This window comes from Dryobates pubescens, chromosome 8 (genome assembly GCF_014839835.1).
Source record: "Dryobates pubescens isolate bDryPub1 chromosome 8, bDryPub1.pri, whole genome shotgun sequence".
Taxonomy (NCBI): Eukaryota; Metazoa; Chordata; class Aves; order Piciformes; family Picidae; genus Dryobates; species Dryobates pubescens.
Window position 1 is genome coordinate 31,686,541 of NC_071619.1, and position 121,896 is coordinate 31,808,436.

At 43.3% G+C, this 121,896-nt stretch overlaps 1 protein-coding gene across 1 annotated transcript; it reads left to right on the forward strand.

The window, feature by feature from the left end:
* The first annotated feature begins 9,968 nt into the window (after window positions 1-9,968).
* On the forward strand, window positions 9,969-121,555 carry CBLB (Cbl proto-oncogene B). Its single transcript, XM_009896990.2, has 19 exons — window positions 9,969-10,060; window positions 10,221-10,379; window positions 21,164-21,414; window positions 63,396-63,542; window positions 73,426-73,582; window positions 76,522-76,643; window positions 77,882-78,019; window positions 80,282-80,369; window positions 82,976-83,107; window positions 89,917-90,120; window positions 96,243-96,428; window positions 98,642-99,007; window positions 100,986-101,080; window positions 101,476-101,613; window positions 107,736-107,824; window positions 107,924-108,055; window positions 109,507-109,644; window positions 113,242-113,361; window positions 120,980-121,555. The coding sequence occupies exons 2-19, from the start codon at window positions 10,233-10,235 to the stop codon at window positions 121,240-121,242; spliced, it is 2,913 nt and encodes a 970-aa protein (XP_009895292.2). The 5' UTR covers window positions 9,969-10,060; window positions 10,221-10,232; the 3' UTR covers window positions 121,243-121,555.
* The last annotated feature ends 341 nt before the right edge of the window (window positions 121,556-121,896 follow it).

A 121,896-nucleotide genomic window follows, 5' to 3' on the forward strand; every position in this document is an offset into this window, starting at 1 on the left:
GGCAAGCAAGCTCACAATGAGAAGATTTTCAGCCTTGGTTAAAGGGGAGAAAAAAAGGATGCTTTAATCGTGAATAATTTATTCCTTAAAATGTGAGCACTTGGACTCAGCCTGGTTAATCTATGCAAGAGCAGGATGAAGCCTATGAGGAGCTGTCAATGAGCATGGATGACTGTTTGCTAGGTAAAGAAATTGTCTGACATTTTTCAGCTCTGATGAAATAAGAATTTGAGAAGAGCAGAACTACAAAAGAAGACATTTTTGGTGCTATGCTCCTTGAAGAAAAGCTGCAACATAATGAATAATCTTAAATAAAATACTACTAATAAAAAAGAGAATAGCAGAAAGGAGAAAGGAAATTACTGGCACAACAGGTTTGTAAGCCAGTAAAGCTGGTTTTGTGTTTACCAGCAAGTGACTGGTAATTGAACAAAATCAAAACACTGGAAAATAGACCTGCAGGGGTAAGACAAACAAACAAACAAACCCATACAAAACCAACCCCAAGCAAACAAAAAGCCAAAGAAACCAAACCAACCAACCAAACCCCAAATTAACAATCTCAAACTAGAGTTTTATAGAATAGAATAGAATAGAATAGAATAGAATAGAATAGAATAGACCAGGTTGGAAGAGGCCTTTGAGATCATCATGTCCAACCCGTCATTCCCTGCCCCCTCTTCCAGCTGAATGCTGTGATCTTGCACCTTCTTAACATCAGCCCAATAAAACAAACAGCAGCAACGTTTCACTCCAACGTCCTATTTAATATCCTGCCCAAATACAACTGGAACTACTTGAGAATGAGGAGCTTTCCTTCTCTTCCATTCAACTATCTCTGTTTCCCCCAAAATTTCAAAGATTTTCCAGTTGATAAGTAGTTGTAAAATACTTGTCTAGGGACTTTCCATGGCCATCTTTCCCTGCAGCAGGAGTTGTGCCTTGACAAGAAACAAGCCTTGAACAGTTTGGCCTAGAAAAGGTTTCTCTTTGCTTCTGAGAGCTGAAGTAACATCACTTAGTGGAGGTTTGAACAGTGTTATTAGCAGCTTTAACTGAAGAAAAAAAATGAATGAGATGCTGTCATGCAGACTTTTTGTTACAGCAGGCTTCAATGTTTTCAGGCTCTTAAACTGGGAATAGAATAGAATAGAATAGAATAGAATAGAATAGAATAGAATAGAATAGAATAGAATAGACCAGGTTGGAAGAGACCTTCAAGATCATGCAGTGCTAGAAAATGATAGTATTAAGATCTAGTTGCTTACAATTCTTCTTCTGTGTCACTCACTACTGTAGCTTCTACTGTTCTCTCCATCCTAAAAGGAAACACTTTTTGCTGCTATAATCTGTTTGACTCCTTGACTATGAATCTGTGGTGTACTTTGGGCTTCCTGTGTGCTTCAGGTTCTACCAATATTTTGGTTCTGAGCAAGGACAAGAACCTTCCCTCCCTGGTGTAGTAAACAAGTCAGTGTCCTCCCTCCTGTTCACATACTTACCTTAAATTCAATTTTTTCCCCCCCAACAGCTTGAAATAAAATGCTATTTTTTCCCCAATATCTTGAACTAAAATAAGTTATTTTCCCCCAATACCTTCAATTAAAGTAAGTTTATTTTTGTTTCAAAACTGAAAATAAACTTTTGGGTTTGGTTTGGGGTTTTTTGTTGTAAGGCAAGTCACTACTTTAGTAGAAGTGAGTAATTTCTGATCTGCTGTATGGGTCATTTGCAAACACAAACTGAATGCATTTACATTTTGTCATTATTTGCTGGAGGCTTCACAGAATCACAGAATCACCAAGGTTGGAAGAGACCTCAAAGACCATCAAGTCCAACCTGTCACCACAGGCCTCATGACTAAACCATGGCACCAAGTGCCACATCCAATCCCCTCCTGAACACCTCCAGGGATGGTGACTCCACCACCTTCCTGGGAGCATCCAGAGCATTCAGCTATCCTCAAACTGAGTTTACAAGACTTTTGCATGAGGTGCTCATCCTACATAATGCAATTTGTGATTGTGTTTTTCTGCTTCATTTCAAGACTACTTTTTCAAGAGGAAAATGAAAAATAGTGAAGCAGGCTTCTGGGGAGAGGGATCAGTGATTGTTTTTTGCCATTCTGAAATGTTCATTTCAGTGCATAGAGCAGCTGTATTTTGAGCAGTGAATGCTACACTGACATCTACTTTGCCATTGCTTTTTTCATTCTGTTCTGTGCGAGGCTGTGTTTGTTTCCATTCGGTTTCAGAGTAATTCATGTTGTGTCAAATGAAATGCAAAGAGGTCAAAGCAAAAGTAAGAACAAAGTGAAGCTCCTAATTCTCAAGTAAAACAAGAAATTCCAGTTGTATGTGGGCAGGATATTAAATACAGTGGTGGAGTTCAGTGTTGTTGCTATTGTTTTATCAGGCTGATGTTAGGAAGATCTAAGATCACAGCACTCAGCCAGAACAGGGAGGGGGGAAAAAAAGAAAGGGGAAAAAAAAAAGATATTGACATTGATTATTTTTATGCTATCACACAGATGGAGTAAATTCAAGAGGTAGTGCTAAAATGATAGGACTTAGTTAAAGCCTTTGCACCTGCTCTGGCAGATGGATGCAATTAATAACAGAAAAGAAACAGAAGAACTCCAGTCAAATTGCTCCCTGAGGGTAAAGCTGGTTTACAATGAAGCTGACATGCCTTTTTAATACAATATATTAAGGCAGAGATGTGTTTTGAAGTGGGCTGTCTAGTTTACAACAAACGAACTCATTAGCAAGGTGTGGAGAGAAACACCCCACAATTAGTTTCCTCACTCCTCCTGCAAACAGATAATGTATTTTCCAATTGCTCAGAGGCAAGCAAATTGTTCTGCTAGGTTTTGCATGGAAAACAATATCATACTTAAGTTGATTTGCTCCTAGCACGAATGATTTGGAACTGTAAGGCTGAAAGCCTTGGTAAAATTCTTGCCAGTGTACTTCTGACGTGCTCTTTAAGGAGCCAGTTGAAAATAAATGTCATTATTTTAAGTCCAACTAAAATTAACGAAAAAGAAAGGCTCCATATCACACTCCACATGCACACATGTATATTTATATGCACACTCACATTCAACTCTGTCTGTATATAGTTAGCACAGTCATAGATACATGTGGTGGTAAATCAGTAGAATACTTCTCTAGCAGTTTTTTGTAAAACCATAGAATAGTTTGGGTTGGAAGATCATCCAGTTCCAACCTCCCTGCCATGGGCAGGGACACCTCCCACTAGACCAGCTTGCTCAAGGCCTCATCCAACTAAGCCTTCAACACCTTCAGGGAGGGGACATCCACAGCCTCCTGAGCAACCTGTTTTGATGTCTCACCATCCTCACTCTAATGAATTTCTTCCTAACATCCGCTAAAATCTCCCCTCTTCCAGATCAAAGGTATTGCCCCCTGACCTTTCACTACAAGCCCTTGTAAAAAGTCCCTCCCCAGCTCCCTCATAGCCCACTTCAGATACTGGAAGGCTGCTATAAAGGACCCTTCTCCAGGCTGAACAGTCCCAACTCCCTCAGCCTGTCCCCATAGCACACATGCTCCAGCCCTCTGGTCATTTTCATGGCCTCCTCCTGACCTACTCCAGCAGTTCCACATCCTTCTTGTGTGTGGGCCACCAGAACTGGACACAATACTCCAAGTGAGGTCTCGCCAGAGCAGAGGAGAGGGGCAGAATTACCTCCCTTGTCCTGCTGGTCACACCTTTGATGCATCCCAGGACACAGTTGCCTTCTGGACTGCAAGCGACCACTGCCAGCTCATGCTGAATTTTTCCAGCAACTGACACCCCTAAATCCTTCTCCTCAGGACTGTTCTTGAGCCATTCCTTTCCAAGCCTCTCTTTGTGCCTAGGATTGCCCTGATCCAGGTGTAGGACCTTGCACTCAGCCTTGTTGAACTTCATGAGTTTGGCTTGGTCCCACCCCTCAAGCCTGCCCAAGTTCCCCTGGATGGCATCCTTTCTCTCTAGCATGTCAACCACACCACACAGCTTGGAGTCATTTGCAAGCAAGTTCAGGTTTATCACAGGTCAGAGGTCACTCCCTGAATGCAGACACTTTGTGTGTGGAAGGGTGAAGGGGTGGTGGTGCAATTTTAATAAGAACAGAGGTGACCAACCCTACTGTGCTAAGCCTGGCTTCAGGGCTCAAGAATAGTGCCTGGCTCATTTCACTTAAAGGTACAGACAAAGCCAAAATGATCTTGCCTTTCCAAAACAAGGACAGAGAGAGGATTTTAATCCTCCACAGCACAGGGAACTAATGCAGCAACACTGTATTACCATGAGTTGTACTGTAACAGCCTGATGGAGCTATGATGGATTTCTACAGGGCACAGAAAGATTGAAATATGTCGTGGCTGTCTGTCTGTTGTTTTACAGCAGTTCAACAAAGTGGGTTTAACTCCCTAGTATCAGGTGACAGGATCAGAGAAAAGAGCCTGAAACTGTGCCAGGGGAGGTTTAGACCTGGTTAGGCAGTGGAACAGGCTGCCCAGGGAGGTGGTGGAGTCACTGTCCCTGGAGGCATTCGAGAAATGTGTGGGCATAGTACTCTGGGACATGGTTTAATGGCCATGATGGTGTTGTGTTGATGGTTGGAGTTGATCTTAGAGGCCTTTTCCAACCAAAACAATAATATGATTCTACCATTACTTGTATTTCATGCATGAAAAGAATATTTTATTTCTAGAAACCAGTAATAAAAGTTGGTTTGAGCACTCAATGAGAAACAACCTAAGTAAAAAACCAGAGGTAGCTGAAATAACTAGATAATCATCTAACAACAAAATGCTACTGTTATCACCAATTTTCTCTCAATAATTACCCCTGTAAGGCAGGAAATTTATCTCTTCTTATACCTACTGATATGATCAGTAAGAGAATTTGGAATGTCACAGGTAATTGCTCTTCATAGAATGGCTTGGGTTGGAAGGGGCCTTAAAGATCATGTAGCTCTGTTTCTGAAGCTGCTATAATAGAAGAGATAAATACCTTGCAATCTACTTTGAAAGCTACCCACATTGGTGTCTTGCAGCTTAACAACTCTCAAAAGCATAAACAAATCACTCTTTTTAGGTTATTTTTAAATAGATCCTAGCACCTCGAGGCCACTGCAAAATAATAGCATCTGTTCCACTCTAATACTCTTAACAGTTATTAGAGGTGAACAGATGACCTATAGGGTCCCTTCCAACTCAAACCATTCTATGATTCTAAGACACTGTCCATGTTTAGAATGGACTAATGAAAATTCATTTAAGCAAATAGTTCCAGAACTTAAAGGTAACTGTTTTTATAATATTTACCTTTTATCTTTGTTCGTTTGGGTGTAGAGTGCGGTTTTGTTGTCCTTGGGTTTTTACAATAGAATAGAATAGACCAGGTTGGAAGAGACCTTTGAGATCATCGTGTCCAACCTATCATCCAACACCACCCAACCAACTAAACCATGCAACCAAGCACCCTATCAAGTCTCCTCCTGAACACCTCCAGTGATGGTGACTCCACCACCTCCTCGGGCAGCACATTCCAATGGGCAATCTCTCTTTCTGTGTAAAACTTCCTCCTAACCTCCAGCCTAAACCTCCCCTGGCACAGCCTGAGACTGTGTCCTCTTGTTCTGGTACTGGTTGCCTGGGAGAAGAGACCATTCTGTGCCTGTCTACAACCCCCCTTCAGGAAGTTGTAGACAGCAATAAGGTCACTCCTGAGTCTCCTCTTCTCCAGGCTAAGCAACCCCAGCTCCCTTAGCCTCTCCTCATAAGGCTTTTGTTCCAAGCCCCTCACCAACTTTGTTACCCTTCTCTGGACATGCTCCAGCAAGTCAACCTCCTTCCTAAACTGAGGAGCCCAGAACTGGACACAGTTGATTTGGTGTTTTTACAGAACAGAGGGATGTAGGGCACCAAAGCAGGGAGTTCTAAGGGGATTTACAGCCTCAGCTTCCCTGCAAAATGGGAGCAGCTGCTTTCTGCTGCAGCATCACACACTCTCTGAGGAGCACGACCTTGTCAGTGCTCAGCCATTACCCTGCTGCCTGACAGCACACCACAGAACACTGCACCTCTGCGCACAGCTCCATTTTCATAACATTGTACACACTCAGTCAAAACACCGAGATAATTCCATTGGAAGTTTAAGGCTGTTGAGATAACCAGGGTATTGTGTTACAGCTTGCAAGAAGTCACTTCGCATTCAACTTCTCAAAGAGCTGACTTCAGCTTTTACAAGCATTGTTACCATATCACTTCACTCAGCATATTGTATACTGAATTAACCTTTAAAAAAATGATGTTGTGCATGCAGGCAAGCCTTTATCCTATGTATGTGGCTATAAATAAAACCTACATCTGACCTCTTCTTTGTTCTTATGTTTCAGCAGATTCGGGCAAAAAGTCACTTGTACCACAGAAAACAAAACACCAAAACAAAACAATACCACCAACCCCCCCCACCAACACCAACAAAAACACACCACCCTTTCAAGGGCCTTTTGTCCTCATGCACCCTACAGACCCAGTGGGCAAAAGAATCACAGAATGGTTTGAGTGGGAAGGGACCTTAAAAATCATCTAGTTACAACTCCCCTGCCATGAGCAGGGACACCTCCCACTAGACCAGGTTGCTCAAGGCCTCATTCAGCCTGGTCTTCAGGACCTCCAGGGAGGTCCTACATCTACAGCTTCTTTGCATCTACAACTTCTCTGGGCAACCTGTTCTAGTGTCTCACCACCCCCACTGTAAATAATTTCCAATATCCAGTCCTTATGTTTTCCACTACTACCAAGCATATGCCTCAAACTTCAGACACATGGCAGCTGTTAGCTCCTCCTTGCTCAGCCTTACTTCTCAGCTGTCTCCTATCAAATGGTTCCCATTCTGCATGCTTGAAACCACACAAGCAGCGAGTCCTTTCACAGCACAGTATGCAAAACCTTGACCCATCTTTAACACCCTTAGGTATCTGTTTCACCTGCTTCTCCCAGCTGGCTTGCTTCCAACGCATCCACATGATCCCTCTGAGGACTGTAATTCCCAGAATATCTGTACTTACTGTACAGCACAGGTATTGCAAAAAAGCTGCTTGAAAACCACCCACTTCCCCCACTAGAGCTGGAGATTCTTTCAATAATGCACCACGAGCACAGAGGGATGGAGAGAACCAAGCTGCTGGCTCCTGCTGCACTCAGATGAACTGAAAGACAACATGACTCAGCCCCAGCCAGCTACCAAGCACAACTCACAGCACTTGGCAGAGCGCAGGATATGAAGGGAATGGTAAAACAACAATGAAAACAAAACAATCAAGAAAAAAGCAGCAAAGATTTCACGAGTTCAGAAACATGTCAGATCCTCTGCTGTATCTACAGCCAAAAAAAAAAAAACCCAGAAAAGAGCAAGCAGTCACTACCATCTTCATTTTATGCAAGAGGAGCTTACAAAAAAAGGAAAAATGAGAGCTGCCAGAGGAGAGTTTTAACCCAACATTTAAAACAACACATGGAAGAGAATAACTTACAGAGCCTACAGTGAAGTGACAAGCTTCCAACACACTTAAGTACCTGCCAATTGATATTTTAAAGCCATAGAGGAATAATGACCTTTGAGGAAGACGTTATTGATAAAGTTTTATTGTTGTATGTGTGCCTAGAGGAGGAGCTTGACACGTTTTACATCACCAGGAAGATACCTGCACTAAATATACACAGAAATTATATAAACACAAGGAACACTGAAGCAGTCTGAGACTCTTTATTTATTTATTTTTCTGACTCCTGCTTTATTAAAGGTCAAAATTTGGACAAATCAGGAAACAAACCAACCAAGAAAATGGGCAAACCATTAACAAAAAAATACTTTAATGATTTTTTTTTTTAATGGAAATAAAATATTATAGAAAATACTATGGAAAACACACTTGCTGATACCCCAAGAAGCAAAACTTTTTAAGACACTCTTCTAGTACAACTGTGTTCAGAAAGTTTTTAAGCGTTGCGATTTTTGCTTCCTTGTAGGGTAATTAATTAGGTGATTACCACTTGCAAAGCATAATGACTCCCTGGAACATCTTCAAAGGATGCTGAAGTAAAATGTTTTGTATCCCATGCAGGTTAAACTTCCCTCTTTTCCAGCATTCACAGGTAATAGGGAGAATTGAGAAGAAAGCTAAACCAGAAGCATATTTATTAGCGATTTACCATAAAGAGGTGTTTTTCACTAAAAAAAAGCATTCACGTAATCCCTCACTGCTTCTCAAAGAGCCTAACAACCCTGACTGCTTCCCTGCAGCTCTCCCAGACCCCTTTCAAACTACCTGGGAAATCTAACACCAAACCAAAACAAAATCCCCCCCAACCAACCAACAAAACAAAACCAAGAAAAGAAAGCAGACATACTAAAAGAACAAGAAGTTCCTGTACTTTGTGGCCACAAAGAAACCCCCGCAAAGCTCTCCAAAGCACAAAGGGGAAGTGCAAGAGCAGCGAGCTCTAAACGTGGCAATAGCAAGGAGAGATTTTTTTCCTCCTTTCTTTTTTTAAGGCGGATTCAAGTACTCCAGCACGCACAGCTTCACTTGGGGAGACAGAGACGCTGCCACAACTCCGGGCCGCGGATTTAACCCCTACAAACCCTCTAACCAGCCACAATTTCAGGATCTCCGACAAACCAACCCGCCCCCCCCAACCTTCCCTTCGCCCCACGAGAGGCCTCCACCGGACCCCTCGTACCCCAAGCAGGCGTGGTGGGGCGGGACCGGAAGCTCCACTTCCCTCCCTCCGAGCTCTACTATTGACCAGATCTCCTGTCACTCACACAACAGCCAGCCCCTCCCACCCCAGCTCCCGGGCCATCTCCCAGCCACGGCCAGGCCCCTTTCCTATACTCATGCTCATTTGCTGGTTGAAACGTCAAGCAAACTTTCTCCTGTCTTTATTGGTTCTTATAGGGCGTTGGTCCCGCCTCCTAGAGGGGGGGGCTGTGATCCTCAGCGTTGCCTCCCTACCCCGCTCCCCTCCCGGCACGCATGCGCGGTGCTGGCTGTTGTGCCGCTGCGGGGTGGGCATGTTTCGAGCGGAGCAGCAGCCGCCAGAGCGCAGCGGGGAGGGGGTGGGAGGAGTAGCAGCGGGGCCGCTGCTGCCGCCGCCAGCGGGGAGCCAACCTCACTTTCTAGGAGTGAGGGGAGACCAGAGCCTGCCGGGGGCTGCGAGCGGTGCCACAAACAGAGCTGTGCGTGTGCATATATCTGTATCTCTCTTTGCATGTGTCTGTAGGACTCCTGTCTCTTTCTCTCTCCACACACCGCGCATATAGCCAGCGAGCGGGCAGGGCGATACGGGTGGTGGGGCAGCAGCTCCCGGTGCTTCCCTGCAGTGCCACAGGGCAGAGTCCTGCGGGTGTGTGGAGCCGCAATCGCTTGTGGCGGCGGCCGGGACCGGGATGCGCTGCGATGTGCCTGCCTGTCGGGGCAGTGAAACCCGCGGCTGCCGCGGGAGGGAGGGAGGAGAGGTTCGGCTGACCAAACGCTTCGCCTTGCGCTTCGCTCCGGGTTGAAGACGGGGAAAAGTGGTCGCTGCAGGGGGGCTGAGAAGCCTCCCCCGGCTCCCGCTCCCTGCTGTTCACGGCGGCGGCTCCTCTCGCTTTTTGGCACAAAGCCGCTCTCGGTGCTAATCCGTACGTATGAGTGCTCCGGGAGCCAGCTCTGTGCTGCCTGCCCCCGCTGCCCGGGCGCTGTTGTGCCCTGCCGGTCCCTGCCTGCCTGCCGCCTAGGCTGCTCTTTTCCTCCTGCTCCTCCTTCCCCCTCCCCTCCTGAGCGGCGCGGCCGCTCCGCGTCTTCCGCTTTTGTTGTCTGGTGACGGGCATGTGCCCGCTGCCCGCCGGCACCGAGGGACCGGCGTGGGTAGGGGGAGTGGGGCGGGGGTTGGTCGGGCCTTCGGGCAGGCTCTTGGGCTGGGATTTCTCTCTCCCGCCTGCTGCTGTTGGCAGTAAATCCGGGATTGCTTCTGCTGGTGTAAACTGGGGCCAGGTGGGTTTGCGCTGTTGGTCATCAACAGTTAAACTTGCTCTTAGACATGCCCTGCGCTTGCCCTTTCCTGCCCGGGGAGAAGGAAGCGTTTCCTCTTTCTGGTAAACAAGATCTTTTGGGAGCACCTTCTGAATCTCAGTTTCTCTGTCGCTGCGGCCAGGTTGACACCCAGATGGCCAATTCCGTCAACGGCCGGAACCCACGCAAGGGACGGATCTTGGGCTTCATTGATGCCATTCAGGATGCTGTGGGGCCCCCCAAACAGGCTGCTGCTGACCGGAGGACTGTGGAGAAGACCTGGAAGCTTATGGACAAAGTGGTGAGTGTTTCTGTGTGTGCATGAATCCATACAATGAAGAATGAACTTGATGATCTTACAAGTCTTTTCCAACTGAAATAGTTCTATGATTTAAGTAGGTACCCTTGGGGAAACAGGAGCTTCCTGCACCTCTAACTGCTATGTGAGTGTGCCTCGGGAATCATAGAATCATGGAATTGTTTTAATTGGAAAAGACCTCCAAGATGATTGAGTCCAACCATCAACCTTACACTGCTGTGGCCATTAAACCATGTCTCAAAATAACATGTCCACATGTTTCTTGAATACCTCCAGGGATGGTGACTCCACCATCTCCCTGGGCAGCCTGTTCTGATGCCTGACCACTCTTGCAGTGAAAAAATTTTTGCTAATATCCAACCTAAGCACAAGTAAGAGATGTAAGGGAACTTATGTTTTGGGTTGTTTAAGCACCATTTGTCTTTTATTTTTTTTCTCTTTATGGCTTCTGGCTGTGTTTTTATAAACCTTGGTTTGTGGAAGGAAAACAAATGTGTGTGCTTGCCTTAGGCTATTGTTATTTTCAGATCCTTTAAAATGACTCAAACTTGGAGAGCTGTCCTAACGAATAGCTGCTTAACTTAGACTTGTAGTCACATATCCAGTGTGTTTCGTGTTAGATCACATTGTTAGTGTGCAAACAAGACCTCTGAAAGTATGAGACTTCAGTTCAAACTAATTGTCCTGTGAGACACGCTTGCAGTGGCAACTTGGATATGTTTGTGCTTTTAGGAATGTGCGTGGGGACTGGGAGATGTCACTCTTGTCAGTTTAGTAAACAGATTAGTGTGGCATGCCTAACTTTTGAGTGTGTTCTGCACTTTAATGATTTCTTTCTTTTTTTTTTTTTTAGTACCTCTGCTCTTCATTTTGAAACTAGAAATACACTGTGCTGAAACTCATTTTCCAGGAAGTGGCAGGGATTGATTGTGATTTATTTAGATCTTCTACTTCTCTGCACCAGCCTGATGCATTTTATTGAGTGTTATAAGAAATGACAGCTGGTATGATGGTAGAATAGCTAGACGGGTTCCTTACCAATGATAGGAAGAGTCTAATGCCATGGAGAACTGTTGAGGTGATGCAGGCACTCTGCTTTGTGTGTGAAGTGATACTACCACTCCATGAATGGAGATTGGAGTGAGGTGAGTTTTGGTCCCTTTTTCCTAGTATCAGGTGATAGAATGAGAGGAAATGGCCTGAAATTGTGCTGGAGGAGGTTTAGGTTGGATATTAGGAAGAATTTCTTTCCTGCAAGAGTGGTCAGGCATTGGAACAGGCTGCCCAGGATGGTGTTCAAGAAATATATGGACGTGGCACTCTGGGACATGGTTTAATGGCAATGGTGGTGTTAGGTTGATGGTTGGACTCCATCTTGGAGGCCTTTTCCAACCAAACCAATCCTGTAATTCTATGAATTGACTTGGCAGATTGCACATTAATGCAGCAATACCATGAAATGTTGCAAAGAATAGTCAGCACATGCATAATTTCAACTGCTGTGCTCTATATACTCATTCAGATGCTGTTGAAAACTTGGATGCTGACAAAGTCAATTTCAAGGAAGCCACATTAGTAAGTTACAGAGGTAATGCAGGAGCTTCCTCTTCAGACTGCTGGGGGTGAGGATTACTCCCTGTCAGCCTTGGGTCTGTGTGGCATGAGGTTTAGGACTCTGTAACTCAGTGATTCCTCGTAAATTATGTCGTTGTTTGCTTTCCCTTTGGCACTTGCAAAATGCAGCTGTTTAAGATTTCTTAAAGTTCATGAGTAGTTCTACTGACATGATGGTGATTATTTCATGTAGTCCACGTTGACAAGAGGTAATTTCAAAGCATGTGATTGAGTCCTTATGATGGAAAAAGGAATGCATATAACTTCTGATGGTGATTAAAAACTTAAAACCTAGCCCTGATGGAAATTGTTTTCCTCCCAAAAGACTGTGTTGACATTTCCCTTTTAATGCTTAAGATGCTGTGAACAGTGAGTATCTTATAATGCAACATGCAAATACAAATACTTGGAAGCACTTTTCTTCAGCAGAGGGAAGTTTTTGGGGTGGAAACCATGAATCTGGTTTGTTGCTGAAACCACGTGCATGGCTTCATTTCTCCCTCTGTCAGACCATTTACAAAGCTATATGGAATCATGAAGGTTGGAAAAGAACTCTTAAGATCATCAAAACCAACCTTCTTCCCAACACTTCCATGACCACGAGACCATGTCCTGAAGTGCCATATCTGCTTGTTTCTTGAACACCTCCAGGGATGGTGACTCTGCCACCTTCCTGGGCAGCCTATTCCAATGCCTCACCACGTTTTCTGTAATGAGATTCTTCCTAATATCCAATCTAAACCTTCCCTGGCACAACTTGAGGCCATTAGCCCTTGTCCTGTCATTAGTTACTTGGGAGAAGAGGCCAACGCTGGCCTGACGGCAACCTCCTTACAGGTAGCTAGAGAAAGCAAAAAGGTTTCCTCTCAGCCTCCTCTTCTTCAGGCTAAACAATCCCAGCTCCCTCAGCCTTACAGTAAAAGTCACTCAAAAGGCTGGGTATTTTTTCATTTTACTGGCTAAGTGTCCTCAATTTGGATCTTTAATGTATCCTCTTTAAGCTGCCCTCAGTTAATCAAATTTTATTTCCAAATTGTATTAAAGTATACCAGACAGGATGATGTCATAGTGTCAGAATGCTGTAGCTTGCTGCTTTGAGTTTTTAAGCATTTGGTATTTAGAGTGAAAGGATGTGTTTGAGCAAATTTAATATGTTGGCAAACAAATCTGAGTCTCAGCCTTATGTGGCAGCAGGCACCGGAAGGTCATTTTCTCCTCTGCCTAGATCAAAAGCAGGGATTAAAATCAGAAATAGAAACCTCCTCGATTGACTGCTGTTTCAGATCTCATTTCTGGAGTGTTTCCTGATTTCTGTGCTGGGTCACTGATCAAATTAATACCTAGTGAAGATAGTAGACTCTAAGTCAGTGGGGTGCCACCCATGTTAAGATTGAGGCCTATTTTGCTTGTTGTAATAACTGTCATTTTTGTTGCTTCTTCTTTAACTACAGTGGCTGTGATAACCATCTTTCTGCTGCAGTCAGGTAGCTAAAGTTTTTTCTCCCATTGTAAAGATGCTAGGCAGAGGGAGAATGGAAACAGAGCAAAGCTGTTGTGTTGATCAGAAGATGAAGGAAAAAGAGTAGCCTTAAAAACTAGGAGCAGAGCTCAGTAATTCCTGGTTTACCTTTCTTTCTGTCTTACAATTGCTATTCTTTACCTTTCCTTCATTTCATCCTGTAGCTTCCCCTTTGGCAGATCAGATCTTCTGTAGCAAGTGTTTATTTTCAACAGCAAGGCATTAACCAACACTACAAATACTCTATAAGGCCACGAGAGTTGCTTTATGATGTACATAAAAGTTCTGGCTACTAAGATACCATGCAAACACCTTTCTGTAGCATTAATTGTTGTTGTATGGACACCCTTCTCCTACAATTAGTTGCATGCTATGCTTTGGAATTGTTCAGATTTTATGGTCATGTTTGTTTTCCATGGGCTGATGCTTCAGCTGTTGGAAAAGGCAGAGGGTTGTAGTTCACAGGGTCACAGCATGTCAGGGGTTGGAAAGGGGCTCTGGAGATCTTCTGTTGCCAATTTGAAAAACAAAAAACAACTATAAATACAAAGGTTTTGGAAGAGGTTTTTAGCAGGACAGAAGGTTGGGACAGTACTTGTGGATAGAGCCCTGTTTGTAAAAGTTACTGTAAGCAGCATAGCTCCAGGGAATGATAATAAGAAATAATCTTGTAAGTAATCAGTGGATGTGAATTGTTCCCTATCTTTATAGCTTATATTTGCATCTTCCTTTTTATACTTAATCCTCTGAGATCTGCACTTTGTGAGGGTTACTGGTAGGTGGATTGGTTTTTTAATATGAATTTTAGCATAGTGTCCAGTTTCCCTGCTGCTTTTCTCATGGGTAAGCAGTAGCTTTACCATTAAACCCCCAAAATACTTGGTTTAATTTCTTTGCAATGCAAAGGATGATATTCCTTTTATGGTATGGATTACTAGCCCTGCTTTCCAGGGCACTGTGTAAGCAAGCTGACCATCTAGCTGACCTTTGAGCAAGCAAATCACTGTTTTTAAAGCTTGAAGTTTGTTAGAAAGTGTTTTAGTACTATAGGCTGAAGTACTGAAAGGACTTTTGACTTCTAAAATACTTCTGGAAGTATTTTAGAAATGGACTAGATATATAGATATATATATATAATAGAGAGATACTTTAGGATGTATTTTAGCAAGTTCACATTGTGTAAGTAAGTATTGTTCAAAACAACTCTTTGATCTCTCTTTAAACGACACATAAATGACACGGGCTTTTATTTTTCTATCTTTCTTCCTGAGATTCTGAACCTTATGTGTTGTTTTTTTACAATCCAGAAGCCAGCCATGAATTATTGTTAGGGGATAATGGTTATCTTGGGAAAGAATGGTTACTTTGGGGGAGAAGGCCTATTATGTAAACATGGGAGCAGTTAATTTACTATGCAGGCTACTTAGAGTTGGCAGTGCTATTGTGCTCTCTTCACTATTGTTTGTTTCCAGCTGATAAAAATGTGACACATTCTGAACAGATTTTATTTTTAAAACAAGATTATTTCAGTGACTTTCAATCACTTTTCTTATGCATTGGGTCTGGAAATAATTCTGTTTTCTCCCGGGATTATTGTCGATGCTGTCTCAACTGGGTGCTCCGTCATGACCTAGCCAGTTGTTGACTCTTGAGTGTGTAAATGGGGCTGGCAGTTTGATTAGCTATTTTATAATTACCTAAGAGCAAATGAGAGTGTGTCTCCATAGCTCATACTGTTGACTTAGTGAATAAAAGCCAGATTGCTTCTGTAACATACTAATGGGGTTTTCTTGAAATTGACATTTTTCAGTATCCAAGTTTTCAGCAGCATTTGAATGAGTATGTAGATCAGGGAGTTAAGTTAGACATGTGTTGGTTATTCTTTGCAGCATTTTATGGTATTGTTGCATTAATGTGCAACCTACCAAGTCAGCTCCTAGCATCACAGAATTGTTTTTGTTGGAAAAGTTTGTTTTGGTTGGAAAAGACCTACAAGATCGAGTCCAGCCATCAACCCCAAACCACCATGGCCATTAAATTATGTCCCAAAGTGCCATGTTCACATGTCTCAAACACCTCCAGGGATGGTGACTCTACCACCTCCCTGGGTAAAACTGTTCCAGAGTCTGATAGAATTATATGCTATCCTTTCACAAAGGATCTGGAAAAATCATAACCACGGTATTATTCAGTGCCTTACCTGGTCCATCTCTGGAAACCCCAACAGAAGAAGGACATGGATTTGTTGGAGAGGATCCAGAGGGGGGCTGCAAAGATGATCAGAGGGCTGGAGCACCTTTCCTATGAGGACAGGCTGAGAGACTTGGAGTTGTTCAGCCTGGAAAAGGGAAAGCTCCAGGGAGACCTTATAGCAGCACTTCAGTATCTGAAAGGGGCCTACAGGAAGGCTGGGGAGGGACTGTTTAGAGGGGCTTGTGGTGATAGGATGAGGGGCAGTGGTTTGAAACTGGAGCATGGTAGATTGATGTTGGACATTAGGAGGAAGCTGTTCACAATGAGAGTGGTAAAATACTGGAACAGCATGCTCAGAGATGTGGTTGAGGCCCTGTCCCTGGAGATGTTCAAGATCAGACTTGATGTGACCCTGGGCAGTCTGATCTAATGGGAGGTATCCCCACTCACTCCAGGGGGGTTGGACAAGATGACCTTTGAGGGTCCCTTCCAACCTGTGTGGGTCGATGGCCAAAGTTGATAGGAAGTTTGATGTCCTGCATATATATTTTTTTGTGGAAAAAGAGTTTGGATTCCATCCATTTTCCTGAGGAGTGAGCGCCTCCCTGATTTAAGCTTTTCAGGATTCATTGTTGGTAGCACTGTGTGGTGTTGCTTTCTGGATGGCTGTGGTAACTTACTGCAGACCTACCATTCTGGTCCCTGTGGTGTGTCAGACTTGACTTTGACTTTCTTGACTTGTTCAAAAGACAGTTTTAAAGTGTGTCTTTGAAAGTGTGTGAGCACTGGTGCTCTTGATTGTTCTCATCCATTCACTGCAGCTGGAAACTCTGTTTCACAGATGTCCTACTCATTAGATACTTACTCCTTTTTAGTTGTGTTACTTTCTTTGTATTGTCTTTGATTAGTGTTATGTGTTTAAACAGATTGTATAAGGGCTGCTATGCTTTGCTTGAACAGAAGTTACTCTGTCAAATGAGTCCAGGGCTTTCATTCAACTTTGTTTGCTTTAAAATGTGACTAGAAGATGCAGTTTTCTGTAGGAGATGTATCCCCTAACTAGAATAACTATCATTTATTCATATCTCAGTGCTATGAAATAATGCCTTGTAATTTAAGTCAAAGATCTTCAATTGAAGTCAAATATATGATGATGAAAAAATTCTTTATTGTGAGGGTAGCAAGACACTGCAACAGGTTTGCCCTGGGAGGTTGTGGATGCCCTCTCCTTGGATGGTGGACAGATTGGACAGGTCCTTGAGCAATTTAAGTCGAAATGTATGATATTTGACTTAAGTCAAAGATCTTTGACTTTAATTATATCCTCCAGTGCCTGAAGGGGGCCTATAAGAAAGTTAGGAGGGACTTTTTATAAGGGCTTATAGTGATGGAATGAAGGGAATGATTTGAAGCTGGAAGAGGGGAGATTTAGACTGGATATTAGGAAGAAAGCCTTGACTATGAGAATGGTGAGATGCTAGGACAGCAGGTTGCCTGCGAAGAGGTTGTACATACCCCCTCCCTGAAGTTGTTCATGGCATGGGGCCTTGAACAGGCAGGGGGATTGGAAATAGTTGATCTTGAAGGTCTTTTCCAACCCAACACATTCTGTGATCTTAATTATATGAGTAGTGGTATTTATTTTTTGGGGAGAGTGGGCTGTTGGGAAGAAAAGGTTGAGTTTTAATCCTCAGACACTAGACCCTAATCTTGTATGGAAGTTCCTGAGTTAACCGTTTCAAAATCTGGTTCTGGTAGGCTAGAGTAATGCCTTAGTTCTTCACAATCAGAATGGCACTCTATTGTTTTTATAGTTTTGGAGTAAATACTTAAATTTACCCTGAGAGAGTGAGTGAGTCAGTGAAAGGAGCTTAGCTTTGTCTTGGTTCACGTCAATGAGAGGCATTTCTTAACTAACTTGCTGACCGCCTGCTTTTCTTTTTTTAGACTGAATGCATGCTAAATATATGCATACATGCTCACTTCCAGTCATAATGATGCACAAATTACCCAGTGATATGATTCATGCCTGCTCTGAAAGTGTTGGTGAGGGCTGCTTTGTGAAGTGCCATAGGCAGGTCTGTATTTTGGGTTGGGGTTTTTCTTTGTTTTGTTTTGAGTTGTTTTGAAGAAAGGTACGCGCACCCTTTGGGCTGCCTTGGTCTGTCTTTTGCGTCAGCAGATGTCATTTCTTACTGCTTGCTTTTAATTGTGAACTGCTGTGGTATGTGTCAGGACATCCTGACTCTGGAAACCATATGGTTTACCAGCCATCTCTTTGTAAACTTACTTCCTTTGGACTGAAACCTTGTGTACTCTATAATAAAAGAGAAGAAAGCCTTGTACTACTTCACTGGATCACTGACAAAGAAATCGATAGTGTTCCTGTAGCAAATTGAGTTGTACTGTAGGGGAGTATTTTGTATTAATTTGTTAAAGGCTTCTTTTGGAGTTGATGTTGCATTTATAAATTCATGGTTATCTGCTTTCCTAGAGAATAGAATTAACCAGGTTGGAAAAGACCTTTGAGATCATGGAGTCCAACCTATTGTCCAACACTATCTAATCAACTAAACCATGGCACCAATCACCCCATCCAGTCTCTTCCTAAACATCTCCAGTGATGGTGACTCCACCACCTCCCTGGGCAGCACATTCCAATATGCAATCTCTCTTTCTGGGAAGAACTTCTTCCTAACATCCAGCCTAAACCTCCCCTGGCACAGTTTGAGATGCGTCCTCTTGTTCTGGTATAGCTGAAGGGAGACTACAGGAAAGCTGGAGAGGCACTTTTAGTAATTGTGTCTCGCAATAGGACAAGGAGGAATGGTTTTAAGCTGAGAGAGAGTAGGTTTAGACTGGATCTAGGAAGAAGTTCTTCAGTATGAGGGAGGTGAGACACTGGAACAGGTTTCCCAGAGCAGCTGTGGATACCCCTCCCATGGAGATGTTCAGGGCCAGGTTGGATGGAGCCTTGAGGAAGCAAGTCTCGTTGAGAGGCATCCCTGCCTGTGGCAGGGAGGTTGAAGTACATGATCTTCAAGGTCCCTTCCAGTTTAAGCCATTCTATGATCTCTATACATTTCATCTCTATACTTATTTATTTTCCATTTATCTCTCTATTCATCTCTGTAAAGTCAGTGGAAGCTGAAACCATGATGACCACAGGATCCTGTTTTGATGTGTGTATGTTAGTGTACTGGACCAAAGGAAGTTTTCTAGAACATCTGAAAGAGAAACAAAGTCTTCTTTAGAACTAGGTGTTCTTTCTGTATAGATAAATGGACTGTTGAAAGTACATGAACCAGCATAAACAATTTGCTTTTCCTAGGTGTTTTAGTACTTCTAATAGTATTTCTAATGTGTATATGAATACACTTAAGTTCTATTTGTTGACACATCTGCATGAATAGATATCAGAGAATTAATTCATTGTTCATCAGATTTAATTTAGGAGACACAGGCAATTCGATTGCAGCCTTATTTGCTTGAGGTCTGCTCTCATTGCTGACTTTTCTCCCTGAATAAATTTTTCTCTTTTTAGTTTTTTTTTCTCTTTGTGCATGTTGCTCCAAAAAGTTGCAATGGCCTAATCAATGATATTGATTTGTGTCATCTGTGGTTGCTTTTGGGAATAACATCAATCTTGTTGCAAGTTTTCCCTAAATCAGAAATTGCAGAGAACAAAAGTTCAGATGAAAAATAACCTTCTCTTTTATTTATTTATTTCCACCCCCACCCCCCCCCCCAAAGGTTTTCACTTTTGTCTTTGAGATTCCAGTTTTTCCAGTGCCTCTACAACAATACATTTGTGTGTGTTGCTGTTTGGGTGATTTTCAGATCTGTCTACACATGTAATGGATCATGGGTCATGACATGTTTCTGAAATCTCCTTACATTTTTCTGTCAGCTTATGTTTGTCATAATTAAAATGTTTTATCTTGGTGGGTTGTCTAGCCTGGAGAACAGGAGGCTCAGGGGAGACCTCACTGTTCTCTACAACACCCTGAAAGGAGCCGTCAGTGAGGTGGAGGTTGGTCTCTTCTCCCTATTACGAGGTGATAGAACAAGAGCAAATGGCCTGAAATTGTACCAGGGGAGGTTTAGGTTGGGTATTAGGAAAAATTTCTGTCCTGCAAGAGGGGTCAGGTATTGGAAGAGGCTGCCCAGGGAGGTGGTAGAGTCATGGTTCCTGAAGATGTTCCAGAAACTTAGGGACATGGCACTTTGGGACCTGGTTTGCTGGCCGTGGTGGTGGTAGGCTGGTGGTTGGACTCAATGATCGTAGAGGGGTTTTTGAGCTGAAACAATTCTGTGATTCTCTGATCTCCTATGTAAGTCTCTTGTGTTAGTCCTTTTCTTGGCCTTCTAGGGTGACACCATCATCCTGCCTTCAGTTAGGCAACTCTTTTACTTGAACTACTCTCTTAAAAATTGAGTGAATCTTTCAGATCAATCCATTCACCTGAATCTCTTGTCCAAGCTTTGCTGTTTTCTGTATCAGTAAGTTCAGCTTTGCTTTCCTGACCTTGAAAGAATGTCATCATATCCAGCCTTTCTTCTTTGGGAATACTGCTACAGGCATCTCCTAACCCATGACTTGCACTGTGTTGTCCTTTTCTTTATCCTGATAACCTTCTCTTTATCACTTGAAGTATAAACAAGTTGTTTTCAGTTTCCAAGTCTCTTTGCAGTTATAGATTGCAGTTCCAGCCCAAAACGACTGCTCTTGGCATTAATTTCATTCTGTATTTTCATGTTATACTCCCTAGCACATTGTAGGGAGGCAAAGACATTCTTTCTTTAAACACAAAAGCCCAAACTATGTAAGTAGGTTTGTTTGGTTTTTCAGATGTGACAGGATTCAGTTAAATTTTATATCCTTTGACTTTAGAGGAGGACATTAGAGGAGAGGCTGAGGGAGCTGGGATTGTTTAGCCTGGAGAAGAGGAGGCTCAGGGGAGACCTTATTGCTCTCTACAACTACCTGAAGGATGGTTGTACCCAGGAGGGGGTTGGTCTCTTCTCTCAAGCAACCAGCACCAGAACAAGAGGACACAGTCTCAAGCTGTGCCAGGGGAAGTTTAGGCTGGAGGTGAGGAGAAAGTTCTTCCCAGAGAGAGTTGTTAGCTGTTGGAATGTGCTGCCCAGGGAGGTGGTGGAGTCACCATCCCTGGAGATGTTCAAGAGCGGATTGGACGTGGCACTTGGTGCCATGGTTTAGTCCTGGGGTCTGTGGTGACAGGTTGGACTTGATGATCTTTGAGGTCTCTTCCAACCTTGGTGATTCTGTGATAAATCAGGATTTAAGTCTTTGTGCTTGGAGGTGAGGGCAGTATGTTTGTGTCTATAGACTTGGAAGATTTCAGACCATCAGGTTTTGCACCATTGCATTTCTTGGGTTTTACTTTTTCTTTTTTTTTTTTTTTCTTGCTTGTAGGTAAGATTGTGCCAAAACCCAAAGCTTCAGCTCAAAAATAGCCCACCTTACATACTTGACATTTTACCTGACACTTACCAACATTTGCGACTCATCCTGGGCAAATACGATGACAACCAGAAACTTGCCCAGCTCAGTGAGAACGAGTACTTCAAAATCTACATTGACAGCCTCATGAAAAAATCCAAACGGGCTATAAGGCTCTTCAAGGAAGGAAAAGAGAGAATGTATGAGGAACAATCACAGGATAGGTAAGTGAAATATTTCAGTAATAAGTGGATTGTCTGGCCTGTCTGCATTCTTGGCATTGTTTGTCTGCAGCCCATTGTGTTCTGACATTTTTAATTATTTAAGGGGCAGAAGTATTTATTGTTTGAATTCATTGACCCTGCAGATCAGGCAGTAATTGGCTGGATTTGTTCCACTGCCTGCTCAGGACTGGCAGACCTGCCATATGAGGAAGGGTTGAGAGAACTGGGTTTGTTCAGCCTTAAGAAGAGAAGGCTTAGGGGAGACCTTATTACCATGGACCAAGGGTGGCTACCAGGCTGATGAAGACTCCCTTTTTACAAGTAGTTGCATGGAAAATACAAGGGGTGATGGGAGCAAGTTACTCCTGGGGAGATTCCCATTTTCCCAGAAGAAAATGTTTCCTCATGAGAACAGTTAGAGATTGGAATCACCTCCCAAATGAAGCAGTGGATTCTTCTACATTGGACAGTTTGAAGACTCATTTCAACTTTACTGCTGCTTAGAAAGGTTGGACCAGATGATCCTTGAGGTCCATTCCAACCTGGCATTCTGTGAGTTCTGTGATTATCTGTGACTCTGTGACCTTTAAAACCAAGTGCATTCCCTTCATAAAACGTTCATTTTGTTGTCATTACCTATTCACAGAGCTTTACAAGATGTAGTTTTCCCTCTGGCGGAGAGAAAGAGCCTGGTACTCGGATTGAGCTTGACCTCCCTACCTCGCTTCCTAAAAGTGTAGGAGCCATGATGGGTATTGACTTAAAGCTTTCACAAGTGATGAAATGGAGCAAAACAGCATTCCCCTTTTTGAGGGCTGTTAGCAGAAGGTGATGATAATGTTTAGTTTGATGCTGAGAAGCCTTTTCAAGAGTCAGTTAATTCTTCTGATTTGCAGTCATTCGGTTTTAATAATAGGGATTTCATGCCCTCTTTGTGGTCAGTAAGGAAGGGTTTAATATTTGAATTACTTAATATTTTAAAGGGAATATTTTCAGGACCTAATATTTTGAAGTTTTTTGCATTTTGTGTGCAAAACCTGGAGTTTTGTTTTGGGAAGGGCTGCAGCAGTGTTGTGGCAATTACGTTGTGTGATAGGTCTTTAAACCTGTTGGGGAAAAAGCCCCACATGGCTGGTTTCAGTCTCCCCTTTTTAAAGGAGATAATAGGGAATAAGAGGTAGAGAGGGAGTGAATGGAGGATTGAATCCCTGCTGCTCTGTCTGCATCTGAGCTCAGAGGGTTGCAATATAGTTTCACAGCTGGGGAAAGTGTTGGTAGAAGCAGGGAAATGTCTACATTCTTGTAAATGTCACTGCTGTTATGTTTGATTTATACATATGCTGCTTGCTAATTTTTAGCAATGATGATAGCTATTCAGTCTCCTGTGTTTGATAGGGTGTCTCAAGTTTGGCTTGGTGTAGAAGGAGTTTATTTTTAAGCATGTAAAAACAATCCAGCTTTTAATAGACTCAGAGCTGTTTGCCCAAAGGAGCAAAATACGCTGAACTATTTCAGTTATGATTCAGGATCTTGATGAGCATTTGTTGTGTTGTTTGTAAGCATGTGAAGGAACGTTTTTCACTGCAGATGCATTCTTACCAGAACCCCTGGAGCAGTTTTATCATCACTCAGCCTGTAGGTTCTTTTTTAATTAATTTTTTTTACTATCCCATTGACTGTATGTGCAGAAATCTTTGTGCTGCAAAAGAAATAGGAACTCTTTATGGTGAGGGAAATCTGACATAAATGGTGGCATTATGTAAACAGGTTTTATTTTGTTGTATGAAATCCAGATTTACTTCTGGTTTTGCTTACAGTTAGCAATAAATTGAAGCCAGTTTCAGTGTAATTTTTTCAGACAGTGTCTGCTGTGTGCTCTCAAGCACTGTGTTAGGAACTGTATCTAGTTGCTAGAGGTGCTTTTTTCTTTCCAATTACCCACTTCATTTGCTGCATGAGGGCAAGAGTGATGATACAAGGATGGCTGTTGTGAAGCAAATAGTTTTTGAAGAAGGTGTAGTTTAGCATATTTACTTGGGCCATTTTTTTGTGAGGTGATTGGAGAGATTTTCAAACATAGTAATAGAGTGCCTAGAATTAAAATAGCTACTTTGGGCTCTCTAAATTGTACTTCAGCACATGAAAACTGTATTGTTTGGCCTGACTGTTTCATAGATTCATAGAATGGGTTGGGTTGGAAAGGATCTTAAGAATCATCTAGTTTCAACCCCACTGCCATGGGCAGGGACACCTCCCACTAGACCAGGCTGCTCAAGACCTCATCCAACCTGGCCTTGGACACCTCCAGGGAGGGGGCATCCCTGACCTCCTTGGGCAACCTGTTCCAGCATCTTGCTACCCTTACTGTGAAGAATGTCTTTCTACCATCCAGTTTAAACTGACCTGATGGGAGTTTGAAGTGTGAGGAAGGGAGTACAACAGAAATGTTTCTCCTGTACAAACCATATTTTGACTTTAAGCATAAAAAACCCCAAACAAAGCAAAAAGTGTAAGCATTGTTTCAGCAGTTTGTGCCTCATGCCATTTTGACTTAAATTCTACCTCATTTTTATGTCAGTGAAATCATCCTCTCTTTCATCGTTTTACAGAATCATAGAATGGTTTGGGCTGTAAAAGATCATGTAATTCAACCTCCCTGCCATGGGCAGGGACACCTTCCACTGGACCGAGTTGCTCAAGGTGTCATCCAACCTTGCCTTGAACACCTCCAGAGAAGGGGCATCCACAACTTCCCTGGGCCATCTGTTCCAGAGTCTCATCACACTCACTGTAAAGAATTTCTTCCTAATATCCAGTCTGAATCTACCCTCTTCCAGCTTAAATCCATTGCCCCTCAACCTCTCATTACAAGCCCTTATAAAAAGTCTCTTCCCAGCTTCCTTATAGCCCCTTTTCATATCCTTCTCCTACTGCTGCTATTTTAGTGTCCTAACTTGAAGTTGATTAAAGATGTATTTTTGCTGAGCCCTATGACTGTTGCTCTGCAGTTCTTCAACTCACTCATATTAGTTCTTGGGAAGTTAGTAAAAGAAGCTGTTGATGTTTTTAGCTTCTTTTGCTTCCAAATATACCTGCATTAACTGGAGTCTGTTATTAATGTCATAATGCAAATGTAGGAGTGATCATTTAAATAAGTGCTTTTGAAGATGTTTTTTTGATGTGACTGTCAAGTTCAGGTGGAGTTAGTTTTAAAACAGGCAAACCAAAGGCCTCTCATATTGACACCCAGGCAGTTTCTGTGGTTCTCAGTTTCACACTTCTGTTTTGTTTTTCTGTTCATGTCTCTCTGGTTTCCGGATAGAAGGTTATCGTGAAAAAGAGACACTGGCTGCATTTGGAAACATTCTAAATATATCTATTGGATTGGTATATTTTTAACCTCTTGGAATTAGTGAATAATCTTTTAACTTCCATAGCATCAATACACTGAGGAGCCAGCATCAATATACGTGTGGTTTTGATGTTCCTGACAACAACATAATTGTCAGGGAGGTTCTCCTCCCCCTCTGCTCTGCCCTGATGAGACCACATCTGGAGCATTGTGTCCAGTTCTGGGCTCCACAGCTCAAAGAGCATCAGGGAACTACTGGAGAGTGCCCCATGGAGGTTGTGATGATGACTAAGGGACTGGAACATCCATCTGATGAGGAAAGGCTGAGAGACCTGGGGCTGCTTAGCCTGGAGCAGAGAAGGTTGAGGGTTCTGATCAGTGTTGACAAATACCTTAAAGGTAGGTGTCAAGAAGAAGGGGCCAGTCTCTTTTCTCTGGTGGCTTGTGATAGCACAAGGGGCAAAGGGACACAAATTGGAACCCAGGAAGCTCCACCTCAGCGTGAAGGAAAATGTCTTTACTGTGAGGGTGCTGGAGCAGGCTGCACAAAGAGGTTATGGAGGCTGCTCTGGAGATGTTCAAGACCTGTCTGGATGCATTCCTGTGTAGCCTTCCCTAAGCTTTGGCAGGGGAGTTGGGCTGGATGATGTCCAGTGGTCCCTTTCAAGCCCTGCTGTTCTATGATTCTATTAAAATTGCTCTGTTTTGAAGAATCTTTCATGAATTTGCCAGAAGTTTGGAAGTTTCTACCATAGCCATGTAGCTTGTTCCTGTTTCCAGGCAGAGGAGATTTTGTTGACTGAGAAAAGGATATTTTTTAGCCTTGTGCTTCTCTAGATTTTTTTAGGAAAAGAAGGTGCTTGAAAGGCTTCTGGAGTGTTGACTCATGGCTTGAACTCTGTGCTGTCCCTAGCAAAAAGAGGATGCTTTCACTATAGAACTCAGGATAATTGGGAATGAAATTTGTCTACAGTAAATATCCCTTGACACAGAAGTTCCTCCTTCTGAGAAAAAAGGAGCACATGACTGGTTGGATGGAGTTGCATAGGAGAAGGAAATGCTACGAGATTGTTTTGGGTTTTTTGGGGAAGCTTTTATGTCATGGTGAGAGTTTGTACCCTGCCCTCCCTGTTCTTGGATTCATAGTCATAGAATGGTTTGAGTTGGAAGGGACCTTAAAGATCATCTAGTTCCACCCCCACTGCCATGGGCAGGGACACCTTCCACTAGAGCAGGTTGCTCAAGGCTTCATCTGACCTGGCCTTGAACACCTCCATGGAGGGGGCATCCACGACCTCCCTGGGAAACCTGTTCCAGTGTCTCACCACCCTCACTGCAAAGAATTTCTTTCTAATCTGAAAGTTCCTTAGACACAATGTAAAAACAAATGTGAACCAAAACCAGCTTTAAGAAACTCTGGTGTGCTTGAACCACAGGAGTAAATGAGCTCCAGTGCAGATTTGGTGCAGTGCAAGCCATTTGCTATTTTTGGTTCTAGTCTAAATTAAACAAGGAGTGTTACACAAACACCTCTCAGACAAAGAGGTTTTTGTTGCAGAGGGCAGGTGAGAACATGTGGAGGTTAGGAATTGTAGGGCAGTGTTATGACAGCTTGTTCTAACATCAGTGCAAACAGGCTGTGACTGCAGTTGTTGTAAGGCAGTATTTGAGTTTTTAGATGTTTTTGATCACTTTCTCTACATGGGGGAGGGTGTTACCAAGTGAAAATGAAGTATTAGTCCTGTTTATTCAGACTGCAGAGGAAAACAAGCATTTTAAAACCAGAAAGGTAATGATTTTTGAATTTTTATGCTTGATTTAGATCCTTGATTCGTATTTAGCTGGAGAGGAGAGGGACAGTATCTGCACTTTTGTATTTTACTTTTTACTCTGTTACAAAATCAGGCAGCCTTTACTGTGTTTGTGGGTTGAAGTTTGAGGAGGGTAGGTTTAGACTGGATATGAAAAGGAAATTCTTTATAGTGAGGGTGATGAGGCTTGAACAGGTTGCCCAGGGAGGCTGAGTGTGCCTCCTCCCTGGAGGTGTTTAAGGCCCAGTTGAATGAGGCCTGGAGGAACCTGGTCTAATGGGAGATGTCCCTGCCCGTGACAGGGGATTGGAACTGGATGATCTTTAAAGTCCCTTCCAACTCAAGCCATTCCATGCATCTATATTAGTGCAAGGTCTGTTTGAAGCATCTTCTTACAATTAAAGTAGTGTTTAGTTCTTAAAGTCCAGCTGGTTGTGAGGGGAGATGCACACAGTCTGATCTTGGCTTTTTTTTTTGCACTTCATGTAATAAATTATAGCTATGAGAGGTGTATGTGATATTGTTGCCAAATTAAGTTGCCATCACTTTTATACCCACTTGGTGCACTTGTGAAAGCTCTCAAAAAGCAGGAAGGTAGGGGAATCAGTTCTGCAGACTTCCCATATGTTATGCCTTAATTTCCTTTGCAATAAACTTGATGACAGTTCTACTACAAGGATTATACAATGTGACTGATGTGGTGTCCACACACAGGTAGCTTTCTATGCTGTTTCTTTTTGGCTTTAGAAGGCAATATAGGGTAGCAAAATTTGAGAAGAGGTAGTTTTTCTGAAAATGCAGAATTCTTGGTCAGAGAGGTCTGGAAAGAACTCTGATTTGGCAGTGGGAATAGGTACCTATTCCTGTTTTCTAACAGCTTCATTTCTCACATCCTTTTTGTCTGCAGGGTCTCTACAGGGAACAGTGGTGCTTGTGCAGGCAGGTCATCATTACTAACTATAAATAGAACTGTGTTCTTAGGTATGATAAGGTCCAGCTGATTATCTCAAGACAGCAACCTTAGGATCTTCTTGAAGAACAGACGACTCCTGAATTTACTGTCTAGAAAGGCAGGGTCCTCTAGTGGACCTGATCCTTCAGTGTTCACTTTCAGATCCATGGTTGAGTTTTAGGATTTTTTTGTCTTGGCTTCTCTGTCAGAAATACTCTACATTCAGTGATAAAGTATTTGTTTTAGGGTGCCTTCAACACTGGCAGATACTTACCATAGAATGGTTTGGGTTGGAAGGGACCTTAAAGGTCATCTAGTTCCAACCGCACCACCACGGGCAGGGACACCTCCCGGTAGACCAGGTTGCTTGAGGCCCCATCTAGTCTGGCCACAAACACCTCCAGGGAGGGGGCATCCACAGCCTCTATGGGTAACCTGTTCCAGTGTCTCACTGCTCTCACTGTCAAGAATTCTTTTCTGATATCCAGTCTAAATCTACCCTCTTACAGTTTAAATCCATTCCCCCTCATCCTATCACTACAAGTGCTTGTAAAAAGTCCCTCCCTGCTTTCTTCAGGTACTGGAAGGCCATTCAAGGAAAAAACAGAAGACCATTCAAGAAGGAACAGAGAAAGCTTTTAGGAGAAAATGTCCATTTATTTTATTTTAATGAGGTGTAGGTCTAAATATCTCAGCGTATCTCATTTTAATTTCAGGTTATAAAAATAAATGGTTTCCTCTCCCTAATGTTTTGGGACATTGTTTTCCATTAAAAATTAGGAACATGAAAGAAGAAAAATCTGCTTTGCTTTTGGAAAGAAATGAAAAGGAAGTTTGGAGTAATCACTTCAAGTGGTACACTTGCTGTTAAGTTAATAGAAGTTCTTTTGCCTCTCTTTGATAATAAAGTAAAGCCAGTTGATAAAAACAGATGTACTGTGGTGATACTCCTTTTAGCCAAAGAATCATCGGTCAAAAATCAGGCTAGAAGGCATGTTTGCTATGTATCTAAACCAGAGAAAGCAAATGGTGTCCTGGGGTGTGTTAAAAGTGTGGCCACAGGGAAGTCAAGAGAGGTTTTCCTTCCCCTCTGCCCTGGGGAGGCTACATCTGGAGTATTGTGTCCAGTTTTAGGCTCTCCAGTACAAGAGGGACAGGGAAATACTGGGGAGAGTCTCATCATTGAGCCACAAAGATGATGAGGGGACTGGAACACGTCTCTTATGAGGAAAGACTGAGAGACCTGGGCCTGTTTAGCATGGAAAAAAGCAAATTGAGAGAGGATCTCATCAACAGCTAAAGGCTTGCTGTCAAGAGGATGGGGCTGGGCTTCTTTCAGTGGTTGTTAGTGGTATAACAAGGGGCAACAGGTACAAGCTAGAACACAGGAGGCTTCACTTAAACATAAGGAGAAACTCTTTTACTGTGAAGGTGCTGGAACCCTGGACCATGCTCTCCAAAGAGGTTGTGGAATCTCCTCTGTAGACTTTCAGCACCTGTCTGGATGCATTCCCGTGTGGTCTGCCTTGGGTGATCCTGCTTGGGCAAAGAGGGTTGGACTTGAAGATTTCTAGAGGTCCCTTCCAACCCCTAACACTGGTTCTGTGATTTGTAATGTAAATGAATAATGCATTGTGATTGTTTCTGGTTTGAGTGCAACAGGAGTAAACCAAAATGATTTATTTGTGAAACATTTTTGTGTTTGTCTCCAGCATGTGTTAGAACATTGTGTGTTTTCACCATGGTTTGCTCACATTTTGCATCAGAATTCCAGAACTATCCTGTTTTGTAATGAAAGATCTCAACCCTAATCTGGTTATTACCTGATTCTTTACACTGTTTGAAGGGAAAAATCCATACTGATTTTATACAATGTATTGCAAAGATCTTGAAACATCAGAAAATAGTTGCACAAGTAGTTTTGTTCATTTCAGTGGTATTTGGTTCTAAGAATTATGGCTTCACTGTTTTTTCTGGGATGTCCAATGTAAAGGTAGATTTTTTAGCTGTTTTCCTTCCTAATGTCATGTAACACAAACCAAAAGGGAAACATAAAAGCAGCAGGTATTTGGGGGATGTGTGGTGAAACATTATAATCAATGGTAACCTAGTGATTGAATAAATGCGATTTCTCTGGGTGAGGTGGTTGCAGTCTCTGTAAGAGGATCTCTTCTAAGCTGGGTTTCATTTATTATTCCTGAATGGTCATGCAGCATAGATATAATTTCAGCCATCAAGTAATTTTTGTTTATCCAGCAAAGCATGCACCCCTCCAAGCCATGAGCAGGCAGTTTCTCCTGGAGAATGCTGTAGGAAACAGTATCAAAGCCTTTATTAAAGTCCAGATAGACACATCCACTAACCAGGTCACCATCTGATTTTAAACATTAGCCCCAGTTATGCATCTACTTTGCATAATGTGAATACATCTCCTGACAGGGAGGAATGCAGAATAATAACCTACGGAAGTCTTACCAGTTCCTGATTAACTGCTCTCTCTCTCCTGCTGATCTCAAATCCAAAGTACTGCATAGTATCGTGTTTATATTGGTGTTCTCCACTCTTAGTCATATCAAGATTCTGTCAGTAAAGTACTTGGACTGTTGCAGGATTGGATTAGACCCTTGGGTGCTGGTGGCAGAAAGAAAAGGATCCATGGGCTTGTTTATAAGTGAGTAAAATAAATGTCTCTTGCAGAACCCCATGAGCTGTATCTGGCACCCACTGTTCATTTTTCTTTTCCCCTAGAATCTGTTGACTGCATCCCTCCCTGGAGGTTTTCAAGGCCAAGCTGAATGAGGTCTTGAGCAACCTGGTCTAAGTGGAAGGTGTCCCTGCCATTGCCAGGGGGGTTGGAGCTGGATGATCTTTAAGGTCCCTTCCAACCCAAACTATTCCATGAATGTATGAAATCCATACACTCCCTAGAAAATCTGTGATCACTCCCTAGCTTTGTTAGGATTATTCTGTACCAAAATCTAGTTTTGCTTACAGCAAGAATAAAGAAGCATTTTAATGAGCTTAATTTATTGGGTGTGTGCCAGGCATTAAGGATGTCCTAAAGACTTATTAGTAATGTCTTCATTTGTCTTGGGGGTAAAAAACACAACCCCCCAAACAAAACATACCAAACAAATGAAACCCAAGCACCTTCATTAGCTCTGCATCAGAGATATTTTTACCTTTTTAAAAGGGAAAGTTCTTTTCTTAGCTATCATTCCTAACACAGGACTTTTCAGGCACTGCTGAGTACTGGGTATCTTGTAGAAGGAAAACAGAGCAGGGCATCAGCAATCTAGGAGGTTCCTGGAATGCCCTGATGACCATTTCCTTCTCTAAGTGGCAAAGGAGCCCACGAGAAAAAGTGGTATGCTGGACCTCCTCCTTACCAACAAGGAAGGGCTGGTGAGTGATGTGAAACTTAAGGGCAGCCTTGGCTGCAGCAACCACAATATGGTAGAGTTTGAGATCCTCAAGGCATTAAAGAGGGTGCAAAGCAAGCACACTACTCTGGATTTCAGGAGAGCAGACTCCATCTTCTTCAGCTGTCTGCAGAGTGTCATGAAAAAACTGGCCAAGGGCTGTCTCCTCCAAGCCCAGGTCAAATGCATCCTAAGAGTGAAGAAGGCAGGCAAGAGTTGAAACTAGATGGTCCTCAAGGTCCTTTCCAAGCCAAACCATTCTATGAATACTGACTTGTTTAGAAAATAACAACATGAGAGAACATTTACCTCTTGTAGAGGTAAAATTTACCTCTTGTAGAGCAGAAAGAATTTACTGCTCTTGTAACAAGAGCAGCAGTGCAAGACTGTCAAACTGATCAGCTTCTGTTTGCAAACTGTTCCAATGGAAAATGGTTCTTCGCCAACAGACTACTCTGTGAACTCATCTCTGAGTTGATTTTGAGTCATGAATGTCTGTCATGGGAATTGTGAAATCTGGGGTCACTAATAAAACCTCTCACAACTGAGAACATTTGTTCATTAATTGGTGAGACTTTGGAGGTGTATATATCCAAGAGCAGACCTCTCATTCTCACTCTCCTCTAGACTGAGAGTGTAAAGAGTGAAGAGAAACCCTTTCAGATTTTTTTTTCACATCAGCATTTTAAACAGTTTAGGGGGCTGCAGAGGATTAGTTATTACATACATTTATTATTAGTTATTACATACATTTTAAACCTGAAATTGTTATTTCAACAACTGCCTTCAACTCAAAGTTGTAAATTTCAGCACATACTTACTTAATCACACACAGAATCACCAAGGTTGGAAGAGACCTCAGAGGTCATCAAATCCATCCACTGATACTCTTTGACTTGTGGGAATTGTATTTCATTTTAAATTACTGTTATTTTACTGTTATTTCACTAATTTCAAATTATGAAAATGCAGCAGTAACAAGTTTATTATTAAGATATTAAATAGTTTAGAATTTAGTATCCTGTGAATGCCATACATGCTTAAGAAAGATGTGAGACCACAAACAGAGCCTGACAAAGTTCCTGTTTGTGGTGTTCAAATATGCAGCCAGTTGTGAATGTCCTGAAGTGTGGAGGTTGATGTCACAAACCTTCCACCTGAAATCTGAGCTGGGGACATCTAATAATTTCTTAGATACAGAAACTGTGACATATATAGGTTTTGGAGACTTGATAGGGTGCTTGGTTGCATGGTTTAGTTGATTAGGTGGGTTGGATAACAGGTTGGATGCGATGATCTTGAAGGTCTCTTCCAACCTGGTCTGGTTTGGTTCTGTTCTGTTCTTTGTGTGTGTGTGTCTAGTCATGTGAGAATGAAGACCTCTCCCCCTATACTCTTTTTAGATGGGCTTCTTTTGCATAGCTTCTTTAGGCTAGCAGACTAGAAGATTGTATTGTATGATTTTGTTCCAACCTCTCCATATCCTTTTTGCTTCTTAATAGCCACAGCAAATACACAAAGATTCAAAGCAAAGGGGAGAAAAAAAAAAAAAAAAGGAAAAAAGAAGTTGGTAACATCCTGTTCATGTGCTTCCTTTTACTGTTAATCCCCATAATTAATGCCCTGTGGGAAATGGGGCTCTAATCACTTGCAGAGCACAGTAATGTAAAAAGAGTGCTCATCTGGGAGGTGTTCAGCAGCATGGATCACTGGTGAACCAGTTGGTATGCAGCTGTCCTCCAGCCCATGCATGTGTGGTTTCATTAGCTACATGCATATTGTCTGAAAGGAGCCTTGCCTTCTGAAATCCTCTAAGTGCCACTGAAAAGGAGTTTGTTTTCTTTCCTTTTCCCACTTCATTGGGAGGGAGAGAAAAAATGAGAGGAGGGAAAAGCTCTTCTATGTGGGTGAGGATCCTGGGTCTTGAAATAATCTTTGATGAAACCCAAAGCCAGGAAGAGATGTGTTTGAATACCACATGGTGGGGTTTAGTGGATTAAAGGTGGTGTCCATACAAAATGCTCTTCTGAAAATCATGGACTTGTTTCAGTTAGAAAAGACTTCTGGTACTGGAGCCTCATCCAGGGTGTGCCAAAAGAAGCAGAATAAAATATCTCACAGGGCATGTGATGTCATGCTTTACATTGTATATTTATGCTTGGAAACAGCCTACTGCTTCCCTGTGTGGCAGCTTTTTTTCTTTGTTTTTAAAAGCTTAGCTAAGGTAAGAATCTGGAGTGAAAGGCAAAGTGAAGGTAGTGCTAATGTTAATAGAATTCTCATAGGCTTTATTCCTGTAGCAATTTTCCATTTGCTTTATTTAGCAGCAGATGGTCCATCTATTGTTTGAGTATTCTTTTGGGAGTTTGACCCTCTGTAGTGGGTGTGTGCTTTAGCAAGAAAAGGACAAGTGAAATCATAGAATCACAGAATTGTTTCATTTGGAAAAGGCCTGAGTATCATCAAGTCCAACCACCAGCCTAACACCACCACGACCCTTAAACCAGGTCCCAAAGTGCCATGTCCGCATGTTTCTTGAACATCTCCAGGGATGGTGACTCCACCACCGCCCTGGGCAGCCTGTTCCAACACCTGACCACTCTTGCAGGAAAGAAATTGTTCCTAATCTCCAATCTAAGCCAGCCCTGGCACAATTTCAGGCCATTTCCTCTTGTTCTGTCACCCGATACTAGGGAGAAGAGACCAACCCCTGCCTCGGTCCAACCTCCTTTTAAGGAGGTGTAGAGAGCAGTGATGAATCCCCTCAGCCTCCTCCAGAAAATAATGTTTTGTAATGGCTGCAACTCAAATTACTTAACTGTGTTGATGACTTCAAGAATTCTAAGTCTGAAGATTTGTTTTAATTGAAATGGTTAATATTCCTCTGTCAGCGGGGTGGGGTTTGTTTTGATGCAGTATCAAGGGTAGTTTTGATTCAGCAGGATTGTTCACTGTCACAAGCACTGTTTTGAGAAATGGCTTAATTTTACCATATGCTTTGGGTGTCATTTGAGATATTATGAATAAGCAGGATGAGTGCTTTCAAAGAGGCATTCCTGCTGTCCCACATCAACCATGTGGGCTTTCAGTTAAGCTTCCCAGGAAGACAGCAACATATGTGTACACAATGTGTGTATTATCTTGGCACCCACTCACAATCTTAAAGATGTGTCAGCATTTCCAGAATAATTCCCTATTTTAGGAGCCTGTGTATGAAAGTTGTCTCTGTGTTGGAATTTGACACAGCCTCAGCCCTTCCAGTTTCAAGTGTGAATTTTTGCCAGGTGAACATCAGCTGTGAGATTTTCTGTTTCTATTCTGAACTCCCTGTTAATGCATTCCCGTCATCCAACCACAAAAAGAAATCATCCCAAATTTAGATAATCTTTGGGAACCTGAAGCTTTGATCACAAAGAACAAGCCTGGATATTGCAAGAACTTAACCTCCTTCTTCAGATGGAGAGGTTAAATCCTGAAGTAAACAGTAGTGTAGCCTTTTGGCTGCTTTTTGGGGTGCGTGGAGGTTGCAGATGACATGAAATTGGGTGGGAGGGTTGATCTGTTTAAGAGTAGGAAGGCTTTGCAGAGGGATGTAGTCAGGCTGTGGCCAGGCTGGATTGATGGGCCGAGGTCAGTTGTGTGAGGTTCAACAAAGCCAAGTCCTGCACTTGCACAACAAAAACCCCGTGAATGCTCCAGGCTTGGGACAGAGTGGCTAGAAACTTCCCAGCAGAAAAGGACCTGAGGGTGCTGGTTGCACAGCTGGATGAACAGGAGCCAGCACTGTGCCCAGGTGGCCAAGTAGGTCATCAGCATCCTGGCTGGGATCAAGAATGATGTGTCCAGCAGGAATAGGGAAGTGATCGTGCCTCAGTACTGGGCACTGGTGAGGTGGGTTCAGTTTTGATCCCCTCGCTACAAGAAGGACTAGAGGTGCTAAAGCATGTCCAGAGAAGGGCAATAAAGCTGGTGAAGGGTCTAAAGAACACATCTTGTGAGGAGCAGCTGAGGGAGCTGGGGTTTAGTCTGGAGAAGAGGAGGCTGAGGGAGACCTCATAACAACTCCCTGCGAGGAGGTTGCAGTGAGGTGGGTGTCAGTCTCTTCTCCCTAGTATCAGGTGCTGGAAAGAAAGGAAATGGCCTGAAATTGCACCAGGGGAGGTTTAGGTTGGAGGTTACAAGAAAAAGACTTCTTTCCTGCAAGAGTGGTCAGGCATTGGAACAGGCTGCACAGGGAGGTGAACACAGGTGTTCAAGAAATGTGTAGATTTGATCCTTTGGGACATGATTCAGTATTTATGGTGACGTTTGGTTTGACATGAGGATCTTGGAGGTCTTTTGGAACTGAAACAATGTGGTAAGTCTGTGAGTGTTGGAAAAGATTCTTGCAGTTTGACAGCTGTTCAAATGTCATATGCATTTAATTCTGCTTAACAAACTGTACTTGATAACATACTGGTTGTGTGGATCTTTCTGGTGCTTTTTCACGAAGACCACACCTTTTTTTTGGATTTATTACTACAGTGATACTTTTTAGTTCCAGCAGCACACTCCATTTACATGTAAGTAGTTGGATGGAAAAACACCCACCCTTCATGGTAACACAAAAATGAGATGTTTCAAGTAGCCTTGCATTAATCATCCTTCTTCTTCTACTACTACTTTCATTTCTGTACAAGTCCTGCATGCCCTGGAGCTCCCATTGTAGTAGTTTTGCCTCATTTTTATGATTAGACTTTCCTAAATGCTGCTAAAATGTCCCCAGGGTTTCTTTTTTCAACAAGGCTTGCTTCTCCTGTGAATTTAGGATGAATGTATGCCCCCCTGGGAAGGAAAAATAATAAAGCCAGCAAATACAGCTGTCTGTTGCTGCGTTAAAAGATAGTTTTACACTGTTAATAGAGATTTTACATAGTCTTTAGTTTCTGCAAAGAGAAATAGCTAGTACTAATGCTGTCTCATCAAGGACTGTTTAAACAATCACATACATTTAAGCAGATACTCTTTCATCTCTGAATAATTAGAGTACATTTCTATTTTGCCAGTCAGGCAAGTGTTCACCAGACCTTCCCAGACAGCTGACTTTATTCTTTTTGATGTTGTTAATATTTGAGTGGCAGTTTTATTTGTGTAGTGCTTTACCTCTTCAAAGTGGTGTTACAAAGGGTAGTTTGATTTTTATGTGCAGAGAGATTTATTTTTAAACAACTGCACTTTTAGCTTTTTAGTTTAAATGCTTGGTTGCACTGGGAGTTCTGCTTTGTTTCTCAATTCAATATGTGCCCTGTCTAGTGTAATTTCTTTGGAGGAATCTGCAAATGCAAGCCCAATTTTGTTCTCTCCAAATTAAATGGCTGCAACCTTTTCTCACTCTTCTGGTTCTAACAAAATTATTAATAAGATACTAAAGCTGCAAAATGGATTTGAAGTTCTGTTTGTGAAGTGCCAGGCAAAGTAATATAGAATTGTAGAATTGTTTGGAAAGACCTCTAAGATTGTCAAGTTCAACTGTCAAAATACTTCAGAGATGAGTGCTAAAAAAAGGCTGCTTTGCTTCTACCCCCCTCCAAAAGTGGAGTGATTTTGGTGCGGTCAGAGTTAGGATACATTTTGTTGTGTTGTATTCCATCATTGGAGGTGTTAAGGAGCAGACTTGATAGGGTGCTTGGTTAGTTTATTAGGTGGTGTTGGATGATATGTGGGATGCAATGATCTTGAAGGTCTCTTCCAACCTGGTCTGGTCTGGTCTGGTCTATTCTATTCTATTCTGTTCTTATATTCATAGAATGGTTTGGGTTGGAAGGGATCTTTTAGATCATTTAGTTTCAACCCCTGTGCCATGGGCAGGGACAGCTCCCACTAGAGCAGGTTGCTCAAGGTGTCATCCAGCCTGGCCCTGAACACCTCCAGGGAGGGAGCATCCCCACTGTTCCAGTGTCTCAGCACTTTGACTGTAAATAATTTCTCCTTTATGTCCAGCCTGAATGTCTCCTCCTGCAGTTTCAATCTATTCCCTCTCATCCTATCCCAACAAGTCATTGTAGAAAGTCTGCTGTTGTGCTGCTCTTGTTAGTAATAATTCAAACAGGTTATGTTAGGGCTAGAGAGGATTGGACTGGAAAGGCTTGCAGGGTGAGAATAAAGGAGAAAAATGCATGTCTGACCAATAGTCCAGTCTGATAACTTTGTGGCCTGTGACTTTTTGGCAAAAGTAGTTAACATGGAGTGAGGGTGTTCAAAAAAACTTTGGACATGGTTTAATCACCATGGTGGTGTTGGGTTGCTGGTTGGACTCTATGATACAGGAGGTCTTTTCCAACCAAAACAATTCTACGATGATTCTGTTTTGTGTTGTAAGGTTTCATGTTTAGTAGCCCATAGTCACTTACTTAGTTTGTATAAAAGCAGGATACTCTTCAGGTTCCCTTGTCTCTGAATCTCTGTCATTTGGACTTGTTTGTCAGATTTATTAACAGAGTTCACGAGGAGAACACCCAAAATGCTGTCTGTCTGACTGATCCTGTCTTGATTCCCCCTTGCTATCTGTGACCTCATTGTTTTGTTCCTGAAAAATCAACATTCACAGTCAATAGCTCTCTCCAAGGAGTGTTTCAACATGTGCAGTATAATTCAATTCCATTTGGTTGATGTTATCTCTTTAAACTGGAATTTGTGGGTAAATGAGAGAATGAGCTAGGTTTATCCACTCTGCTAGGTCAAAGCTAGTTGAAGAGCTTGAGTGTTCTTCATAGTGAAGAGCTGAAGATTTGTGGGACTTCTGAAGCTGTACTCAAATCTAATTTACCCACCAGTAACGTTCTGATTTATCATATGTTTTTTTTTAACTTGAATGAAGTGGCATAATTGAAGCCATAGAATCAAAAATGATTTGGATTGGAAGGGACCTTAAAGATCATCTAGTTCCAACCCCACTGCCACAGTAGGAGTGGTAAGGTACTGGAACAGGTTGCCCAGGGAGGTCATGGGTGCCTCCTCCCTGGAGGTGTTCAAGGTCAGGTTGGACGAGGCCTGGAGCAACCAAGTCTAGTGGGAGGTGTCCCTGGCCAAAGCAGGGGGCTTGGAACTAGATGATCTTTAAGGTCCCTTCCAACCAAAACCATTCTATGACAATTCTTTAGACATTGCCTGGCATCACTCATACACAGTGGATAGAATGAATAATAGTAGAACCACAGTACATAACTAAATTCCCACCAAAAGTTAGATGTTTCTGCTTTTGTTTCTTGAACAGAGCAAGAGTAAGTAGGCTTAGTCATGAGCATTTGTTTAACTGCTTGAGAGTACAATAAACTTAGTATCTGCTACATCCAGTAACTGGAAACAGCATTCTGGAGTTAATTATGTGTAGTCGATGTAAGATAAAATGTTTTGTGATAGCCTATAGAAAAGTTGAGCAATAGCATTAATGACTCATTCATGATTAAACCTTTATTTGTACTTCTGCTCTTACATCTGAGTATTCAAATGTCTGTGAAGGCGGGGGGGGGGGGAATTTTACAATTGAAGCAAAGGTTTTGAAACTAAACTGACCAGAGCTTTGTGGAGTGGGTCCAGAGGAGGGCTGTGAAGATGATCAGAGGGCTGGAGCATGTCCCCTGTGGGGACAGGCTAGAAATGTTGGGGCTATTCAGCCTGTAGAAGGAAAGGCTCCACGGAGACCTTAAAGCATCCTTCCAGTACCTGAAGAGGCCTGCAGGAAAGCTGGGGAGGGAGCTTTTACAAGGGCATATGGGCTGTACAAGGGAGTGGAGTCACTTGGTGGTGCTCAAGAAATGTGTGGACATGGCATTTTGGGACATGGTAGAGTAGAATAGAATTAACCAGGTTGGAAAAGACCTTCGAGATCATCAAGTCCAACCTAGCACCAAACACCATTTAATCAACTAAACCATGGCACCAAGCACCCCATCCAGTCTCTTCCTAAACACCTCCAGTGATGGTGACTCCACCACCTCCCTGGGCAGCACATCCCAATGGCCAATCTCTCTTTCTGTGAAGAACTTCTTCCTAACATCCAGCCTAAACCTCCCCTGGCACAGCTTGAAACTGTGTCTTCTTCTTCTGGTGCTGGTTGCCTGGGGGAAGAGACCAACCCCCACCTGGCTACAACCTCCTTTCAGGTAGCTGTAGAGAGCAATAAGGTCTGCCCTGAGCCTCCTCTTCTCCAGGCTAAGCAACCCCAGCTCCTTCAGCCTCTCCTCATAGGGCTGTGCTCCAAACCCCTCCCCAGCTTTGTTGCCCTTCTCTGGACATGTTCCAGCAACTTAACATCTTTCTTAAACTGAGGGGCCCAGAACTAGACACAGGACTCAAGGTGTGGCCTAACCAGTGCTGAGCACAGGGCAGAATGACTTCCCTGCTCCTGCTGGCCACACTATTCCTGATAGAGGCCAAGATGCTGTTGGCCCTCTCGCTGGGTTTTGGTAGATTGTAGTCACTGTGGCTATTTCACAGCACTGTCTTGTCTACAGTCTGTAACCTTTGAGCATTGTTTGTAAATCTTTTGGGAAGTAATTACAGGTTTTCTTTCACATTTGTATCTCATTTGAATGGTTTGGTTCAGAGTTATGATAAAGTTAGTCATGGTTGAAGGTTGGACTCTGTGATCTCAGAGGTCTATTCCAACCAGAACAATTCTGTGACATTTGGTTGTGTTTTTATAATGGAAATCCAGTGTCTTTGTGAAAAGCAATCGTTGTTAGGGTTTGAAAGCCAATTCTTCAGTTTTTCTTCTTGTCAGACTTACTTTTTCAGTGGGCACGCAGGTCTTGGGAATTACGTAACTGAGAATCACAGGATGGTTGAGGACAGAAGGGACCTCTGGAGTTCACAGAATCACAGAGCAGTAGGGGCTGGAAGGGGCCTCTGGAGATCATACAATCATAGAATGGTTATGGTTAGAGGAGACCTTTAAAGGTTGTTTAGTCAACCACCTCTGTATTGAGCAGGGAATCTGGTTCAACACCTCAGTTCACAGAGGGCTGCCTGCAACCAGTTGCCAGGGGCTAGAGGGGAAAAAATGAAAGGGAAGGGGGAAGGCAAGGGGAGGAGAGGGAAGGGGGAAGGCAAGGGGAGGAGAGGGAAGGGGGAAGGCAAGGGGAGGAGAGGGAAGGGAGAAAGAAGGAAAAGGAAAAAGGGAAGGTATAAAAGGAAAGAAAAGAGAAGAAGAAAAGAATGAGAAAGAAAAGAAATAGTTTTCCTCACAAGGTCAGGTAAAGGTCCATGTCCTGCCTTTTATTTTGGTTCTTTCAGGGATCAGGCTTAGCTGTGTATAAATAACTCTCCTGAAATATTATCTATTTTAGTGTTGTAGCAGCTGGCATCAAATAGAAGATTTTGATAGGCTCTGGTTTCAGTTTAACACTTACTGAGTAGGTATCACATAGCCTTATGAGAGTGAAGTTAACAGGATGTCATCTACTGATAACAAAGATTTCCTGTCCCCTTGCCCTAGCCTTTTCCATCCCCCCTCTTGCTTTTTTTTTTGTATTTGCCTTTTTTTTTAACCTTTTTTTTTTTTTCCCCTCCTGTGAGAAATTTGTGGGTGGGAGAAAATCTTATGCTGCATTCATTGAAGGCTGATCCCTTGCCTGTCTATGATAGACACCAACTGGATGATTCTAGGACTGAAAACATAGACTGAATTGAACTCCTGAATCCCTGGAGGTATTTAAAAGACATGTGGATGTGGTGCTGAGGAGCAGGGTTTAGTAGCAGTGGTGAGATTGTGAGCTCTAGGCAAGGAGTTGATCTATGGTTTCAGTGTATTTCAAGGGAAAGCATTGTTAATAAAGTTTAGATGTATGAAAGAAAATGTAGAACTGAGGAAAGTTTGAAGAATCATAGAATCACCTGGGTTGGAAAGGACCTCTAGAGATGATCTAGTCCAGCCCTCCTGCATCTCCAACTAGATCAGGTCACCCAGAGCCCTGTTGAGCCTCACCTTCAATATCTCCAGGGATGGGGCCTCAAACACTTCTCTGGGCAACCTGTTGCAGCTCTCAGCCACCCTCATTGTAAAGAATCTTTTCCTAAGATCCAGTCTAAATCTGTTCTTCTGTAATTTAAAACCATTGCCTTCCATAAACAGTCCCTCTGCAGCCTTCTTGTCAGTCCCCTTCAGGTACTGGAAGACTGCTATTAGGTCTCCCTGGAGCCTTCTTTTCTCTAAGCTGAACAATCCCAGCTACCTCAGTCTGTCTTCATAGGAGAGGTGTTCTAGGCCCCCTGATCATTTTTGTGGCCTTCCTCTGGACATGTTCCATCAGTTCCACGTGCTTCCAGAGCTGGGTACAGTATTCCAGGTGCAGTCTTATCAGAGAAGAGTGGCAGAATCACCTCTCGATGCTGTGGCATTTCATCTGAAGGTGGTAGAGCCCTGACTGTAATATTAAGTGCCCTGGAGTCCTTTATTTTAAGTGCCCTGTCCAAGCTGAAGGTGAATGTAGCCCTAGTAAGGCTGCACTTCAAAACTCATCAACCATGCAGATTTTTAAGCTGCAGGATTTAGTTATGCTTGGAAGAGCAGAGTATGAATTTGCTAGACTATAAATATAATGCAGTGAGAGACTGATGTTTTTAAAGCTCAGGCTGTATTGTGTGCAAGACATGCTTATTTTCTGAGAAGCCTTCAATGAACTCAAGCCTTAAGTTAATGTCTACTTTGTTCTGATTTGAAATAACTCAAAAGATGTTCTTGACCAGACCTGTGTTGCCTTCTTTGCTCCCAAGAGTCTAGTTTCTGTATCACAGTATCACAGTATAACTAAGGTTGGAAGAGACCCCAAGGATCATCGAGTCCAACCTCCAAGAGTTCTCTGTGCTCTGAAGGGAGGTGGAGAAACATTCAGCAAGGAAAGGCAATTATGAGAACTTACTGACATTGAGTTTCTGGAGTGTGTGCAGAGAAGGGCAGCAAAGCTGGTAAAGGGTCTGGAGAACAGGTCTGGTGAGGAGCAGCTGAGGGAACTGGGGTTGTTTAGTCTGGAGAAGAGGAGGCTGAGGGAACAACTCATTGATACCTACAACTTCCCAAAAGGAGGTTGGAGTGGGGTGGTCAGTCTCTTCTCTCTGCTGTCAGGAACTAGGATGAGAGGAAACGGCCTGAAATTGTTCCAGGGAGATTTAGGCTGGAGATTAGGAAAAAATTATTTTCTGCAAGAGTGGCCAGGCATTGGAAGAATCTGCCCACCAGGGAGGTGCTGGAGTCGGCATCCCTGGAAGTGTTCAGGAAATGTGTAGACATGGCACTTTGGAACATGGTTTAATGGCCATGGTGGCGTCAGGATGATGGTTGGACTCGATCTTAGGGGTCTGTAGACTCCAAAGCTCAGGCACACAGTGGCACATAGCAAGTCAGTTCAACAACTCCTGCTGTAAGAGTGGTCAAATAAAGAATGAGTGTCCTCCTGCTTCTGCTGAAAATAGTAGGCAGGTCTGTGCTTCACTGTAGCAGCTGTTCATCTCTGTGTACAGTGCCAGTAAAAAGAAGTATTTGTCATGGTCTGCTTCCTCCCTGTGAGATGTTTGGATGAATTCTGCGAGCACAGCAGTTTGAACTACATTTCAAATGTTGCTGATTAAATCTTGCCTTGGCAGAGGCAGCCTTTTATTGAGCTGTTACTGAGGATGTGTTGAGCAGGAGCCCCTCCACAGTTCGGAAATCCCCCTCCTCCAGCAGACCTGCAAGACAAAAGTCAATGGATTGCAGTGTATGGCAAAGGATCCACAGCATTACTGCCTTACAGAAGTCTTGCACAGGAAGAAGTTTTGTAGGTTTCTAACTGGTTTTAAAGCTTAAATTAGTAAAACTGTAAAAGACCTGTAAGGCTAAAGTGAATTTTTATCCTTGACAACTGTAGTGGAAAACTTTATAAGCTGTGAAAGTTTAGCCTTTTACTCCTTTTTTCACTTTCAGAACAGCTGTCTGTGTCTGTAAAGCTGGTTATTGTCTGCGTCTATAAGGAAGTGTTGTTGGAACTCTCTGACTGTATTCTGAGTACGATCCAGTCAGGATCTTGGTGTCTTTGCCTTGCTAGCATATTGTCCTAGGCATCAGACACACAATTAACCAGTTGAGTCTGCACTTTGGTCACAACAAACCCATGCACTGATACAGGCTGTGGGTAGAGTGGCTGGAAACAACCCAGTAGAAAGGACCTGGGGGTGCTGGTTGATAGATGGCTGGACATGAGCCAGCAATGTGTCCAGGTAGCCAGGAAGGCCAATGGCATCCTGGCCTTGCTCAGGAATAGTGTGGCCAACAGGAACAGGGAAATGATAGTGCCCCTGTACTGGGCAGTGGTGAAGCCACACCATGATTAATGGGTTCTGTTTTGGGCCCCTCACTGCAAGAGTCTAGTTTCTGTGTGCTCTGAAGGGAAGTGGAGAAACACTCAGCATTAGTGAAAACTAATTGATACTGAATGCTGGAGCATGTCCAGAGAAGGGCAACAAAGTTGATGAAGGGTCTAGAGAACAAGCCTTATGAGGAATGGCTGAGGAAACTGGGCTTGTGAGAAGAGGAGGCTGAGGGGAGACCTCACTGGTTTGTACAACTCCCTGAAAAGAGGTTATATTGAAGTGGGGGTCAGTCTCTTCTCCCTAATATCAGGTGCTAGGTTGAAAGGAAATGGCCTGAAATTGTGCCAGGAGACCTCCAGCATCTCTGGAGGTGTTGAGGAAACATATGGACATGGCACTTTGGGGCATGGTGGTGTTAGGTTGATGGCTGGACTCAACGATCTTAGAGGTCTGTTCCAACCAAAACGATTGTATGATGCTTTGATTCTACATACACACTCAGTCACTTCTAAAAGGGATGCTTTTAATGTTAAGGATTTGCTTTGCTAAAGCTACTATTTAAAGCAATTAAGACCTTTTGGAAATTGAGATACACATGCTGATAAAGTCTAAGCTATGAATTTATTTGAGGGTTCTCAGGCATGAAGTTTGTAAAATGGTGATGAAAGTCAACTGAAGCTTTTTGGTGTAATGAAGTTTCCATACTTAAATAGTGATTAGAAGTTGCTCTTTGCTGTAGTCTGTATGCTAAGGGCATTTGCAGGGTTGCCACTGACATCTCTGCCGATGTTGGTGCCTACCAACACTGTGCTCCTTTATTTTTCTCCTTTCAGGCAGGACTTTGAAATTCCCAATTTCCAGCTGACTTCTCTCCAGTACTGAGTTTTGCTTCTGGAAGGGAAGCTTCAAGCTGCTTAAACAGTTAAACTTTTATAGTTGTTTGTTGCTACACTCTCCATGTTTATACAGTCATGGACAACTGTTACAGATTATTTCCACTGGTATTACTAGGAGCTTTATCATGAAGTACTCAGGCTTTTTAACATCAAAGGGGAGGATCAGGCTGGAAAATTAATCTAAAATACTGTTCTTAAATATGGAGAAGGAAAACTTTTTTCCCCCCCTAATATTGCTAACAAATGTGGTGCATGCAGAGAGAATGCTCTCACCTTTTGGGAGAAGTGAAGCTTCTCACACAGAGTCATGAATGTTCTTTAAGAGCTCACTGGCTATCTTCTAAGAAATGTATGTAAAGTATGTTTGTGTAGGAGGCTCTATTTTTGTATCATCTGACTTCTAATTTGTGAGGCAAAGACATCTGCAGTGTTCCTCTTCTGTGTTAGGGGAGTGATCTTGCCCCTGTACTGGTCCCTGGTGAGGCCATACCTTGAATACTGGGTTCAATTTTGGGCCACTCACTACAGAAGGGACATTGAGGTGCTGGAGCATGTCCAGAGAAGGGCAACAAAGCTGGTGAAGGGTCTAGAGAGCAAATCTGAGGAGCAGCTGGGGGGAACTGGGGTTGCTTAGTATGAAGAAGAGGAGGCTGAGGGGAGACCTCAATGGTCTCTACAACTCCCCGAAAGGAGGTTGGAGTGAGGTGGGTGTCAGTCTCTTCTCCCTAATATCATGTGTTAGAATGAGAGGAAATGGCCTGTAATTTTGGCAGGGGAGATTGAAGTTGAATATTAGGAAAAATTTCTTTGCTGCAGGAGTGGTCAGGTACTGGAAAGGCTGCCCATGGAGGTGGTGGAGTCACTGTCCCTGGAGTTGTTCAAGAGATGGGTGGCCATGGCACTTTGGGACATGGTTTAAGGGCCATGGTGGTGTTAGATTGATGGTTGGACTCAATTTTAGATATCTGTTCCTACCAAAACAATTCTGTGATCTGCTTAGTGGTCACAAAACAAATTACTTAATGCTTTTAGAGGAGAATGTGAAAAATTAATAATTCTTCAATAATATTTATAAAGGGTATGAAAAGATTTCTCATTTGGATTGAGAGCAAAACTAATCTAGTTAACTACTATAAATTGTAGCTTAAAAGAGCCCTGAAGGACATAGTGTCTTGAATAAGAAAACACATAACCTGATTTTCAGCCTTTCTACCCATGTAATTCTGAAGTGAGCTATGTTGTAGTAGCCCAAAAGATTACTCTTTGCATTCTCTATGTTGTGAAACTTCCTGTTGCATTAAAAGTATTAAAGTTTTGAGCTATTGATAAATGTGTTTTTAAAATCACAATTGAAATCCTTTGATACTCTGTCATTTCCAAACCCGAAGTTAGTTGTAGCCAAAAGTGAGATGGAAGCTGGCACCTTTCTATGATGTAATTTGGAGTGAAAACAGCCTCATGCCAAAGTATGACCATCATAGAATCATAGAACTGTTGAGGTTGGAAGAGACCTTTGAGATGATCACAAACTTCAAAGATGATATCAGAAGACAGGCAGACAAGGATCCCAGACTTTGGATTTGCTACTGAGACACAAAGGCTTATTACTGCTGCCATAAACAATGGACTTCATAATTTTAGGGAAAGAAAAGAATTGGAAAGAAAACACTGAGATTTCCTTAGGCTTCCAGGAACAGAGGGGTTGACTAACACTGTGAGCTTTGAAATGTCTGACAGGAAAAGGGAGAGGAGAAGAAAAAAGGCAAGTTACTTGTGGGAAAGAAAATTACATCTCTTAAAGTAGCCATGTGAAGTACTGAAGAGATGTCATAATGATCTTAACATATTGTGAAACAACCTAACTGCTACCAAAATAGATTCAGATTTGTCAGACTTTCCATGTCATGGCAAAAAGCTGCTGCTTCAACTTTTCTGTGAACAACTTGCAGTGCTGATTCAGTTCAGATGCAAGGAGCCATGCTCTGCTATGTCTTGTATGGTGGAAAGTTCCTTTCCTCTCACGTGTTTCCTGGTGAAATGTATGATGTGATTTTGCAGCTAACACAGCAGACCCTTGGTGACATTCCTTATGCTGCAAAATTGTATTAGTAAGTGCCAAAGTATTTTGCGGAAGTATATTTAATTCATGGAATCATAGACATAGAATGGTTTGGATTGGAAGGGACCTTAAAGATCATCTAGTTCCAACCCCTATGCCATGGGCAGGGTCACCTTCCACTGGAAGAGGCTGTTAAAGGCCCTCTCCAATCTGGCCTTGAACACCTCCCTGGAGGTGTCTCACCACCCTCACTGTAAAGAATTTCTTCTGAATGTCAAGTCTAAATCTCCCCTCTTCCAACTTCTGTCCATTGCCCCTCGTCCTGTCACAACAAGCCCTTGTTAAAAGCCCATCACCAGCTGTATTGTTTTAGAGGTCTTTTCCAACCTTCAGCATTCCTTGTTTATTGCATGATTTAAACATATTTGGGGTGTGGTTGGTTTGTGAAGCAGTTTATTTGCCAAACCCAAAATAGAACCAAAATAGATGCAGGCAAGGAGCGAGTTTGGCCATATCATGGTAGATTTGTGGTGAAGTTTTGATAGCAGAAATACATTAAGCATTTTTAATAGCAAGTATGAAGCAGCTATGGACTGTGTTGACTTCTTACATTTTTCTGCCTCTCCTCAACACTCCAACCTCCTACTGTAGTCAAGAACATACAAGAACCATGAACTTAGGTTGTCTTACACCTCAGCAAAAAAGAGTGAAGTTCCAGTGTTTGATTCTATTCATCAGGCTGCTGCTGTAGGCACTTCAGTCTGTGTTTTAAGCAGTAGCAATAGCCCTTTGGTAGCTTTGCTGGAGTCAGAAAAGTGAGTTAATTAACCTAACTTTGGATTAATTACCTCACAAATTTAATGAGATGAGAACACTGTGGAGTTATATACTCTGCACAGCTTTTCATATTTAATTTCTCATCTCATTTGGCTAAAAGGAGAGCAGAGATGTTCAGCTGAAAATATTTAACGTGGGGGGGGGGAAAGAAGAGAAGTAGACATTTTTAACTGTTTAAATCTTGGTTTCAAATGGTTTAAACCTTCCTTGGAAGAACAACTGTGTTTATAGAGGCAGTATGTTGCTAGGATTTCATGAGCCTTAGTCTTTCTAAGCAGTCACTGGGGCAAATCATACCAGTATTTGTAAATATGTACTTGCAGTTAATCAATTGAATAAATAAAACCATGCTAGGAAATTGTTTAGACACAAATAAGGTAGATGTGTTGCGGAGGGACATGGTTTAGTGGAAGTAGCCTAGAAGTAGTGGTGGGATTCTGAGCTCCAGGTGAGTGGTTGGACTTGATGATTGTAGAGGTCTCTTCCAACCTCAGCAGTTCTGTGGTTCTAGGAACTTTTCTCAGTGGCATTTATTATGTCCTCATCTGTGCACCCAGCCCATTCTCAGATTGTGTAATTCTTCCTCATACTGGTGAGCAAGCCTTCATTCCTGAGGGATCTATAAACTGATTCCATTATTAACTGCTCCTTGATTGCAAAACGCAGTGCTTAATTTGTCACTTATCAATACTTGCCCTCTTTTTCCCCCTGTTTGGTGACTGGGGGCTACAAAGATTGAGGGGACTGGAACATCTCTGTGATGAGGAAAGAGTGAGAGGATTTGGTCGTCTTAGTCTGGAGAAGACTGAGGGGAGATCTCATCAATGCTGATCAATACTTAAAGGGTGGGTGTCAGAAGATGGGACCAGTGGTTTGTTCAGTGGTGCCCAGTGACAAGAGCAGAGGCAATGGGCAGAAACATGAACATAAGAAGTTCCTTCTAAACACGAGAAGGAAGTTCTTTAATTCAAGGGTGCTGGAGCACTGGGACAGGCTGCACAGAGAGGTGGTGGCATCTCCATCTCTGAAGACATTCAGTCCATGCCTGGGCATGTTCCTGTGTGGCTTTCTTTGGGTGAACCTGCCATGGCGGGGGTGTTGGGCTTGATCTCCAGAGGTTCTTTCCAACCCCTACCTTTTATGTGATTCGGTGACTGTCAAGCTGCGCAGCAGAGCAGCAAAAAAATAACCATGTCACTTTTGTGGCTTTTTAATTAACTGGCTCTGCCTCTGCTAGTTTGCACTTCAGCAGAGTGGAAGGATAATTATCCCTTTGAAGGGGAGCGCTGTGATGTTTTGATTGAACTTTTGGGGTTTTATTGTAATAAGGTCTTTGCTCATTATCGAATAAGGAACAATCTGGCAGTGCATTTGTAGGTGTCAGTATCTCCTTTGCTCAGCAGAGCCTGTGCACTGGTACAGTAGACCTGCTTTAGTGTGTTTTTTTTTACCAAGAAGAAAGACTGAAACGAGCAGCTTGGGTATCTTGTGGTCTGTCATCCTTATCATTCAATTTCACAGTGGTACATTCAAATAGGTTACCCAGGGAGGTGGTGGAGTCACTGTCTCCAGAGGTGTTCAAGAAACGTGTGGACATGGCCCTTTGGAACATGGCTTAATGACCATGGTGGTGCTAGGTTGGTGGTTGGACTTGATGATCTTAGAGGTCTTTTCCAACCAAAACAACTCAATGATTCTGTGATTCCATTTTCTGTTTGAATTCAAGCCAAGCCACAAAACCATGCTTGGGCTCTCCGCCCATTTCAGGCTTTACCTTAAAAAGGTTCGTCGTAAAGAAAATGTTGCAGATGCCAGAGAGATTATAAGTGGCATGAGAAAATGAAAATACATGAAACATATTTTAAATACATGCAATCAGAAGGTTAAGTTTTATCTCACATGACAGGTATTGCTATAAGGAACAGGTGCTGGCCACACTCTCCTTATTGCACCCCAGGATACTACCCTAGGATACCATTGGCCTTCTTGGCCACAAGGGCACATTGCTGTCCCATGGATAACTGTAACAAGTCCAAGTGTTGGGTGCTGCACTTTGGTCACAACAACCCCATGCAGTGCTACAGGCTGGGGTCAGAGTGGCTGGAGAGCAGCCAGGCAGAAAGGGACCTGGTGGTACTGATTGACAGCTGGCTGAACATGAGCCAGCAGTGTGCCCAGGTGGCCAAGAAGGCCAACAGCGTCCTGGCCTTGATCAGGAATAGTGTGGCCAGCAGGAGCAGGGAAGTCATTCCGCCCTGTACTCAGCACTGGTCAGGCCACACCTTGAGTCCTGTGTCCAGTTGTGAGCCCCTCAGTTTAAGAAGGACATCAAGACTCTTGAACGTGTCCAGAGAAGGGCAACAAGGCTGGGGAGAGGCCTTGAGCACAAGCTCTGTGAGGAGAGGCTGAGGGAGCTGGGGTTGTTTAGCCTGGAGAAGAGGAGGCTCAGGGGAGACCTTATTGTTGTCTACAACTACCTGAAGGGAGCTTGTAGCCAGGTAGGGGTTGGTCTCTCCTCCCAGGCAAGCAGCACCAGAACAAGAGGACACAGTCTGAAGCTGTGCCAGGGGAAGTTTAGGTTGGAGGTGAAGAGAAAGTTCTTCACAGAAAGAATTGGCCATTGGAATGTGCTGCCCATCCCTGGAGGTGTTCAAGAGGAGATTGGATGAGGCACTTGGTGCCATGGTTTAGTCATGAGGTCTGTGGTGACAGGTTGGACTCGATCTTTGACGTCTCTTCCAACCTTGGTGATACTGTGATACTTGGTGTCATGGTTTAGTAGTCATGATTTGTTGGGTGACAGGTCGGACTTGCTGATCTCTGAGGTCTTTTCCAACCTTACTGATTCTATGAGTCTTTGATACTGTCCACCCTTGCAAGCCTTTCTTCTCCATTACTTCAAGTAGCTCTTTACATACAACCAGACTGGTTTCTACTTGCTATTTTTCCTTGCCACTTTGACTTGGCAATGTTTCACATGCTCTGGATGCAAAGCAAGGAAGTGCTAGACATCTGACGTGTCTTAGCTGTCAGAAATTGTGTTCAGGGTTTTTTTTTTCCCCACCACAAAAAAAAAAAGAAAGGAAAAAACAAAAAGCCCCACACCCAGCTGTCTGCATTTCAACAACCTCTGTAAGGCACAGGCACCTCAGTGATTTTAACTAGAGAAGAAAAAAAATAATCTCAAATGCAGAATTTTACAGGCAAGTCTCTCATGTGTGAAACAGTAAAAGGCCTTTAAATGGAAAGAACTTGCAGAAGCGAGCACTGGCTAGAGTGGCTCTGACCAAGCCTGTGTCAGAAGTTCCATTTAGATACCTCTGTTTTGAGAGGTTTTGCAACATGGAAGTAAAATTGCAGGGAAAAAACTATTTGCTCATGTTTTAGCTGTGGAAAAAAACCCAACCAATATAAAAATGAAAAGGGAAAGCTTAATTTGGCATTCTGGTTTTTAGGCTGAAAAAGACAAAACAAACCTTCAACATGAAAAGCCCAAACCACTCCCCAGCAGAAAAAAAATCCCAAACCAGCCACCTGAGTACCCAGGCTTTTACCTGCTAAGATTCGTAGTTAAGTTGTTCCCTCCTGCCCTAATCTCTCCTGAAACTCCTAATGTTTGAAGTTTAGGGCAGAAGGTGGAGATGGAAAGTTGTGATTTGGCTAGAGAAATGAATGCTTGTTCTGCCTCCTCCTCCCTTTGCTGAATCACCTCAGTAGAAGATGGACATTTAGGTGCTGGTGAGTGTCCAAAGAAGAGCCAAAAAGGTGGTGTGGTGGTGAGAGAAAGTTCAGTTCTGCCCCCCACACAAAGAAACCACGGCTAACTCAGTCGGAGAAGCGGAAATTAATATAAGCTATATTTACAAGCAGGATGAAATGCAGTGAATATATACACAATATACACAAGGGCCTTGAACAGAAGTTGACTGAGGGAACTGGGATTGTTTACTCCAGAGAAGAGAAGGCTGAGGGGAGATGTTCTCTACAGCTACCTCAAAGGAGGTTGGCATGGGGTGGGGTTGTCTCTTCTCGCTTCTGGCAATTGACAGGACAAGAGTACAAGTTGTGCCATGGGAGGCTTTGGTTGGATATTATGATAAATGTATTCTCAGAAGGGGTTATCAGATGTTGGAACTGGCTGCGCAGGGAGGTGGTGGCGGTACCATCCCTCGAGACGTGTAAAACGGAGGGGATGTGCTGCTGAGGGACCTGGTTTAGTAGCAGTGGTGGGATTGTGAACTCTAGGTGAGTGGTTGGACTTGATGATCTCAAAGGTCTCTTCCAACCTCAACAGTTCTATGATTCTGTGATCTTGTTGAGCTGTGTGACAGCATGTCTGTGGGAGGGACAGCACTGATCAAGAGACTCTCAGCACATGCAAGGGTAAGGAGGAGGAACATCAGGAAATGACCCATTTAGCATCAGCTCGGCCTTGAGAGGAGCTGAATTGTGAAACTCAAAAGTAGAATGACATTAAATTATTTCCAGTGTGACATGTGCAGCATCCTCTCCTGGGTTTGGCTGGGCAGAGGGGGAGTCTGGTGGTTGGTGGTGGGGACTTCGGTATCCCCCAGTCAAACTGTGGTGGTGGTTAAAGCTACAGATGGTTGAAGCAGGAGGTTGTGGTGAGGTGGGAGTCGTTCTCTTCTCTTTGGTATCAGGGGGCAAAACAAGAGGAAATGACCTGAAATTGTGCCAGGGGAAGTTTAGGCTAGATATTAGGAAAAATTTCTTTCCTGTGAGAATGGTCAGGCATTGGAACAGGCTGCCCAGGGAGGTGGTGGAGTCACCATGCCTGGAGGCATTCAAGAAAAGTGTGGACATGCCACTTTGGGACATGGTTTAATGGCCATGGTGGTGTTAGGCTGGTGGTTGGACCTGATGATCTTGGAGGTAATTTCCAACCAATATGATTCTAAGGTTCTGTGAAAAGAGGTTTTTCTGGATTTTTACTGCCAAGGGGTTTCAAGAAATTTTGGCTAGCAGAACTAACAGTTCTTTGTGAGGTTACTTTCATCCTACAGATAATTTTAGATTATGAGGCATTTTTCCTTCACATTTAGGTTAGGTTCTTTTAAAAATATCCAGTACAACTCTAAACAAAATATTGTAAGGAGAAATTATTTTCTGCACACTATCATGATTTTATATTTGACTACATCTTGCCACCTTTCCTGTAAGGCTGAGGGAGCTGGGGCTGCTTAGTCTGGTGAAGAGGAGACTCAGGGGTGACCTTATTGCTCTCTACAACTACCTGAAGGGAGGTTGTAGCCAGGCGAATGTTGGTCTCGTCTCCCAGGCAGCCAGCACTAGAACAAGAGGACACAGTCTCAGGCTGCGCCAGGGGAGGTTTAGGCTGGATGTTTGGAAGAAGTTCTATACAGAGAGAGAGATTGCCCCTTGGAATGGGCTGCCTGGGGAGGTGGTGGAGTCACCATCACTGGAGGTGTTCAGGAGGAGACTTGATGGGGTGCTTGGTGCCATGGGTTAGTTGATTGGGTGGGTTGGATTGGTTGATGGGTTGGACACAATGATCTTGAAGGTCTCTTCCAACCTGGTCTGGTCTATTCTATTCTATTCTATTCTATGTGTGTAAAACCAATGGGAGTGCTGGAAATTCAAGTGAATTTTGTGTAGTTTGACATTTCTCCCTTTTTAGATTGGGAGCTGGTCTGTCTCTATTTAGAGCAAAACTGAATACCATATAAATCCTAGAATATCTTAACCTTTATCAAAACCTGATGTTTTCCTTCTGGTTCTGATATTCTCATGCCTAGCATCTGATTACTTTAGATAAAAAACTACAGATGTAATAGTATTTATAGTTCTGTCTGTCTGTGTCATAGTTAAATTCTGAGATAATGCAGTGTTTTCAACAGATGCTGAAATGGCTTTGTGCTTTTGAGGGTGACTCCTCAGGTTTTTACACTCACTGTAAAAATCCTGCTACATTTTTATTAGCTAAGGAGCATACCAAATAATTTCTTGCTCTTGATGAACGAGATGATCTTTAAGGTCCCTTTCAACCCAAACCATTCTATGATTCAAATGAAACAATCGGTACAGAAGCTTGGGTTGAATCACCACTCATTTTCTTTTGTATGTTAATTTGTATCTTCTTCATATTGGCTTCCTTTCTAATTAGTCAGGCACTGTGACATTTGCTGGGTTTCACAGGAAGTTCCCTCTCAACATGAGGAAGACTTTTGCTGTGAGTGTGCTGGAGCAGGCTGCCCAGACGGGTTGTGGACACTCTTAGAGTCTGAACAGACAGACAGAATCACAGTATCTTTATGGTTGGACAAGACCTTTAGATGGGATTTTAGGAATTTTTTTTTTACTGAAAGGGAAGTCAGGGATTGGAACAAGCTGCCCAGGGAGGTGGTAAAGTTGCCATCCCTGGAGGTGTTCAACAAACGTGTGGCTGTGGCACTTTTGGACGTGGTTTAATGCCGTGATGGTGTTAGGTTGGGTTGATGGACTCTGATCTTAGAAGTCTTTTCCAAGTGAAACAATTCTATGATTCTATAACTTTAAGTCAAGTCATCCTCAAGCTCTACCAGGTCCAACACTACAACATATCATAGTATCAGTCAGGGTTGGAAGGGACCACAAGGATCATCTAGTTCCAACCCCCCTGCCATGGGCAGGGACACCCCACACTAGATCAGGCTGGCCACAGCCTCATCCAGCCTGGGCTTAAACACCTCCAGGGACGGGGCCTCAACCACCTCCCTGGACAACCCATTCCAGGGCTTCACCATTCTTACAGTGAAGAACTTCCTCCTCACCTCCAGCCTGAATCTCCCCACCTCCAGCTTCATTCCATTCCCCCTAGTCCTATCACTACCTGAGATCCTGAGAAGTCCCTCCCCAGCCTTCTTGTAGCCCCCTTCAGATACTGGAAAGCCACAATTAGGTCACCTGGGAGCCTTCTCTCCTCCAGACTGAACAGCCCCAACTCCTTCAGTCTGTCCTCATAGGAGAGGTGCTCCAGCCCTCTGCTCATCCCTCCTATCCTTGAGCAAGGACATCTAAACTGCTTTCTGAGCCCAGCCATCCAGCCAGTGCTTGATCCATGCCCGCATATCCAGTTCAGCTGTTTTACAGCATTGGAGATTAAGTGGCTTACAGTTGTGATCTTTAGCCTCTTCAGCTAACTTCCAGTTGCATAAAGAGAATCATAGAATTGTTTCAGTTGGAAAAGACCTTTAAGATCATTGAGTCCAGCCGTTCTTTCACTCTGCCAAGCCCCGTGCTAAACCATGTTCCTCGGCACCGCATCTCTGCATCTTTTAATCACCTTCAGGGATGGGGATTCAGCCACCTCCCTGGGAAGCCTGTTCCAGCCTTTGAGAACCCTTTCAGTTAAGAAGTTTCTTCTAATATCCAATCTACACCTCCCCTGGTGCAACCTCTTACTCACGGCTGAGCGATACATTTGAAGTCAACTGGGTAAATGTTAAAATAAATGTAAGTAACCTCAAGGAAATACCGAAGGGCAGAGGTGAAAGTGGTAGGCTAGGAAGATCATATAAAGTTAGAAAAGGGAGAAAATGTTATTTTTTATATAATGTGCTAATGTGACATTTACCACACAATTTCTCCCAGCAAAGCAGCACACGGGTTTTATGATAGGGGTTGTGGGTAAATCCCACTCTATATTGCAGATATTCATGGCATTCTGCTGTGTATGAAATTGGTAATAAAAGGATCTCCTGCTCCTGTGTAATGAGGGATAACCAATATCACAGTTCTCTCTTGAAGAGATTATTTTGCTAAGCTGCATAGTCTCTAGAAGACAAATGATGGTGCAGAAGGGGTAGTAAGTGCCCTGAGGGTATTCTGGGAGTCATATCCTTCCCCTCACCATGATCTGAAACTTCTTCAAAGATGGAGAGAAGTAATCCCAGAAAATATGTATGAACAAGGAAAAACCTTGCAAGAATGCACTGCATCTCTGCTGTTGGCTTTGTTCATTTAGCTGTATCACAGCACAGCAAGTCATCTGAATGGAGACATCCACACAGAATCAGAATCTTACACGCTTTTGGCTTTCCTGTCAATACTTTTAAAGGGACCTTGTTACTCTTTTAGTTTCTTACAATAGAAGCTAACCATGATAAAAGTCAGTAGCTATGGATTAGTAGTTAGGATAAGGATTTATTACTTATTGTCAGAAGATAATAAACTGTGGAGTGAAGCTTTTTGTGACCTCTTTCTTCATTACTTTTTGTGACCCTTCTACAACTGAGTTACAGCTCTGGTAGATATGGGAAGAGCAACTGATGTCGTCTGCCTGTACTTAGGGAAGGAATTTGGCAGTGTCCCACGTGACATCCTTGAGATAGAGAGACATGGACTTGATGGATAAACAACTGGCTAGATGGTTGCACACAAAGAGTTGTGACCAACAGCTCAATGGAAATGATCTCTCTCTTGACCAGATTCTTATTGCTCCATCTTCAGTCAGAACTGCCATTAAGTGAGCTGAGAGTTTAGACTAGCAGGCATTTATTTAGCATTGCCTGTATTTTATTTATCTTTTTTAAAGGACCTATGTTGTCCCACTGGCATTTTGCTTAGACATGCTGTTAAGTGAAACTGGAGTAGACTGTTCAGAATTCTCTATTGTGGAAACATTTCACAGCAGTAATTCCTTGAGTAAATATTGCAAACTGATACTGCTGCTTAGCACAATCTCCATGCAGAATTATTTACATTGTTCCTAACATGTAGCATGGAATCACAGAGTTGTTTTGGTTGGAGAAGGCTTCTGAGATCATTGAGTCCAAATGTCAACCCGACACCATTAAACCGTGTCCCAGAGTGCCATGTCCACAGGTTTCTTAAACACCTCCAGAGACACTGACTCCACCACCTCCCTGGGCAACCTACTCCAGTGCCTGACCAAAGGACATGCTTGTGGAAAGACATAGCTTTCACACAGAATCACCAAGGTTGGAAGAGACCTCAAAGATCATCAAGTCCAACCTCTCACCCAACACCTCATGACTAAACCATGGCACCAAGTGCCACGTCCAATCCCTATTGAACACCTCCAGGGGTGGTGACTCCACCACCTCCCTGGGCAGCACATTCCAATGGCTAACAACTCTCTCTGTGAAGAACTTTCTCCTCACCTCCAGCCTAAACTTCCCCTGGTGCAGCTTGAGACTGTGTCCTCTTGTTCTGGTGCTGGTTGCTTGAGAGAAGAGACCAGCTCCCTCCTGGCTACAACCACCCTTCAGGTAGTTGTAGAGAGCAATAAGGTCTCCCCTGAGCCTCCTCTTCTCCAGGCTAAACTATCCCAGCTCCAAGAGAGTTATTTACAGATGTTGATGAACTACTCAGCGTTAGTGCATCGTTTCTTCATATGCTCTTTTGCAGCCAGACTGTAGAAGGTCCAAGAAATGGAAAAAACCAAATGGAGAGTTATTCTTCCCATACTTCTACACTTTAATTGAAAAAACATTGTTCACATACACTGGGATCTTGCTTATCTAATGAAATCAAAACTTACTCTGTCCTGTTAAACTCTTCTGCTGCTCTTCTGTTACTCTTGTGAATTGTATGTAAAACTCAGGTGACTGAACTTGGAGGAAAGGGTGAACTGTGAAGTTATGAAGGAAGAATCAGAGATGTATATTTTCCATGTTCCATTTCTGCCTTTTTTAGCCTTCTCTGATTTTTCAGATTTCAGAGTGTTCTATAGTAGCCTCCTGTGCTCCCCACCTTTAAAAAACAAACCAAACAACTAAATAGTTCTAATGTCCTTCTCAGGCATGAGATTTAACACATCTAAGTGCTGGGTTCTACACACTGGCCACAACAACCCCTACTGGCTGGGGTCAAAGTGGCTGGAGAGCAGCCAGGCAGAAAGGCACCTGGGGGTACTGGTTGATAGTAGGCTGAACATGAGCCAGCAGTGTGCCCAGGTGGCCAAGAAGGCCAATGGCATCCTGGCCTGCATCCTGGGCAACCTGTTGTGTCTCATCACCCTTGCTGTAAAGGATTTCTTCCTAATATCCAGTCTAAATCTCATCTCTTCCAGCTTAAATCCATTCCTGCTTGTCATATCACTACCAGCCCATGTAAAAAGTCTCTCCCCAGCTTTCTTGTAAGCCCCCTTGTGGAATTTAGACTAGTATGAGGGTGCATGAATGCAGCTCACTGGATAGTTCATGGCTTAGTTCAGTCTTTTCCATGCTGGACAAGCATTTTATAAGAGAACACTCAATGTCAGATGTTGTTTTGTCTTCCATACTAAAGAGGGGACTCTCCCTTGTGGAGCTGTGGAATGTGGCTTGATGGGTGGGAGGCAAGAAGTCTGAGCAAAACTATTTGGCCTTTGCCTCACTTGTTCCCCCTTTCCTGTCTGCCTGTCACCTTCTTTCCTCTCTCTTCTCTGGGAGCCAGATGAAAAATTTCCTTTTAGTCATGAGGGAATAGGAGGAGTGAAGTAGTACTGTGGGACTTCTGGTGGAAACTGGTGTACAGGGCTTTGCTTTTTCCTGGGAAGCTGGCCAGGGACAGGACAGGCTGCGCAGTGACTTGGGGCACAAAAACTCTCCAGAATGCTATCTTTTTGTCTTGATACAGATTGAAATGCTAAAGTTGACTGCACAAGCTTCTTTGCTGTGTAACTGTTGTAGATAACTGTAGACAGCTTGTGAGACCTCACCTGCAGTACTGCATCCAGGTCTACTGCCTCTAACACAAGAAGGACATCAAACTGTTGGAGTGGGTCCAGAGGGGGCCATGAGGTGATCAGAGGGCTGGAGCACCTCTCCTATGGGGACAGACTGAGGGGGTTGGGTCTTTTCAGCCTGGAGAAGAGAATGCTCTAGGGAGACCTTAGAGCAGCCTTCCAGCACCTGAAGGGGATACAAGAAAGCTGAGGAGGGACTTTTTACAAGGGGGTGTAGTTCTAGGGTGAGGGGCAACAGCTTTGAGCTGGAAAAGGGGAGATTGAGACTGGATATTAGGAAGAAATTTTTCATGGTGCAGGTGGGGAGACACTGGAACAGGTTGCCCAGGGAGTTGTGGATGCCCCCACCCTAGAGGTGTTCAAAGCCAGGTTGGGAACAACCTTGAACAACCTGGTATAGTGGGAGTTATCCCTGTCCATGGCAGGGGGCTGGAACTAGATGATCTTTAAGGTTCCTTCCAACCCAAACCATTCTGTGATTCTAATAGCTTTTATTTTGGGAACAATTTTCTTTCATTCTCTTCAGCAGACAGAAGCTTTGTAATATGTTTGTCTGTAAGACCAAGCAACAGCTATTGATCACAAGCATTTGTTGGAGTAACTCAAATATGACTTACAACAGCAATAGTGTTCATGCCACCCAGTTCATGTCAGATGTCCCTTATGCAGGATTAAAACTTCTAGTATGAGTAAGAGTGTTTCCCAATACGAAATATGCCACACAAGTGGAGCTCTGCCATGGCTGTTTCAAACCATGCCAAATCTCAGTGAGCCATCTGCCATGGTAGCTGGTGCTCTGAGCTTCCCAGAGATGGGAGGAATGCACTTGCTGTTTCCTTTCACTTCAGATTTTTTTTCCTCTTTTGTATTTCAGCTTAAGATTGGAATTCTGTATCTGCTGTTTTCTCCTTGGTGGCAAGGCCTGGAATGCCTTGGTGTTTAACAGACAAATACAATTGTCTTTAGTTTTCTACTCCTGTTTGAATAGAGTAGAATAGAATAGAGTAGAATAGAAATAGAATAGAGTAGAATTGAATTGAATTGAATTAACCAGGTTGGAAGAGACCTTTGAGATCATCGAGTCCAACCTATCACCCAGCACCATCTAATCAACTAAACCATGGCATCAAGCACCCCATCCAGTCTCTTCCTAAACACCTCCACTGATGGTGACTCCACCACCTCCCTGGGCAAAAGGCTTATTCACTGTTCCAGGAATTCATAAAACACAGCAAATGTTTGATTTTGCAAGTAATAAAGTAAGCTGCAGTGCTGGGGAAAGCTGCACGAGTGTTTTAGTCTCAGGGGAATAAGAATTGGATGTGACTCTTAGAACCATCAAGCCTTACCAAAAGCAAAAAGGGAAAAAAAAAAGTATTACTGGAAGGAATTTTAGTCAATTTTATTTGCAGTTGTAATTGCATTTGTGTGTATTCTATTAAACCCTTGCATGTGGTAAGATTTATCAGCGAGTAAAACGTACAGCTTTTCACATTGCCACTCAGAATGTTGATGCTTGCTCTCCAGCTGTGGTATAGTAACTTTTTTCTCATCCTTTTTGGATCCTTGCCCTCTCTGAGCCTCTTGAACTAATTTTAGGAACACTGTCTTACTTGGCTCTCACTGTTAAAGTTGATTATCTTGGAAGACATCTGTGATTTGACTTCTCCATCAGCTCTCGTAATGTTACTCACTTCTCCAACGTCGACAAGTGCCCTTCGAGCTCCTCACTGCGTAGTAAAGAGCAGCGTGGCGCTCTGCTCCTGAATGACCCTGGTACTTCTCTGGGTCTTTGCCTAATACTGTGTTTGCACCATTGCCTGCTCAATCCCAAAGTACTGATGAAAATATTCCAGCTACTTCTTTCTGTTTTCTATCTGTTACAAAATTCTACATCTTATTCTAGAAAAAGGAATCTAATATATTTCCCCCGTGCTCTGGACTGTATTCCCTGCTGGTGCCAGGTTGTTCCTCATGGTCCTGTTAGAGATCTGCTGAACTGGGCTGTAAGTAGGTGCAGCATCAGGAAACTATTTCAAGCAACAACTTGGAACCAAGTATTTGATTCTTCTTTCCTTGCTATTCTGTACACATAAAGTTCCCAACACAACCTGATGGTAATGTATCTGCTTGTAAGTGATTTAGAGGTGCTCCTGATATGGGAAAGGACAGAAGGCTGATTGGTTAGTGTGGAGAAGAGTAGGCTGAGGGAAGATCTCATTGCTCTGTATGACTCCCTGAAAGGAGGTTGGAGTGAGGTGGGGGTGGGTCTGTTCTCTCTAGTATCAGGTGAGAAAGTGAGAGGAAATGGCCTGGAATTGTTCCAGGGGAGGTTTAGAAGAGTGGTCAAGCATTGGAACAGACTGCCCAGGGAGCTGGTGGAGTCACTGTCCATGGAGGTGTTCAAGAGACATGTGGACACGGCACTTTGGGACATGGTTTAATGGCCATGGTGGTGCTATGTTGATGGTAGAACTTTATGATCTCAGAGGTCTTCTCCAACAAAAACAATTCTACAATTCTATGGTATCTACTGGAGGAGGATGGAGGTATCAGAACAGTGCTAAATAACATGTTGATACTGGTCACTGGCACCATAGTGCAAAAGTAATGAACTGTTAAAAAGCAGCAAATAAAGTGAAACAAACCATTGTCCAGCTCTGGGTTTTAATTTCTGTACATCTGAGAGTAAGTGTGTTCAATAATGTGTTTTGTAAGGATGATACAGTAGCTTAATTCAAAGTTTGTGTAGCAAAATCAATAAATCAGTTAGCTCTTCGTTTATGTTCCTAGTTATAATGTCCTAGCACTGACTTGCTTTTACAAAGTATTTATTCTTACAAACATTCTGATCAATTCTATTGAGATTTCTTTTCATGAGCTGCAGTCTTTAGTGTTTTGGTGGGGGGGGGGTTAATCCTTTTGCATAAGTAAATAGAGGTGATAAGTGTTTATGGGGGAAACTGTAATATCTTTAGCTTGTCAACAGGTTTTATTTTCATTTATGACAACTTGCACCTCCACTTTAGGCAGACTTTTGTTTCCTTTGTTACTTTAATCCCTGCTAGCACTCTGCATTTTTATTTCATGGCTTTATTTGTTACCTCATGTACTTCAGTACTGGTGAGAAAAGAGATGAAATTGCTTTAGGAGTACCTTGAGACCTTCATCTGTGCTGGAGAGAAGTGGCCTTTGGGTAGAACAGGAAGTAGTGGAATGTTCAAAATGTGGGCTGTGAAGCCCAGCTAAGGAGAGCTATTCATGGCTGCTGCTGCTGTGTGCAGTGTTTGTTTAACAAAACACAAATATAATCCTTGGATAGAACTTTGCATAAGAGATGGTGGTAGGCACAATGGTATGCCAGTTGATAGATGAAAGATCAGAGAGAGCGGGGAGTCGACGGACTCATCAGTTTGTAGAGATGTAGATGTAGAGACACCCTGGTCATATTCCTCCTTTTGTATTTCTGTTCCATTTTCTTTGCTAAGTTATTGTGTATTCTGTTGATTCTTGACTTTTTCATAAATGGGGTTCTAAATATGTGCTACAGAAGCAACAAGGGCTCATTGATTCATAGAATGGTTTGAGAACAGGCTGCCCAGGGAAGTGGTGCAGTCACCATCCCTGGGAGTTTTCAAGAGACATGTGGCCATGACACTTTGGGACGTGGTTTAATGGCCATTGTGGTGTTAGGTTGAAGGTTGGACTCAGTGATCTTAGAGGTCTTTTCCAACAAATACAATTCTGTGATGCTATGGTCTTGAAGGTCTTTTCCAGCTGTGGTGACTCTGTGCATGCTAAAGCACAGCAATGTTAATCTCTCTGTGTTCCTTCCATGAATCAGCAGCACAAGTAGGAAACAGAGCTCCTGCTTATTCTTAATGCCATGAATATTTTGTCCCAAGAGCAGGCCCATATCCTTTGGTCCCTGAACAATACCCTGTCTTTATATAGCTTTTACAAATAATTACTGTGCAGACTCAGAGTCGAGCTGATTGCCAAATACGATGGCAGATAGTTGTCATGCTTTTTTTTTGTCCCCAGGCATGTTGACAGGAACCTTACATTTCCTTGACTTCCTCAGAAGTGTTAAGGAGAGCTCCATTGTTCAGGGCAGCTGGCTGCATTCTGCACCTGTGGTTTTCTAAACCAACAGTGTTTTCTTTTGGGGTTGGGATTGTTTTGCTTTGTTGTTGTTTGTTTGGGTTGTTTTCTTCCTGTGTTTACTCTCTGTGAGAGGAGAAGTTCTGGGAGAGAAAGGGAATACATGAGTCAGATTATCAAGAGTGAGCTGCTAGCAGCATGTATAGTTTTCAGTTGTGTTTCATTGCCTTCTGAAGATCTTGAGAAGTTCACATTATCAGAAGGAAACTCTAGTGGAGACTGCTTCATTTTTCTTCTCTCTCCTCTCATCTCCCCACCATCTCCCTCAGATTTTTTACCTACAAAATCATTCTGTATGCTTAAGGATGCCATGTGCTTTGCACTGTACTAAATGGGATTTCTGTGCCAAAAGCTAAGTAATTTTTGTTGCAAGACTGGGAAAAAAGCCTGTAGAAGTGAGCTGATAGCAAAGGAACTTTATTTTTGTTTCTGACATGCCACTGAAGAGTGAAAACAATCTTTAAAGAGAGAGAAGGCAGTGAAAAAGAGAATAGGAAGTAGAATAGAAAGAATTCAAACAAATGTTATAGGAAAAACATTATACCCAGTTGTGGGCTGTGATTATATTTCTAGAAAGCTGAAGTGAAATAGCTTTAATGTCACATATACAAATATAGTTTGATGGTTCTAGTGTGGGGGTTTGAGAAAATGTATTAGCTGTCTAATTAGTATAATTTCCTACCTCTGCAATGGTTAAATGAAATAGAAACCCACAAGCTTAATTGTTAGGGGGATCAGAAATCACAGAATCAATAAGGTTGGAGAAGACCTCAGAGATCATCAAGTCCAACCTATCACCCAACACCTCATGACTAACTAAACCATGGCTTGAAGTGGCATGTCCAATCCCCTCTTGAACACTTCCAGGGACGGTGACTCCACCACCTCCCTGGGCAGCACATTCCAATGGCCAATTACTCTTTCTGAGAAGAACTTTCTCCTCACCTCCAGCCTAAACTTCCCCTGGCACAGCTTGAGACTGTGTCCTCTTGTTCTGGTACTGGTTGCCTGGGAGAAGAGACCATCCCCAGGTGTCTACAACCTCCCTTCAGGTAGTTGTAGAGAGCAATAAGGTCTCCCCTGAGCCTCCTCTTCTCCAGGCTAAACAATCCCAGCTCCCTCAGCCTCTCCTCATAGGGCTTGTGCTTGCTTGTGTATCTGGAATAGGCAGCTGAGAACTCAAATCTTCTCTGATCTGTTTGCTGAACTACTGATTTTATATTCATGGAAGCTTATGACAAATAAGTCCTGAGGAGTGCCAGGAAACCCAAACTACTGATTTGACAGGAGTTTTTTCACTGGAAAGCCCACTGTTTTTCTGATGTCATGCAGTGATGGTTACACAAATATGCAGGGTGTGTAATAGGTAGTGAAAGATTGATTCAGCTTATTCAAATTCAAAGATTTGATGTGATTTTTTTTTCTTTCTTTCCCCCCCTTATTCTATCCACAGGAGGAACCTAACTAAGCTGTCCCTCATCTTCAGCCACATGCTAGCGGAAATCAAGGCTATTTTTCCAAATGGCCAGTTCCAGGGTGATAACTTCCGGATCACCAAAGCTGATGCTGCAGATTTCTGGAGGAAATTCTTTGGAGATAAGTAAGTACTAACATTTTTGCACAGCTTTTAATTCTGTCTCAGCATGAGTATGGGGCAAAAAGCAATAAATATTCAAAAACCCAAGCAGTGGTTCTAAGTATGTGCACCACCACTTCAAAGACAATTTCTTGCCTAAGTGGCAAGAGGACACAGTCTCAGGCTGTGCCAGGGGAGGTTTAGGCTGGAGGTTAGGAGAAAGTTCTTCACAGAAAGAGAGATTGGCCATTGGAATGTGCTGCCCAGGGAGGTGGTGGAGTCACCATCATTGAGGGTGTTTAGGAAGAGACTGGATGGGGTGCTTGGTACCATGGTTTAGGTGCTTAGGTGATGTTGGGTGATGGGTTGGACTGGATGATCTCAAAGGTCTTTTCCAGCCTGGTTAATCCTGTCCTGTCCTGTCCTATCCTATCCTATCCTGCCCAGGGAGGTTGTGGATGCCCCATCCCTGGAGTCATTCAGGATGAGCTGATGTGGCTCTGGGCTGCCTGATCTAATTGGAGGTGTCCCTGCTGACTTCAGGGTCTTGCACAAGATGACCTTTGAGCATCCTTTTTCCTTTCTTGCCTTTTCCCTTTCTGTTTCTTTTTACTTCTTTCCCCTTTTTTTATTTTTTCTTTTTTTGCTCCTTTTTTCCTCTTTGTTTTTTATTTCCTCCTTCCCTTTTCCTCTCCTTTTTCCTTTTACCTAAACATACCTGCTACTAGCTTCCACTTTTCTAGTTTCATTATAGTACTGTCTGATAGCTTAAGTCTTCTAACAGATTTCTTCCCCCTGTAGATAATGTGATCGAGTTGCTGTATTAATCTCCTTTTTTTGCTTAGAGGAAAAGTATCTGGCCATGATTTGTGTTAAACATTTTAATGCAAAGATCTTCAAAGTACCTGCAAAAGTTCAGTTCAAGTTTTCTGGAGGATTAATTTACATGACACTATCAGATGAGGCTGGTAAAAAAAATTAAGAGAGAAATGTAGGAGCTTTGAAAAAATGACTAATGATCATCTTTGCTCAGTGTTTCTCTCTTCTCTCCCTGTCTTTTCTCCCCTTTGCTTAGCAACCCTCAGAAATTAAATCTCCTTGTGGTTCTTCTCTTCCCTGTTGGACTCTGTCCTTGAATAACCTTTACCAGCTGTCTTGGTCACAAATTGCATTTGTCATCCGGATTTGCAGATCTCATCTTCTGCAAGCTGCTGTTTCTTTCTGTCATTGGAACGGGTCCAGAGGAGGCCACAAAGATGATCAGAGGGCTGGTGCACCTTTGCTCTGGAGGCAGGCTGAGAAAGTTGGGGCTGTTCAGCCTGGAGAAGAGCTGGCTCTGGGCAGACATTACAGAGGGCTTCAGCCCTTCTCTGGACAGGCTCCAGCACCTCAACATCCTTCTTGGAGTGAGGGGCCCAAAACCAAGCTCAGTATTCGAGGTGCAGCCTCACCAATACCAAGGGCACAATCAGTCCCATAGCTAATTGCGCTCAAGTAACCATCAAACATGTAACATCATGCATGTCAAATAAACAGCTGAGGAAATGGTTTATGTGGCATTATGTTTAATTTCATTGTTAAACAAAATGCCTGAGGCATTTTCAAGCCTAGTTATTTTCTGTTTAGAAATACTTGGCAGGAGTACCTGTGAGCCACATCTTTTACAATGGGTTTGTTATGACAAATTAGCTTGCAACTATTCTAGTATCTCCTCCTGGAAGCATCAAGGGTTTGGGTGTTGCAAAGAACTGATAAAAATCTATTTTTAACCTGCTGACTTAATGATAGGCCCCCAGGAATATCTCGGAATCTTCAACTCCAGGTAGGTGTGCAGAGCAGTGAAGGAGCACAGGGAGGAACTGTAATGTATTTTGCTTGGTCTGCAACTCTACAGGGCAAGCCTGGGCACCTCAGTTCTTAGCAAAAAAGCAGTGTTGAGGTCACTCAGTGCTGCTGCTCTGGATTAGAGCAGAACTACAAAGTGAGTTACAAGCCCTATGAGGAGAGGCTGAGGGAGCTGGGATTGTTTAGCCTGGAGAAGAGGAGGCTCAGGGGAGACCTCATTGCCCTCCACAACTACCTGAAAGGTGGTTGTAGCCAGGAGGGGGTTGGTCTCTTCTCCCAGGCAACCAGCACCAGAACAAGAGGACACAGTCTCAAGCTGTGCCAGGGGAGGTTTAGGCTTCAGGTGAGGAGAAAGTTCTTCACTGAGCGAGTCATTCGTCATTGGGATGTGCTGCCCAGGTTGGTGGTGGAGTCACCATCCCTAGAGGTGTTCAAGAGGGGAATGGATGTGGCACTTGGTGCCATGGTCTAGTCGTGAGGTCTGTGGAGACAGGTTGGACTCAGTGATCCTCGAGGTCCCTTCCAACCTTTGTGATACTGAGTTGTTCTGGATGTTGGCTTCTGGGTAAACTGTGGCACAAGAAAGAGTTCCCATGCAGTTTTATCTGACTGGAAGGAGAGATTTGGAACTATTAGATTAATTGGTTAGGGTTGGGGGATTTTTTTCAACATGTTGTTATAAAAAGAGCATTCCTCTTTATGAACAAGGAATTCAAGAGGGGATTGGACGTGGCACTTGGTGCCATGGTTTAGTCCTGGGATCTGTGGTGACAGGTTGGGCTTGATGATCTTTGAGGTCTCTTCCAACCTTGGTGATTCTGTGATTCTGATTCTGTAATTGGAAGTTTTTTTATATAATCCTGCTATGAAAGCAGTGAAATTGAGGTGGAGTGATTTTTGGATTTGTTCTGATCACAGAAGTCCAATTACTGGAACAAGTGGCTTCAGTGGAGTGAATCTTCACCCCTGGTTTATCATTACAGTTGGGCTGGAGGAAATCATAATTAAATGTACATCTAAGCAGTGGTGTTAAATGGAACTGTGAAATTGTGAGGCGTGTAATCAGCAGTTACATTTGTTTACAGATGCTTTAGTAACCCCCAGTGGATTGTAAATATGCACATAAAGCATAATCTGATAGCTTCTTCATTATCCACATTTTGTCACTGTATAGGGCTTGATGTTAATTTCTCCTGATTTCTCACCCGTTGCGATAGCATCCTACAGCTTTCCTGGCTTTCTGTTCTCAGCAAAGATGTGTGAAATAATACTGGGAGCATCCTTGAACTGAGGAGAGTGGGTTGAGGTGACCTGATAGATCTGGATTGATGGAGTGAGGTCAGTTGCTTAAAGCTGAACAAGGCCAAGTGCTGGATGTGGCATGCAAGTCACAACAACCCCATGAATGCTCCGGGCTTGGACCAGAGCGGCAGGAAACTGCCTGGCAGAAAATGACCTGGGAGTGCTGGTTGACAAAACCGCATGAGCCAGCAGTGTGCTCAGGTGGCCAAGAAGGCCAAAAGCATCCTGGCCTGGATCAGCAATAGTGTGGCCAGCAGGAGCAGGAAAGTGATTGTGCTCCTGTACTGGGCACTGGTGGGGCCACTCCTTGAATACCAGGTTCACTTTTGGCCCCCTCGCTCCAAAAACATTTTGATGCTGGAGTGTGTCCAGAGAAAGGCAACAAAGCTGGTGTGTAGAGTCTGGAGAACAAATCTTGTGAGAGCTTGTTTAGTCTGGAGAGGAGGAGGCTGAGGGGAGACCTCATTGCTCTCTACAACTCCCTGAAAGGAGTGAGATGGGAGTTGGACTCTTCTCCCTAGTATCAGATGAAGAACAAGAGGAAATGGCCTGAACTTGTGCTGGGGGAAGTTCAAGGTTAGAGATTAGGAACAATTTCTTTGCTGCAAGAGTGGTCAGGCATTGGAGCAGGCTGCCCAGGGAGGTGGTGGAGTCTGGAGGTGTTCAAGGTGTTAGGAAAAAAATGTGGCTATTGATTTCTCAGTGTCAGTTAAACAGGGCTTTTTAGATTCATTGTCTGAAGTTTTAGTGCTTGTGGTTCTACTGTGGTCAGTGCTTTTTGTCTTAGGGTAGAGCAGACATAGCCTCTGCGGCTTGGGTTCAGAGAAGAAGCAGTAAACCAGGCAGACCACAAAGCACAATGTAACTTGAAAACATTTGCTGTCAGAAGGTGAGACCTCAGATGTATTTCTTTACTGAAAAGTGGTTGGACTTTGGAATAGGTGGTGGAGTCACCATCCCTGGAGGTGTTCAAGAAACATGTGAATATGGCACTTCAGGACATAGTTTAATGACCATGGTAGTGTTAGACTGATGGTTGGACTCAGTGATCTTGGAGGTCTATGATTCTGTGACACAGGTGTAGCATCTTATTGCTCCCCTTATTATTTTATTTCTTCATGCCAATGATCAGGCCCCATTACCGTTGCCTGAACTCTGTAAAAATAAGGACTGAGGAGGTGGTCATGGCCCAGAGAGCTTAAGTGCAAAGGGAAGACCACCTCACTCTCTACAGCTACCTGAAAGGAGGTTGTAGTCAGGTGGGTGTTGGTCTCTTCTAATAACAAGTGATGGGATAAGAAGAAATGGTCTCAAGTTGCACCAGGGGAGGTTTAGATGGGATATTGTAAGGAACTTCTTCACTGAAAGGCTTCTTGAACTGTGGAATGGGCTCTCCAAGAGGGAGACCTCCCCATCCCTGGAGGACCTTATAAGATGCTGAGATGTGATGTCGATAGATGTGGCCTCTCACTTCAAACTGGAACAGCAGTCTTGAGAAAATGCTTTGTTCAGTGATGATAAAGCCAAAATCCCCACTGTTCACTTCAGACTTGCAAAGAATGTTGTTTCTGGGTCGGTATTTGCTGGAATGTTTTTGAGTTTACTCTGGATGCAGTAAATGCCCTTTTCATGCTGTGTGTGCTGGCAGCATTTGCAGACAAAAATGCTCACTGTAAGTCTTAAGTTACACAGGTGCATGTTTACCTTCCTAGACATACTTGTGGTCTGCTGTGGTTCAAATGGGAGCAGTGTCACTTGGACATTCCAGCGTCACTGCACCTCTGCAGCTCTCCTGAAACGCTCCACTCTGCACGCTCAGAAAATATTTGCTTCCTCCCCAAGTTTATTTTCATGGCTTTGGTGTTTTAATAATGCAGCAACATCCAGGGACTTAAAGAAAGTCCTGCGTGCACAGGGCAGGAGGGAGGGGAGGACCTCAATTCCTCTGCTAAATTGCTTGGAAATGACATGCTGGATCCTAATCCTTCTCCTTTAGGCACCTGGAAGTTGTGTGGGTGGTGATTAAGATGCTGTCTTTGAGATTAGAGAATCACAGCATCACAGGATGCCAGGTTGGAAGGGACTCCAAGGATCATTTAGTCCAAACTTTCTAGGTGATAGTGTAATTGAAATTTGATGGCCCATCAAGCCTTGTCAAGCTGAGTATTGAAACTGTCCAATGTAGAGGAATCTGCTGCTTCCCTTGGGAGATGATTCCAATGTCCAGCTGTTCTCACTGGGAAATATTTTCTTCTGGAATCCAATTAGAATCTTCCCCAGGAATAACTTGTCCCAATCACCCCTTGTCTTTTCCGTTATGATTCCTTGTAAAAAGGGAGTCTCCATCCTCCTGGTAGCCACCCTTGATGGATTGGTCCATGGTAATAATGTCTCCTGTAAGCCTTCTCATCTCAAGGCTAAACAAACCCAGATGTCACATCACATCTCCCTGCTGAGCTGTAGCAGAGCTGACTACCTCATCTCCTCCTAGACAAGGATCCATAGGTCAGCCTAATAGTATGAGGCATGTTCAGAGTACCTGCCAGTCTCTGCTGCAGTCTGTCATTAGGGCATGATGATATGAATATTGCAAGGACAAAGATCACTGGAAATGTTGATAAGAGGTACCTTCTGTGGTTCAGGACCTGAACACTGCAGGAGCTATTTCATTACAAACAGGATCCTAATCTTTTTCTTCTCTTTCTTTTTGTAAAGGCAATATTGTTTTTCTGTTTAAGTATATAAATATATTGAAACAACAATCTAAGCATGTTATTAACTAGGATCAGTCCCAGCCTCAGTCTTGGTTTGATGGCTCACATTTTCTTCACCCTCCCACTGCACCTGCCACCTCCCCAAACAATTAAAGTAACTGTTTAGATCTGAATAATGAAAAAGACCCTCCAAAGGCTGTATATTCCCTGAAACACAGGAAAGCAGCAGCACTGAAGTGTGCGTTCAGACAGAAATTGTTTGAAGGAGAGAACTGGGGTGGTTTAGCCTGGAGAAGAGGAGGCTGATGAAAAGCCTCATTGCTCTCTACAATTCTCTGAAAGGAGGTTGGAGCGAAGTAGAGTGAAGTCTCTTCTCCCTAGTATCAGGTGCTAGAAGGAGAGGGAATGGCTGAAACTGTGCCAGGGGAGGTTTAGGTTGGTAATTAGGAAAAATTTCTTTCCTGCAAGAGTGGTCAGGCATTGGAACAGGCTGCCCAAGGAGGTGGTGTAGTTGCCATCCCCTGGAGGTGTTCAAGAAACATGTGGACATGGCACTTTGGGACGTGGTTTCATGGCTAGGGTGGTGTTGAACTCCATGATCCTAGATGTGTTTTCTAACCTTAATGATTCTGTGATTTGACTTCAGTTTTTCTGACTATTTTGTTATGTTCCTGTATTTTGATTGCATCAGGCCCTCGCTGCGTTTCCATGTGCAAATAAACCTCCTTTTTTAACTTGGAGGTTTGCATTGAGAAAGTCACAAAAGATGAAATGTGAATTCTAATAGATCTCAGCAGATACTTTCATCTGTGTATGAAAAACAGGAAACCACAAAGAGCTGAAGAAAGATACCACATCAGATGCCATTTAAGAAAGAATGCACATCAAATTTTGATTATGGTGAAGAGAGAATGGAACATTGCACTGAGTTCAGGGGACTAAGCTGGCAAATGTCAGTGCTCTTCTGGTGTTAGAGTTGTCTTAATCCAAGTGCCTGCTGCTTGTGGAGTCCCTGAAATGTTTTCTGATTGGTTCTGTACACCACTGTAAATGGTTACAGCACTGGGATCACACTGAAATGTGGTTAGAGAAGTTTGGTTTGCTGGTTGTTGTTTTATGTTGGTGGAGTTTTGGAGGTTTTTAGTTTGGGGAGGAGGGGTATGAGAGGAGGTTAAGGGGGTTTGGGGGACATTTATTTGTTTGTTTTGCTGGTTTATTGTGTTTCACAGAATCTCAGAATGGTAGGGGTTGGAAGGGACCTCCAGAACAGATTGGGAGTGACCTGCTGGAAAGCAGCTCTGTGGACAAGGACCTGGGAGTGCTGGTGGAGAAGAAGTTGCCTATTATCCAGCAATGAGCCCTCAGAGCCAGAAAAGCTTGTTGTCTCTTGGGGTGCATAAAGCAGTGGAGGGAGGTTCTCCTCCCACTCTGTTCTGCCCTAATGAGGCCACACCTGGAGTTTGTGTTCAGATCTGGGCTCCCCAGTTCAAAAGAGACAGGGAAATACTGGAGAGAGACCAGTGGAGGCATCTACAAAGATGCTGAGGGACGTGTTGACCCTTACAAAAATAAGGCAATGTGAACTAATCAAAACTGCAAGAAATACTGATGCATTTGAGAAGCCTGTGTCTTTTGTGATGCTTGCAGTTGTTAACCAAATATTATTATGAATATCCTGACAATATTTGTGTATTGTTAAACAGTCTCATGTTGGTTGTATTGGGGTTCAACAAAGCATTCTAAAAATATCACTTCATCTGCTCCCAGGGTGAGGTAGAATTGGGTTTTTTAAGAGATGGTGTTAGGGCTTTGTGAAATGTGGATTTAACCCTGATGATATGAGAAGAAGAATTGCTGCTGTGCAACAAATTTTTGTGGTTTGCAGAGTGATAACACAGAGCACTTCCAAGAGATCAGCGTTGTGTGAGATTCAAATACGAGCACTTGCTCGGTGAGGTTGGAGTGAGGTGGCAGTTGGTCTCTTCTCCCTAGTACTAGGAGATAGGACGTGAGGAAATGTCCTGAAGTTGTGCCAGAGGAAGTTTAGGTTGGAGACCAGGAAAATTTCTTTCCTGCAAAAGTGGTCAGGCATTGGAACAGGCTGCCCAGGGAGGTGGTGGAGTCCCCATCCCTAGAAGTGTTCAAGAAAGATGAGAACATGGCCCTCTGGTACATGATTTACTAGCCATGGTGATGGTAGGTCAGTGGTTGGACTTGATGATCTTAGAGGTCTTTTTCTACAGAAACAATTGTGTGTTTGGATTATTCTGTTATCTCCAAGTAAGCAGATAGAAGTTGAATTGAACAGTACACAGCTTTGTGACAGAGAGGATGATTTTTATCTCTTTCTCTTCTGGTTTCCCACCTTCTCCCACCTTCACTACTGCCTGAAAATCCTCCCTGTCCTGCAAGTGTGTGTGAAGGTGAAGATCTGAGATGATGTGTGTTTGAATCTTCATCACTCTTGTTCCTGGGAAGGAACAGCTCCATGCACCAGTATAGAGTGGGGACAGACCTGCTGGAGAGCAGTGAAGGCAAAAGGGACCCGGGGGTCCTGGTGGATGGAAGGTTGACCATGAGCCAGCAATGTGCTCTTGTAGCCAAGAAGGCCAATGCCATTCTGGCATGGATTAGAAGGGGTGTGACCAGTAGGTCGAGAGAGGTTCTCCTCCCCCTCTACTCTGCACTGGTGAGGCTGCATCTGGAATATTGTGTCCAGTTCTGGGCCCCTCTGTTCAAGAAAGGCAGCGAGCTGCTTGAGAGAGTCCAGTGCAGAGCCACGAGGATGATTAAGGGAGTGGAACATCTTCTGTATGAGGAGAGACTGAGGGAGCTGAGGGCTCTTTAGCTGAGAGGAGACTGAGAGGTGACCTCATCAATGTCCCAAGAGGATGGAGCCAGGCTCTGCTGAGTGATGCCCAGTGCCAGGACAAGGGGCACTAGGTGGAAGTTGAGGCATAGGAAGTTTCACATAAATATGAGGAAAATTTTTTTCCCTGTGAGGGTGACAGAGCACTGGACCAGGCTGCCCAGGGAGGTGGTGGAGTCTCCCTCTCTGGAGATACTCAAAACTCCCCTGGATGCGTTCCTGTGTAACGTGGTGTAGGTGATGCTGCTCGGGCAGGGGGGGTTGGACTGGATGAGCTTTCGAGGTCCCTTCAGCCTCTGAAATTCTGTGATTCTGTGAACTGTCCTGGGCTCCACCAGGCTGTGAACCATTATCAATGCTATCTCGTTGATTGCTATCACATAGCTTGACCAGTGTTCGTGAGCTGTAGCTAGAAATAGGTCATCACAGTTCATGCTAAATTGATACTTATCATTCTGAGAAGAGTCTGAATAAAGAAGTTCTTTGCCAAGCACAGGTCTGGTCCTTTACCTTGCCTTTGAGAAGGTATTAGGTTGGTTGCTATGCCTGCTTGGTAGGATATTTCCATTTCTGTGGTCTTTCTCTTTTCCCCTTAAGGAATCTTCAGTATTTATTGTTTTAAAATAAATGGCACTTTGCTTGACTGTCTTTAAAGAGTGGTAACTGGTGTAGACAGGAGGGGGTTGGTCTCTTCTCCCAGGCAACCAGCACCAGAACAAGAGGACAAAGTCTCAAGCTGTGCCAGGGGAAGTTTAGGCTGGAGGTGAGGAGAAAGTTCTTCACTGAGAGAGTTGTTAGCCATTGGAATGTGCTGCCCAGGGAGGTGGTGGAGTCACCATCCCTGGAGGCCTTCAAGAGGGGATTGGACGTGGCACTTGGTGCCATGGTTTAGTTATGAGGTCTGTGGTGATGGGTTGAACTTGATGATCTTTGAGGTCTCTTCCAACCTTGGTAATTCTGTGTGATTCTGCATGTGTGTGTGTGTAAAAAAAAGTTCTTTCCTTTACTTATGCTGCTTTCAAAAGCCTTGATTTTTTTTGGCAATGATTTATTTTTGTCTTTGGAGAACTCAAATGAATGGTCCACTTCTTCTGAAATGCCAGTCTGATGTCTAAACAAGGTACCACATTTTAAATCTGAGCTTTTATTCAATGCATTATTCCCACCTCTCTCACAGAACTATAGTGCCGTGGAAAGTGTTCAGGCAGTGCCTTCATGAAGTTCATCAGATAAGCTCTGGTTTGGAAGCAATGGCTCTTAAATCTACTATTGACTTGACCTGCAATGACTACATCTCAATTTTTGAGTTTGATATCTTCACTAGATTATTTCAGGTAAGATTTGAATATTTAGATGCTTCTATGAATTTGAGAGGCTTAGTGCCCTGCGGCAAGCACCTGTGGGGCAAGGAAGCAGGTGGTTTGGGGAATCAGTTCTAGGAATAGAATGAAACACAGAAGTCCTTCACTTTTTATGTGAAGGACTTTCCTTTGAAGCCCTTCAGAGATGTTTAGGGAATCAACACCTGTGTCTAAAAAACTCAAAGTGTCCAGCACCACCTGCTTCATTTCCACATATATTTAGTGTGATTAGCAGATCCTTGTGGTTGCTGCTTGCTTGTGTTTCACCATTCCTAAATGCCTCCCTAAAAGTGTGGTCTGAGTTTTACTGCTGCTTTCCTTGTGGTTTTATCTAAACCCATGAGGAAAGTTGTGTATGACTTTTTAGGCTGATTGTAGACCTGACTCTTTATTAACACATTTTTTGCCTTTAATGCTCTGCTGTTTGTTTACAGCCAGGGACTTTTCTGGGGGAAGTAGCATTGACTGTATTATTGTTCATAGGTAATATTTACCTGAAATAAGGTTGTGTGTGTGTTACACGTCTCTGTTAATCCTGTGTCCCACCTACAGGGCATTCTTGAAATATTTTAGTTGATGGTTTGCACCCCTGTTAGCTGTAGCCATTCTGAACTTGTCAATGGGTGTTTCTTTTGTCTATAGGAATCTTGGAGCTGTGCAACCACTTGTTTGATCATTTACTTTCTTTGCCCCACACAGGAATAAACTGGTGCACAGCCTCAAGTTGCACCAGGAGAGGTTTAGATTAGGTATTACCTGAAAGGCACCTACAAGAAGTCTGGGAAGGGGCTGTTGAGAAGGGCTTGTAGTGATAGGATGAGGGGCAATGGTTTGAAACTAAAGCAGAGGAGGACATGAGGAAGAGGCTCTTAATTGTGGGGGGTGGTGAGACACTAGAATGGGTTTCCTAGGGAGGCTGTGGATGCCTCTTCCCTGGAAGTGTCCCTGCTGACAGCATGGGGCTTGGAACTAGATTATCTTGAAGGTCCCTTCCAACTGAAGATATTCTATGACTTATTTTCCATGCTCTGTAAGCCACTGAGTGTCTGTTTGCATTAGTTTCTTGGTGAGGCCATTGCCACTTGGATTCGTACCCGTGCTTTGTGCTAGAAAGAGTGGATTAGCCATGGAAGGAGAGAAGACTGGTTAGGATTAACTTTCAATTTGACAAAGCAGCAGAGAGAGATTTTAGCCAAATATCTTACCAACTGGTGCAATACCTGTGTAGCTGCTGAAGTGAACTTGCACTGAACGTGGTCTGAAAAGCTCTCTCGGAGGTTATGTTTTACTTTTAGATTTTAAACAGCTTCTGTAACTATATGCACAAACACCCACAGAGAGAAAATCCCAGTTGCTGCAGTAATCAAAACACTCATTTGACAAGTGTGGGTTGTGTTACAGAAAAGCTACGTGTCCAATGATGCTTATTTACAGCAGAAAGAACAACTATGTTAGCTGGAGGTCCTGCAAAAGTGAAGTTGCTCCCCCTGCCTCCCCACTCGATGCATGCACAGCTTCAAGTGCTGGGTTCTTTCTCTTGTGAAGAAAGACTGAGAGGCCTGGGGCTCCTTAGTGTTGAGAAGACTGACAGAGGATCTTACTAATGTCTATAAAGATCTGAGGGGTGGGTGTCAAGATGAAGGTGCAAGTCTCTGTCCAGTAACAGGACAAGGAACAAAGGGTATATAAGGTGGAACACAGGAAGTTCCACTTCAACATGAGGAGAAACCTTTTGGCTGTGAGGGTGATGGCTGCCCAGAGAGGTTGTAGAGCCTGCTTCTCTGGAGACTTCCCAAACCCTCCTGGACACATTTCTGTGTGACCTGCCCTAGGTGATCCTGCTTTGGCAGGGGGATTGGACAGGATGATCTCCAGAAGTCCCATCGAGCCCCTAACATTCTATGATTCTTTGACCAGAGATGAAAGTAGCACAGCACAATACCTGGATGCTTTGAAGAGAAAGTGTACACATGTTTTCCTGTTTAACATTTCTGGTTTTGTAATGCCCTGTTTGTGTGCAAATGTCAAGCTCTGACTTCTTGCCCTTCGATTTTTCAGTCGCACTGTCACATCATTTCCTAGGCACAGCATTAGTGTGACATTCTGTAGACAGTCAAGGTCAAGAGAGGTGATTCTTCCCCCTCTACTCTACTCTAAGTGTGACCCCAGCTAGAGTTCAATGTCCAGCTCTGGTGCCCCTAACACAGGAAAGACATGGAACCATTGGAGAGGGTCCAGGGGAGGGCCACAAAGATGATCAGGGGGTTGGAGCAGCTCTGCTATGAGGACCTGCTGAGGGCCTTTTCAGCCTGGAGAGGAGAAAGCTCTGGAGAGACCTTATAGCAGCCTTCCAGTATCTGAAGGGGGCTACAGAAGAGCTGTGGAGGGACTTTTCACAAGGACCTGTAGTGATAGGACAAAGGGCAATGGTTTTAAACTAGAGCAGGGTAAGTTTAAATTGCACATTGGGAAGAGTTCTTTACTTTGTGGGTGGTGAGACACTGAACCAGGCTGCCCAGAGAAGTTGTGTTTGAGGTATGATCCCTGGAAGTGTTCTTTAAGGTACTCTCCACCTTCTAACTAAACATGATGTTTGATATTCCAGGTTAGTGCAAGTAGGAGATCCCTTAAAGTCAGGGTCTTTAGAGCCTTAATACAAAAATTTACACTTGGTCTTCACTGAACAACTTCTTTGAAAGAACCCTTGTAGGAAAGCTGTGTGTGTAGGATCATCTTCTGTACTATTTAGACCTTCACCAAAAGTTCTGGTTTTCAGCTGAATCTAAACCACTGTAGGGCTCTCAGACAAATAGAGTTTTGTCAGAAACATGTACCTGCATGGCTGCATCTGTTTAATTGCTTGTTAAGTCTCTTTGCTTTCTCTCTTTTTCTTTCTTTCTTTTCCTTTTTAGCCCTGGGGTTCAATCTTAAGGAACTGGAACTTCTTAGCTGTAACACATCCTGGATATATGGCATTCCTGACATACGATGAAGTGAAAGCCAGGTTGCAGAAGTACAGCACAAAGCCTGGGAGGTGAGAGATTTTCCTGATGGTTGCTTTCCAGATAAAACCTGCAGTCTCAAAAGCTTCAGATGACACTAAATTTGGTGGGAGTGTTGATCTGCTGGAGGGTAGGGAGGCTCTGCAAGGTGATCTGGTCAGTCTGGGTGGATGGGCTGAGGTCAGCTGTAGGAGGTTTAACAAAGCCAAGTGCTGGGTCTCGCACCTGGGTCACAGCAAACCCAAGCAATGGCTTGGGGCAGAGTCACAGAATGCATCAAGTTGGAAGGAGCCCTCAAAGGCCATCTTGTCCAAGCCCACTGCAGTGAACAGGGACACCTATGACTAGCCCAGGTTGCTCAGGGCCCCATCAAGTTTGGTCTTGAATGTCACCAGGTATGAGGCCTCCACCACATTTCTGGGCAACCTGTTCCAGTATTTCACTACTCTCACTGTGAAGAATTTCCATCTAATGTCCAACCTAAATCTACCCTGCTCTGGTTTCAAACCATTGCCCCTTATCCTGTCACCACAAGCCCTTCTAAACAGTCCTTCCCCAGCCTTCCTGCAGGACCCCTTCAGTTACTGAAATGTAACTATAAGGTCTCCCTGGAGCCTTCTCTTCTCCAGGCTAAACAACCACAACTTTTTCAGCCTGTTCTCATAAGAGCTTTGTTACAGCCCTCTGATCATCTTTTTGGCTCTCCTCAGGTCCATGTCCCTCTTGTATTGTAGGGCCCCATAGCTGGACACAGCAGTCCAGGTGAGGTCTCACCAGAGCAGAACAGAGTGGCAGAATCACTTCTGTTGACTAGCTGGCTACACTTCTGATGCAGCCCAGGATACCATTTGCCTTCTGGGCTGCAAGTGTTCATTTTCTTCTGATTATGATTCTGTGATGATAAAAGAGAAGTAACAGAGAAATTATCTATAGTTATGACATGTAGTTGCCTTTATGATCCCTGTAAATAGAGAGTTAGTTTTAAGATCACTTTCTATTGCATATTAGTAAGTGACTTTGAATTGCATCGGTGAAATCCAGGAGTAGGAAAGAGAAGATATGAAATGAAATTGCTTCTTCAATTTGTCTAAAACATCCTGGAAATGGCAAGATTCTCTTAAATGAATATTTATTACTTCAGTTCAATATTTACCCTATTGAAGGTTGTGAGAGCTATTCCAAACTCCAGGGAGGCTAAATTCCTTGTTTTAAAGAGTTTTGCCAAACTCTGCTCAGCCCTGACTTTTTTATTCATCCTGTTTTTATCAAGCTACATTTTCAGACTGAGTTGCACTCGCTTGGGACAGTGGGCCATTGGATATGTGACCGGTGATGGGAACATACTGCAGACCATACCTCACAATAAGCCTTTGTTTCAAGCTTTGATTGATGGCAGCCGGGAAGGATTGTAAGTACAAATTCCTGTAGTCACCACAGCTGTGAAATTCTGGTTTCCTTGTTCTTTAAATGCTTATATGGGTAGTTATTAAAGATCATTGAAACAGAGACTCTGGAGATGGTGTTTGGGATTTCTTTGGAGTTGAAGAACCTGTCCCTTTTATTCATTCGAAAAACACTTGTTTCCAGGTAACTCCATTAACCAAAGTTAACAAAGGTAAACCACAGCCATATCTCATAGCAGAGGAATTCAAAACAGGTAATAAAGTTGGGCAGCTGTCACACTGATTCCTCAACACATCAGCACCACTGCCACTTCTTCTTGCTGTAAGAGTCTCGAATGCACTTAAGCTTATTGAACAATTACTACTGCCAGTTACTCCTGTGTCTCACTCTGGACAGTGATTTGAAAGCTGTGTAATTGGTTTTTTATATATTGTGGAGCCAGAACATTTGCCAGCTTCTAATAGTTTACTGAAAAGATTTATAATTGTAAGAGAATACAGCTTTGGAAGAAGTGGTGAATTTTTTTCTGGGTTGGCTGAAGTAACAGACAAATTCTTGGTGTCAGACTCTTTTCACTAAGATACATGTTTTGATCTAGCCACATGATTATAATGGGGAGGGGAAAAAAGAAGAAGGAGAAACCTTTTACAGTCTTGGAGTTTTTCTCAGTAATTTTGTTTTCAAAATGTGAGGATTCCATGCCTGTAATAAAAACACACCCTTACAATAATAGTGTTTCCATTTGAGGAAAACTGGGAAAGAACCCACAAAACTACAAAAACTGGAGCTGGGAATTGGATGTTCATCCTGGAAAAGAGAAAGCTCTGGGGAGACCTTATAGTGGCCTTCCAGTACCTGAAAGAAACTACAGGAAAGCAGTGGAGGGACTTTTTACAAAGGCTTGTAGTGATAGGATGAGGGGCAATGGCTTTGAGCTGGAAGAGGGAAGATATTAATATCCAGAAGACTGGATATTAATAAGAAATTCTTTACAGTGTGGGTGGTGAGACACTGGAACAGGTTGCTCAGGGAGGTGGTCCTCTCCCTGGAGGTCTTCACAGCCAGGCTGGATGGGGCCTTGAGCAACCTGGTCTAGTGGAAGGTGTCCCTGCCCACGACAGGGGAGTTGGAACTAGGTGATCTTTAAGGTCCCTTTCAACTCAAACCATTCCATGAATCTGTGATAGTATTTAATGCAGAGTGAAGTTTTTGTACCCTACTTAAATACAACTTTCTCATGGTATGATTGAGCAGTATGTCTTTCAAGAACCTGTTTCCAAGTAACATAAATCTGAATATAGAAGAGCTTAGGGTCTCTGTGATACCATTTAACCTGTTATTAAGTTCTCACAGGACTGGAAGGTCCCCATCTGTTCTTACTTAAATTCCAGTCTGCATTTTGGATTCTCAGTGCAGATTCTTGTAGTAACATACACAGATTTATACATATCTTATATACAGAGATATACACATACAACATATTTTATATGTATATATATATCATAATACACACGGATACATATATACATATATATATAATATGATCTGTATCTCATTATACACACAGATACACACAAATGTGGGTTGCCATCTGTTCTGCTCCATTAATGTATAGATCATAAAATGATGTAGGTTGGAGTAGACCTTAAAGTTTTCAACCTCCCTGCCTTCAGCAGGGACACCTCCCACTAGACCAGCTTGCTCAAGGCCTCATCCAACCTGGCCAGTAGTCACCAGTTGTGATGCTTGCATTCAAGAGGTTATCAAGAACATAACCAAGTATAAGTTCATTCTGAAGTGAAGATAGAGAATAATATTTTTGTGCTACCCCTAGAAATGTATCTAGGAATCAAAGCTCACGTGTATTCTAGTGATAGCTGTGCATCTCAGCCTACTACAATGTGGAATCAAAATCTTTCCTGTAGTTTTATAAATGCCCCCTCCCTGAATATGTTCAAAGCTAGGTTGACTGAGGCCTTAAGCAACCTGCTCTAGCGTCCCTGCCAATGCCAGGGAGTTTGAACTAAATGATCTTCAAGGTCCCTTCCAACCCAAACCATTTTCTGGATCTGTGAAGGTGTGTGTCAAAATGGATGTGTAGCAATTCACTTGCACACAAAAGAGAGGAAAAATGGCTGAGGCAAGGTGATGCATTTTAGTTCATGTCTGCTGTAACTTATTCTGCTGCTTTGAAATGTCAGAGGTATTCTTTAGCTAATAAAGCTAGAGAAATGTGCTGATTTATAACAGTCTTCTTGTGATGCAGCTATCTGTTCCCAGATGGACGCAGTTATAATCCTGATTTGACAGGATTATGTGAACCCACACCACATGATCACATAAAAGTCACCCAGGTATGTTGCAGAGTTCATTGTTTCATCGTTTTCACTTGCCTTTGTGTCTCATCTCACAGTGAAAATAAGCTGTTATTAAAATGTGTGAAATTCATGAAGGAAAATATGTCATTGGTAGAAGGGCTTAGATGAAGAAGAGGATAATAATGCTTTAAACCCCGGAGCTGGTGGTGATGCAGACAGCGTGGTTTGTAAGGTTTTGTTTATTCTGAGCCTCTTCCAAGTGAGAAATGTGTTAATGGTTATTAAAGATTTTCCTGATAGTGATGTTGCAGGTTTATTATGTGTCCCTGTGTTTCCTTGCTAATAGTGGCTGGGAATACAGAAATAACATCGACATGGTTTTGATGATTGAATAAGAATGGGACAGGAGACAAAAAGTATAGTTCATGTATCACAGAGATGGCAATTTTAGGATCTCTCTCTCCTTTCTTCTCTGTCTGTTGTGCAAATTAAAAGAGAGATAGGGCAAAGCAGCAGAAATAATGAAATGCCTGAAGGCAGCTGGTTTGCAGAGAAAATTAGAATATGTAGATATTTTTGCAGTCATATTTAATGATATGATAAATTAATGTGCAGATGTTTGATACCCAGGTGATAGGTTGTGGCCACCACACTACTTGATTTAAAATGGTCCTGAAATTAACATTGGGAGGTTAAGGTAAAAATGTGTAGAGCAATTTCCTGATAGAAGTGTAGAAACATAGAATAGAATTCAGTTGGAAAAGACCTCTAAGATCATCAAGTCCAACCATCAGCCTAACACCAGCATGGCCATTAAACCGTGTCCCAACATGCCATGTTCACACATTTCCTGAACACCTGCAGGCACGGTGATTGCAGCACCTCCCTGGGCAGCCTGTTCAATGCCTCACCACCCTTTCAGGAAAGAAAATTTTCCTAATCTCCAACCTAAACCTTCAGACTTGAGGATATGTTTAAGGAGAGTCATCAGACTAGATACAAGCCATGCAGTTTTCAGATGCTCTTCCATTTCACCAGAGCAAACTCAATGACCTGCTGCGTGTTCTGTAATTTTGAGTGCTCTATGTGCATTACACTTCCAGAAGTAGTTTAGGAAAGAGGCTTTCGTAACCATCTAGAGTAGGCAGCGTGTGTGAGGTGATTCCTTGCCTTTACTCTGCTCTCATGAGACCCCACTTGGACTACTGTGTCAAGCTCTGTGACCCCCAACACAAGAAGGGTATCAAACTGTTGGAGAGGGTCCAGAGGAGACCACAAAGATGATCAGAAGCCCTATGGGGACAGGCTGAGGGAGTTCAGACTGTTCAGCCTGGAGAAGAGAAAGCTCTGGGATGATCTTACAGCAACTTTCCAGTACCTGAAGGAAAGCTGTGGAGAGACTTCTAACAAGGGCTTTTAGTGCTAGGATGATGGGCAATGGCTTTGAGCTTGAGAGTAAATTCAGACTGGATGTTAGCAAGAAATTGTTTACAGTGAGGGTAGTGAGACACTGGCATAGGTTGCCCAGGGAGGTCTTGGATGCCCCCTCCCTAGAGGTGTTTAAGACCAGACTGGATGCAGCTTTAAGCAAGCTGGTCTAGTGGAAGGTGTTACCTGCCCATGGCAGGGGAGGCTGGAACTAGATGATCTTGAAGGTCCCTTCCAACCTAAAGCATTCTGTGATTATCAGAAATGATGAAAATGTTTCCCAAGGAGCAGAATTCCTAGAAAAACAACTACCTCAAGAAAATCTGAGTGCTTCCACTTCTCTGACTTCCTTCTTTTCCCTCAGTCTTAAAACAGTAATGAGAGAATCAGGTAGAGATATTGGATGTGTGTGTTGCACATAATGGTTTTCTAGCCCCATATCCTTACTCTTCCTCAAGAAAAGGAAAAGCAGCATTGACATTCTGAGTGATTACCATGTTCCTGATTAAATTCTTGATTTAGTTTATTAAATGATCATGATAATAGTAGTTATGTGTGAGAAGTCTGTTGAAAATCTCAATAGGCAGAGATACTGTAAACTTTTTCTTTTGTAGCATAGGGCAACAAAGCTGGTAAGAGGTTTGAAGGGCATGTCTTAGGAGGAGAGGCAGAGGGAGCTGGGATTGTTTAGCCTAAAGAAGAGGAGGCCGAGGGGAGATCTCACTGCTCTCTACAGCTTCCTGAAAGGAGTTTGGAGTGAGGCTCCAAGTAATTTATGACACCAAGGGAAGTTTAGGTTGAATAGTAGGAAAACTTCCATTCCTGTAAGAGTGGTCAGGCATTGGAACAGGCTGCCCAGGGAGGTGGTGGAGTCACTGTCCCTGAAGGTGTTCAAAGATGATGTGGTACTTGGCAACATGATCTAGTGGTCATGGTAGCTGGGTAGAAGGTTGGACTTGACGATCTTGGAAGTCTTTTCCATCCTGAATGATTCTGTGGCTCTAGGATTCTATATCATAGTATATCATATTTGAAGCAGCAAAACTCAGCTGTTTCAGTATGGCTTTTAAACAGCAGTAGTTTCCTTGAGTAATAAACAAAGTGGATTGGAAAACAGGGGGCTCAAAGAAATGTTTGACACAGCCGGTGCTCAAGTGTATCAGTTGTGACCAAATCACAGCAAAGATAATTACTTGTCTTTCTTTTTCTTACAGGAGCAGTATGAACTGTACTGTGAAATGGGTTCCACTTTCCAACTGTGTAAAATCTGTGCAGAGAATGACAAGGATGTGAAGATAGAGCCTTGTGGACACCTTATGTGCACGTCTTGCCTTACAGCGTGGCAGGTACTGTCATAGTTCAGTTCTTTGTGAAATCCCTGTTTAGAGTGTGGGTATGTACTTGCTTTTCCAGGCACTCATTAGGAGGGTTCAAGGGTGTATATCTATTTTAAGTGATACACTTTTCAAATCTGTGGAGCAAAAGCTGTGAAAAATGAAATTCCACAAGTCGTTAAAATCCAGATCTGTAGGCTTGCCAAGGCCTTTTGCTGGCTGCTGCTCAGTGGAAACTGCTTCCTGAATTGCAGTATGTACTCAAGTGGTGAAAGCTGGGCACTTGGTACCAACTCAGCCACCCAGGTCACTTCATAATGTATTCAAAAGGCATGAAGAGGGCAGGTAGAACCAGAGAGTGGATAACTGACTGGACAAGAGTTTTTCTCTTTTTGTTGACAGAAATAAGTAATACAGGTCATGAAATGGCCTCTGAAAAGTAAGTTCTTTTGCAGAATAGAATACAGAGAATACAGAATTAACCAAGTTGAGACAGATCTTTGAGATCACCAAGTCCAACCTATCACCCAGCACCACCTAATCTACCAAACCGTGCCGGGTTCTGCACATTGGCCACAGCAACCCCATGCAGAGCTACAGGCTGGGGTCAGTGGCTGGAGAGCAGCCAGGCTGAGAGGGACCTGGGGGTGCTGGTTGACGGTAGACTGAACATGAGCCTGCAGTGTGCCCAGGCAGCTAAGAGGGCCAATGGCATCCTGGCCTGCATCAGGAACAGTGTGGCCAGCAGGAGCAGGGAGGTCATTCTGCCCCTGTACACTGCACTGGTTAGGCCGCACCTCGAGTACTGTGTCCAGTTCTGGGCCCCTCAGTTTAGGAAGGAGGTTGACTTGCTGGAACGAGTCCAGAGAAGAGCAACAAAGTTGGTGAGGGGTTTGGAACATAAGCCCTACGAGGAGAGGCTGAGGGAGCTGGGGTTGCTTAGCCTGGAGAAGAGGAGACTCAGGGGTGACCTTATTGCTCTCTACAACTACCTGAAGGGAGGTTGTAGACAGACGGATGTTGGTCTCTTCTCCCAGGCAAGCAGTACCAGAACAAGAGGACACAGTCTCAGGCTGCACCAGGGGAGATTCAGGCTGGATGTTAGGAAAAAGTTCTATACAGAAAGAGTGATTGCACATTGGAATGGGCTGCCTGGGGAGGTGGTGGAGTCGCCATCACTGGAGGTTTTCAGGAGAAGACTTGATGGGGTGCTTGGTGCCATGGGTTAGTTGTTTGGGTGGTGTTGGATTGGTTAATGGGTTGGATGCGATGATCTTGAAGGTCTCTTCCAACCTGCTTTGTTCTGTGTAATTACAGTTCACACTAAGTGCCTCATCCAGTCTCTTTTTAAACACTTCCAGTGATGGTGACTCCACCACCTCCCTGGGCAGCACATTCCAGTGGCCACTCACTCTTTCTGTGAAGAATTTGTTCCTAACATCCAGCCTAAACCTCCCCTGGTGCAGGTTGAGACTGTGTCCTCCTGTTCTGGTGCTGGTTGCCTGGGAGAAGAGACCAACCCCCACCTGGCTACAACCGGATGTTTCATGTTAAATCATATGTAAAGCACTGAACCATCTTGCTTTAAATGTTTTTGGGTTAACATGTTGAATGAGGAAGAAACTCTGATGTCATTGAGAAGAAACTCTCCATGTCATTTTCAGAATATCCCAAGAGCCACAGGTGCTTCCTGGTAACCCATGTTGATGTATTTGTCTATCTTGTTCACAGACATAGCAGTCTGTGGGAAAAAGGAAGACTGGTCCCTTTTGTTCAGCACAGTTAACAAGCATTTGACTTAACAATTCAAATGAAAAGCAGGGGTCATTCCTGTTTACTTCAGCCTGTTCTCTAGCAGCAGCTTCTCAAATGGGATCAATTCTACTCCTTTCTTCTTTTGTGTCTATGTTTTGTGGGGAAAACTAAAGGTCATTGCATACTCAGGCAGGACTCACTTAGTATCATAGTATCAGTCAGGGTTGGAAGGGACCACAAGGATCATCTAGTTCCAACCCCCCTGCCATGGGCAGGGACACCCCACACTAGATCAGGCTGGCCACAGCCTCATCCAGCCTGGGCTTAAACACCTCCAGTGACGGCGCCCCAACCACCTCCCTGGACAACCCATTCCAGGGCTTCACCACTCTCATGGGGAAGAACTTCCTCCTCACCTCCAGCCTGAATCTCCCCACCTCCAGCTTCATTCCATTCCCCCTAGTCCTATCACTACCTGAGATCCTGAGAAGTCCCTTCCCAGCCTTCCTGTAGGCCCCCTTCAGATACTGGAAGGCCACAATTAGGTCACCTCGGAGCCTTCTCTTCTCCAGACTGAACAGCCCCTTCAAGTTAGGCAGCAGTTTTTGATTACAAATGTAGTGAGAAGAGTAAAAAGGAATCATAGAATGGCTTGATTTGGAAAGGACCTTAAAGATTATCTAGTTTCAACCCCTGTTGCCATGGGCAGGGACGCCTCCCACTAGACCAGGTTGCCCAAAACCTCATCCAGCCTGGTCCTGAACACTTCCTGGGATGAGGTGTCCACAACTTCTCTGTCAAACCCACTGCAATGTCTCACCACCCTCATAGTAAAAAACTTCTGGAATCCTTGACTCTACTCTGTTTTTGACCTGGTTTTAAACCAGTTCATCTCAATTAATGATGTTTCATTCTCATGTTTAAGATATGACTTAAAAGTTGTATCGTTCTTCTTTTCAAATTCCCAAGTAAGAAATCCTCCTTGTCAGGCCAACACGATGTATCAGAAAGGCCATTGGAGGGTTTTTTTCAGGTAGTAGTAAAGCTTGCTGGAAAAAATGAGTCTTCTCAGTTTCCAATTGTGTGTTCTTTCTGAAATTTGAGTTTGGTGCCCCAAATCCAAACCTTTCACATTGCCTGTAGATCATAAATTGGCACAAGATTCCATTTATAGGCATACCCAGCTAGGAGTATTCATTTCACTACTAAGCAGCTGTTGAACTGGAACAATATTTCTCATCTCAAGAGTACACTTTCTCTGTTCTTACCAGTTTCATTCTGACTCTAATTGGAGGTGTCCCTGCTCATTGCAGGGGCATTAGTTAAGATGACCTTTGAGGGTCCCTTCCAAACCAATGCAATCTGTAAAGTAAAAACAAAATAATCTGAAATTTTGAGATCTTGCAGCTTGGTTTTTTGTTAGGTTTTGGTGTTGGTTTTTTCCCCCTTCATTGCTTAGCTGCAAGGACAAAGCAAAAGGATGGAAATCTTTCTACTTTTGCTTGTTGGATGCCTCATAGCATGGTGGCAGCAGTGATGTACACTGCTTCTGGAGACCTGAGAAGCTAAGACAGAACTTTGGCCAATGTCTAGGGATTCAGGAAGAGGACAGCAAAGTATTTTAGGCTCAGAGAACTGACATAGTTGAAACCATTAAGCTTCATCAGAACATTGCAAACAGCTGTAGTCAGCTGGTAATCATTACAAATTTAGCTTTTGTATAATTAGGCAATGAGGAAATATTGCACTGTAACAGCATCAGCTGTTGGGAGCTTCTGGTGGGGTAGTGTTTAATTAGCAGCATAATAGCTCATTAGACATGCATCAAAAGGTCCAATACAGATGTTTGCACTAAGCAGAAGAAAATTAAGTAAGCAACATCAGATCTGCATAGAATACTAAGGATGATTCATCACCTTTATGGAGATCAGTCTCTCAACTAAGGCTTAGTTAAATTGTTTCATTTTTAGGTGATGGAACAGGAGTAAAATGTCATTTTCTTCCACAGAAACCTATTCTTGTCTAAAAACTATCTGACTTGATTCTAAAAGCATGTGAATACATATGCTGCTTTGTGAGGTTCTCAATAGCTACCCTCTCAGTGTTCTAAATAACCTCTCTGTGCATGTAGACATCCATGTGTATGCATATAGATATTTCAGATCTCAGTTTGAGTTTCTCAGTTGTATTCCTACTGTTGAATGAAAGTCTCTGCTGCTGGCCTTGGTTCCCCCATATGTTTTGGTGAACTTGGTGCTTTGGAAAAGGAAAGGAAGGAAACTACTAGTACAGAACTGATTGATTACACAGATACAAGACAGCCTTGAAAACTAAGACTTTCTGTGCCTCTTTGGTAAGGCTGTGTTTAGAAAATGAAATTGTCAAGGATTGTCTGAGTGACAGAGGACTTCTGTGTGCTTCAAAGTCATCGCTTCAGTCGTTCCATATAATATGGAGGTTCACTGGTGCTTTCTGTGGGTGATGCAAGGTGATGAAAATAGAGTACATCTCTCTTTCTGTACAAAGTGAAAATCCAGTACTAACCATGCCAATAATCATAGAAATCATAGAATTGTTTTGGTTGGTAAATGCCTTTGAGGTCACTGAGCCCAACCACTGACCTAAGACCACCATGGCCATTAAACCATGTCCCAGAGTGCCATGTCCATACGTTTCCTGAACACCTTCAGGGATGGTGGCTACATCACCACCCTGGGCAGCCTGTTCCAATGCCTGACCACTCCTGCAGGAAAGAAATTTTTCCTAATTACCAACCTAAAGCTCCCCTGGTGCAATTTCAGGCCTTTTCCTCATGTTCTACCATCTGATAGTGGGGAGAAGAGACCAATTCCCACCTCAGTGCAACCTCCTTTCAGGGAGTTGCAGACAGAGCAATGAGGTTTCCCCTTTCCTCCATACTAAACAACCCCAGATCCCTCAGCTGCTCCTCACCAGACCTGTTCTCCAGGCCCTTCGCCAGCTTTATTGCCCTTCTCTGGACCTGGTCCAGCACCAAAATGTCTTTCTAGTGAGGGGCCCAAAACTAAACCTGGTATTTAAGGAGCAGCCTCACCAGTGCCCAGTACAGGGGCACAATCACTTCCCTATTCCTGATGACCTCACTACGGCTGATCCAGGCCAGGATGCTGTTGGCATACTGCTGGCTCATGCTCAGACAGCTGTCAGCCTGCACCCACAGATAAAACCAGACATGACTGTTGTCAGGAGTCATTGTTTATAGAGACCTAGCCTCAGGATACAATTGCTTCAGAAACAGCAAAATCATGTCTCAGTAAGACTGGCATAGACTGGCATGTGTTATGTTAGAGAAAAATTAAAGCTATCTTTGGAATGGAATGGAATGGAATGGAATGGAATGGAATGGAATGGAATGGAATGGAATGGAATTAGCCTGGTTGGAAAAGACCTTCAAGATCACCAAGTCCAACCTATCATCCAGCACTATTTAATCAACTAAACCATGGCACCAAGCACCCCATCCAGTCTTTTCTTAAACACCTCCAGTGATGGTGACTCCACCACCTCCCTGGGCAGCACATTCCAATGGCCAGTCTCTCTTGCTGGGAAGAACTTCTTCCTAACATCCAGTCTAAACCTCCCCTGGCACAGCTTGAGACTGTGTCCTCTTGTTCTGGTGCTGGTTGTCTGGGAGAAGAGACCAACCCCCACCTGGCTACAACCTCCCTTCAGGTAGTTGTAGACAGCAAGAAGGTCTCCTCTGAGCCTCCTCTTTTCCAGGCTAAGCAACCCCAGCTCCCTCAGCCTCTCCTCACAGGGCTGTGCTCCAAACCCCTCCCCAGCCTTGTTGTCCTTCTGTGGACACATTCAAGTGTCTCAATGTCCTTCTTAAACTGAGTGGCCCAGAACTGGACACAGGACTCAAGGTGTGGCCTAACCAGTGCTGAGTTTAGGGCACAATGACTTCCCTGCTCCTGCTGGCCACACCATTCCTGATACAGGCCAGGATGCTATTGCATCTGAGAAATCCAAAAGCTTGATGGTCTTTCAAGACAGGTAGATTTAGAATGAGTTTTGGTGTTAGTATCTTCTTAACTCTCTACCTGACTGCAAATACGACGCCATGAGGTTTCTGGATTCGGATCAAATCATCTTCATCTCTTAATGCTTCAGAACTCTTTTGGGTGTGGTTTGTTGGGTTTGTGCTGGGGTTTCTTGGTGGTGGTGTGGGGTTTTTTTGTCAGTCTGTGTTGTGCCTCTTGTCTCCTGATGGAAAATTTCCTTTTAAGTGGTTGGAAGAATTTCTTGTGATCATTAGTCTGAAAAGTACTTCAAAGGCTTATTGATTGCTTCTGAGATGGCAGAAATATTTCTGAATGGAATGGAAATATGGCTGCTTGGCAATCATCTAACACATTATGCTGCTTAGAAATGGAAATTCAAGTATTTTTTGCTTCTGGTCATGTGAAAATAGTTCCTTGCTTTACATAATTTATTGAAGGTGTAGTAAAGCCCTGGTTTGTTACTGAAACATGAAATAATAGCTTTAGATGGTCTGCATGCATATTGCTGACTGATGGTAATGTTGCACCCATGATGGACTGCAGAGAGAGAGAGAGCAAAAGTTGCTGAGCCCTAAAGCTCATCTGCATTTTCTAAATTAAATGAAGAGATAAATACTTATTATTGTATATAAAAGAAATACAATAAAATGTACTCTATCAGCATATCTCAACTTCTTTCCTCTGAAGAAAGAGAGAAATTGTCATCCCAAAAGGCAAGATGTTGCTTCCTGACCTGTGCTACTCAGACAATTACAATTTGGGTGCTTTGTAGGGATAATGGTTGCATTTTGATTGCTTGTTTTTAAGTGAAGCTTAATCTGTTGCACAGAGACGGTTTGCAAAGTGGAATCATTTTACCATTTGCTGTAGTTAAATACCTGTGAATCTGTTTCCTTAGTGCTCTGAGAGACCTTATAAAGGCATTTCTCTGTGGAAAAGTGTTAAGACCTACTTTTTAAATCACTCTGGTTTTCATTGTAACAAATGTTTTTGTTGGTTTGGTTTGCTTTTGTCTTGCTGTAGGAATCTGATGGCCAAGGCTGTCCGTTCTGCCGCTGTGAAATCAAAGGAACCGAACCCATCATTGTGGATCCCTTCGATCCGAGGGATGAAAACTCCAGGTGCTGCAGTATTATTGATAGCTTTAGCATGCCCATGCTGGACTTGGATGATGATGATGACAGAGAAGAGTCTTTAATGATGAATCGTTTGGCCTCAGTCCGAAAGGTACAGTTTCAAATCCTATACAATCACAGAATGCCAGGTGGAAAGGACCCCAAGGATCACAGAATGGTAGGGGTTGGAAGGGACCTCTGAAGATCATCTAGTCCAAACCCCTTGCCAAAGCAGGATCACCTAAAGCAGACAATACAGGAACATCTCCAGGCAGGTTTTCAAAGTCTCCAGAGATGCAGACTGCACTATCTCTCTGGGCAACCTCTTTTAGTTCTCTGCCACCCTCACAGTTCTTCATCATATTTAGATGGAACTTCGATGTTCAAGTTTATTATTACCCCTTGTCCCATCACTGGGCACCACTGAGAAGAGTCTGGCCCCATCTTTCTGGCACCCACCCCTTAGATAGTTGTTAAGCATTCATGAGATACCCCCCTCAGCATCCCCTTCTGCAAGCTAAACAGCCCCAGCTCTCTCAGCCTTTCTTCCTATGACCGATGTTCCAGAGCCAGGAAGGCCTTTCTTGTTCAACAGAAAATGAACTTGAGAGTTTTGGAATTAACTTTGAATTTAAGGGTAAGACCTTTCTGATTCTGGAAGATTGCTCACATAAAGAAAGGCTGAGGAAGCTGGGGCTGTTTAGCTTGCAGAAGGGGAGGCTGATAGTCATCTGGTCCAACCTATGCAGCAGTTAAAGCTGTATGTTTGTAAATGGAACTGCCTGGAATTGCAAACAGTGAGAGACTGCACTTCGTACTCTAGCTTTCAGTAGCTCACTGGGTTGAAAATGCAAGAGGCATCAATATTGCAGCAATAATAGTGAAGCTGAACAGAAGAAAACAAATAATCCAGATTCTCAGCTGATAGAAACTGAGTTCAATTTGTTTATAATAGAGGGAACAGGAGATAGAACATCTGAGTCTCCTATCCAAAATATGCTGAATGGACAATTCCCTGAATTTTTATTTCTAACAAACAAACAAATTCATATACACAGAATATATTACTACTTTTCATATACACATGCACAGTAAGAGAGCTGGGGTTGTTCAGCCTGCAGAAGAGGAGGCTCAGGGGAGACCTTATTGCTGTCTACAACTACCTGAAGGGAGGTTGTAGCCAGGTGGGGGTTGGTCTCTTCTCCCAGGCAACCAGCACCAGAACAAGAGGACACAGTCTGAAGCTGTGCCAGGGGAAGTTTAGGCTGGAGGTGAGGAGAAAGTTCTTCACAGAAGGAGTGATTGGCCATTGAAATGTGCTGCCCAGAGAGGTGGTGGAGTCACAGTCCCTGGAGGTGTTCAGGATGGGACTGGATGTGGCACTTGAAGCCATGGTTTAGTTAGTCATGAGGTGTTGAGTGATAGGTTGGACTTGATCTCTGAGGCTTTTTCCAACCTTAGTGATTCTGTGGGTTAGGATTATACTTGATTGTCTAAGTAAGTTACAAATATTTTTGCTTATTAAAGGTGACTTGGAACTCAATTTGTGTAGCTTTTAATCGTGTTCAATGTTATTGGTGTTCTTTTCTCTTTTATTTCATTTATTTTGTTTTGTTTTGTTTGTTTTAATATTTTATTTCAATTTTTTATTTCCTCTTATGATTTTTTTTTCCCCCCTTCTGTTTTTAATTTTGGATGCATTTAGTGGGGAAAGTGTATCTGAGATTATTCATAGTGATTTCTTGGTTTTGGATGCTGAATGTGCTCTGTGTTACATTCTTTGGACTTAGATTTTTATCACTGACAATCAAACCCTGTGATTAAGAAAGGTTTATTTTATGTTGAGAATTTTCACTACTGTGTTTTAGCCTGGACTAGCTCTTGCCATAGACCATCTATGGTTTTTATGTTCTCTCTGTTTTCTATATTTTACCATTTTCTATATTTTATCATTTACTGAGGTCATCTAGATTGGAATTCATTCTGTGTTTGGTTAAAAAGGGAAGGAAAAAGGGGACTCAAAAAAAGGGTTTCATCCTCCTGTCTGAGAGCATCTGTCAGTTAATATTGATACTTCTGGTATCCTTCCTAATCTCTGAAGTCACCAAATCATTCCTGTGTTGTATATCTAACACACCGTGGCCTGCTCTTGGGAGCAGCATATCCTTCCTGGCTGGACTTAAATTGCAGCTTGCAGCCTGACCTCTGTGAAATAGCCCTGAACTGATGGGCTTTTATAATGCTGTCACATCCATGATAAGGTAAAAAGGCATTATGCTTTCATTATCAAGAGAAGGAACAATAGGCTTTGCTACAAGAAGTCATGTTTTCAGGATCTACCAAGTGCTTGAGTGCTTTGGTGCCTGCTATTTCTGATGTCATTAATTTCATTGCTCACTGAAAGAAACCTACTCATTATCCCTGAGGTATCAGAACATTCTTTTCCACTTTGTAAGCCTCTTGAAAATCTTGAATTATCAGGTAATGTGGTGATTTTCAGCTGCTCTTTTCCTCTCAAAACACAGGATCACAGGATGTTAGGGGCTGGAAGGGACCTCTGGAGATATTCCAGTCCAAGCCCCCTGCCAGAGGAAGACCATATAACCATAGAATCTAGCACAGGTCACACAGGAACACACCCAGACAGGTCTTTAATGTCTCCAGTCTGTCCAAGTCTTGCTGAATGGCTGCACAGCCTTCAGGTGTATCAGCCAAGCCTCCCAGTTTGGTATCATCAGCAAACTTGCTGAGCAGACACTCTGTCTGTCCCCTTATCAGTGTCGTTGATGAAGATGTTGAACAGGACTAGACCCAGCACTGATCTCTGGAGGACTCCACTAGTTACAGCTCTCCAGCTGGACTTGGCACCATTGACCACCACTCTTTGGACTTTATTTTGCACCCAGTTCCTAATCCATTTTGCTGTCTGTTCTTTTATCCCACACTTCCTGAGCTTGCTTACAAGGATGTTATGGGAGACAGTGTCAAAGCCTTAGTGAGGGCAAGGTAGACTACATCCACTGCTCTCCCTGCATCTACCCATTCAGTTACGACATCATAGAAGGCTATCAGATTAGTCAAGTAGGATTTCCCCTTGGTAAATCTATGCTGACTACTCCTGATAACCACCTTCTCTTCCAAGTGCCTAGAGATGACCTAAAAGCTACCAGTGGTTGTACAGTGATGCTTTCAGGCACACCACCTTTTGGAGCATGGCATTACTCATATACACCTACCATTCTGTGATTCACAGATTGCATCATGTTGGAAGGGACTCTAAAAATTCATCTTGTCCAACCCTCCTGCAGTCAACTAGCAGGGACACCTCCAACTAGAACAGGCTGCCCGGGGCAACATCAAGTCTGATCTTGAGCTTCTCCAGAGAAAGGGCCTCAACCACATCCCTGGGCAACCTTTTACAGTGTTTTACCTCTCTCATTGTGAAGAGCTTCCTCCTGTGGTCTCAGATGGTTCTTATATGATTCTGTGGTTTTTACTCTATCACAAAGATTGTCAGATGCTTTCTCAGCATAAAGCTGTTAATCATTGCAAATCAGATGGGCTGATTTTTTTCTCAAGTCACCTGGCTCTAGCCATGTCTTAATACTGAGAAAATCTTCTTGTGACATATCTGGCTGGTAAGGAACTGGGATGTTAAGCTTGCTAGAAAAGAAAGGTTTCAGGGATAAGGAGTCCTGATAGAAAGGACTGTAGGCTTTCACTGTGTGTTGCATAAAAATTCAAATCAATCCTTGTTGTCCTACGAACTGCATTGGAGGAGCACCTTTAAAATGCTGTAGAAGACTCAGGGATCACCTTGTAGCAGCCTTCTGGTACCTAAGCAGGCTACAGGAAAGCTGGGGAGAGACTTTTTATGAGGGCTTGTAGTGGTAGGGCAAGGGACAATGCATTGAAGCTGGAAGAGGAGAGTCAGACTGGATATTAGGAAGAAATTCTTGACAGTAGGGGTGGTGAGACACAGGAACAGGTTGCCCAGGGAAGCTGTGGATGGCCCCTCCCTGTAGGCATTCAAGGCCATGTTGGACGTGGCCTCAAGCAACCCGGTCTAGTGGGAGGTGTCCCTGCCCGTGGCAGGGGGACTGGAACTAGATGGTCATTAAGGTTCCTTCCAACCCAAACCATTCTATGCTTCTAAGATGCTATTACCAGCTTTCACTTTCTTTGGTGCTTGTACTTTTACATACCTTCATAACGCAAAGAACAGTTGCAGTAAGCTCATTGTGGAGGTGAGGGTCACCATGGAGGAAAGGCCCTGGGTGGGCTTTCTAAGTGAGCTTCTCTTTTCAGAATTAGAAGCTGAAAAACACTTCCTGGAGTTGTCACTGAAGTGTAAAGAAGAGAAAATTTTTGGTCACCTTCTGTGCCTGTATGGATTATGAATATAAGCTGGGTATCAGAAGAGTAGCAGTTCTACAGTACTTTACTATGTCTGAAGAGTACCCAGAAACTCTAAGAGATATCTGAATTAAGTCCCTGAGTGGCCTCATACTTGACATTTCTTTGTGGAAAAGAATAAGCACCAAGCTACTTACTCATTCTTCAATGGAATGAGTACACTTAAAGAAAACTTAATCATTCTTGCTAGGTGCTGTGTATGATTCAGCAGCTGATCAGATGTAACAGAGGCTTTAGAGCAGCCCACTGCAATTAGTCTGTTTATCTGCCTCATCAAGCAGCTTGTGTTTGTTTGGTTGTTTTTTTTTTCATTTCCAAATTGTCTTCAGATCTTTATGAACACAAGATGAAGAATGGTGCCAAAACCTCTGTTAATTGTCTCATCAGTGAGAAATTGCCAGCCCTGTGGTATCGGATTAGCTAATGTAGTTATTGCCTGAACCTTTCCTTTCCTCAACATTGTGAAATGCATTTCTCAGCGTTATGAAATGCACATGAAAAAAAAAAAAAGTGTGGGATACAGGCTCAGGTAAAGGATAAAAAGCCTTCTTCTCATTTTTGAAAGGGCATATCTAGTAGACTATGTTTATTGTTCCATAATGTTTAATATGCCATTGTCCCAATGAATTAAGATTTAGGGGTCTGTGGTGACAGGTTGGACTTGATCTTTGAGGTCTCTTCCAACCTTGGTGATTCTGTGTGATTGTGTCACTCTAACTTGTACAGTATGTGTCTGGGTTTACTTCTTTTAAAATAAAGAAAATGAAAGAAGTGAGGAGTTCTTAAAAGTAAATAACTCTGAGTTTGGAAGTCCTGAGATAATTGATTCAAGTAGTATTGTATGGAAACACAGAGGAATGCTCTAACAATATAGGAGACTATGCAGTTTTCAGTAGCTGAAAGTGAATTAAACATACTCTAAAAACATGTTCTTCTAAAATCTGATGAAGTTACCTTGTCTGGGAAGTTAGTGTCTTCTCTACTATTTATTTCCTGGCTGGCTGAATGCACTAGAAGCTAATTTTGTTTCCATCTGTTCCTTTAAAATGCTTACAGGAAATTATTAAAGCTGAAAGCCACCTTTTGTGAGGTGACAGAGGAGTGGCTGAGGGAACTGGGATTCATTAGTGTGGAGAAGAGGGGGCAGAGGGGAGACCTCATTGCTCCCTACAGTTCCCTGAAAGGAGGTTAGAGTGAGGCAGGGGTTGGGTCTTTTCTCCTTAGTATCAGACAGTAGAGTGAGAAGAAATGTCCAGAAATTGTGCCAGAGGATGTTTGGGTTGGATAGTGGGAAAAAAATTGTTGCTGCAGGAGTGGTCAGGCATTGGAACAGGCTGCTCAGCTAGGTGGTGGAGGCACCATCCCTGGAGGTGACATGGCACTTTGGGACATGGTTTCATGGCCATGGTGGTGTTAGGCTGACAATTGTACTTGATGATCATAGTGATCTTTTCCAGCCAAACCAGTTCCATGATTCTGTGACTGCCTCTGTGGTTTTTCCCTTCTGTATGACAATCACTTTTGGTTGGTTGGCTTGGTTTTAATTTTCTTAAACATATTGCTGGGATATATATCCTTTTATTTCCATCACAAGTTAGCATGGATCTTAGTTTTGAGGTAGAACAACTTGTAGACTTCTTTTTTAGTAACTGCAGGATATATTGTCTATTATTATCTATTAATTAAAAGAGCAACAGGATGCCCATTATGATAAATTACTACCAGTCATTACTTGACAAGCATCTAATGTTTTAGTCATGGAATGGAAGTTCTGTACTTGAGTATCCTGTAAATAGTAATTTCTTTTCTGTCTTGAAGTGCAATGAGAGGCAGAATTCACCAGTGACTTCACCAGGATCTTCCCCTCTTGCACAAAGAAGAAAACCACTTCCAGACCCTCTGCAAATCCCACATCTTAGTCTTCCACCTGTGCCTCCTCGTTTGGATCTTATTCAGAAGGGAGTGGCACGGTCACCATGTGCCAGCCCAACTGGATCACCGAAGGTAAGTCTTACTTAGTCATTCTGTCCCTGTACTCAGCACTGGTTAGGCCACACCTTGAGTACTATGTCCAGTTCTGGGCCCCTCAGTTTAGGAAAGATGTTGAGTTGCTGGAATGTGTCCAGAGAAGGGCAACAAAGCTGGGGAGGGGTTTGGAGCACAGCCCTGTGAGGAGAGGCTGAGGGAGCTGGGGTTGCTTAGCCTGGAGAGGAGGAGGCTCAGGGGAGACCTTCTTGCTGTCTACAACTCCCTGAAAGGAGGTTGTAGCCAGGTGGGGGTTGGTCTCTTCTCCCAGGCAACCCGCACCAGAACAAGAGGACACAGTCTCAAGCTGTGCCAGGGGAGGTTTAGGCTGGATGTCAGGAAGTTCTTCCCAGCAAGAGAGCTTGGCCATTGAAATGTGCTGCCCAGGGAGGTGATGGAGTCACCATCACTGGAGGTGTTTAGGAAAAGACTGGATGGGGTGCTTGGTGCCATGGTTTAGTTGATTAGATGGTGTTGGGTGATAGGTTGGACTCGATGATCTCAAAGGTCTCTTCCAACCTGGTCTGGTTCCTATCCTATCCCATCCTATCCCATCCTATCCCATCCTATCCCATCCTATCCCATCCCATCCCATCCCATCCCATCCCATCCCATCCCATCCCATCCCATCCCATCCCATCCCATCCCATCCCTTTACATTTTTCAGTGACGTGGTTTTGAAAAATGCTTAGTTTACTCCTTGAAATAAATAAATATGGGATTGCAAGGAAATAAGATGGGGGGGGCAGCAAAGAATAATGTCACGATCAAAATATTTTGTAGTTAAAATAAAACCCCCAACAATTCAGTCCTGCCAGTCCTACTTCAGTCCAAACCCCTCTTTTTCTAAAATGGCAAACAAGAAATAGAACTACAATGCAGAGCAAAAAAAGTTGACCCAGCCATTATGTTCCTCTGTTGACAGGGGGAATAATTATTTTTCTTAACTGGCAGCTTAAGTAAACACTTTTTTATTTAATATACTGTTTATGTTAATAGACTTGCAGGCAGCACCACCTTATTTTCAATCTAAGCAGCATGTTCAGATTGGATATTAGTTTAGATTGGATATTAGGAAAAATTTCTTTCCTGCAAGAGTGGTCAGGCATTGGAACAGGCTGCCCAGGGAGGTGGTGGAGTCGCCATCCTTGCAGGTGTTCAAGAAACCTGTGGACATGGCACTCTGGGACATGGTTTAATGGCCATGGTTGGACTCAATGATCTTAGAGGGTTTTTTCCAACCTTAGTGATTCTGTGATTCTATTTTGAGGTACTGCTCAAAAGAATAATGCTGGGCTAACCAGTGACGTGAGAGCAAATGCCATTCTTACTTTGGAACTTTGTGACCACCATCTCTTAAAATGGTAAGAATAGAGTAGAGTAGAGTAGAATAGAGTAGAATTGAATTGAATTGAATTGAATTGACCAGGTTGGAAAAGACCTTCTTGGCCACCTAAGCACACTGCTGACTTACGTTCAGGCAGCTATCAAACAGCAACCCCAGCTCCTTTTCTGCTGGACAGTTTCCAGCCCCTATGGGGTCACTGTTACCCAAGTTCAGGAGCCAGCACTTGGCTTTGTTGAACCTCATACAACTGACCTTGGCCTGTCGATCCAGCCTGTCCCAATCCCTTTGCAGAGCCATTCTGCTCTCCAGCAGATGAACACTCCCACCCAATACAGTGTCACCTGCAAACTTACTGAGAGTGCACTTGATCCTCTCACCCAGATCAGTGGTCAAGGTATTAAAGAGAACTGGCCTCAGGAATGAGCCCTGGAGAACACCACTAGTGACTTTGCTTTCCTTGTGTTTATTCAAGGTCACTCAATAATTCCCTTTTGGATGTAGTTTTTCTCTTGTTTGGGTTTTTTTTCCTGCAGCAGGAAGTCTAGAAGGATTCTGGGGAAAAAACAATGGGTCAGTCAGATAAATGTGGTTCAGTCAGTTATCTGTGCTCCCTTCCACTCCTTGCTTGGCTTACTCATGCAGCAGCAGGAATGGAAGCATGCTTTCTGAAGAGAAGTCAGGTTGTCTCCATCATGTGAAGACAAGACTAACATTGAATCTTACTGGCAAGTGTGCCTGTGGTGCCTTGAAAACAGAAATAGTAAAGATACTTAGTCATGACAGAAACATGCATGCCTGGATGATGTAACTCTGGGGCTTTTTTGTAATTTTCTGTGTTGTTTAGTCTTCTCCCTGTATGGTGAGGAAACAAGACAAACCTCTTCCAGCACCACCACCTCCCTTGCGTGATCCTCCACCGCCCCCACCGGAGAGGCCTCCTCCGATTCCGCCAGACAACAGGATAAGCAGACACCTGCATCACCCAGAAAGCGTGCCTTCCAGAGACCAGCCAATGCCTCTTGAGGGCTGGTGTCCCAGAGACGTCTTTGGGACGAATCAGCTGGTAGGATGTCGAGGAGGGAGCGATGCTTCTCCCAAAGCAGGACTGACTGCAGTTTCCAACCTCAATGGCAGGCACAGCCGCCTGAGCTCTGAGTCGGGATTTATGAGGAAGCACAGACGCCACGAGCTGCCTGCAGAAGGTGCCAAGGTATGAAATGAGCTTTGGAAATGGGCATCCTAATTTGATACCCTGCTTGTACTGGCTACCATACTGCTTCTATTGGTCAGTTTTGATCTGCTGCTTCTGAATCTTTCCTGTAGATCCTTAATAATGAGACTGGTCAGAAATAAATGCTTTGTTAAATACTGCAATCTATAAACAATGTGTTGAATCATAGAATGGTTGGAGTTGGAAGGGACCTAGTGCCAACCCCTACCACCATGGGCAGAGACACCTCCCACTATACCAGGGTGCTCAAAGCCTTGTCCAGCCTGGCCTCAAACACCTGCAGGGAGCCTTGAGGAATCCATGAGCTCCGTGTGCAAATTCCAGCGTCCCACCACCCTCACTGTCAATTTCTTCTTAATAGCCAGTCTAAATTTACCCTCCTCAAGCTTCAATCCATTCTCTCTATCACTACAAGCCCTTGTGAAAAGTCCCTCCCCAGCTTTCTTGTAGGCCCCCTTCAGGTACTGGAAGCCTGCTCTGAGGTCTCCCTGGAGCCTTCTCTTCTCCAGCCCCAACTCCCTCAGCCTGTCATCACAGGGAAGGTGCTTCAGCCCTCTGATCATCTTTGTGGCCTCTTTTGGACCTGCACTAGCAGTTTCATGTCCTTGTGCTGGGGGCCCTAGACATGCATGCAGTCCTCCAGGTAGGGTCTCATGAGAACAGAGTAGAGGGGCAGAATCACCTCACTGGTCCTGCTGGTTGCACTTCTTTCGATGCAGCCCAGGACACAGCTGCCTTCTGGGCTGCAAGCAAACACTGCTGGCTCATGTTGAATTTTTCAGCAGCTGACACCCCCAAGTTCTTCTCTACAGACTGCTGTCTAGCCATAAGACAAGAGAGTCTAAGCTACAACTTTAACATGAAACCTTCTAAAAATACCTTGGAGAAAAAAAGTCTAGATTTGCTGTGGGTTTTTTAGCCAATCATTCATAGATGTAGTGCATGATAATAAGATCATAGAATCATTAAGATCATCAATATATCACTGTATGGTGGGGGAAAATTACATAGCCTCACATCCACTTTGGAAGTGGTTTACACTGTAATTGTGCATACATTTGGTGATGGAATAGATGTTCCAATTATCTCTGTCATAGGTGAGGACTTGGTAAGTCTTCAGTCTCTGATCTATGCTATATATGCAGATGATGTATACAAAGGTGATTAAATTGTCAGATATTCTGTGTGCATTAGCATGAAAAGCTAAGTATTCAAAAGGCCAGTTGTGGTGTTCCTTACTAAAACATTTTTTTCCAAAGAGCATTAAATGAGCCATGAAGTTCAGCATACTCTAATGGAAAACATCTAACCTTCCTTGACCTGAAGAACGAGTAAACAAATACACATCCAAAGCCAAGCTAAATGTAGAATCATTTGTTGTATCTTTACCACTGGCTGTATGGAATCATAGAACTGTTTTGGTTGGGAAAGACCTCTAAGATAGTCGAGTCCAACCTTCAACCTAAGACCACCATGGCTGTTAAACCATGCCCCAGAGTGCCATGGCAACACATTTCTTGGAGCACCTCCAGGGATGATGACTGCACCACCTCGCTAGGCAGCCTGTTCCGATGCCTGATCACTCTTGCAGCAAGGACATTTTTGGTTTGCAGTCTTGAAATACTGATTTTCCTCCAGGGAGTTAGCTGGAACCAAGTAGTCCATCTAGTAACTATGACAGAGAACTTCCTCTTTTGATGAGAAGTTTTAAGCTGAAGTGTTCTACAGCTCTTGTGTGGAGTGAGCTGTAGGTTGTATGAGAGACAGGCGACAGCTATGTTGTGTAAACTCCTAGGGAAAGCTTTACCCACAGTCTTCCCAAGGTCTGTTTTGTAATACCTACTTGGTGAGGATTCTGTGATGATAAACAAGAGATACCCATGATCTTTAAGGTCCCTTCCAGCCCAAACCATGGTATGATTCTATGACTATTCTATAACACCTGTGTGATTTTTAGGTCTTTTCAAACGGTCATCTGATAAATGAAGATTACGACGTTCCCCCACGGCTTTCACCCCCTCTTCCAGCTGCTTCCATCACCCCCAGTATAAAGTAAGTTAACTTTAGCTCTAACATAAACATGGTAATGTTAGAAAACAGCATTGATTCCCAGGTGCTAAATGAAAACCAGGAAAAGGAATGGAGTAAAATAAAACAACATAACTTGGTGAGGCATTTTCCGTGAAATTTAATACAGTTTTACAAAGGAAGTGTAAATGGTATGAAGAGTATTTATCAGGTCTGATGTTGATTGAACACACTGCAGTTATACAGGAGGAGAAAATCATTTGTGTCAGGTCTTACAAGTTCTAGTTTGACATGATGATTTTTGTCTGTGGCAGACATTCGTTACGGATGTTTAGGCTAAAGGAGGGTATTTGCTGTGTTATATTGAGGTCAATTATGGAACAGTTAAGGCAAAACTGATCATTTTCTCATCTTTTCAGGTGCCCTGTTCCTTCAGCAAATCCTCTGTCTGACAAATCAAGGGATCACACAGATGATGATGATGAATACAAAATTCCATCTAACCATCCTGTAGTACTGAGCTCGCAGCCATCTCATAGTCACAATATGAAGCTTCGGTAAGGTCATTTAGCAGCCTTGAAGGCAACTTACTTACAAAAACACTGGGTTTTTTTCCACTGAGTTTAATTGAATTCAACATTGCTAATGATGGTTAAACTTGCCTCTGAAAGTTTCTTAGATTTTCAAGCTCAGATTAGGGAGGTTGTAGCCAGGTGGGGGTTGGTCTCTTCTCCCAGGCAACCAGCACCAGAACAAGAGGACACAGTCTCAAGCTGCACCAGGGGAGGTTTAGGTTGGATGTTAGGGAGAATTTCTTCATAGAAAAAGAGATTGGCCATTGGAATGTGCTGCCCAGGGAGGTGGTGGAGTCACCATCTCTGGAGGTGTTTAGAAAGAGACTGGATGGGGTGCTTGGTGCCATGGTTTAGTTGATCAGATGGTGTTGGGTGATAGGTTGGACTCTATGATCGCAAAGGTCTCTTCCAACCTGGTCTATTCTATTCTATTCTATTCTATTCTATTCTATTCTATTCTATTCTATTCTGTCCTACCCTATCCTGTCCTACCCTATCCTGTCCTACCCTATCCTGTCCTACCCTATCCTGTCCTACCCTATCCTGTCCTGTTCTGCTTAGTGCCTCTGTTTCATTTGACCACAGTCATAAACCTATGGCACTTGAAGCCATGGTTTAGTAGTCATGAGGTTTTAGGTGACAGGTTGGACTTGATGATCTCTGAGGTCTTTCCCAACCTTATTGATTCTATGATTCTGTGAAATTCACTTTATTGTGGCTCTGTTGGTCAGAACAGAGTGGGGTTTGATTTTGAATACAATTTCTACAGTTGATCCTTTGAGGTTTTCAGAGCTGACCAGGAAATTTCAACCCTCACAACTCTTGCAAAAATTAATTTTAAGGTGGATTATGTGTCTGAAATTCCCAAAGTCAGCTTTGAAAATTGTGAACTTTTACATTTTATATAACGGTACTGAAAAATATGTGAATTGGCAGCTATATGTGCATCATTTTATATTCTTTTTGTCCCATGTGTACTACATCTTCCTAGCTGCTGCTTCTCAGGAAGAGAACCTTTTTTTAACATTCAGGAGGAATATTATCTGGTTTGCTTTAAACTTGCTCTAAAATAGTATCTCCAATCTTGCACAGTTCTGAATTGTTAGTGGATTATGGCAAGATGATTTGAAGCCAAGGGACATGGCAGCTGAAATCTGTATCATTCCTGGGTAACGTTTTTGGACTTTGGCTCATAAAGACACCTAGATGTCTGGAATTAAATTAATAAGTCTTGGGGAAAAGAAGGGCTAATTTTCTGCTGGTCCTGTAGGTCAAAAGTGTGATGTTAAAATCAAGTACTGATCTAAGAAGTTCAGACTATTCTGTTGTTCAAGAAAATAAAAAGAAGGCAGTGACTTATTGCCATTTTCCCCTTTCTCTATCAGAATGTGATGTGGGTGTCCCACCATCAATAAAGCCTGACATGCCTCTCATCCCAGTTTCAGGCAATTCACATTTTTAGACCAGTTTAACCAGGATTTAGAACAGCTGGGAGAAAAGGTCAGAGTCTGATCACTCCTTGCATGCAGGTTACAATTTCTGCCTTTATTAGAAGTGCTGATCCAATCTTCGGTGCATAGACATGAATATTCCACAGCTGTCCAAGCTTTATGATCTTAAGTGCTTAAATACTTATCTACTGTATGAGACTTTAAAAAAAGATAAAAAAAATCAATGATTAATAAAACTCTCAGTGTTGGCCAAGCACAAAAAATAGTAAGAAATAAAAAATGCAAAGTCCTAATTCTCTTTTACCTATGCCATTATTTAACTTGGTGTGTTGTGCTTCTGCATAGGAATGTCTCCCTGTACCCTGCAAAGTCATCTAATAAAGGCTGAGTTGCTTGCATGACTAGAGGTACATAAGGTATAACCTTTCTCAGACAATACATCAACTGCAACACAAAAGAGCAGAATGACCTTGGTGTAGCAGCTTCTGAGAATCATGGAATCACATAATGATTTGGGTTGGAAGGGGTCTTAAATATCATCCAGTTCTAACCCCCCTGCCACAGGCAGGGACACCTTCCACTAGACCAGGTTGCTCAAGGCCCCATCCAACCTGGCCTTGAAGACCTCCAGGGAGAGGACAACCTCCCTGGGCAACCTGTTCCAGTGTCTCACCACTCTCACTGTCAAGAATTTTTTCCTAATATCCAATTTAAATCTACCTTCTTCCAGCTCAAAGCCATTGCCCCTCATCTCATTTCGTCACTCCAAATGCTTGTAAAAAGTCCCTCCCCAGGTCTCTTGTAACTCCCTTCAGGTACTGGAAGGTTGCTCTAAGGTCTCACTGGAGCCTTCTCTTCTCCAGGCTGAATTTTCCCAGCCTTTCCCCTCAAGAAGGTCCTTCGGACCTCTGATCATCTTCTTGCCTTCCTCTGGACCCACTCCCAACAGTTTCATGTTCTTCTTGAGCTGGGGGCTCCAGAACTGGGACCAGTTGAATCCAAGAACATTTAAACTGTTTTGTGGAAGTTTTGGATTCAGACTAGCCCTAACCATGGGCCTGTGACCAGAGTGCCCTTCAGTAACCGCAGCATGTTGGACAAGCTCCTCCAGGACATCTTTTGAGTTAACATCATCTGGAAGCAATTGAGTCTGCCTATGTGCTCTGAGCCCTCTCTGCAATGTACACCTAAATGCCTTAAGTGGAGATAGATGTCTTGTGGAGATCTGTTCCATTCCATACTCCTGACTCAAACTAAAACCTGTTAGGTGATCCTGCTTTGGCAAGGGGGTTAACTAGATAATGCTGGGAGGTCCTTCCAACCCCAACCATTCTGTGATTTTATGATCACTGGGCTAATTATTACCTGAGTAGAGTAGAGTAGAGTAGAATAGAGTAGAGTAGAGTAGAATAGAATAGAATAGAATAAACCAGGTTGGAAGAGACCTTCAAGATCATCATGTCCAGCCTATCATCCAACACCACCTAATCAACTAAACCATGCAACCAAGCATCCTGTCAAGCCTCGTCCTGAACACCCCCAGCGACGGCGACCCCACCACCTCCTCGGGCAGCCCATTCCAATGGGAAATCACTCTCTCTGGGTAAAACTTCCTCCTAACCTCCAGCCTAAATCTCCCTTGACACAGCCTGAGACTGTGTCCTCTTGTTCTGGTACTGGCTGCCTGGGAGAAGAGACCAACCTCTCCCTCACTACAACCTCCCTTCAGGTAGTTGTAGAGAGCAATAAGGTCACCCCTGAGTCTCCTCCTCTCCAGGCTAAGCAACCCCAGTGAGTCTGCAGTAGTGCCATCTGAAGTTACCTTGCTCCCTGTGGCTGATTTGGTCATTGGAAATGCAGAATAGATTCAAATTAAAGGATAAAATCATAGAATCAATAAGGTTGGAAAAGACCTCAGAGATCATCAACTCCAACCTATCACCTCATGACTACTAAACCATGGCACCAAGTGCCACATCCAATCCCCCCTTGAACACCACCAGGGATGGTGACTCCACCACCTCCCTGGGCAGCACATTCCAATGGCCAAGCTCTCTTTCTGTGAAGAACTTTCTCCTCACCTCCAGCCTAAATAATACTCTTTGTGATCTGGTGTCTGTGCTGAAGAGTCAGTGTTGCATCCACAGCATCTGAGAGATTGAGCCAATCTAGTTTCAGAGATAGAAGCAGCACTTCCTTTACTACTTCCCTGGGGAAATTTATTGAATAATAACAAAATAGCTCTTACCATTAGGGGTTTCTTGCTTTGTTTTTAAAGTCTTGCAATTACTCTTACATTTATTGCATTACTCCCAGTTACAACTCTGGGGACCACAAACACAATTTTACTTCCTCTTTCCTGTTTATATAATTTAAATGATTCCAGAGCTTTCTTCATTCCTCCTTGCCATATGGTCAAAGCTGATAAGTTTGTTAATGTTTGGACTATTGGTAAAAACCCAAGGCCTGAAATTTTAGCTGCATATAGCTCTGGCAGATTTGCCAGTATTTAGTAATAATAATAATGCATTGTGGGTTGGGATTTTTGTTTTGAAGCTGGAATTGTTCAGTGTGGTGGCCTTTTTCCAAGGAAACTCTCAGGGTCTTTTTTTGCCTGAATGTGTACAGTCCACAGTTCCAATGACAGGACTAAAGTCCTAATTCTTTCACATTTATTTAAACAGTACTTAGTGTTATGAAAGGGGTTTTGTCCTGTGTTTCTCCCTGTTGTACTTGAACACAGTGATGAGTGGCATCCCTCAAGGGTGTCTGTTCTGGGTCCAGCGCTGTTTAACATCTTTGTCAGTGACATGGACGGTGGCATTGAGTGCACCCTCAGCAAATTTGCTGATGACACCAAACTGTGTGGTGAGGTGCACTCACTTGAAGGGGAAGGGATGTCATTCAGAAGGATCTTGACAGACTTGAGAAGTGGGCCAGCACATAAGGTTTGACAAGTCATAGAATCATAGAATCAATGAAGTTGGAAAAGACCTCAAAGATCATCAAGTCCAACCTCTCACCCAACACCTCATGACTATTAAACCATGGCAACAAGTGCCACATCCAATCCCCTCTTGAACACCTCCATGGATGGTGACTCCAAAATCAAAGTGCAAGGTCCTGCGTCTGCATCACACCAACCCCAGGCACAACTAAAGGCTGGGTGCAGAGTGGGTTGACAGTAGCCCTGAAGAAGACTTGGGGGTGTTGATTGCTGAGAAGCTCAGCATGAGCTGGCAGCAATCTGTATCCTGGGCTGCATCAAGAGGAGTGAGGCCAGCAGGTGTTTCTTCTTGTTCAATCTGCTCTTGTGAGATCCACCTCGAATACTGCACCCAGTTCTAGTGTCCCCATCATAAGAAGGGCATGGAACTGTTGGAGCCAGTCCAGAGGAGGGCCAGAAAGATGATCCAAGGGTTGGAGCACCTCTGCTATGAGGATAGACTGAGGAAGCTGGGGTTATTCAGCCCAGAAAGAAGACTCCATGGGGACATTATAGCTGACATCAAATACATGAAGGGAACCTACAGGGAGGCTGGAGAGGGACTTTTCATAAGAGTGTCTAGCAATAGGACGAAGGGGAATGGTTTTAAGCTGAGGCAGAGTAGGTTTAGACTGGATTTTAGTAAGAAGTTCCTCATTGTGAGGGTGGTGAGACTCTGGAATAGGCTGTCCAGAAAGGTTGTGGATGGTTCCTCCATGGAGGTGTTTGAGGCTGGGCTGGATGAGGTCTTGAGCAATGAAGTCTAGTTGCGAGGCATCTCTGCCCATGACAGGGAAGTAGGAGTAGATGATCTCTTAAGCTCCCTTCCAACCTAATCCATTCTGTGTTTCCATGTTCCTACAAAAGAAGCCTTCAATATTTTCCTGACAAGATTATAGGCAACTTTGGACTGTTGGGTACAGGTGATTTTCATATTCAATAGTTCAATTCTGAGGACATATTCTGCTTCCAGTTAAAACAAATCAGTAAACTGTGGTCAAAGCATCAGCAAGATTCTGCTTTTTGATGCAGAAATGAACAGGAACCTGCACAACTTCTTTGGCTAGTTCAATTGTTATGGTTTTAAATGCTTCATTAGGCATTGGTGCTGGTGGTGTGTTGTAGTGTTCTCTTTGTGGGTTTTTTTGGTGTTTGTTTTTGTTGGGTTTGGGGGGTTTGGGTTGGTTGGGTTTTGTGGTGTTTGTTCTGTTTAATGACTTTTCTGTGTACTTCACAGTGGATAATTACCAAAAATCTCCATTTTCCTTTATCATATTTCTGCTAGGGAAAACTCAACAGCTGGGAGAGCAAAACAGGATTGAGTCTGTGACTTAACCTGTGTGAATAAAACTAATGAGCTGAGCTCTGAAATGAGAACTATATTTAATATTAGTTTTTCTTCTGTCTTGCATTTCAGCCTTGAGTAAGTTTTTTAAGCTGTATCAGCATCCCTCCGGAAAGCAGTGCAGCCCTTCCAAGCATTTTTATTGATGGTTAGCCAGTATCTGCTCTCAATATAAACCTCATAATTGTTTTTAATTGGTCCCACTTATCAAGTCTTTCATTCATTTTTCATATAATAAGCTGCCAGCTCAGGTACTTGGTCATTCTGGGGGTTCATATTTGGATAACTGGCTGATTGCTTCCTGTTCAATGTCTGTCTTCAGGGTGTGTGAGAATGGTCAATGTGCTGGAGTCCTGAATGGAACACACAGTGCTGCTTCTGAGGTGAAGAAATCCAAACATCCAGAGTTAGGTATGGTTGTCTTTCTCACTGCTTAGCAAGAAGATGTACTCTGTGCTGTTGCAGGGGTACAGCAAGAAAACATTCACTTCTTGTGATTGTGTCATTCAGGAGATGTCTGTGATGCACCTACTGTTCCGGTTCCTTTGCCACCTGCACGACCTCCTACCAGAGACAACCCAAAACTCAGCTCTTTGCTCAACAGGACACCCTCCGATTATGATCTTCTGGTGCCCCCTTTAGGTTGCAGACTTTTTGCTGATCACATTTCGTGGTTAACATTGCTGAGATGAACAACCAAATGCCATGTTTATTCAAAAGCAGCCAGTGCTGAGTATGTTAAGAGTACCAAACTCTATGGGCTAGATTTTACAGCAAGGAGTCAGTATCTGTCTGAGTGATCTGGACTTGGTAGCTGTTTGTAAGTCCTCATGTAAGACATTTGAAAAGACAGTCCAAATCTGAAATCAAGCTGTAAAGAAAATCAAACCCATTTTGCCTAAAATAAATTATATTCACTTTCTCCCTTAATATGAAGTTTGAGCATTGCAATTGGGTACAGGAATGGAGAGTTTTTTCCTGCTATAGCTTGGATACCTAATTCCATTTCTTTTGTCAAATGCAGAGAAGTGGTATTTAAGCCAAGGAAAATGAAATCAATAACTTTATATCTGGGTGCTTTCCATTATCAAAGGACAGTTCAAAATTCACTGCTGCCTCCAGTCACTGAAAGATACCTTTTTCAACCCTAATTTCTGCTCTGTGATGCACAGAAGTCAGGGAACTCAAACATGTACAAATAATACACAAATTTATATATGTATACTGGGACTGTGCTTGGTCACCAACCACACCTTCATTGACAAACTCAGCTGTGTGATTTTACCTGTCCATGTGTGTCATCATCCAATTTTCTGGTTCCATAAAACATGTTGAACATTGCCATCTTCCTGCATTATACTCTTGTCTGCTCCCTGAAGTGTACAAGAGTACATAGAATTGAAGGAGAAGAGCACCCAACAATCACACTGCTTGGGGACTCTAGTCCTGTCTTCACCACTTCTGTGTAAAGGTGATAGGATGAGAAGGAATGGATTGAAGCTGGAAGAGGGGAAATTTAGACTAGATATTAGGAAGAAATTATTTACCGTGAGGGTGGTGAGACACTGGAACAGGTTGCCCTGAGAAGGTGTGGGTGACACCTCCCTAGAGCTGTTCAAGGCCAGGATGACCAGGGCCTTGAGCAGTGTGGTCTAAGTGGAAGGTGTCCCTGCCCATGGCAGGGAGGTTGGAACTAGATGGTCTTCTAAGATTCCTTTCCAACCCAAACCATTCTATGAATCTGCATTTGCTTAGCTGAAACACAGCTGTTACACCACCAGGATATTCAGTGAAGCTTTCATTATAATTCATTGAATTTGAGCCACTAAAAGAAATCTCTCCCTGCCAGTGTCCCAGAAAAGAAACTGAGCATTGCAAAAGGTCATCCAGAGCATGTTTTAGAAGAAGGTTGTGCATAGCAGGAGTCAGGTTTACATTTTCATTACTGGAGTTGCTGAAGTGCTAGATGAACCCTGAGAGTAAAGGCCTTGGCAGCTAGAGAAAGCTAAATTTTAAGCATCACTTTTTATTCTACAGTTCTTAATGAAGTGCTGCTGATCTCTTTCTTTTTTCCTTTCTTTCTTACAATGCAGGTGAAGATACCTTTGATAACTCACCCCCTTCACTGCCACCACCCCCACCACCTGCTCGGCACAGCATGTCTGAGCACACAAAACCTGCTGGCTCAGGAAGCAGACCTCCCTCAGGACATGAACTGTTCCTTCACCCTGGTAGGAACACAAAGGACATAATGTATTCCATTTCATTTTCCTTTCACTGGGAAGCTTCTCTCTTTCCTGATAAAGTTTAAGGCATTGAGGTGCTGGAGCATGTCCAAAGAAGGGCAACAAATCTGGTGAAGTGTCTGGAGAACAGGTCTTGTCAGAAGTGGCTGAGGGAAGAGGAGGCTGAGGGGAGACCTCATTGCTCTCTACAGCTGTATGAAAGGAGGTCGGGGTGAGGTGTGGGTTAGTCTCTTCTCTGTAGCATCAGATGATAGAATTAGAGGAAATAGCCTGAAATTGTGCTGGGGAGGTTTAACTTGGACATTAGGAAAAATGTCTTTCCTACAAGAGTGGTCAGGCATTGGAACAGGCTGCCCAGGGAGGGGACAAAGTCACCATGCCTGGAGGTGTTCAAAAACTATGTAGAAGTGGTGCTTGGGGATATGGCTTAGTGGTGGACTTGGCAGAGTAGGGTTTACGGTTGGACTGAATGATCTTGAGGGTCTTTTCCAACCTACATTATTCTATGAGAAGAACATCCTGCTTGGTTAGCCCTGCTGTAAAATTTTGCTGCAAAACTCCCTCACTTGTGAGCACAGTTGCTGACAGCTGTGGTTCACAACCTCGCTGATCAGTTTTCACCCGTCTCTCCCTGTGAATCACTGTGGCACTTTCAGTCCAGTATTCTGCTTGTAAAAGGGATGAAACTTATATTCACAATTTACAGGTTTTGTCTTTGAGCTGGAAAGTCTTTGATTGCCAGGTTAATTAAACTGAATGCCTTTCCTGGTGATGCCTGCAACAGGATTTTTGTCATTATGGAGCATGCCTGTGACATGACTTTTCTTTCCTCTGTGGAAGCTTTCATAGGGTGTTGCTGTCTGATGTTTACCTGTCCCAGGAATATTTTCAGTGATTATCTTACCTTGTGGTGGGGTTAAATATCGTCCTCCTATCTGCTTTTCTTCAAAGCTGAATGGAGAGGAATAAATATTTCATGGGGACCTACAGGACCTGCAGGAATTCTGTGGAGGGACTATTTAGAAGGGCTTGTAGTGATAGAACAAGGGGAAACGGTGTAAAACCAGAGCAGGGTAGATTTAGGTCAGACAATAGGAAGAAGTTCTTTACTGTGAGAGTGGTGAGACACTGGAACAGGTTGCCTAAAGAAGTTGTGGACACCTTATCCCTGGAAGTGTTGAAGTCCAGGCTAGATGAAGCTTTGAGCATCCTGATCTAGAAGGAGGTGTCTCTGCCTGTGGCAGGGGAGTTGGAACTAGATGATCTTTAAGGTTTCTTCCGGCTCAAGCTGGTTCTGTGATTCTATGGTTGAGGCCCCATCCCTGGAGACATTCAAGGTCAGACTTGATGTGGCCCTGCACAACCCAGTCTGGTTGGAGATGTCTCTGCTGACTGCAGGGGCATTGGACAAGCAGACCTTTGAGGGTCCCTTCCAACCCAGTGTCATCTGTGAACAGGATCACAGGAAGGCCAGAAGGTAGATGACAGGTGGTCACATGCAACTACATAATGGCCTGGTAGATGTTTGGCTGACCTTTGTGAATGATAACATGATGAAAGTGAGCTGGTTTAGGTCGAGCTGGAGTGACCTTTCATGAGATGTTTTTCTTATGCATTCTTTTGCCACCCAGCAAGGCCTAACACTGAGTAATTTGCCAAAAGTTTGTCTCTGCAAATCCAGCTCAGTGTATTACTTCCTCATGTAAGCCTCTGAGTGCGTCCAGGTAAAAAAGAGACAGCCTGGTACAGGATTCAAAGGTTGTTCTTCATCAGTGCAGGACCAGGAATTAATTTATCTTCTACTCTTCAAAATAAAAGTAATATAAGCTTCAGCAGTCCAAGCTGAATGGATTCCCACTGAACAGTATAGAATAGAATTAGAATAGGATAGAATTAGAATAGGATAGAATTAGAATAGGATAGAATTAGAATAGGATAGAATTAGGATAGGATAGAATTAGGATAGGATAGAATTAGGATAGGATAGGATAGAAATAGAATAGAATAGAATAGAATAGAATAGAATAGAATAGAATAGAATAGAATAGAATAGAATAGAATAGAATAGACCAGGTTGGAAGAGACCTTCGACACCATTGTGTCCGACCTATCATCCAACACCACCTAATCAACTAAACCATGGCACCAAGCACCCCATCAAGTCTCCTCCTGAACACTTCCAGTGATGGTGACTCCACCACCTCCCTGGGCAGCATATTCCAATGGGCAATCACTCTCTCTATGAAGAATTTCTTCCTAACATCCAGTCTAAACCTCCCCTGGTGCAGCCTGAGACTGTGTCCTCTTGTTCTGGTGCTGCTTGCCTGGGAGAAGAGACCAACCCCCGCCTGGCTACAACCTCCCTTCAGGTAGTTGTAGACAGCAAGAAGGTCTCCCCTGAGCCTCCTCTTCTCCAGGCTAAACAACCCCAGCTCCCTCAGCCTCTCCTCACAGGGTTGTGTTCCAAGCCCCTCACCAACTTTGTTGCCCTTCTCTGGACTCATTCCAGCAAGTCAACCTCCTTCCTAAACTGAGGAGCCCAGAACTGGACACAGGACTCGAGGTGTGGCCTGAGCAGTGCAGTAATAGGAGTGGAGAGGGAAAACAGAAGCCCTCAGAGACCCATACAACCTCTGTTCTATCTGTGTGCAGTTTCCACAACCATGCGGAGTTTGAAATCGTTGTTGCTTCCAAACAGTCTTAAGAAGCACCACTGATGGTGTTAATAATAAAAAAAAAGAAAGAAAAAAACACTTTTAATTTAAAAATCTGGAAGATGTCTCTGTGGCCATCCATTTTTCTTCATATTTGCATAGTGAATACAATCTCCTAGCAGCAGATTTCATTAATCTTAGAAGTGTATACATCTCCTTAGCCATGCATGGTTGTGTAGATTGGTCTTTTTTTATTTGTATGGTATTTCTAAAGCCATATTACTCACTTTAAATCTTGTCAAATAAGCTGTTGTAGATGATTTATGGTGGGCTCTTTGATGAATGGTTTCCATACAAGCCTTGGGGGTGATTTCTCAGCTATCCATCAGAGCCTGTCAGATTAGAATAATAATCTCATCAAACCCAGGTAGGTTTGGACTGAATATTAGGAGAAAATTCTTTACAGTAAGGTTGGTGAGACACTGGAACAGGTTGCCCAGGGAGCTTGTGGAGGACCTCCTCCTGAAGACATTCAAGGCCAGATTGGATGGGGCCTTGAGCACCCTGGTCTAGTCCCTGCCTGTGGCAGGGGGATTGGAACAAGGCGATCTTTAAGGTCCCTTCCAACCCAAACCTTTCCATGAATCTGTGAACAGCAAGAAGTTCCCTTCACATACAAACATTTATGAGCCCACAACAGAAACCACATCTAGGCTGTTGCTAACACTTGTTCAATAGCCAATAAAAACTCAAACAACAAACTCCAAACCAACCAACAAAAAACCCCAACCAAACAGACAAACCCAAACTAATGAAAGGCAAACCAACAAGCAAACCAGACCAAACCTAACACCCCTCTCCTAGATAATAATGCTCACACACTTCTTTTTGGTTTGTTTGTGATTTTTTTGTTCTTCTCTTATTGCAGATCCTCATTTTGACCCAATATCTGCTCATGTTCCTTTGCCACCTGCTCGTAGAGTAACTGGAGAAAACATCAAAACAAATCGGACATCTCAAGACTATGATCAATTTCCTCCCTCTACAGGTAAGGTAGAAAACTGTTCTGGTAGAAAATTGCAACTCCATCAAGCAAAGAACTTTCATTCATGAAGTGCAGTGAGGGATTTTTTGTCACTCTGGGCAGCAAGTGGCTTTACAAAAATAGGAGATCATCACAGGAGAACCAAAAGGTTTTGCTTTAGAGAGGTAGAAGTGACTACCTGTTGTCTGTGGGTGGGGAGCATCAGTTCTGCTCACTGCCCAAGTGCATGCATAAATGAATTGGAGTTCTTCTTACTTTTTTTGAGAAGGGCAGAGGTTTTTCTGGCATTTTAAAATAGACTAGAATAAGAATAGGAATGGGATGGGATGGAATGGAATGGAATGGAGTAGAATAGAATAGAGTAGAGTAGAGTAGAATAGAATAGAATAGAGTAGAATAGAATAGAACCAGACCAGGTAGGAAGAGACCTTTGAGATCATTGAGTCCAACCTATCACCCAACACCATCTAATCAACTAAACCATGGCACTAAGGGCCCCATCCAGTCTCTTTAAACACTTCCAGTGACGGTGACTCCACCACCTCCCTGGGCAGCACATTCCAATGGCCAATCTCTCTTTCTGTGAAGAATTTCTTCCTAACATCCAGCCTAACCTCCCCTGGTGCAGCTTGAGACTGTGTCCTCTTGTTCTGGTGCTGGTTGCCTGGGAGAAAAAAGCTCACAAGACATCAGAAGCCCTGCTGGGGCACACACATCTCACTTCCACCTTTGTTGCATGATTCCTGAAACAAGGCCACACAAAAGTAGCTTCACTCTGTGAAGTATTGCTGCTTTCTGATCTTTTTTTTTCATTCTTTACTAATATGCCAGTCTGAGCTCATAAGAAAATGTCAAAATGGGTTTTTTTAATACAACAACAAGAACCTAAAAAAACCCCAAAATGCAGTCTTCCATTTGCAACAGCTACAACAGAAGCAATTCCTCAGCCCTGGAAATTTTGCTTGTGGTTTTCAGGCAGCACAAATGGGTGTTTAAAGGAAAGCTACTCACATTAATTGAAGCAGCAGCAGTGCTACCTTCCACCAGGTTTTAGGCAAATTTCCTTTTCTTGAGATGTGTTGTGGTGTATGAGGGAGAGAATTGTCAAGCCCACATCGTTTTGCTGCCTGAAGAGACAGCACTAAAAACCAAGTAACGCTTTGAGCCATTATTTATTCTCCAGATAAGAGAGGATTGATCATGAAAACTGTTTTCTAATGCACAAAGAAAGGAAGGGACTTCATTTCTTTTGTCTTCCTGTTGTAATATCAGCAGTGTTTAATTGCAGCAACCCCACATGGAAAATTATACATTTTTTAATAGTAATTGTGTCTCTCCTTCCCAGGAATGTGTAGTTCCACCCTGCTGGGGTGTAGAAAAGAATGAATGTATTTTTTCATCTTAAAATACAACTGAAAGTACAGGGGAAGTTAAATAAGCCTCAAGAGTGCTGCAGAACGTTAAGGAATAGCACATCTGAGAATTAATGTGATGCCTTGGGAAACACTGGCATTTGGGGGAGGATGCATTTACTAATGTTACAGTCTTTCCCTTTTTCTCCTACTGTTAGGAAAAAAAATAGTTGTTTTGTCATGCATGTTTTATACATAGCACTGTGTGGGATCTGTTTTTCTTCCAGAGGTAACCTGAATTATTTAGGGCATTTAAAATTATTTTATAGTATGAATTCTTTTATAGTGTAAATTATTTTATAGTGTAAATTATTTTATAGTATAAATTATTTTATAGTATAAATTATTTTATAGTACAAATTATAACAATTATCTAAGTATATTTTAATGATCTGGAGTTTTCCTGCAATTCCTGCAGTTCTGTGGTAGAACAGCTTTGAATTTCCCTGAGTTACTGCAGGAGCCTTGCTTCTTAAGACCTTGGATCTTTCTGATGTCACTTAATACTTTTCTCTCTGTATGTTTCCCACAGCCATCTTCTAAAATGCCCATGTGTAGACCCTTGCTATAAATACATCATTCCAAATCAGCATGGTGTACAGCAAGATACTCAATTTAATTTCAATTAAATGAAAGCTATGTGATGGATCATGTCATGCTCTTAATTGGGAAGTTGTTTTTCACAGTGGCTGTCATTCCATAGATCAGAACTGCTGAACTGATTCACCTTCATCTATGATATCAAAAGACAATGTAGAGAGTGTTAACTGTATGCAGAACTTTTATTTTTGCATTTATTCTGAATTAATCAGTTCTTTATTTCATCCCTTTTCTATGGTGACTCTTTGAACAGGCTGGACAAGAAATGGAGCCACTCTCTGGCTAATTATAATTTAGCTACTGGCTGCCTAGAGTAGCATGGTGGCTCTTTTAACTTCTGTGCCTCAGTTTGACTAGTTTTAAGGTTGCTGTCAGGATGTTTAACTGAATCATTAACAGGTAATGAGAAATTTATTCTAATTCAGCAACATACTCAGTTCATAGATTCATAGAATGGTTTGGGTTGGAAAGGACCTTGAAGATCATCTAATTCCAAGCAGCCTACCATGGGCAGGGACACCTTTCACTAGACCAGGCTGCTCAATGTCTCATCCAGCCTGGCTTTGAATACCTCAAGGGAGGCTTCATCCATGACCTCTCTGAGCAACCTGTTCCAGTGTCTCATCACCCTCACTGTAAAGAATTTCTTCCTAATATCCAATCTAAATATCATCTCTTCCAGCTTCAATCCATTCCACCTCATCCTATCACTACAAACCCTTGTAAAACGTCCCTCCCCAACTCTCCCTTTACTGGGAGGCTTCTATAATTTCTCATCCAGACTGAACAGACCCAACTCTCATAGCCTGTGCCCTTAGGGGAAGTGCTGCAGCCCTCTGAACATCCTCCCAGCATCCTCCGGGCCCATTCTTGTGTGGGGGCACCAGAACTGGATGCAGTACTCTACGTGGGGTCTCAATAGGACAGAGTAGAGGGGCAGAATCACCTCACTGCTTCCACTGGTCACACTTCTTTTGATGCATCCCAGGACACAGCTGCCTTCTGGGCTGCCAGCAACCCTTGCTGGCTCATGTTGAGTTGTTCCATCAACTGACACCCTCAAGTCCTTCTCCTTGAGACTGCTGTACTATCTCAAGGGCATGTTGTTTCAAATTTCTTAAATTCAACTTTTTAAACTTAGTACAATAGAAGCAAGAGAAGGAGATATTGCTGATAGTTAGCATATTTTACCTAAACATAGCCAATGATCAGTAAGAAAGGTAGAAGAAAATTAGGCCTCCAGTGTAGCTGTCTGCTGTATTGCACTGAATTTAGTTACTCTGTCAGAAATAGATTCAAAAGGCTAGTTAAGGATATTGGTTCTGCTGCCTCTTCCCTCACCTGGCCTTATTAAAGCACTCACATGCAAATCTGAATTCCTTTACATGGAGATGTTAGGTGGAAGCTGTCCTGTGTTATTTCAAGGTGGATTTCATTAACTCTAGGGGGAATATTGGGATACAGAATTTGAAGATCATGCTGAACAGCTTGATGGACCAATATGTGCAGTTAGTACAGGGCACCTGAACAGGCTGGGCTGCTGAGTTGGGGTCAGTTGTATAAAGCTCAACAAGGCCAACGTCCTGCACTTGGGGTCACAACAACCCCACGTAATGCACCAGGCTTGGGGCAGAATGTTTGGAAATCTTCCCAGTAGAGAAAGACCTGGAGATGTTGATTGACAGCCTGTGTAAGTATGAGCCAGCAGTGTGCCTAAGTGGACAAGAAAGCAAACTGCATCCTGGACTATGTCGGGAATGGCGGGACAAGCAGCACCAAGGAAGTGATTGCAGCACTGCGCTCAGCACTGCAGAGGCCACACCTTGAGTCCTGGGTTCTGTTTTGGGCCCCTCACTCCAATAAGGACGTTAAGGTGCTGGAGCCTGTCCAGAGAATGGCAATGAAGCTGGTGAAGGGTCTGGAGAACAGCTCTGGTGAGGAGCAGCTGAGGGAACTGGGCTTGTTCAGCCTGGAGAATAGGAGGCTGAGAGGAGACCTCATTGCTCTCTACAACTTCCTAAAAGGAGGTTGGAGTGAGCCCTTCTAAACAGTCCTTCCCCAGCCTTCCTGTAGGTCCCTGTTCAGATATTAAATGAGGCTGTGTCTGCCTTTATACTAACCTGTTACCTAAGGGTTAAATGTAGGGCTGAATGACAGAAATGTGAGTGATAGAGGAAGCTCCTCGCTGTGGAAACCGTTAATTGAATTACGTAATGAGAAAATCTCTTCCAGTTTTCACTCAGGCATCTGCAGTGGCTGAAACATCAGAGAGAACAGGAGATTGGGGAAGAAAGTCCTGCTTAAATACCTCTATCTCAGTGTCCAGATGGACATGCAGCTTAGGCTTAGTATCTTTAAGCTCAGGATCCCATATGATATCCAGCTGCAGCTAAAATGTTATGTGGATGCAAAGATACTGAAAGAGATGTCAGCACTTAACAAAATAATAATGGGAATTGAGTTAGAGAGGGCTGAGGATCTGGAAGTGTGTGTGTGCTGTAGAGAGAGAGATGTCACTGTAGGGAGAAGAAAATGTCTGTGCTGCAAAGCTGCTGACAGAATTAAACATGACCTTTCTAAATGATGTGATTGCTTAATAAAGTTTGTTTGGAAGCTTCAGCAAAGCGATGGGTTCATAGAAGAAGTGCCATCAGTTTAAAGCCTGTATTAGGCTGGGGAGAGCAGAAAATATCTCATGTAGTACACATACAGAAGGGGCTGATCTATGCACAAGGATTTTCTTCAAGCCAGGGAAAATGTGAAGTTGCTAATTGAATTTTGTTTCATCCTCTGTAGAAATGAAGTCCATAATGAGATGTGTGTATTTGAAGTGTGAAAGGTTTCTAAGAGACAACTTCTTGGGTTTAACATGATGCAGCATTAGATACAAAGAGCATTCTTCTGTTACACTCCTGAGATGTCTAAAATCAGTGAAGTGAGAAATTTGAACTTCTTTCTCATTTGTTTTTTAGTCTCCATGTCTGGAGTCATTCAGAGCCTGACTAGACTCTGTCCTGCACATCATCCTCCAGGTGAACCTGCTCTGGCAGGGAGGTTGGACTGGATGATCTCCATAGGTCCACTTCCAAACCCTATCTTTCTCTGATTCTATAAGCTTCAGGGGGAGGGAAACATAACATATAAGAAATAGCCCTTAGGATCTGTAGGTTGTCATAACTATTTGCAAGGAAAGCAGGCAATGAAATTAGAACAAAAGTAATCTTAACCCCTTACTGTACATCTTTAATCACTCATCCATTTGTTATCTGAACATCACCATCTTGCTAGTCTTCCTTTGACAGGACAGTAAAGCTGGGGAGGGACTTTTTACAAGGGCTTTTAGTGATAGGACAAGGGGGAATGGATTGAAGCTGGAAGAGGGGAGATTTAGACTGGATGTTAGGAAGAAATTCTTTACAGTGGGGATGGTGAGACAGTGAAACACATTGCCCAGAGTCAAAATAAGTAGGAGCTCCATCCCTAGAAAAATTTCAAGGCCAGGTTAGATGGGGCTCTGAGAAACCATGTCTAATGCAAGGTGTCCCTGCCTATGGTTGGGGCAGGCTGGCGTTGGAACTAGATGATCATTAATGTCCCTTCCAACCCAAACCACTCTGTGACTCTCTGATTCTCTGAATTAAGAAATGGAATTACAATCTATAGCCACACTCTCATCTGAATGAATGAAAACCAAGTGAAAAGAAGAATACAGCTTGTCTGGACCTAGTAGGTGAATGATTTTCATTCATCTGACTTGTTTAACACACTTGGTCGAATTACAGTTCTCTCTGTCCAGGTAGCAGTTTGTAACAGCAGTACTAGAAATAGAACGTTTTCATCAGTCAAGAAACATCCCTGAAGTACTTAACACTGCAAAATGCCATTACTCTTAGTGTAAGTAAACAGGAAGCATCACAGCCAGAAATTCCTTTAATTTAGCTATCAAAGTCACTGCTGAGGGAACTTTTTAGAACACTTTTAGAAGGATTAAAGACTTCTTTTTTTTTTTCCCTTTGCTCTTGAAAGTGTTTTCTGCTCTATGGCTGCTTGTATTTAAGCTTCTTATTGTGGAATCAGTGAGGATAAAGAGGTCTCAGTAAAGTACCAAGTTTACTTGAGAAGGAAACTCTTGACTCTGAGAAGATTAGCAAGTTTGAATATTAGCTTTTTTTTTCCATCAGCAGATCACGATTCTTAGCATCAGCATTAACTGTGCAGATAACCTTTCCACAGGAGAGGAGGAACAGGGAGGTATTTCCAGAGGGGAAGTAGAAGGGGAGGACTGTGTTCTGTTCTCACCACTGAAAATACTGAAATTAGAGTGGTGGTTGGTGGGGTTTTTTTAGCTACCAGTTATTTCTGTACTTATTTGTGTCTGCCATGCATGAAATGAGCTGCAATTGACTGAACAGAATCTACAAGATGTATCCATAAGTGAAGGGTTTTTCTCCCTCAGGCATATTTGGCTGGGCTCCTCTCCTGCACAGCTTCTGGTCCTGAATAAAGTTGTGATCAAATTTGTTTGTTTTTAAAGCTAAATTCCCCAACTGTGGCTGAGAGTTGAGAGTCTTTAAAATTTTGAATGGCTATGGGTTTTTTTCACCATCATTGCTGGTTTGCATTTTCTTTTTACTTAGATTCATAATAGAATGGTTGTGTTGGAAGGGACATTGAAGATCATGTAGGTCAAAACATGACAGACTGAGGGAGTTGGGGCTGTTCAGTCTGGAGAAGAGAAGGCTCTGGGGAGACCTTGTTGTAGCCTTCCAGTATCTGAAGGGGGCTACAAGAAAGCTGGGGAGGGACTTTTTAGGGTGTCAGGGAGTGATAGGACTGGGGGGAGAGGAACCAAAGTAGAAATGGGTAGATTCAGATTGGATGTTAGGAAGATGTTCTTCACCATGAGGGTGGTGAGAGACTGGCACAGGTTGCCCAGGGAGGTGGTAGAAGCCTCATCCCTGGAGGTTTTTAAGGCCATGCTGGGATGTGGCTGTGAGCAGCCTGCTGTAGTGTGAGGTGTCCCTGCCCATGGCAGGGGGTTGGAACTGGATGATCCTTGGGGTCCCTTCCAACCCTAACAATTCTATGATTCTATGAAACTCTCCTGTCATTGGCAGGGACACCTTTCTCTGGCCCAGGTTGCTGAAGGCCCCATCCAGTGTGGCCTGAACACCTCCAGAGAGCTGCCATCCATAGCCTCCTTAAGCAGCCCATCCCCAGTCTCTCACCACTCTCACTGTAAAACAGAATTTCTTCCTAATATCCAGTCCAAATCTACTCTCTTTAAGCTTCAATCCATTCCCACTCATCCTATCCTTGCAAGCCTTTGTAAAAAGTCCCTTTTTCTACCAAATTTGGAGCATTTAGATTGCAACTTGCATACTCTTGATCATATTATCAAAACTGTATTTCAGTTGCTTCCATTCTGAATGTTCTTGCTGAATTCAGCTACTGTCCACACTGTACAATGAGGTATAACAGTGAATTGAAGTATCTACTCGTGCTTCTTGAGAATTTTACTTCTCAAGCTGCTTGATGAGGCTTGACCTACCTACAAACATGATTTTAAGCCAATTTATAGTGATCGCTGTCTCCTTCATTTGAAACAGATGGTTCACAAGCACCAGCCAGACCCCCTAAACCGCTTCCTCGGAGGACTGCCCCAGAAATACACCACAGGAAGGCATACAGCTCTGACAGTTCCACGGAAAATGTGGATGCAAAAATTGCAAAACTCATGGGAGAGGGCTACTCCTTTGAAGAAGTCAAGAGGGCACTTGAAATTGCCCAGAACAACGTCGATGTGGCCCGCAGTATTTTAAGAGAATTTGTCTGTTTTCCTCCACCGGTCTCCCCGCGTCTCAATCTATAGCAGCATCAAGATTTTTCTTGAAGCATGTGAATCCTGCAGATGCATTGATTGGATGGAGGAATGAGAGAGAGAGAGAGAAGAGAATGGAGTATTTTTATGTTGTTTTTTTTTTTCTCCTTTCATCCTTAGTAGAAGGGTGTTTGTTTCCAGCCGTTTATCAAAGGCTCATGGCTGCTCTGATCAAGACTTACAGATATGCTGAGGCTTATGTATTTTTGCTAGCCATACTTTTTTAAATCAGGGTTGAACTGACAGAATAATTTAAAGAAGTTTACTTCCCTAGAACTTTTAATCTGTGAAATGCTTTTTGTGGTTTTTTTCCCCCCCCTTGTTTACAAGTTGGCAAGTTACAGTTTCCTAGTTGATGCCTGTATTGTGTTCCCGTTCATAGTCCCTTGTCTTTGTGGTCGGTTCTGCTGCAGCATTCCCAACAGTCTCTGTGCTAACCACCCCCATCAACTGAATCATCACTTCCAGTTTTCATGCTGACCACCCCCCCATCAACTAAACCATCACTTCCAGTTTTCATGCTGACCACTCCCATCAACTAAACCATCACTTCCCAGAAGTTCTGCACGCTCCATTGTTTCGGTTCGGTGGGTTTTTTTTCCCCCCCTCTCACAAGATGCTTTCATTGTTTTGGGTTTGTTTTTG

Coding starts and splice junctions, on each gene's coding strand:
- CBLB (XM_009896990.2), top strand. CDS start 10,233: ATGGCCAATTCCGTCAACGGCCGGAACCCACGCAAGGGACGGATCTTG. Junction 107,825..107,923: donor ATCCAAACATCCAGAGTTAG/GTATGGTTGTCT, acceptor TGTGTCATTCAG/GAGATGTCTGTGATGCACCT. Junction 109,645..113,241: donor TGAACTGTTCCTTCACCCTG/GTAGGAACACAA, acceptor CTCTTATTGCAG/ATCCTCATTTTGACCCAATA.